Source organism: Panthera onca, chromosome C1 (genome assembly GCF_046562875.1).
Source record: "Panthera onca isolate mPanOnc1 chromosome C1, mPanOnc1 haplotype 2, whole genome shotgun sequence".
Taxonomy (NCBI): domain Eukaryota; kingdom Metazoa; phylum Chordata; class Mammalia; order Carnivora; family Felidae; genus Panthera; species Panthera onca.
The window spans coordinates 204,059,358-204,200,031 of NC_138346.1; the positions used below are offsets into that span (position 1 = coordinate 204,059,358).

The 140,674-nt window shown below is 49.9% G+C and overlaps 4 protein-coding genes, 1 long non-coding RNA gene and 2 other non-coding genes across 9 annotated transcripts in view; 5 read left to right on the forward strand and 2 right to left on the reverse strand.

Moving 5' to 3' along the window:
• The window catches only part of E2F2 (E2F transcription factor 2), a 22,787-nt gene extending 16,738 nt beyond the window's left edge, over positions 1-6,049 (forward strand). Inside the window, exon 7 of the mRNA XM_078452220.2 lies at positions 2,576-6,049. Coding sequence (XP_078308346.1) covers positions 2,576-2,859 — 284 coding nt within the window. The 3' untranslated portion in view covers positions 2,860-6,049. The remainder of the gene's footprint in view (positions 1-2,575) is intronic.
• A 7,495-nt stretch (positions 6,050-13,544) lies between these two features.
• Positions 13,545-13,617, forward strand: TRNAK-CUU (transfer RNA lysine (anticodon CUU)). The gene has a single exon. It is a non-coding gene; the product is annotated as a tRNA-Lys (tRNA).
• A 10,902-nt stretch (positions 13,618-24,519) lies between these two features.
• ASAP3 (ArfGAP with SH3 domain, ankyrin repeat and PH domain 3) lies at positions 24,520-73,399 on the forward strand. The gene is given in 27 exon segments (XM_078452221.2): positions 24,520-24,970; positions 50,358-50,430; positions 50,528-50,673; positions 53,079-53,153; positions 54,544-54,593; positions 61,545-61,656; positions 61,858-61,943; positions 62,411-62,486; positions 62,668-62,754; positions 62,931-63,040; positions 63,986-64,055; positions 64,370-64,457; positions 65,631-65,679; positions 65,801-65,991; positions 66,097-66,230; positions 66,458-66,552; positions 66,752-66,929; positions 67,872-67,957; positions 68,113-68,228; positions 68,840-68,907; positions 69,002-69,109; positions 69,245-69,440; positions 70,321-70,549; positions 71,075-71,105; positions 71,107-71,166; positions 72,346-72,387; positions 72,389-73,399. Coding segments are annotated over 27 exon segments (2,718 nt in total). The 5' UTR covers positions 24,520-24,841; the 3' UTR covers positions 72,422-73,399.
• A 3,598-nt stretch (positions 73,400-76,997) lies between these two features.
• On the forward strand, positions 76,998-114,664 carry TCEA3 (transcription elongation factor A3). 2 transcript variants are annotated; one of them, XM_078452222.2, is made up of 11 exons: positions 76,998-77,201; positions 82,523-82,585; positions 83,325-83,430; positions 83,908-84,046; positions 92,682-92,744; positions 102,059-102,222; positions 102,396-102,451; positions 105,800-105,955; positions 110,445-110,591; positions 112,304-112,375; positions 114,549-114,664. In XM_078452222.2, exons 1-11 carry the CDS (start codon positions 77,133-77,135, stop codon positions 114,555-114,557), a joined length of 1,044 nt encoding a protein of 347 aa, XP_078308348.1. In that variant the 5' UTR covers positions 76,998-77,132; the 3' UTR covers positions 114,558-114,664. The 2 variants fall into 2 exon arrangements, with proteins under 2 accessions (XP_078308348.1, XP_078308349.1); XM_078452223.2 differs by lacking the exon at positions 82,523-82,585.
• LOC132672149 (uncharacterized) lies at positions 104,605-110,438 on the reverse strand. The gene is made up of 3 exons (XR_009607387.3): positions 109,710-110,438; positions 108,538-108,590; positions 104,605-105,450 (listed from the first exon to the last, which is right to left on the reverse strand). It is a non-coding gene; the product is annotated as an uncharacterized LOC132672149 (long non-coding RNA).
• A 5,344-nt stretch (positions 114,665-120,008) lies between the features above and the next one.
• Positions 120,009-120,111, reverse strand: LOC132674040 (U6 spliceosomal RNA). The gene has a single exon (XR_009608364.1). It is a non-coding gene; the product is annotated as a U6 spliceosomal RNA (small nuclear RNA).
• Positions 120,112-123,299: 3,188 nt separating this feature from the next.
• Positions 123,300-133,492, forward strand: ZNF436 (zinc finger protein 436). Of its 2 annotated transcripts, XM_060623884.3 has the most exons (4): positions 123,300-123,746; positions 125,045-125,137; positions 125,943-126,069; positions 128,574-133,492. In XM_060623884.3, exons 2-4 carry the CDS (start codon positions 125,105-125,107, stop codon positions 129,824-129,826), a joined length of 1,413 nt encoding a protein of 470 aa, XP_060479867.1. In that variant the 5' UTR covers positions 123,300-123,746; positions 125,045-125,104; the 3' UTR covers positions 129,827-133,492. The 2 variants fall into 2 exon arrangements, with proteins under 2 accessions (XP_060479867.1, XP_060479868.1); XM_060623885.3 differs by lacking the exon at positions 125,045-125,137.
• Positions 133,493-140,674: the final 7,182 nt, after the last annotated feature.

Consider the following 140,674-nt stretch of genomic DNA (forward strand, 5'->3'; position numbering starts at 1 on the left):
GTCCGAGCCCAGGTCCTCCCCCTCCTCCCGAACCAGGCCTTTTACTAGAACACCTCCCTGCAGGCCTCTGCAACGCGCTAAAAACTACTCCATTTTTTTTCCATTCAGATATGTTTAATTGACTTCTTTGAGCCTCAGTTTCCTCATCTGTAAATAGGGGTCACAATATTGCCTCCTTTGGGGCCACCTGAGTGTCCGAGGAGGTCAAACACACCTCTTCCTGGGAGCCCAGCCAGCCAGGGTAAGCCCTTGGTAAAGCACAGTTCTTCTTACCATTGACCAGGGCAGCACTCAGACAAGCTGCCCTCTACTTGCACTTATCATTGAATCCTCTCAACAACCCTGGGAGGTGGGTATAATCATCCCCATTTTAGAGGTGAAGAAACAGAGGCTCATGCACATTAAGTCGCTTGCCCATAGACACAGGATCAGGCAGGATGACAAACCAGCACAGCTGTATTTTCCAAGGAATGCGTGGTTGGGGGTTAAGTCATGGCTCAAACGGAGATTCTGGGTATCAGAATATCTTTGGGGGGTGGGGTGGGTTCTGGTGCCCTATTCCTCATCCCTGTGTAAGAAGTCACCTTTTTGCCTCTAGGTGGAAATGCACCTGGTGTGCTGGAAAATAGCTGGGGCCAGTGTGGCTGGAGAGGCTGAGTGTGAGTGGAGCGAGGCTGGGACAGAGGGAGTAGAAAGGCAGGCAGGGGCCAGATCACGCAGAGCCTTCTTGGCACTGGTTGAACTTGGATTTTATTCCCAGCCATTAAAAAAAAAATTTTTTTTTTAATGCTTACTTATTTATTTTGAGAGAGAGAAAGGAGAGGGGGAGGGGCAGAGAGAGAGAGAAAGAGAGAGGGAGAGAGAGAGAGAAAGAATCCCAAGCAGGCTCTGTGCTACCAGTGTGGAGTCTGATGTGGGACTTGAACTCAGAAACCATGAGACCATGACCTGAGCTGAAATCAAGAGTTGGACGCTTAAGCAACTGAGCCATCCAGGCGCCCCAATTCCCATTAAAAAAAATTTTTTTTTAAATTTTTATTCATTTTTGAGAGAGAGAGAGAGAGAGAGAGCACGAGCTGGCGAGGGGCAAAGAGAGAAGAGGGAGACACAGAATCCCAAGCAGGCTCCGGGCTCCAAGCTGTCAGCACAGAGACCGCCGTGGGGCTCGAACCCACAAACTGTGAGATCATGACCTGAGCCAAAGTTGGACACTTAACCGACTGAGCCCGCCAGGTGCCCCCCCCCCCCCACCTCCGCCAGCCCTTTTTAAGCTAGAACACAGACTTCAAGAGTCGAGGCAAGCTGACTGGTAAGGAGGCCCCGGCCGTGGAACTGGCAGAATTCATTCAGTTGTGGAAATGACCCATCTCGCTGCCGGGCTGGGTGCTAGGGAAATGGCGGGACTGCGTGCAACTCTTGGGCCTTTTGGCTTAGGCAGCTGAGTGGGTGGTGGTCCATTCACTGAGGGGGGAAGACCAGGAGTGTTTGGTTTTGACGTGCTAAATTCTGGGGTACCTCGGTTCTCTAAGCAGAGGCGTTGCAGGAACCGAGAGCTCGGGGGCGAAGTCTGTGCCAGACGTGTCCACTGGGAGCGGGATTGAAAGCCAAGGGGCAGCTGTGGTCACCCGAGGAGATGTGCAGCCAGAGAGGGGAGTCTGAGGCTGGAGCCCTGGGGCACTGAGGGCTTAGAAGTTAGGAAGAGGAGGATACAGAGCAAAGGGGACAGGAGAAGTAGCCAAGGAGGTAAGAAGAAAACCAGGAGACTCTAGTCTATTAGAGCCAAGTGAAGAGGTGTTTCCAGAAGGGTGTGAATAACGGCACCAGATTCTGCTGGAAGGTCAAATAAGACGAGGCCAAGAACTGACCATTGGTTCGGCAACGTGAGGCCACTGGTTCAGTGGCGTGGTGGGGACAGACCTCAGTGGAAGAGTGAAGAGTGGCGGGCAGGTAGAGGATACATTTGGAGGGGGTAGAGGGTAAACACAGGCAATTGCTGAGAAGTTTTGCTATGAAAAGGAGCGATAAGCTGGGCTGGGAATTGGAGAGAGTCATGAGGCCGGGGAGGCTGCTTTTTAAAGATAGGAGTCATTAGCGTGTCTGTGTGATGATGGGAATGATCTGGGAGAGAGAGAGAGAGAGAGAGAGAGATTGGTGATGCAAGAAACAGAGAATGTGGTTTCAGGGGCCAGGAACTTGATGGTGAGAGGGGGTAGGGGTTTTTGGGTTTTGTTTTTGGTTTTGCAAGATTTTTATTTTTAAGTAATCTCTACACCCAACGCGGGGCTTGAACTTTTAACACCAAGATCGAGAGTCAAGGGTCGCGTACTCTACCGACTGAGCCAGCCGGGAGCCCTGAGAGGGTGGGGTTTCGAGAGCTGGAGATCCCATCTCCTCCGAGAGGAGGGGAGGGAGGGTAGGAAAATGAGGGCAGTGGCTAGAGCGGTACCAGGAAGGTACACAGGGAGAAGGGCGCACGGTCGTCCAGAGGACGGGAGGGCTATTCTTGTGCTCCGAGGTCTGACCAGACTCTTTGGGGCAACAGGCCCGGGTATGACCTTTGTCTCTTTGTCTCCAGGACCAGCGCTGACTCCCCAGCAGGCCCTGCAGCTGCCAGCGCCTCCGCCACCACCACTGCCACTTGTGCCCCTGGAGGCCACCGACAGCATGTTGGAGCTGCCACACCCACTTCTGCAGCAGACCGAGGACCAGTTCCTGTCCCCCACCCTGCCGTGCAGCTCCCCCCTGATCAGCTTCTCCCCGCCTTTGGACCAGGACGACTACCTGTGGGGCCTGGACGGGGGCGAGGGCATCAGCGACCTCTTCGACTCCTATGACCTCGGGGACCTGCTGATTAACTGAGTGGCCCTGCCTGCCCCCGGCAGCCCGCCCCTGTCTCTACCTCCTCACAGACTGGCGGGCCCTCTGCCCGCACAGGGACGTGGGACACAAGGTGCCGTCCTCAGGGTACGGGGGTCTCCTTTTCTCCTTTCTTACCCCCAGCCGGCCGAAGCTGTCTCGGGGGGCCATGTAGGGGATTCGGGTGAGGAGCGTATCAGAGGTTGGGTCCCCTCCTTCCTAATGGAAGCTGAGCCCGGAAGGCCCATCCGGCTTCTGACCTCTGACCTCTCATGTGAAGAGCCACAGGTGAGGCAACCAGGTCCAGGGAAAGGGCCCCGGCCCCCCCCCCCTTTTGAGGGGGAATTAGGACCCTGAATTTATCAAGAAGCACTTAATGCCTTTGTATTTATTTCAGGTTGAGTTTTGTTTGTTTGTCTTCCCTGAGTTTTTAGCAGGGAGATCATTCCAGTTTCTAGTAAGACTTCTCAAGACAGGCCCGGAGCTGTCCACCGTCCAAGGGCAAGCCAGGGCTTCCAGAGCCCCAGGCCAACTCCCCAGTTTCCCCACATCAGTGGGCTGGGTCTCTGGGGGGCCGTCCCGTCTGCTAGAACGCTACTTGCACTTAGGGCTCGTGATTCTAGTACGTGGTGGCGTGGCATCTCCAGCTGAGGCGCCAGCCTTGGATTCCTGGTCTCCTCTGTCCCAGAGATGGTGGCAGGGAGCCACCCCAGGGTAGGCGGCATCGAGGCTCCAGTTCTGGAAACCTACTTCCTATGGAATCCCCTACCTCTCCCTTCGGGACGTGAAAATCAACCTTGCAGGGAGTCGGCACAGAAGAGCTCCTGGGGAAACACGGACAGGGACGTGGAAGGCGCCGAGGGCACCCTTCCTCTATTTCTGCCTCTCGCTTGGGACAGGTGCTGTCTTGCAGTGAGGACCTGGGAGGGAGTGGCAGCCCCCCCAAAGAGACAGGTGGGATGAAAACAAGAAAATGCCAGAAAGCACCCCCTCTGGTAGCTGCTGGTATAGTCTCCCCCTTCCCTGGAAGGATTTTTTTGTTTCTTGGAGGCAGTCATTCTCTAAGGACCTCCTCTCCCCACCAGCTCTCACACAGAAAGACCTCCCTCTCTCCACCACGCCCCCCCCCCCCCCCCCAGCCAAGGACAGAGGTGACCAGGACTTGGTGGCGTTTTGCCTCCTTTTGTCACAGGAATGCCGAAGGGCTGACAGGAAGCAGTCTTAAGTGCACACCAGACCTTGGCAGCTAGTGGGGCGATGGGTGTACGTTAACTCTTCAGGCGTAGGGTCCTGAGAAGGTCTCTTGCCCTCCTCTCTCCCCCCCCGCCCCGGAATGGCTTGACCATCCCAAGGTGTCTCTGGAGCCCGCTTGGGTGTGGGGGGATCAGCTCTCCTCCCCACCCAACCTGGGGTGGGGCTGCTCTGGGCTGAACCAAGGCTGTGCCCTCTGGAGAGAGGCAGCCAGGGACGGTGGTCTGAAAGGGCCACCACCCACCCTCAGGGAGCTAGGTTTCCTCAGGGGCTCAGCTGGGCAGCACTTTTGTTTTTCTTTTTTTGAGTTTGTAGCATTAAGTTGGTTTTAAATATGAAGTTGGCCTCACGGGATTGCTCTCGAGCTGACCAGAAGCTGGCATCTGAAGTTTGGGAGGTAGACTTGTTCGGACATGGGGGTCTGATGGGAGCTAAGGCCCACGTGGGGACAGTCTTGCCTTGTCGTTTTCTCAACTTCCCGGGCCCCTAACTGCCCTCTCAGGAGTGGTCAACAGGTCACAGATGCCTCGTGCTGTGAACAGGGCTAATTTTGTATGCTTCGCAGAAGCTCCCCAGATACTCACAGGGGGCTCGTCAGAAGCCTGTCTCGAAGCCCAGTATGTCCAGGGTCAAGGGACTACCTTGGCCCTTGGGCAGGGGGAGGGAGTTTTGCATGGAATCTGGTGGGGGCATGTGGGGCCAGAGATTGAGACCTCTGGGCTGCCATTTAGCCGTGCCCCCATCTCTGAAGACAGAGACGTTTGACTTCCATGCCTTTGGCTCTGTCTAGAGTGTTCTCCTGGAATTAAAGCAGACAAAGGGGAGAAGAGGCTCGCAGGACCCACCGGGAATGAGTTTAATGGCAAAGTCTGGCCAGAATTCAAGCTCATTCCCCAAATTCCCAGCCATAGTGCTGGACAGACGGGCTGCCCCTTGGGCCCATGGCCTGTACCCTGAGCAGCTGCCCCTGTCCTGTGCTATCCCCTCCATACCCTGCCTGGCCCCCGGGGCTGGACCGCCTAGGCCAAGCCTCCGGCTAGGGGCAGGGGGGTTGGGAGGGACACAAGCCCATGCCTGTTTCTTGCCAGTGACACTTGAAACCTCTCGAGTTCCGTCAGGTGCTTTAAGAATGCATTTTGGCTGGAATTTCCTTTAGGGGCCACATGTAAACTTGAGACCTAGCCTCTTTCTGAGATATGTTATTGCTGTCAGGATGTTTCCCCAGCTCCATCGGCAGCCCACAAGTCACCTGTGTCCCCAGGGGCACCAAAGGTTCGGGGGCTCCAGGGAACTCGGTAGCATTAAGTTGTGCAGTAGAGTTGGAGATTCAAAGAGATTTCTTAAAACCAGGGACATGCTCCCATGTCCCTTCCCATGAGAAGTGTTCATTAGATCAGTGTGGTGTCCCTTCTCCACAGCAGTGCTGTGGTTGGACTGGTGTAACTGTGGGGGGTGGTGAAGCTCAGAAAGCTGGTTCTGGGATGGTTTTGACTTTCCTTTCCCTCCCCAAGTTTTCTCAGCCTCAGTTCTGCACAGCCTGTAGTTTTCAGTGAAATCGTTTGGGTGTTCGCACATCTGAGCATCGTGTGGCTTTAGTGCATTTGAAGTGAAAGCCTTTTGGGGTTGTTTGCAAACAGCTTTCTGGTTCTCATCGTGTCCCAGGGTCCCCACCTCATCCTGGGACACCATTCTCCCACGAGGACCCTTGGTGACCAGAAGCCCAGCCAGCCTGCTGGCTCCTGGGTGAGTGAAGAAGCCTTGAATATGGCACGTGTGTCTCGAGGGTAATTAGGCCCAAGAGAACTCGGTCCCCGTGCTGGGACTCTGTACAGGTCACTTCCCTCTGGTCTGGTTTTTCCCTGGGTCCTGCCTTGATGAGCACCATGTAAACCTCCTTGTGTTGTGATAATTGGGCATTAAATGGCAACTCTGGACACCTTGATTCTTGTGTTTTCTGAAGGTCATTACCGAGTGTGAGTCTGGGGACTATTCTGACCACCTGGCTGATTTCTCCCCAGAAGCAGCCTCCCTTTCCCACATTGGCTTATTACCATGCCTGAAATGTCACCACTAAGACACTGAAAAGTTAGCACCCAGATCTAAAATGTGAACATCTCCCCTGCTCTGGGTCCATCACCTCTCATTGGACTATTTGGACAGCTCCCTTCATCTTCTCACTGCCACCCATTCTTCTCCGTCCCATCCTATCAGTGGTTCTCAAAGTGTGGTCCTCTGACCGGCATTACCTGAGAACTTGTGTGAAATGCATATTCTCAGGTTCTGCCCCAGACCTTCTGAAACTCAGGGCGGGACCCAGAATCTGTAACATAGTGAACCCTTCAGGTGATTCTAATGCAGCTGAAGTTTGAGTACTCATGCCCTCTACCAACCCCAGAGACTTCCTTCTAAAATGCAGGGTTTTGGGGCGCCTGGGTGGCTCAGTCGATTGGGCGTCCGACTTGGGCCCAAGTCATGATCTCACGGTTTGTGGTTTCGAGCCTCGCGTCGGGCTCTGTGCTGACAGATCAGGGCCTGGAGCCTGCTTTGAATTCTGTGTCTCCCTCTCTCTCTGCCCCTTCCCTACTCACGCTCAGTCTCTGTCTCTCAAAAATAAATAAACATTGAAAAAAAAATTTTAAATGCAGGTTTTTTTTTTAATGTTTATTTATTTTTGGGAAAGAGAGAAGAGAGCAGGGGAAGGGCAGAGAGAGAGGGAGACACAGGATCTAAAGCAGGCTCTGTGCTGACAGCAGTGAGCCCGATGCCAGACTTGAACTCACGAACCGTGAGATCATGCCCTGAGCCGAAGTCAGATGTTTAACCAACTGAGCCACCCAGGCGCCCCTAACATGCAGTTCTGATCGTGTCACTCCTACTTAGTGGATGGCTCCTCCTTGCCCTCAGGGCCCCTTCACTTGGCATGAACGTCCATTTACAACATTACTAGTGGCTTACCCTCCCTTTTCACCTCACTGGCCACTCCATCCCACTACCCATAGCCACACTGGACTTCTTGGATCCCGAAAACATGTTTTTCCTCTGCTGGGTCTTTATACATACTGTTCACTTCACCCAGCATGCCCTTCCCTCCATTTCAACTGAGCAGGTGCCTGCTTCTTCCTTAAGGCCCAGTTCAAGAGCCTTTTTTATAGAGTTTTCTTAGACACTAACATGTAAGCATTAATGTTTTGTACATAGATATGGTTATCTATGGGTTATTGAATACCTGCTATGTGCTAGGCACGGAGGAGACAGAAGTAAATAAGAATGGTCCCCATCCCTAGGATGTTCATGAGACACAAATGCATAAAAATATAGTCACAAATAATGTGATGGTTGCAGTAATATGCGTTTTGGGAGTTAGGAGGGTGGTCATTAGGGAGGGCTTCCTGGAGGAGGTGAAAGCCCGGGACATTAGCAAAGACAACATAAAAAAAGATGTCACGTATTGAGCTTTGTGTGTGTCTGGGCTCAGCGCCATGCTAAGTCCTTCACACAACATAATCTCTGACTTCATAAAGTCAGTGTTCTTGTCGCCACCACTTTACAGATGAAGAAACAGCTTAAATGAATGCTCAGGTAACCCTCATACTTTGCTCATGGGAATGTCAAACGGTACAGCCACTTTTGAAAGCATTTTTGGCACAAAGATAAGCTTAAAACTATCGTAGGACTTGGTGATGGCGACCCTTAGGTGTCTACTCAAGAGAAATGAAAACATATGTCCGTGCAAAGACAAGACTTGCACATGAGTGTTCATTGCAGCATTATTCATAATAACCCCAAGCTGGAAACATCTAAATATACATCAATTGGCTCCTCTGAATAGAGTTGCAAAAATTCTCAACAAAATACTAGCAAGCCAAATCTAGCAACGTGTAAGTAAAAAGGACTGTACGCCATGGGACTTATCCCAGAAACGCAAGGCTGGTTTAAAATCTGAAAATCAACTAATGTAATGTATCATATCAGCAGAATGAAGGATGAAAACCACATGATCATCTCAGTAGATGCAGAAAAAACATTGAACAAAATTCCATACCCCTTCATGATTGAAAACACACACACACACACACACACACACACACACACACACACTCCTACACTGAAACTAATATAATAACTGTACTAGAATTAAAATAAAAAACTTAAAAAGAAACCTCAACAAACTAAGGATAGAAGGGAACTTTCTCAACCTGATAAACGGCATCTATGAAAAATCCACAGCTAGCATCATACTCAATTGTGAAATACTGAACGCTTTCTCTCCTAGATCAGAAACAAGATAAGGAGATCTACTCCCCCTGTTTCTATCCAGCATTATACTGGAGGTTCTAACCAGGGCAATTAGGCAAGAAAATTAAATAAAAGTCATGCAGATGGGAAGTAAGAAAAACTAGCTCTATTTGCAGATAACATGATCTTGTATATAGAAAATCCTAAGGAATCCATTAAAAAATATAAAACTAATAAATGAGTTCGGTAAGGTTGTAGGATATAAAATCAACATACAATAACCAGTTGTAATTTTATGTACTAGCAATGAAAAACCCCAAAAATGAAATTAAGTAAACAATTTAAATTATAATAGCATCAAAAATAATAAAATAGTTAAGAATAAGGTTAACAAGGGGCGCCTGGGTGGCTCGGTTGGTTAAGCTTTTGACTCTTGGTTTCGGCTCAGGCCATGATCTTGTGGCTTTGTGAGTTCGAGCTCCGCATCAGGCCATGTGCTGGCAGCATGCAGCCAGCTTAGAATTCTTTCTCCATCTCTCTCTGCCTCTTCCCCACTCACATAAAATGAAATAAAGAATAAGGTTAATACTAAAGAAGTGCAAAACTTATATTCTGGAACCTACAACGCATTGTTGGAAGAAATTAAAGAATATCCAAATAAATGAAAAGACAGCTCAATAGTAAAAATATAAATAACCCAATTAAAAAAAGGTCAAAGTCTATGAATAAGCATTTCTCCAAAGAAGATATACAAATGGCCAAAAAGCACATGAAAAGATCTCAGCAACATTAGCCACCCATCAGGGAAATGCAAATCAAAACCGTGGGATATTGATATCGGGGCACCTGGCTGGTTCAGTCAGCAGAGTGTAAGACTCTTGATCTCAGGGTTGTAAGTTCAAGCCCCACATTGGGTGTAGAAATCACTTAAAATAAATATCTTAAAATGACAAGATAATCGCCTTTTATCTATTAGGATGGCGATAATCAGCAAGACAATAAAAAGTGCTGTGGAGGGGCGCCTGGGTGGCTCAGTCGGTTAAGCTGCTGAGTTTGGCTCAGGTCATGATCTCATGGCTCTTGAGTTCAAGTGCCACGTTGGGCTTTGTGCTAACAACTCCGGGCCTGGAGCCCGCTTTGGACTCTGTGTCTCCCTCTTTCTCTGCCCCTCCCTTGTCGTGCTCTGTCTCCCTCTCCTTCAAAAATAAACACTGGGGCACCTGGGTGGCTCAGTCGGCTGGGCTTCCGACTTGGGCTCAGATCATGATCTCATGGTTGGTGAGTTCGAGCCCCGTGTCTGGTTCTGGGCTGACAGCTCGGAGCGTGGAGCCTGCTTCGGATTCTGTCTCCCTCTCTCTCTGCCCCTCCCTCACTCATTCTTTGTCTCTCTCTCAAAAATAAATAAACATCAAATAAATAAATAGATAAATGAATAAACATTAAAAATTGTTTTTTAAAAGTGCTGTGGAGAACTTGGAGCCCTTGTATACTGCTAGTGGGAATGTAAAATACAACAGCCACTTTGAAAACAGTTTGGCAATTTCTCAGAAAACTAAACATAGAACTACCATGGAGCCCAAGTAATTTCACTTCTAGGTATATACCCAAGAGAAATGAACACATATGTATGGCCACACAAAAACCACACAGATGTTTGTAGCAGCATTATTTACAATAGCCCAAGAGTGAAACAACCCAAATGTCTCTCCACTGATGAATGGACAAATAAACGATAGTATATCCATATAATGGAATGTTTTTAAGCAATAAAAAGACATGACGTACTGACATGTGCTACAACATGGATGAACCTTGAAAACGTGATAAGTGAACGAAACCACACACAAATGGCCACATATTATATGATTTCATTTATATGAAATGCCCAGAATAGGTAAATCTATAGAGACTGAGGGTAACTTAGTGGTTGCTTAAGACTTTAGAAGAAGGGGAAGGGAGAAGGGGAGTGACTCCTAATGGGTACAGGGTTTTATTGGGAGGGAGTAATGAAAACACTCTGAAATTGACATGGTGATTGACATACAACTATGAATATCCTAAAAACCACGGAATTGTATACTTTCAGTAGGTGAATTGTATGGTATATGAGTTATAACTCAATAAAGCTATTATTTTACAAAAGGACATAGGGATCTTATTGGGGGCATGAAAATGTTCTAAAGCTGATTTATGGTAATGGTTGTAGTTACTTGATAAAATTTCTAGAAATCATTTCATTGTACACCTGAAATACAGGTTAAAAAAAATTTTTTTTGAGAGAGAGACAGAGAGAGCGAGCGAGCCCGAGCAGGGAAGAGACAGAGGTTGACAGAATCTTAAACGGTCTTCATGCCCAGCATGGAGCCTGATACAGGGCTCAGTCTCTTAACCACAACATCATGAACTGAGCCAAAATCAAGAATTGGACATTTAACCAACTGAGTGACCCAAACACCTCAGGTGAATTTTATATTATGTAAACTATACCTCAATAAAGTTGTTTTAAAAAAATAAAGAGTTTCCAGGTAATGCAACCAATGAGAGGCAAGGCTGAAAATGTATGTGAAAGGGAGAAGTTTCTAGAAAATAATAAATTTACCCAAATTGACTCAAAAAGAAATAGAAATCATTAACTAACTTGTATTGATGTTCAAGAGGTTCTGACTCCAAACTGATGCCAGAGCCAGATGGATTTATAGGCAGGTTTTTTTTTTCATTTTTAAAGTTTTTAAATTAATTCATTCATTAATTATTCTGAGAGAGATAGAGTGAGTGGGGGAGGGGCAGAGAGAGAGGGAGAGAGAGAATCCCAAGCAGGTTCCGCACTGTCAGCATGGAACCTGATGTGGGACTCAAACTCACGAACCATGACCTGAGCCAAAACCAAGAGTCACATGCTTAACCGACTGAGCCACCTAGGCACCCATACAGGCAAGTTTTATTGAACCCTGATCTTGAACCTGTACATATTTCAGAGAACGAGACAAAGGGAAGTCATCCAATTTTTTTTTTATAGGTAGGATAACCTAGATCTCCAAACCAGAAAAGGACGATACAAGAAAAGAAAATTGCAGGGGGAATTCTTTTAAACATAGAGACACAAATCCTAAACAAAAATTAGCCAATTAAATAGAGCCTTTAAAAAAAAAATAATAGCCAAGTTAGACTGATCCCAGGAGTGCAAACACATTATCTGCACATTTGCTGCAAAACTCCAAGCTGTTCTCATGTGCAGAATGCAAGATAGAAATGCTATTGGGTGCCTGGGTGGCTCAGTTGGTTAGGTGTCCAACTTTGACTCAGGGGTTCCTGAGTTCTCGAGCCCCTGTCAGGCTCTGTGCCAACAGCTCAGAGCTTGGAGCCTGCTTCAGATTCTGTGGCTCCCTCTCTCTCTGCCCCTTCCCCCTGACCCTCTCTCAAAAATAAACGCACATTAAAAAAAAAAAAAAGAAATGCTACTTTTGGGGGTACCTGGGTGGCTCAGTTGGTTGAGTGTCTGATTCTTGATTTCGGCTTAGGGCATGATCCCAGGATCATGCTATCAAGCCCCACATCAGTCTCTATGTTAAATGTGGAGCCTGCTTGGGATTCTCTCTCTCCCTCAAATAATAAAAAATTAAGAAATGCTACATGAGGGAAGTTTCCCCAAGAATCTGTTGTTCCTCGTTTATTCATTCAGCAAATATTTGGGTGCCTGTTAAGTACTGGTTACTGTTTTGATACGAGTGCATAACATAAATGCCTGCCCGCAAAAAAGGAAAGAGAGCAATGTATATGCTCTTCTACATTACTACATTAACCAATTAAAGGAAAAAAAAACATGTAACCATCTCCACAGATATGAGAAAAGCACTTGAAAAATTCAACACTCATTTATGATTATTAAAAACCTGATACATGACAAGACCCAGGAGTTACTATTTTATAGCAAATATCGTATTTAATGGTAAAACCTTAGAAACAAGATACCTACTATCACTGTTACAAATCAACATCATCCTGGTGAACCGGGACAAAGCAATAAGACAAGAGGGAGAAAAAAGCCAGGATCTGACTGCCCCCAACCCAATGCAGTCGACTCCTGTGCTGTCCTTAGACGAGGGTCATTTATTTATCAGACATTTACTGAACATCTACCCTGTGCCAGGGTGGGATCCTAACTACCGTTTCTTGTCAAGAGTATTGACCTATTTTAAGAATTGGCTTCTTCTTTCCATGGATGCACATGGCCTGGCAGGTGTGTCTGCAGCACAGCTCTTGAGGCACCTGAAGTGTTCTAGATTACAGCAAAGAGAGAAGACCAGACCTCCCTGGGGATTCTAAAGGAGAATTTCTAACAAGGCTCAGCAGTGTGACAATACTATTTTGTTATGTATATTCATACATTTTGTTTGCCCCTTGATCCTTCCATTAATCCTAGGGGAGTAGGATGCAGTGTCCTAGTAAATCTTAATTCACTGGTGTCAGTCTTAAGTCAATCTTCAAGTGACCACAGCCATGGGTGACCAGCAGGATGCCCAGTGTATCTGCTGGCCAGTGGGGCTGTGTTGACCCAATCAAAGCACACATCTCTCCTGGTGCATGCACTCACACGCATGCGTGCGAACACGTGTGCGTGTTCGTGTGTGTGTGTGTGTGTGTGTGTGTGTGTGTTCCTTCAAAGGGATCACTAATCACCAGGCAGGTTATTTTATTTCCAACATGGGGACCACTGCCCTCTGGTGGCCACTCTGCCAAATGCCAAATTTAGGAAAAGTATTACCCTTTATTGAGACCATTAGGAACCAAGTTTTATTTAATCTCCATAAAACCTTATAGAATAGGTATTATCCCCAGTGCGGCTCAGAGAGGTGAAGTTACTTGCCTGAGGTCACACAACCAGAAGTGGTGGACAGGCTGTGATGGGTGAGGCAGTTTAGGGGGAGGAAGAGGGGCCCCTCATCTGCTTCACCCTAATCCCAGCCCTGGTGATGGCATGGGACTGGAATCGGGTCAGCCAAGCTCCTAGGCTCATGATCTTAACCACCTGGTGACCCAGCCTCCTAACAGTCATTATGGGGGTTCCATTCTAACCTTGGATGTTTCCTTTCTGTGTACAATCCTAGATGCTTGTAAAGCAAAGACACAGCCTTTTGCCCATGAAGAACGTGACTTGTGTCCTGCAAATGTAAGTTGTGAAAAGACACCTTGCTCCATGGAGTGCCTGGCTGGCTCAGTTGGTAGAGCATGAGACTCTTGATCTCAGGGTCCTGAGTTCAAACCCCATGTTGGGCATGGAGCCTACTTAAAAAAAACAAAACAAAAACCCACCTTGCTCCAGGAGCAGCAAAGGAAGCATGGTGTGTGTGTGTGTGTGTGTGTGTGTGTGTGTGTGTGTGTTTGGTGTTCTAAGGGAACAGGTCCTGAGGGGAAGCTGGAAGGCAGTGTCCTGGCCACAAGGAGTCTTCTTCCCCGGGCAGTGCATCCCCTGAGACAAGCCAGTCACCACCAGGCAGGCTCCTTAGAGGTGCTGGGGAAACACTTGCTGGATAAATGACCATAAACTTGCAACAGCTGACCTGCTGTCCCTTGCAACGATACACATGATCGTTATTGCACCGTGTGGTCCTGAGGCACAGAGGGAAAATGCTCGCAGTGTGAAGGTAATTAGCATTCCGCTGACCAGACATACCCAGCTTGGCTGTTTTAGCTCTTCTCAGTTTGCCAGCATTTTGCATCAGAATTCAAGTCAGCAGTTTTCCCTGAAACTAATACCCAAGTTTCTATTGAGCAGCCACTAAGAAGTCAAAACACAGGGAGAGGGCAATTGGCAGAGGGAGAGCTCTAGGCCATTTAGTCAGCACCAGCAGGGCGCCTGGTGCTGCCCTAAGCCTGGTCCTCTTTACTTCAACCCAGTGGGGCAGGAGGTGGGAAGAATGAATCCTTTCAGAGATGAGAAAGCAGCTCAGAGAGGGCAGGGGGTGTATGTAAAGTCACACAGTGAGAGGCAGAGCTGAGATCTGAGTCCAAGTCTAGCACCTCGACTTCTGTGCCAGTGGTCCTCAAAGAGTGTTCCCCAGACCAGCTGCAGCAGGATCACCTGGGCACTTGTTAGAAATGCAGATTACCAGGCTCCACGCAGAACTACTGAATCCGAAACCGTGGGTGTTGGACCCAGCAGCCTGTGTCTTAGCAAGCCCTCCAGGTGATTCTGTGTGAATCTCAAGTGTGAGACTCACAGACCATTGCTATTGTGGTCCCTGAGCCTCACCTGACCGCAGTCAGATGGGGACCAACCGGAGTGGGACAAGCCAAATAACTCCGGTCAAGACATTTTAGGATAGTGCCAGGGGGAGGGAGAGAGTTCTGGGGCTTCTGAAAAGGTTTCGTGAAAGAGATGACATGTGAGCCTGGCCACGACGAATGGAAGGACTTTAAGGATTATAAATGGAAGAAACGGGGCACCTGGGCGGCTCAATCAGTTAAGCGTCCGACTTCGGCTCAGGTCATGATCTCACGGTTCGTGGGTCTAAGCCCCGCCTGTGTCGGGCTTTGTGGTGACAGCTCAGAGCCCGGAGCCTGCTTCGGATTCTGTGTCTCCTTCTCTCTCTCTCTGCCCCTCCCCCACTCGTGCTTTTTCTCTCAAAAATGAAGAAACATTAAAAAATTTTTTAAATAAATAAATGGAAGAAAAAGCCTTTCAGGCAGAGCAGAGGCACGGAGGCCAGAGAGTGCCTGTTCGTAAGTGGGATGGAGGTCAGTTCATGAAAAGCTTTGCAGGCAAGGCTGAAGGGCCTGGCCCTTATCCTGGAGGCAGTGGGGGGCCGTGGTAGGTTTTTGAACAGAGGTACGCTCAGTGCAAAGTTCCGGTGTTTCGCGGCATTTTCCTGCTCGCCCACTGTAGCAGGCAAAATAATGGTCCCCGACGATGTCCATGTTCTAGTCCCCAGAGCCTGTGATTGTGTTATGTTAGTTACATGGCAAGGGGAAATGAAGATTGCAGACGGAGTGGAGGCTGATAATCAGCTGACCTTGAGATGGGGAGCTTGTTCTGGATTATCCAGGTGGGCCCAGTATAATCACAGGGTCCTAATAAGTGACAGAGGGAGGAAAGTCGGAGCCAGAGTCAGTGAGAGACTTCAAGATGTTGCACTGCTGCCTCTGGGGACGGAGGAAGGGGCCACGAGCCAGGAATGCAGGCGGCCTCTAGAAGCTGGAAAGGCAGGGCATCCAATGACCAGAGCCTCCGGAAGGAACCCAGTCTTGCCAACACCTTGATTTTAGCCCGGTGAGACCCATTTGAGGCTTCTGACCTCCAGAGCTATGGGATAAAGCTTCAGAAGACTGCAGAAAACTGTCTTCTTTTTTTCAACCAAAGACAATAACATCCGTCACCATTTTCTGAGTGCTTACAGGGCATACCTCACGAACATGCTCCCTTTAACCCTCACAACAGCCCCATGACATAGGCATTATTATCTCCATTTTCCATGTGGGGAAACTGAGGCTCGCCGGAATGAATAAGGAGTACAGCCAGCACTGAAGCCCAGGCCTGTCTCCAAAGCTTGTACCCACCAGGCTTGAGAGGACTTTAGACCACGGTGACAGCTTTCACTTGGGGGTGCCTGGAAGGGCTTCGGCGAAAGGAGGGCCTTTCCTGGCCGGAGCAGGGGCACACTGTTGGAGGGCCCTGGACCCCTGGACGTCCTCCCCTTCTAATGAGGAACTCGGCAAAGTCAAACTTGAACTTCTCGGCACAAACCCCCTCCTCCCTGCCTTGGATCTGCTTTCAACTAGGCCGTGGAAGACTGACGCCCAGGTTCACAGCCAGATTGCTTGTGTTTGTCTCCTCGTCCCAGGTAAGTCCCTCACTACTCTCGGTTTTATTTCCTACTCTGTAAAATGGGGATAATAATAGTACCTACCTTTGAGAGTGTTCTATGGGTTATGGCACGTATGTAACAGACTTAACTCATTACCTATACGAAGCAAGTCTAAACGCCGTTATCACTATTTTCATTATCAGTTCATGTCGTGGGAGACCCGCCCCATCCCAAGCCTCCTTCTCAGGCACAGTGGCGGTGATCGACTGTGCAGATGAATTCCCACACATACGCTTTTAATATGAATATTTTTACGTGCTTACAAAACATTTCTTTAGGAGCTTTCAACCTTTTGTGGGTTTGGGGACCCTTTGGGACTCTAATGACAACTACAGACTTTTGTATGTGTGGCTAGTCCATACCCTTCTCTGAAAATTGCCCCTGGGTGCACAGGGATAGGTTCCTGCAGCTATGCTTGGACTCTGTGGGCGTTGGTGGGCCCCCACACCTCGCAGGCAGCCTGGCTCACCCTAATGGGCATCCAGGGCTACTTTATCCAGCTTTCCAGCTGTGCAGGCTGTATACTGCCCCACTCTAAGGGGCGCCATGATGTAGACTACGATTCACAACCCTGGGGTTGTACAACATGGGGTCTTGTGAGCTTCTGATCCAGACTGGGGCTCCCCAACTGTCTCTCTCCCAAGGGAGTTTACGTGTTGAGAGTCTAAGATTAGTCTCTACTGGCAGCTCAAACTGAGGATACGTAAATGAAGCCCATTTGGCCCTGGAGAGCAGCTGCTCTTGATTCTTGAGTGCTTTCCAGTCTCTCGTGGGACTCCTGGGTAGGAAAGATCTTGCACAACTTGAAACCACACGATCATGGAGCTCACAGTCTGGCAAAGGGTGGGAGTGGGTCCACACACACACACACACACACACACACACACACACACACACACGTGCATATGCAGGAAGTGAGGGGAAAACAAGGAAACATGAAACGTAATGAGAAAGCTCGGGAGCCTATAGGAAGGGCACCAAACCATCTCACAGCCTCAGGGAAGGCTTCCTAAGGCAGTGATATCTGTGACATCTGGGTCACGGGGATGAAGAGGAAACGGCCAGGCAAAGAAACTGGAAGAACAGTGCAGGGAAAAGTAACAGCCAGAGCGTGAGCAGAGAGGTGGCGGTCTGCTGGCCTTAGGAATTGGGCAGAGGTCAGTTTTCTTCTCCTGAAAGAGAGGATTGAAGAAGCAGATGTGGCTAGAGGGGAAGGGGCTTGTGGTCTTGCAAAAGAGTGAAGACTTGATCTTGAGGCAGGGGGCGGTGGGGGAGTCCCTTTTGCATCCATTTTCCCTCGGCAATCCTCGTTTTCACTTCCGGTCTTTGGTCTCATCTCATCCCACGACATGAAATGTGACTTCTCTACTCCCTGGAGCTCAGCCTCGGATCTTCAGAAGGTAGATGGTAGAGCATAAGAGATGCTAGAGCATGGTAGATGCAGAAGGTAGATGGTAGAGCATAAGGGATTTTGACATTAGATAAACCTGGATTCTAATTCTGTCCCTGCCACTCACTGGTGTAATTTTGGGCATCAGTAAACAATAATAACACCTACTGGATCCAGCAAATATTTACTGCATGCCTACTATGGACCAGATGTGGGGACAATAGTTAACATTGCCAAATCCTTTCCATCCAGCACCTCATTTAATCATTTCTATAACATTATGAGGGAGATACCATTATTCCCCCATATTACAGATGAGGAAACTGAGGCCCACAGAGATTAAACAATTTACCCAAGGTAGATAGCAAAGCCAGGATTCAAACCCAGGCAGTCTGGTTCCAAAGCCTGGGTACATAACCAAGCCCTAATAAGGAAAGGAAGTCCCTCCTTTCAGAGAACTTATATTCTAATGGAGGGAACAAACAATAAAAAAAATAAGACAAATAAGAAAAGCAGCATGTTAAAAGGCGTAAATGCTAAATAGGAAAAAATAGAGCAGGGTAAGGGTGACGGAGAGTATGGCAAGAGACAGGTGGTTGCAGTTTTAAATGAGATGATCAGGATAAGCATGATCAAGGCGGTGACAGTTGAGCTAAGACTGGAAAAAAGTGAAGGAGTTGACCACGTGCATATCTGTGGAAAGAGCATTCTAGGCAGGGGGAGCAGCCAGTGCAAAGGTCCTGTGGCAAGAGTGTGCCTAGTATATTCAAAGAACAAGGAAGTCAGTGTGCCTGGAACAGAGGTGGAGAACAAGGGGAAGAGTAAGCGTAGATGGAGTCAGAGTGAGACAGGTTTATACAGGGACTTGCAGGCCATGTGGAAACTTTTAGTCTGAGTGAAATGGGGAGCCATTCGAGGGTTTTAAGCAGTGAAATTACATGACCTTTTGTATTCTGACATGATATTTTATTTTATTTATTTTTAAAAATTTTTTTTTTAACATTTTATTTATTTTTGAGACCGGGAGAGACCGAGCATAAACGGGGGAGGGTCAGAGAGAGAGGGAGACACAGAATCTGAAACAGGCTCCAGGCTCTGAGCTGTCAGCACAGAGCCCGACGCGGGGCTCGAACTCACGGACCACGAGATCATGACCTGAGCTGAAGTCGGCCGTTTAACCGACTGAGCCACCCAGGCGCCCCCTGACATGATATTTTAAAGGATCACTTGCTTCTCTGTTGAGAGTAGACTATAGAGGAGCAAGGGTGGAAGGTGAGAGACCAATCAGAAGGTTCCTGAAGTAATCCAGGCACGAGATGATATGGCTTAAATCAGGCTGGTAGCAGTGAAGCGGTGAGGAGTGGTGGATTTGGAATCGATTTTGGGTATAGATCCAACAGATGTCTCGATGTGGGGAAGGAGGTTTGGGGAGGGAAATCTGAAGTTCCGCTTTAGATACGTTAAGTTCAAGAGGCCCCATCTGACTTCCAGGATCTTCAAGGAGGCAGATGGATAGAAGAGGCTGAAGTTCAGGAGAGAGGCCCAGGCTGGCGTTACAAGTTTGGGAATCATCAGGATCTAAATGGTATTTAAAGTCACGGGACGAGGTGGGATCATCAAGGGCCTAAGCACACATAGGCGAGGAGGTGACCAAGGACCAGGGTCCTCAGTGTTAAGAAACCAGAAAGAACAGGAAGAACTGACATACATAGGAGATCAAGAAGAAGTCACCAGTGAGGGAGGAAGAAAATCAAGACAGTGTGGTGTCCTGAAGGCCAAAGGAAGAAAGCAGCATAAGAAGGCACAAGGAAGCTGCTGGAGGCCACGCAGGGTGAGAACTGAGCACTGACCATTGGGCTCAGCAATATAAGGGGTGTAGCAGTGACCTTAATGAGAGCAGCTGCAGTGGCTCGTGGGGGCAAGATTCTGATCAGAGGGAATGTAAGAGAATATTGAAGTTCAGGCCTCTTTCCAGAACTCCTACCTCTGTCCCCTGTGGCTCCGTGGCGCATGCTTCTGGGCCTCCCTGAGCTCGTCTCTCACCCTCCCCACCACTCAATCCCAGCAATATCCTGGGTTCTCCCTTTGATGGATGCAATTTGCCTGCGACCCGAAATCGATCGAAGTTACTTTACCGGAAAGAAAAATATTGGAGGAGAGGAATTGGATACGGTGAATACAGCAGTGACTTTCAATGACTTCAGCTGCAAAGGGGAGCAGAGAAATGGGGCAGTAGCTGGAGGGAGAAGTCAAGAGGAGACGTTTTATCATGTGAGCTGTTGAGGCAAGTGTCTGTGCTGATGGGAGTGGATTTTCTGTATTGTCTTTCTTCCCTGTCTTTGCTCATTCTGTCCCCAGCTCCCTCAGATCCTTCGGGGCTCAGCTCAGGTGCCCTTTCTTCTCTGAAGCCTCCCCAGCTTCCCTGAGCCACACGTGGAAAGTCTCTCTTTTCCCCTCCCCCACCCCTAATTCTCAGAGCACCTCTTTTTTTTTTTTTAATGTTTATTCATTTTTGAGAGACAGACAGAGCATGAGCAGGGAAGGGGCAGAGAGAGAGAGGGAGACGCAGAATCCGAAGCAGGGTCCGGGCTCTGAGCTGTCAGCACAGAGCCCGACACGGGGCTCGAACTCACAAACTGTGAGATCATGACCTGAGCCGAAGTCGGGCGCTCAACCGACTGAGCCACCCAGGCACCCCTCAGAGCACCTCTTCAAGGGCCTTTACAAGTTGCATCTTCTGATTATTTGAGTACAAGTTCCTTGAGAACTGCTCCATATCTTGCCCATCATTGTAGCCACAGCTTTCCCATTCCTCGTTTTCCGCTCAGGAAAACACCTAGAATTGCTTGATGAATGTTGAGTGAACGAGTAAATTCTGGAGAGTCAGATTTGCACAGGCTGGTCCAGGAACCTTGAGACAGCTATTTCATAAGGAGTGTGCCTCAAACGCTTCCCTTGAATAGTCCTAGTAAAGTGAGTGTTTATGTAGGGTGGTCTGGTAAACAACTTGAAGCAACCGGAAATTTCCTTGAAGGCACATGTTTTCTCTGGAAATTCCCCCAAATTGTGTAATTTATGCTGACACAGCCCTGGGTTTGTCTTATTTTCCCCCAAATACTGTAATTTACTTAATGTTTGTCATTTCGTTTCCTCCCCAAAGTCTTGAAATAAAACTTATGCTTCAGAAAGGGGGCCACCATAGTAGCACGTGTCTCTCAGTTTGAGTATCTGATAGAGGATTTGACATTGAAGTAGTTGCTTCACAAAACAGGAAGGAATTTGTTAGCCTGAAAGATATTACGACAGTATTCTGTCGTATATTTTTAAGTTTTATTTATTTATTTTGGGATAGAGCAAGAGAGCGCATAAGCATGGGAGGGACAGAGAGAGAGGGAGAGAGACCAACCCCAGCAGGCTCCATGCTGTCGGCATGGAGCCCCATGTAGGGCTCCATCTCACCAACCATGAGATCATGACCTGAGTCAAAACCAAGAGTCGGGTGCTTAATCGACTGAGCCACCCAAGCACCCCCAAGAGGCAATGTTTTTAAGTTAGGTAACATAGTTTGGTGATTAATAATAAAATAAAACCAAAAACAAACTCATGCAGACCTGGGTTGGGTTGGAATCTTGGTTATATTACTTGTTCATTCTGATTTTATACCAATTAACCTCTCTAAGCTTTAGCTTTCCCACCTGTGACACAGAGATAGCAAGAATAATGTTACCTGCCTCACTGGGTTGTTGGGAGTATTGAGTTAACTATTACTTGTATAGTCCTTGGCATTGTGACCGGTACATAGTAAGTTCTGGATAAATAAATAGGTAGGCCAGAGGCCCAGATCAGCAAACAGGTGGTTACAGTCCACAGTGAGAACTGCTGTAGCAGGGGATACCAGGGTCTGTAGGAGTGCCTAGAAGGACATTGGGGAAGGCTTCCTGAAGGAAGTGACATTGAATTTGGGCAGTTGAAAGGAGGTCAGGGGGTGTTATGGGTCAGCAGGAAGAATATCAAGAGGGCTCAGATCGTATCAGGGATGGGGTGGTGAGAGATAAGCCAGGAGCAGCTAGCCATGCAAAAAAAAAAGCTGGACTTCATCCAGACAGCAATGGGACCATTGAAGAGCTCTAAGCAGGGCAGTATCAGATCAGACCTGTAAGACTGGGGGCAGGCAGACCCGTGAGGAGACGAGAGGTGGTATGGACTGGACTGGGGTTAGCCCAGAGAAGGTGGCCACATGTGTGAGACATTAGGAGGCAGTGATAAGATTTGATTGAGTGGAAATTGGTGGAAGGAGACGGGGAGGATGACCCCGAGGGGGTGCATGGTGGTACCTTCCACTAAGACAGGGACAGAGAAGAAGCCAGATCTGAGGGCAGGTTACAAGATGGCAAGTTCAGTTTTAGACATGTAGAGTTTGAGAGGTCTGCCTGTGATATAAGCATGTGAAACCATCCCATAGGCAGTTGGATACATAGATCTTAAGCCAGAAAAGGGTCCAACGTGGAGAGAGAGCCTTGGAAGACGTGGTGGGCTCAATAATAGCCCCCAAAGATATCCAGGTCCTAATTCCTGGAACCTGTAAATGTTATCTCCTATGCCAGAAGGAATTTTGCAGACGTGATTAATTTAACGATCCTGAGCTGGAGAAATTATCCTGGATTATCTGGACGGGCCCTAAATATAATCGCAAATGTGCTTATAAAATGGAGACTGAGGGAGATCTGACCATAGAAAAGAAAGCAATAGGATATGACACAGAGACAAGATCCCCTTGAAGATGGAGGAAGTCCGTTAGAGGCCAAAGGATGTGAGAAACGCAGTTCTAGAAACTGGGAAACGCAAAGAAATGGATGCCCACCTAGAGCCTCCGGAGGGAGTGCGGCCTTGCTGTGCTTTGGTTTCAGCGCAACGAAACTCATTTCAGAGTTTTGACCTCCTGAACTGTAAGAGAATAAATGTGTGTTGTTTGCAGCGATTTGTTACAGCAGCAGCAATAGGAAACTAACACAGAAGGCGTCAACATTAATGGTATGAAGGAAGCTGGTAGGGATGGACAAAAGTGTCCAGGAAGCCTGGGTAGAGTGAGAAGAACAAAGGGTCTAGCAGAAAGCTCCCAAGGATCCCAGCAGTTAAGATACATGCAGAGGAAGACCATCTTGGAAAGGGCCCTGAGATGGAACAGCCAGAGAGGGAGAAAGACCACCATGGAAAATAATCGTCTCAGAATTCAAAAGAAAAAAGTGTTTCAAGAAGGACAGCGTGGCTAACAGTACAAAATGCTCCTAGAAGTTAAGAAAAGGGCCTGTTGCATTTTAAGAGAGAGATCCTAGTTGACCTTGAAATAACTGTAGGAGTTCTGGCTGAAAACTGACTGGAGTGAGTTGAAAGGTGACTGGGGGTGAATAAGAGTTGTATTTCACCGCATATTTGTCCTATCTCCTCCACCAGACTGTACACATTGTTTCAACTTTAAATTCTATTACGCAAGTAGCATATGCTCCTTACAGAAAAGTTAGGATATACAGATTAGCCAAAGAAGAAAAATTACTCATAACGTCCTCAGCAGGTAATATCTTAGTGTATATCTTTGTAGTCCCCTTCCCCCCAGGTAAAGCATGTAATACTTTCACTCGCCTTGTGGAGTAAAATATTATTAGGCCATTTGAAGAGTAGAAGATTCAGGTTTAGAGAAGCAAGCCATTTGCTCAGCTGCACACAGCTGGTCAACAGCAGCACCAGGATTGGAACTTAGATCTATCAAATTCCAAAGCCAATATTGCTTCCCCGATTTTTTACCTGAAGAAATCTTTTCCGTAGGACTTCAGGCTCCAGAACGAAACCTAAGTAGATTTCTGAACCTCATCTCTCATCCACCCAAGGACATAGATGGTTTCTAAGAGGCAAGGGTTAATAGTGGGGGAGGAGTGGCAGTCTTCAGCCTGGTAAGGACAGTGAGCTGGGTTCCGGAGGGGAAGGCACCATACTGAGCCCAGAAGAATGAGGGTGCAGCGAGAGGATCGGGAAAGGGGGAGCGGGTTGCAGAGCGCTTACTGGGTACACGCAAGGGTTAGGCTGTTTCCTCGCAACATCACCGTTAAGTGGGCAGCAGGCTTCTCACCTTGCAGACAAGGAAACTGAGGTTCCAAGAAGGAATGTACTTTCCCCCAAATCACACAGCTACCCAAAGGCACCGAGCCACACAGACTGCGCAGGGGCCAAAAGCCAAGGCGGGGGGGGGGGGGAGGGAGGTGCGGCTCAGAGCCGAGGCTGAGAGCTGAGTGTACGAAGCAAGGGAGGGATGGTGCAATTGGGAGCGGAAGGGGGGCGCCGAGACCGGGTGGGCCTGGGGGGAGAGATGGGGGCCTGAGTCGGGGTAAGGCTGAAGGGGCGAGGTCAAGGGGGCTGGGAACGAACCCATAGGAGAGGAGAGGTAGATGAAAGGCTCACGAAGCGGGGGGCGCGGAGGGGGTGGGAGGGAGGCAACTTGGGAGGCCCAAGAGAGGGATGAAAGGGGGAGTAGCTGCAGAGGGGCCGGGAGACAGATGCGGCTGAGCTTCCAGGGAGGCTGGGGCGGGGTTAGTGAGTTAGGGGCGGAGCTATCGGCCTGGGTGGCCTGGGGGCGGGGCCGAGGAGCCGGGCGAGGGGCGGAGCTCCTGGGCTAGGCGGCCTGGAGGCGGGGCTGGGGAGCCCGGCGGGGGGCCGGGGGCGGGGCAGTGAGTCAGGAACCGAGCTCTCAGGGGCTGTGAGGCCTGGGGGAGGGGCTAGGGAGCCCGGCTAGAGGCGGAGCTCTAGGGCTAATAGGCCTGGAGGCGGGGCTGTGGAGCCCGGCCAGGGGCCGGGGGCGGGGCAGTGAGCCAGGGGCGGAGCTCTGGATCTAGGAGGCCTGGGGGAGGGATTGGGGAGGTTAGTGAGGGGCCGGGGTAGGGGCTGGGGAGCCCAGCGAGGGGCTAGGGCCGCGCTGTCCTGGTTAAGGTCGGTGGGGAGAGGCTGGAAGGCCGGGGGCGGAGCCGAAAGGCGGGCGGGGTGGGGAAGCTCTGGGCTCCCAGGACGCGAGGCGAACCGGCGGTGCCGGTCGGAGGCAGTCGGGGGCGGGGCAGGGCGGGGCGGGGCGGCGCGGAGGGGGCGGGGCGTGCGGAGGCCCCGACGGTGCTCGCGGCTGGCTGTGAGGTCGGCCCAGCGCGGTGCAGCGAGCGCCCCCCGCGCCCCGCTCCGGCAGTCCCGGCGCCCCCACCCCGCGCCCGCCATGCCCGAGCAGCTCAGCGTCGCGGAGTTCTTGGCCGTCACCGCGGAGGACCTCACCTCCCCGGCCGGGGCCGCCGCCTTTACCGCCAAGATGCTCCGGTGCCGGGGGGCTGCACTGGCGCGGGAGGAGGTGAGGGGGGCCCTGGGCGGGCGGGGTCGGGGGTCCCGGCAGGGCCTCTCCTTGACCTTCACCGGCGTGACCGGCGCTTCGATGGCCCTTACCCCTCCCCGGAAACCTGACCCCTCTCTAGATCAGTGAGAATCGAGTGCATCTCAAACATCTGCGCCCTCCCCGTTGAGTCCGCGGGAGGGCCCGAGGGACCGTTTGTGGTGGGGGGGGGGGGGCTTGAGTTCAACTCGATGAAGGACTTCACAGGTCAGGGTCATAACCCCAGTGCTCTTGTTGGTCGGTCCCGTCTCGTGTTTGCTCAGCGCCTCACTGCATCTGTTTGCGTTTTCATCTTTGGAGCCCCACAGATTTGTTCCCCCAGTCACTCCCCTTCTGGGAAAGAGGCCTTCCCGCCTCAGTCCTGAACTTCTCCCCGGCTGCAGGGAGGCCACCTCCTCCTGGCTGCTGGTTCTGAGATTTGGCCGGCGCTTGTGGAATGAATGCGAATGAGAAGGCGCCAGGAGCCGGGGTTCACCTTGGCCAGGCTGTTGGCAAGTTTGTAGTCTCCCCTCCCCTTTCCTCTTTGTCTTTCCCAGCAACGCGTCCCAGGCCTTTTCTTTCGCCCTTGCAGGCTGCCCCACCCCATTCCCGTCCTTCTGGAGTTCCTTCCTCTTTCTGGACCTGCTTGCTGCACTTTCCTGGGCCTCCTCTGCAGGGACTATTCTAGGGCAGACACCCTGTGGCTTTGGGCCAAGGGAGAATAATGTAGTTTTGCAGTTCCCTTTCAGAGGATGCCCCAAACTGGATGGCATTTTGGACCTCAGCAGGGGCTCTCATCTCCCATCCTTCACCTTAAGAGTATTGAGCACCTACTGTGTGGCAGATACAAAGCTCAATAGTTCATAATACCCTGGGCCACTGTCTTGAGGAATATCTCCTTCTCCTCCTCTCCCTGGCAGGCTGAACTCCTATCCCAGAATCTGCGTGCATCTCTTTGCAGGGGTGATAGAGGATTGTGGAAAGAGCATTGACTTTGCAGGAGGCAGACCTGCAAATTCTGGCCCTGCAGTTTGCCAGTTGTGCGAGCTTGGGTATGTGACCTGATCTCTTTGAGCCTCACTTTTGGCATCTATAAAATGGGATAATAATGTTTACCTCACAGGGCTCTGGTATTACATGAGTCAGTGTGTATAAAGCATGCGTCTTGATGAATGGAATGACTATCAGGTTAGTTGACGGACCTTTTTAGACAGTGACTGGGTCCGTTTTGTCCTCATTTCTCTCGCAGGGCCTCACCTAGTGCTCTGTACCTAGTAGGGTTACAGGCTTTAATTAAAATAAGAAGAAGCCAGTGAGTTTTTGGCTTTTTTCCTTGGGCAGAACCAGTAACTTAGAGTCCACTGCCTATGAATGTGGATTCTGTTTTTCTGGGAGGTTCACAGGGAAACTGTCCTCTCGAGGGTAGATTGTCTTCACAGCCTCCCATGTCAAGGCTTGGAAGACTTAAGTGCCATTGGTACCCTTAGGGCTTTCACAGCTCTCCCTCCTCTCTGGGTTCTTCATTAAAATATTAAATCTGAGCTGGAGCAGGAGAAGGGGCTGTACTATCAACCTTTCTCCAGGGACAGAAATGCCCATTTATCCCTGCGCATCTGGCCTTGCCTGGCTCGGTGTGTGTCAGCACTTGTGTGTGCTGGGCCGGAGGTCGTGGGGGGGTGGGGGGGAAACTCTTGGAAGGGGTCTGGAGGCTGTAATAGGCTCTGGTCAGAGCTCAGCTTTGCCCCGGTTCAGGCCGGACAAAAATCTGGCCTCCTTTGCCTTCAGGACTTTGGTTTGATGCATGCAAGCATTTTTGTTTGCTTGTTTCTATTATTTATTTATTTATTTATTTATTTATTTATTTATTTAAACTATATAATTTATTGTCAAATTGGTTTCCTGCAAGCATTTGTTTTTGCAGCAGGAAGGCTGGGGCACCCAAACACAGCTTTTCTCTTCAGCATTTCGGTGTCCAAAAAAGGTTAGAATCTGACCTTTGGATTGGACTCTGCTGAGGTTTCCTGTTTGATTTTGCATTCATGTTTATAGTTACATGCAGTTTGATGCGGGCATCTGCCCACCTCCACCCTCCACTCCATCTCCCCCCATTCCACCCCTACCCCCATCCTGGGCATGACCAACCCACACCCAGGCTTGAGGTTCCCTTTGGCTGAATTAAAATGCAACAGATTCTTAAAGCAAGGCTTCCAGTCCCCGCTGGTTTCCTGGGAGTAACTGGAGACTCTTTCCTGAGACTTGCAGCCCCTTTTTTTGCAGTCCAACTAGGAAGGACCCTGGGCAGGCCACTGAAAACTGGAATGTCAGCATTGAGCAACCCTTTAAGATAGAAATCGCCTAGGAACTCTCATTGAAGTTGGGGAAACTGATGTCCAGAGAGTACAAGAGACTCGTCTAGGCTCCCATCTCTGGGTAATAAAAGGATTGTCATTGGCACCCAAATATTCTAACCCCTGTTCCAATTCTATTTCCTTCTAAAGCCCAACTGCCTGTTCTCCCTATGTAACTTCTCTGAGCCTCAGTTATCCCACCCTTAAAATGGGTTAATAATCCCTCCTTGTTTACCTCTCTAGGTTGTTAAAGTTTTGTTTTGTTTTTTAACGTTCATTTCTTTTTGAGAGAGAGAGCTCGAGCAGGAGCGGGACAGAGAGAGAGGGGGACAGAGGATCCAAAGTGAGCTCTGCGCTGACCGTAGTGAGCCCGATACAGGGCTTGAACTCATGAACCGTTAGATCATGACCTGAGCTGAAGTCAGATGTTCAACTGACTGAGCCACCCAGGCACCGCAAAAGTTTTTTGTTTTTAATTGTGAAACACTATACAAATGTGAGGGAGTGTTAAGACAGATGATCATTCTGTCAACCACTTCTTTCCTGTTCGGGGCCCCTTTACAGCCATCATCTTATTGGTGGTCACAATACCACAGGTGAAAGTGGGCCCGAGAAGGTTAAGGCAGTTGTCTCGTGTCACATAGTGGGTCCGTCTGACTCTGAGTCTGTTCTCTGTCCAGTTCCCCGTGCCATCTCTGGGCTAGGCACCAGGGACATAAAGATGCTACCCTGGTTCGCTGGCTGATCGGGGAGATGTAGCCTATCTTAGGGAGATCAGTAGGAATCCCAGGAGTCTATCCTGAATGCCCAGAGAAAGGTACAGAGAGGCCAGTGGGGTGGGGAGCGAGAGAACAGTGAGGACTGGTGTCATCAGGGAGAGCTTCCTGGAGGAGGTGACTTCCAGATGGGTCTTGAAGGATGGAAGAACTCCATCATTCAGTGGAGAGCATAAGTGAGTGAATTTGGAGACTGGTGGAAAGAAAGCATATTCAGGAACCAAGTAAACTGTTTTGACCAGTGCTGGGAATTCATGCTATATCGTGCATCTCAAACTACTAGTGAACTTATTTTTCCTGTTAGATCTTGGATAAAGCAGTCTTCCGCAAATAGATCTGCCAAGACTTGTGTTTCATATGTTTATTTGAAGGTTAAGGGAGTTTTAATTGCACAAAGGACATAATTTTTATGAAGTTAAAATTTTTAATTCCAGTATAGTTAACATATAGTGTTATAAGAACATAATCATTTTTAATTAAGAAATTTAAAAAGATAACAGAAAAGGCAAAAGCCACCTCTGACCACGCCTCACAATCCTTATACCCTCCCCGGAGGTAATTGCTGTGGAAATGTGTGTGCTTCCCAACGTTACGTCCTCAGAGAAAACACATTATTATAAGGGGATGGTGGTTACGAGGAATGTTTACCTCAATTAGTATCATGTCTTTTGTTTTGTTTTGTTTTTTTGAGAGAGAGAGAGAGAGAGAGAGAGAGAGAGAGAGAGGCAGAGCGTGAGTGGGGGAGAGAGAGGGAGACACAGAATCCGAAGCAGGTTCCAAGTATCATGTCTTATATTACATAGTTTTCAGTTTCATTGGAGTCAGATCTGTCTTTTCCTTTGTGACTTTTGCTTTTTTGGAATCTTGTTCTAGAAAGAACATTGCTGATTCTTTTTTTTTTTTTCTTTTAATTTTTTTTTTCATTTTATTTATTTGAGAGAGAGAGTGAGAGGATGGGGCAGGGGAGAGAGAGAGAGAGAGAGAGAGAGAGAGAGAGAGAGAGAGAGAGAGTCTTAAGCAGGCTCCATGATCAGTGCAGAGCCCGATGCGGGGCTCGATCCCACGACCCTGGGATCATGACCTGAGCGGAAACCAAGTTGTACACTCAACCGACTGAGCCACCCAGGGGCCCCCTCGTTGCTGATTCTTAATACTCTTGTGACTTTTACATGGTGCTCCATCACGTGTCTTTATTTGTTTGACAAAAAAATAATTAAAATTATGCAATCTTAGCGATTGTTTGTTTGCAGGAAACATAAGGCCTCTCAAGCTGTTTCTGTTGAAGGGAAATTTGTTTTAAGGACTCAGAGGTGCCTCATGGGACTGAAGAGGTATAAGTAAACGTGGACCTCGCCAGGGCCTCACTGGAGGCCGGGAAGCTGTCAGAACATCATTCTGGTTCTCTTGCCTCTCTTTCTTTCTGCACATCTGAGCACTGCTTTTGCTCACTTGTCATCACACAGGCCCCGAAGGGTATCGCACAGTCTTCTGGGGAAGACAGGTGGCTTCAGCCCCCACACCCATGTGACCTCAGTGGTCTAGCCTCTGAAGGTAACCAAGCCAGTCTTGTGTCCCACTTCCCCGTTCCTGGTGGAGAGCTTGACGGCCCAGCTCAGCTTCTGGATTGGTTCTAGAAGTGGGTTTCCACCCCTGGTTTCATCAGCAGAGGTCATGGAAAGATAGACTCAGGCAGTGTATGCGTGTCTACAGAGACTTGTACTGTGGAAGGAACACTTCTCAGAGAAGAGGGGCAGAGCCTGGAGAGTCCCCACCCCCCATGTATCCATGGCAATGGTGCTTCGTTTGGCACAATCGAGGATCCAGGGAGAGGCGCTGTGCTTATCTTGTTTTCTGCCTACTTGGTTATCCAGGGGCAGATGAACCCCAGTTTGGAAAGCTCAGGTTTAGTGGACTTAAAAAGACGGAGGGCTAAAGGGTGTAGCATGACTCAGAAGGCCGTGAATGCCAGTTCGTCACTTGGGCTTTTTGTTGGACAGTGGCGACCAATGGACCCAATCATGTTGTCCAGGGAATGGATGAGGCCAGCCCTGCTGAGGGACACAGCGGCCAGTGAAGTACCTGGGGACTGCTCCATCGCGGGCCCTGTATTAGGCACTGGGTAGACACGTTGCTTATAAAAAGAGATGTAGGTCTTTGCCCTGTTGAGCTTACGGTCTTCTGGGGAAGACAGGTAGTCAACGGATTAACAAACAAATAAATAATTGCACATTGTGATAAGTGGCATGACGGCTCATCCTCCTGGTCAAGGCCTTCCTCGAGGTTTGGTCCAAGGTCCTAGCCCCTCCCTAGCCCATCTCATCCACATCCATGGCTTCAGCCCTCTCTCATCTTTAGGAGGCTCACACATCTGTATATCCAGCCCAGACCCTCATGTTCAGGTGCCCACTTGGCTGTTTCACTTAGACATCTCAGTATGTCCAAAACCACACTCGTGACTTTCCCCGCAGGCTGGCCCTTCCGGTATCCCCTCCTCTGTGAGTGGTACCTCCCTCTATTCTGTTACGCCGGCCAGAAACCTTGTACCTCCACATACATCCTTCATCACCAAGGATCACAAGTTCCATAAGCATCTCTGGAGCCCACACACTTCCCTACATCCCCACCCTAGTCCAGACCACCACCTCCTCTCCCCTGGCGTGCTGCAGTGGCCTCCTAATTTGTTTCTCTGCTTTTATTCAAGCTCAATTCTCCTGATAGCACTGGATCTCTCTCCTTTGCAGCACACCTCATAGGTATATTTTGTATTTATTTGTATAATCATTTATTAAAATTTGGTTTCTTGGGGCACCTGGGTGCCTCAGTTGGTTAAGTGTCCAACTCTGATCTTGGCTCAGGTCATGATCTCACGGTTTCATGAGTTCAAGCCCCACATCAGGCTCTGTGCTGACAGCGTGGAGCCTGCTTGGGATTCTCTCTCTCTCTCTCTCTCTCTCTCTCTCTCTCTCTCTCTCTCAAAATAAACAAATAAACATTAAATTTTTTAATAAAAAATAAAATCTGGTTTCTCACTAGATTTTGACTTCCATGAGAATAGAATTTAATCTCACCACTATACCCCTAGTATTTACCATAACACCAGAGTAGGTGCTCGGAAAATATTGGTTGGCTAACAAATAAGTCAAAGAAGAAAACTAAAAAGGAGCATTAATAGAGAATAGTGGTGTGAGGGTGCTCCAGATGGAGGGAAGAGCTTAAGCAAAGGCCCTGAGGCAGGAAGGAACCTAAAGTATCTGTGACACTGAAGAAGGTCAGAGGGTAGAAGCATAGCGATGGGCAGATGGGAAGGGCAAGACCAGATGGGTTTGGGAAGGCAGGCAGGGGCTAGATCATACTCAAGCTTGTAGGCCCTGATAGCAAGTGTGGATTTTATCTCTTTTGCAGGCCAGCAGCATGATCCAATTTCTGTTCTAGAAAGATCCTATCAGCTGCTGTGTAGAGACTAGACTGGAGGGAGCAGGGGAAGACCCAAGGAGGCTGTTGCGGCTGTTTGGGGAAGAGATGACGGCGGTGTGGATAGTGTCACGATTGGTGGAGGAAAAAAGTGGGCAGATTTTAGAAGTATTTTATAAGTAGTGACACCAAGATTTGCTGATAGAGTGCGTGTAGGGGGTGGTCAAGAAAGGTTCCCGGGGCGCCTGGGTGGCTCAGTCAGTTGAGCATCTGGCTTCGGCTCAGGTCATGATCTCACAGTTCATGAGTTCGAGCCCCACACTGGGCTCTGTGCTGACAGCTCAGAGCCTGGAACCTGCTTCAGATTCTGTGTCTCTCTCTCTCTCTCTCTCTGACCCTCGCCTGCTCGCATGCTCTCTCTCTCTCTCTCTCAAAAATGAATAAACATTAAGAAAAATAGAAAAAAAATAATAAAAAAAGAAAGGTTCCCAGATTCCCAATGGAAGAGTGCCATTTACTTTTTCCTAGGAAGGGGAGCTCTGGGAGACAAACTGTTTTGGGGGGAAAGTCAGGAATTCTGTTTGTCAAGAAGGCGTTTTAGATATACGAGTTTGGAGATGAAAGGAGTAGGCTGGAAACACACACTGGAGATTGTCAGGGTTGAGAGAGTGAGTTTCAAGCTTGCATCTATGTGAGAATCACCCGATACCATTCCCAGAGGGTCCAATTCAGTAGCTGTGTCTTTCTTAGGCTTCTTATTGCAAGTTACAGAAACCAACCTGAGCTGATTCACATAAAAAAAGAGTTCCCTGAAAGGGAATGCTCAGTAGTTTGCCGAATTTCTGGGAAGCTGGAGAACTGGGGTGAGGCGGCAGGCAGGATCTCAGCCAAAATCATTCCAATGAGCCAGTTTGGCGAGGACACTGTTGCCATGCGCTAAGTGCCACAGCTTGTTACTGCCACTGTCCCTGGAGACGGGGCTCCTTTGTTGCTGTTGCCATCAGCATAAGCGCGGATCTTCCACTCTCTCCTCCTGATTGGGATCCCAGTGCCTGCTTAGCCAAGACTAACTCATACACCTGTACCCTAGCTGCAAGGGAGTCTGGAAAAGCAAGAATTTCATCTGGTCAGCTTTTGTAGGACACAAGCTCTACCAAGATTTGCACAGCAAGTCGTTTTTCAGGTGGAGGAAGGAAATTCAGATGTCTCACTGGCAAAAACCTGGCAAATGCCCTCGGCAGGTTTGCCAAGCACGCAGGAGGGTGCCTGGGAATCTGAATTTTAACCAACACCCCAGGAGATGCTCGCACAGGCAGTCCACGGACCACATATGCGTACGTTACATTTGCTGGTGTTTAAAGCTGAGCAGTGGATAAAGTCACCCACGGAGAGGGATGAAGAGGGCCCAGGTCCAAGCTCTGGGGAGCTCCAAGGCCTAGAGATTGGGAGGGAGAGAGTAGTTAACGAAGGGGGCTGAAAAGGAACTGCCAGTGGGGGAAGGAGGGAACTCAGTGCCCCAGAAGCCAGGAAAGGAAGATTTCAAGGAGGGACCAATGCTCAGCTCAGTCAGATGCTGCCTAGATGTCCAGAGGCAAAATAAGAAAATGGCAGATGCAACCCAAGGTTAGCAACACCGAGGTTGTTGATGAACAGGTTCCAAACAGGATTAGTGCTGTTTTCACCTCGATGCTGGCATGGACTGATTTGAGGAGGGGGCAGATGAGAAGTTCTCCTGAGCTGGGGAACAGAGACATGGGATGATGGCTAGGGACCTGCATCAAGAGGGTCTTTCAGGATGGGCTTGGAACCCAACCTCTTGGTTGAACCCCACCTGAACCCAACCTCTTTCTGTTTCTGCCTCTGCACAAGAGCAGAAGGTCTTCCCCGGGGTGTCAGCCTCACGCCCAGCTTTGTGGAGTCTCCTCCCCTCTCTAAATTTCGGTCTTCAGTGGTCACTTCCTTGCCTGGTGTTCAAGCTGTTTTTGGCCACTGAGGTGACACAAGTAGGTTTGAGGACAGAAACTGGAACTGCAGGTCATGGCAGAAGGAAAATGCTTTTCCCGAAGGCAACTTGGTAGTCTAGAACTCAGACAGGCATTGTTGCTAGAAGATCCTTTTTTTTTCCTTAACTTTTTAAACACTTATTTATTTATTTATTTATTTATTTTTTTAATTTTTTTTTTCAACGTTTTTTTTTAATTTATTTTTGGGACAGAGAGAGACAGAGCATGAACGGGGGAGGGGCAGAGAGAGAGGGAGACACAGAATCGGAAACAGGCTCCAGGCTCCGAGCCATCAGCCCAGAGCCTGACGCGGGGCTCGAACTCACGGACCGCGAGATCGTGACCTGGCTGAAGTCGGACGCTTAACTGACTGCGCCACCCAGGCGCCCCAACGCTTATTTATTTTTGAGAGAGAGAGAGCATGTGTATGCAAGCGGGGGAAGGGCAGAGAAGGAGACAGGATTCAAAATGGGCTCCACGCCCGCAGCAGAGAGGCCGATGTAGGGCTCGAACACATGGAACCACAAGATCATGACCTGAGCTGGAGTCGGACGCATAACCAACTAAGCCACTCAGGTGCCTGGCTAGAAAATCCTTTTGATGGGCCTAGTGCCTGGGCTCAGAGCACCTGAGGCAGTGAGGCCCGTGGAGGCACAGTGAGTGCCCCAGACTCAGAGGCAGGGCCCTGGGCTCCCTCTACCATGGGAACACTGTGCCTGTGCCTCGCCGGGGTCAGGGACGGGGCCTCACAGTGGAGGGTATAGGAGGCTGAGCTGGGAACAGCCGCTAAAGGTTCTCTAACTCAGCTGGCTTTTGACTTTAACTGAGCTTTTAAGAACTTTGGATGCTGTAGCCTCTACCCAGATGTACTTTTTAAAAAAAATTTTTTTAACGTTTATTTTTTTTTGAGACAGAGAGAGACAGAGCATGAACGGGGGAGGGTCAGAGAGAGGGAGACACAGAATCTGAAACAGGCTCCAGGCTCTGAGCTGTCAGCACAGAGCCCGACGCAGGGCTCGAACTCACGGACCACGAAATCATGACCTGAGCCGAAGTTGGCCGCTTAACCGACTGAGCCACCCAGGCGCCCCTCTACCCAGATGTACTTTATGAAAATCTCCTCCCGGGGGGGGGGGGGTGCCTGGGCAAGTGAGCAGTTCAGAAATTCCCCGGGAGACTGATGAGCAGTGGGCAAAAACTGTTGTGGTAAGCTGTGACCTGCCCACTTAAGGTTATTGAACTTATCCAACACCTGCTGTGAGCACAGGCGGGATGGCAGGTTCTGGGGGCATGGAGATGACAAGACAAGAGCCCCGTCTGGAAAGGAGAAGGACTTACACCCATGAAAGAATGACTGACAACCCACAGCATACAGAGATGTGGCTGAGGTCTATGGAGAGAGTCCAGTGACTGAGGTCAGACAGTCCTGGGTTTGAATTCCTGTTGGTTGTGTGACCTCAGGCAAATGACTTAACCTTTCTGAATCTCAGTTTCCCCCTCTGTAAATCATGCGTGATAATAACTATCTTGTGGGGTTCTTTGAGGAGATTACATATAAAGCATCTAGCATATCCCGGGCACATAACAGATACCTAACCTTTGAAGATTCTCTTTTACTAAAAACACAATATCACCTGCACATGGGATAGCTAAGGAGATCAGGAACCACACGGAGAAAATGGGATCATAGCAACAGGGGTGAAGCCATTACTATGAGTGAGTGTTAAAATTGTCTGTGCTGTCCTGGCACCAGGATAAAAAGAGGAATCTCACGTCCCCTGCAGGTGTCCAGGAGGAAAGAGCTGAGCCCAGTTCTGGACAAGGCAGGTTCTCCCCTTAGCTCTGCCCTTTGCTGTCTCCCATCCGTTCGTTTCATCATGAAATGTTTATCGAGAGCCTACCTGCGTCTCAGTCCTAACTGTACATTACAACCTGGGTTGCTTTTAGGTAGATTTCTTTTTTTTTTAATCTTTTGTTTTTAATTTTTTTTTGAGAGAGAGAGGCAGAGCATGAGCAGCGGAGGGGGAGAGAGAGACACACACACACAGAATCCGAAGCAGGCTCCAGGCTCTGAGCTGTTTGTCAGCACAGAGCCTGACGCGGGGCTCGAACCCACGAACCGCGAGACCATGACCTGAGCCGAAGTCGGACGCTCAACCGACTGAGCCACCCAGGCGCCCCTAGGTAGATCTCTTGAAGTCGAGATGAAATTCACCATATGAGCCATTTTAAAGCACTCAGGTGGGGACACCTGGGTGGCTCGGTTGGTTAAGTATCTGACTTCGGCTCAGGTCATGACCTCGAGGTTTGTTGAGTTCAGGCTCTCTGCTGTCAGCACGGAGCCCGCTTCGGATCCTCTCTCGCTCTCTGCTCCTCCCCTACTCGTGCTCTCTCTCTCTATATCAGTGGAATCCTACAACATATGGCCCCGTGTCTGGCTTCTTTCAGCGTAATGTTTGCAAAGTTCTTCTGTGTCATCTGGGTTGCTTTAAAAGTTATGGAAATAGAAACAGACACCAGGCAGTGCTATAAGCATTTCCTATGTATAATTTGTGTAATCCCCATAAGGAAACAAAGGCACAGAGAGGAAATAGCTTAGTAAACAGAATTGCCAAATAACATACAGGATCCCCATGCAATATCTGGGACACACTTATGCTAAAAAGTTATTCACTGATTATCTGAAATTCAAATATAACTGCATGTCCTGTATGTTTGCTGAGTCTGGTAACTCTACTAGCAGTAAGTGGCAAAGCCAGGATTTGGACTTGGCACTTGGGAGTGCTTGACCTCTTACACCACGGGTCATGCCTGACTCTGATTTAACAGTTCTGAAGTGAGGCTCTGGTACCCTTCTTTTGTTTTAGGTTTATTTATTTTGAGAGAGAGAGAGAGAGAGAGACAGAGAGAGAGAGCAGGGGAGGGGCAGAGAGAGAGAGAGAGGGAGAAGAGAATCCCAAGCAGGCTTCTGCTGTCAGCACGGAGCCTGATGCGGGGCTCGAACCTACCAACCGTGAGATCGAGACCTGAGCTGAAATCAGAAGCCGGACGCTTAACGGACTGAGCTGCCCAGATGCCCCTGGTACCCTTATTTTTTAAGTGCTGCAGGAGACTCCCCTGGCCAGCCTGGGGATTTGGGTCACAGGGCCCAGGAGCACAGAGAAGGTGTTCGCTGGGTCAGGATAGCTACCCTGCAGCCCTCCCTATATGCAGGGTGCTGGGCTAGGTGCTGGGATGCCTGACTGCATTCAATCCTGTGAAATAGATGCTGTTCTTATCCCATTTGACAGATGGAGAAATAGAGGCTCTGAGAAACTAAGTCACTTGCTCTGGGTCACACAGCTAAGACTATTGGAAACAGAATTTGGACCTCAGAAGAGTGTGATGTAAAAGCTGGAGTCCTTAACCCCTGCTGCTTTTTCTGCATTCCCATAGGGCCTTGCTAATAGTCACTCATTCACTCATTCATTCTTTCCACAAACGTTTGTTGCTACTCATGTGCCGGGTCCTGTGCTGGGTGCTGTGGATGCAAAGGCAGATGAGCCAGTCCCTGCCCTTTTATAGAGTTTTGAGCCCCCTAGGGAAGTCAGATGTGCGTGGTACATAAGGGCCATGAATGTCCTGATAAACACGTGTAGTGGGCGTAGCTTGGCATAAAGGCAGGAGGGATGCGTTCTGGAAGGGCCGGTTCTGTTGAGGTAGGGAGGTGGTGACCTGTAAGTGGAGTCAGGAAGGACTAAGTGTTTTACTCGATAGAATGGATTGGGGGTGGGGGACTCTCCAGGCGGCTGGAACAGCATGAGCAGAGGCCTGGCGGCTGGGAACAGCCTGGCGTGTTGAGGACAGCGCAGAGCTGGGTAGGACTGGGGTTTACGGGATTAGTGACGGACATCCAGTCGGGCACAGGGAGGGATTCATCCAGGCCAGTAAGGGAACCCAGAAAATGGGAGGCGGGGGACCCTCGCCTCCTCTATCCAGGAGGGCAGGCCAGGCTGTCCGCAGAGTTGGGTGGAATTCAGGGCTTGGAGCCAGGAGCCAGACGGGAATCGAAGGCGGTCGGTCCGGCAGAGTTCTTGATCTCTTAGCTCATCACTGCCGAGCAGTCTCCCGAGGAAAATCCCAGCCAGGAAACTTGGGGTTTTCAGGGGCCTCAGCTTACGTCGAGGGTGCGGCTCCCTTCCTGCAACCCCCCCCTCCCCACTTCCCAACACCCTGCAAGGGGCAGCCAGTGAGGCCTAGCAGCTTCCCTGGCTGGGGAGACATCTGCAGGGGCCCAACTGAGGGGGCCCACGGCTGGTCATGGGCTCCAGCAGCGCAGGAAGGAAGACAGCAAGAGGCCGAGGGACCCTGAAATAATAAATGTCAGAGCTGGCAGGAGCCTTCCGCATCCCGCCCAACCCCTTCATTCCAGACTCCAGACGAGAGTTGAGGAGTCAGCCTGGGAGGAAAGGAGACTGAACAAGGTCACACCAGGGGCAAGGGTAGACCGGGGGCTGGCCCCAGACTTTGCAGCTTAGCCAGTGCAGGAGCGCAGGCAGGCAGGGCTGGGGCCCCTCCACATGGGTGATGCAGGGGGAAGCTGGGAAGAGCCCTGCCCTGCTCTCTGGCACCTCCTTCTGACTCCCCCCCCCCCCCCCCCCCCCCACCGCACCGCCACTGACTCTTGGGCCCTGGGGGGCGGCGGCCTTGCCTATCCAGATGAAAACCATTTGGAGATGTGCTCTTGCTGGTGGCTGAGGTTGGAGTGGCCTCACGAGGTACGATTAACAGGACTCTGAGTCCCAGAGCACTGACCTGGAAGGGGATTTAGCAGCCGTGTCCGCCGGCTGTAAGGTGTACAGATGGGGAGACTGAGGCACAAGAGGAAGAAACTTGCTCAGAGGGGCTAGTGGCAGAGGCAGACCTAAAATTCAGTCCCTCTGCCTTCCCTCAGCACGTTTCTGTATCGCCTCTCAAGATGCCTGGCATCCACCATTAGACAAAATATGGCCACAGTACTCCTTACAGAGAGAACAGGTTCCGCCAGCTGGGACTTCCCTCGTGGTTGGCTGTAGTGTGGGAGAGTGGGAGAAGGTTCTGGAAGCGAAAGGCTCTATGCTTCCTAGAGCTACCTACGTGACCTTGAGCCAGCTGACCAACCTACCCCAGCCTCTGTTGCCTCATCTGTAAAATGGGAAGGATAATAGCTACCTCACAGTGTTGCTGGGAGGGATGCATGAGGTAAAAATAAAGTGCCTGCCCCACAGTGCTCACTCAGTAAGCAGGGGGGTGGTTGGATTCATGTTAATAAGTAGACTCATTCTGGGACCTTGGAATCCAAGGCCTTCCCGTTGTGTGATCTGTTTTGCGCTGGGTCAGGCCGTGTTCCCCATCACCCTGTCGTGCCTGGGGGACGTGCCTGTACCCCTTTCTTGCACTTGGGCACTGGTCTGCAGCCAAGTCCTAGAGCTGATCTTTCTACCGTGAGAATTTACCAAGTCCCTCCTCTCTTGTCCAGAGCCCTGCAGGCGCTCCCCATTACTTGTGGGATAAAACCGAGGGCTTTGGTTAAAAGTTCGGACTCTGGAGGCGCCTGGGTGGCTCATTCGGTTGAGCGTCCGACGCCAGCTCAGGTCATGATCTCGCGGTTTGTGAGTTCGAGCCCCAGGTCGGGCTCTGTGCCGACAGCTCAGAGCCTGGAGCCTGCTTCGGATTCCGTGTCTCCCTCTCTCTCTGCCCCTCCCCGGCTCGCACTGTGTCTCTCTCTCAAAAATGAATAAACGTTAAGAAAAAAAGTTTGGACTCTGGAGCCTGACGCCCTTGGTGTACGTCCAGGTTCCTCTACTCACTAGTTGTGCGAGCCTGGGCAAAAGCCAGAACTTCCCGGGGCCTCACTTTTTCCTCATCCGTAAAACCTCCTGGGTTGTTGAGAGGATTCCGTGAACTGGTACAAGGTATGTCATGTAGTAGATTGTGCAACTCGTGAGCTCGGGGTCGTGAGTTTGAACCCCACGCTGGGGGTAGAGATTACTTAGTAAATAAAGTTAAAAAAACCCAAAGTCTGTCACAACAAGCCTGGCGTCCAGTAGTGATGGGAGCGTCTGCTCAACTCTCACTGCAAGCGTGGCCTCCCAGTGGGTCACTCTGGGCCCTGCTCGGCCCTGGGCCTCACTGCTCACCACACCCCGGCCCTGGTAAGTGCTGCTTCGGAAAGCTCCTGGCCGGTCCCCGAATGTGGGAAGCGTGCCTTCCAGGGACTTTGCCAGGTACCTCCCGTCTGTTAGAATCGTCTTCCCCCCGCCTCTCTTTGTTCCACTGACGTCTCCTTGTTTCCGAGGCCCTGGTGAAGCATCACTCCATCTCAGTGTAGGGTGGCTGTGGCTGCTCCGTTCTTTGTCCCCACACGGACTCCTCTTCTGCTCTGCGTTCGCCAAGCGCCTCTTCAGCTGTTAGCGATCGTGGCGTATCTCCCACACCGGGGACCTCGAGGGCAGGGCCTGAGCTGATGTCCCTTTCTCCCCAGCACCCACACAGGGCTTTGGGTACAGGAAAGCCTTGCAGACCACCCAGGAAGGGCCCAGTGGGGCTCCCCTCCTTTCTCTGGATCTGGTGGTTGGGCAGGTGGATGAGAAAAAGCAAACCATGAGAGCCTGACATGAAGAGGACCGCTCACGTTTGCATGGGCTGTAAACTTCCCCAGTCTTTATGACTCCATTCTCAGTGGGAGGGGACTGGAGCAGCAGTGACTGTCATTCCTGCTTTGCAGGTGGAGAGCCTACTCCCGAAGACGCTGGGGACTTGCTCAGGGTCTCGGAGCGGGTGAGAAATTGGGTCTGGAATAGAACCCAGGCCTCCTCCCTTCACATCATGCGCTTTTTCCACTGTGTGCCCTTTTGTAATCAGGCCATGGAGTGTGGAGGCTGCCTCGAGCCAGAAGGTCAGCCTTTACCCCTTCCTGCCTGCCTCTCAAAGACCCTTCTGCCTGATCCTTGCCCTCCATTGGCCCTGGGCCCCAGGCCCGTGGCCTCCCTCAGGCCAACGTCTCCAAACCCACTCTCGCATCCCATCCCCCTTGTCGAAAGCTATGCCCAGACAGCTGTCCATTGAAAGGGGTCAGTTCTGCGCACCTAGGGTGTCAAAGGCTAGTTTCAGTAACTTAGTGCAGTGGTCCCCTACCTTTCTGAATATAAGAACCGCTTGTCTTTTTTTTTTTTTAATGGTTATGTTTATTTTGAGAGAGAGAGGGAGAGAGAGATAGCGCGTGTGCACGCTCAGGAGAGCACGGGAGGGGCAGAGAAAGATGGAGAGAGAGAATCCCAAGCAGGCTCAGCGCTGTCTGTGCAGAGTCTGATGTGGGGCTTGAACTCACGAACCCTAAGATCATAGACTGAGCCATTCAGGCACCTCGAACCCCTTGTCTTCTTGTATTAACTCAGTACTGTAGAAATCTTCAAACATACCCCAAAGTAGACTCACCCAGTTTCAACAACTATGAATATTTTGCCGATCTTGTTTTTTCATCTACTAGCTCTCACTTTTTCCTGATTATGGAGAATTTAGAATTGTCACGGAGACAGAACACGATGGTGAACGGCCTCCATTTACCTGTGACCCGGTCCTGCCCCGACCTCATCCCCACCTGCTTCCCTGACTCTCAGTTTTGAAGCAAGTGCCAAGCATTTGCTGAAATTCTAAAAAAGTTTAAAAAGCAAAGTAAGGTCCAAGTATTGCCTTTGGTCAGTGTGTGTTTCGAGTCTCTTATGATTTCTCCTCTATCATTTGTGGTTTCGTTTTCTACGATCCCCTTGTTGGAGAAATCGGCGGCTTGTTCTGTAGTTTCACGCACTCTGTGCTCACTGCTGCATTCCCTAGGTGTGGGGTCATGAATGTCTCCATCTGTGTTTCCTGTACATTGGTAGTTGGATGTAGAAATGAGAAGCCCTAAGGCCTTTTCTGGGTTTTTTGGTGGCTTTTGTTTTTTTGCATTTTATCATTTCATAAATACTATAAGTGTAACTTGGCTTGCTCATTAAAACATAGTATTTTCATTTTCACATTTAATATGTAGCACATATAATTTAATCTTCTTTGTGGACATCAAGGCTTAAAGGAGCCAAGATTCTGCCCCCTCACAGGGGGACCCCTTTTTTTAAGACATTTTTTTTATTAAGTTTATTTATTTACTTAGAACAAGCAGAGTAGGGGCAGAGAGAGGGGGAGAGAGAGAATCCCAAGCGGGCTCCACACTGTCAGCGCAGAGCCTGACATGGGGCTCAATCCCACCAGCCGTGAGATCATGACCTGAGCTGAAACCAAGAGTCGGATGCTTAACTGTTGATTTGAGTGATCCCTTTTTAATGTCAAAGTTTCACTGACCTTCCCACAAAGTCATACTTTTAGTATTGCTTGAGAAATTTGGAAAAGGACCGAAAGTTACCATGAATTCAAGAATGCTTTTCTGTTCTGTTATTTTATTTTATTTTATTTTATTTTATTTTATGTTAATGTTTTATTTATTTAGAGAGAGAGAGCAGGGATGGGGCAGAGAGAGAGGGAGAGAGAGAATCCCAAGCAGGCTCTGTGCTGCCAGTGCGGCCCGATGCAGGGCTCCAACTCACCAACTGTGAGATCACGACCTGAGCTGAAATCAAGAGTTGGACCCTTAACCAACTGAGCTGTCCAGCCGACCCTCAAGAATGCTTTTAAAGCTTTTTTGTGTCTTATTGATCATAACAGCTGCATGCAGGTGTGGAATGTGGTCGCGCTAATCTGTGAGACTGTTTTTATTGGTCTAGGGTGCTTCTTGGACGTGTGGCTTCGTAGGGCCCCGGTCGTGACTCTGTGGATGTCACGGGTCTGGGGTCCAGAGACTAGACATGAACAAGGGGGTTAGAGTCTAATGATTTGGGTGCCGGCTTCATTTCTTCTACTTTGTGGCTGTGTGAGCCCAGGCCACTTCCTTCACCTCCCTGAGCTTCACTGACTCTTCAGCCAGATGGGAACAATGCGACAGCTGCCCCTCCCTGAGCTTCACTGACTCTTCAGCCAGATGGGAACAATGCAACAGCTGCCCCGCTGGGAAGCTGGGAATCTTAGAGGATGGATGTCAAACTGCTTTATAAACTGTAAAGCCCCGCGAAAGCGTTGGTTTGTGTGCTTTCCTTAGTTCGTTTGCATTTCTGGTGAGACCCGGGGCAAGAAACTCATCCGAGTCTTTGCTGTGCAGTCTGTAAGATGAGAAGGTAATGTTAGATTATCTCTAATATTCCATGACTTAGTCCTCTGGGGGACAAGGTCATGGCCCAAAGCAAAGATGGAAAATGGTTTTCATCTCCTGTGCTAACTCTAGTCTCATTGTTACCTAAAGAGCAGTCTTAAAACAAAGCAAAACAAACAAACAAAAAGAGCAGTCTTAACAGAATGATAAACTGAATCCAGGTTTTTCAGTGGGAAAAACACTGTGATTGATTAATGGTGCCACAAAAGTGGTGCCTATGTCCCATATTATAATAGTCCAAAGGAGTGAATGTCTAATGGTGAAATTTAACCGGCAGCTCCCAAGGCCTTAGCTTTTGCTGCTCTGCTCCCTTGGCTGAGTCGTCATGGTTACCACAGCTGGCTCTGGGAAATCACAGGAATGAAGAATGGGTCCTATTGATGAATCCTGACCCAGGAGGGGGGCAAGCAGAAGGCCCTTCCAAGCAGGGCAGCTGGGCATGGCCCTAGTGCTGCCATCTGTGGTCTTTTGCCTGCAGAGAACACGGATCAGCGAGCCAGAGCACTGTGTGTGTGTGTGTGTGTGTGTGTGTGTGTGTGTGTGTGTGCGTGCGCGCACGCGCACGGTGGGGGCAGTGGCACTGGGGGAAGTAGGGGCACAAAGGGCAGGGCCACCAGCTGGAATTCAGGCTTTGTCTCGGGCCAGCCAGGCAAGGCTGACCAAAGGACTCTAGTCGGTTTTCCAAGTTTAGTCACGTCCCTGATGGTCTTGGGTCTCGTCTCCCCTGCCTCTGCCCGATGCTTGCCCAGGCTTTGGAGCCATTTCAGAGAAATCTAAATAGCCATCACTACTGATCCCAAATCCAGTGCCCGAGTCATGCTCTGCCACCTGAAGTCCTTGAATACTTCAAGTGGTGGGGAGCTCACCACTTAGTCTTCCTCAGGAACGCCTTCCTCTGTTTGAGCTGAAATTTGTTTCTGTCTCCTTAAATTCCACCTCTCAGTCCTGGGAACCCTCAGGTCCAATTTGAACAAATCTATATTCTCTTCAGTAGGATAGCCCTTGGGATATTTGTAGTTGGAGCACCACCGTCAACCTTATTTTCTTGGCACAGGTCTCTCCCTGCCCCATCCCTGTTTGGGGGATGGTGAGAGGATATGGCAGAGGTTCTTGAGGTGGGGTTCAGATTCAGAGGCAGATCCGGTCTTGATATCAAAGGAACCATGTCCCTTAACCTCTGCGGGGCGGCTTGGTGGTGTGGAAGGAACATGAGCCCTGGATTTGGCCAGGCCTGGTTTTAAATTACAGCTCTACCACCGTTCAGAATTATGGGACCAGAACATACCTGGACTTGTTCCTTCCTCCAGCAGCTTCATCTATAAAATGCCAGTGGTGATGCCGACCTCAAAGGGTGGCTGGGAAGGTGACAAGAAATGTGTATTCAGAACATGTGGCATCTTGTTGTATATGACTGCCCCGTGGCAGAGGCTCCACTGTGGCCCCTCTGCACCTGTCATTCCCACATCTTGTTGAGCAGGATCATGGCAGGGTGGGGAGAAGACCTTTAATTAGCTCAAGGAAGATTGAGAAATTCCAAACCAATTCAGGTTCATTTTGGAATAAGTAACATTATTAGCTATGAAATAATAGGTTCTGAGCACTTTACTTTGTGGATTCATTTCATCTCTCCAACAACCTTATGGAGGAGAAACTATTATCAACCTTATTTCATGAATGGGGACACTGAGGCATGGAGAAGTCACACAGCAGGTGCCTAGTGGAGCTGGAATTCAAAGCTAGATAGTTTGGGGCCAGCCTCATACTTTTAGCAGTGATGATTTATGTGTCTCTGATAGAATCTGATTCCCAAACTTTAGCATGCATCAGATTCACCTGGAGGGCTTGTTAAACCATAAATCGCTGAGCCCCTCCCCTAGATTTCCAGATTCAGCCGAAGAATTTGCATCTCTACCAAGGTCCCAGGTGGTGCTGATGCTGCTGGTTCAGAGACCCCACTTTGAGGATTAAATGGACCCACCTGAATCCAGAGGCTGAGTTTTGTTTTTTCTAGCCTAGCCCAGTCTTCGACACGGAGAAGGAGGGCTGATCTCATACACAGGCAGAAAGCAAACCACAGTAAGGATCGTACTCATATTTTCCAGATGCCTCAGGGCTTGGCACGTGCTGCCATGTCTGCGATCTCATACAAGCCTCACCAGTGACTCTGTGAGTTAAGGAGAGGATGGATTTTCTCCCCGTATGATATCATTTTCCTACTTTAAAGAAGAGGACGTTTGGAGCACTGCTGTTCTAGCATTGCCCAGGGAGATCGTTTTAAGGAGAATGGGGTTAGAATCTCAGCTTGCGACTCATTGTGCTATGGTAGGGTCATTACAGGAGATCTGGAAACCTCTGTGCCTTTCCCCAGATATCTTCCCATCCCCAGGCTGTGATCAGAATTTCCTCCTTAAAACTGTAGTTCTAGGGGTGCCTGAGTGGCCCAGTCGGTTAAGTGTCCAACTCTTGATTTAGGCTTAGGTCATGATCTCAGGAGCAAGAGACTGAGCCCCGTGTCGGGCTCTGTGCTGAGTGTGGAGCACGCTTGGGATACTCTCTCTCTCTCTCTCTCTCTCTCTCTCTCTCTCTCTGCCCCTCCACCCGTTCTCCCTCTCAAAAAAACAAACACAACTGTATTTCTTTAGCTTAAGCCTTTGCCCCATTATATCATAGAGGGTAGTTGTTAATCAGCCGTCGATACCCTAGTATGAGTGGCGTGCAAATATTTTCTTGGGAAAAGGGTGATCAGAACTCTCCCCTCTTTGTGCCCGCTTCAGGCACTTGCGTGGTTATGCGTCTGGGAGCCTCTTGAAGGAAAGGGCCATGCCTGGCTAAAATAGGCACCAGTAGGTGCTTGTCGGAATGAACGAATGAATGAATGAACAGTGTTCCTCTCCTTTCCCATTCTTCCCAGGGCAAGCCTTCCTCCTCCAGCAATCCTACCATTTATATCACGCACTCCCCACAGCATCTCACCGTGCAGTCTTAGTCTCTTTCCTGCCTGTCCCGGGCCCATAGTCAAGCATCACCGAATAAGACTTTCTCTGTTCTTCCTAAGCAGACACGGCTGTCCTTCTCCTGGGCTCCCGAGTGCCTTGTCCACCTTACATTATAGCCATAGTCACACTGCAGGTGTCTGTTTACTTGGCTCTTTGCCCCTTAGATGGTGATGTCCCTGAGAGCTGAGTCTGTCTTTTTTTTTTTTTTTTTTTAATGTTGATTTATTTTTGAGAGAGAGACAGAGCGTGAGAGGTGGAGGGGCAGAGAGAGAAGGAGTCACAGAATCCGGAGCAGGCTCCAGGCTCTGAGCCGTCAGCACGGAGCCCGACACAGGGCTTGAACTCACGGACTGTGAGATCATGACCTGAGCTGAAGTCGGACACCAACTTAACCAACTGACCCACCCAGGCACCCCAAAGTCTGTGTCTTTTACACAGAGTGTGAGCGCAGGCACGCAGTAACTAGTGAGTGAGTGAGTGAATGAATGAATGAATGAATGAATAGCTATGTGAACCTTGGTTGCTAAGAGCAGTAGGGGCAGAAATGGTATCTTGCCAGGAAGCCATTTCCTGAGATATGTCTGACAAGGGCATCAAGTGATAGTTTATTGGTCATTAGGGTGGCTTGCCTACCCGTAGGCAAGTGGGAGCTAGCTTCGGTCACGAATGACAACATACCCTGCATAACGTGGCTAAAATAAGATAGACATTTATTTCTTTTATAAATGTTTACAAATAAGTGGCCCAGGGCTGCTAGGGTGGTTCCTCAATCACCAGGACAAGGCTACTACTTTTTTGCTCACCGTCCATAACAGGTGGCTTCTACGTCGTGGTCCAAGATGGCTGCCTGAGCTCTAGACAACACAAATGCATTCCAGCCAAGAGAAAGTTATGACAGAGGGTACCCCTCCCTCTCTTCCTTTTATCCTTTTCTGTTTTTCCCCCTCTTTGTTTAAAAAAACACTTTATTTTTTAGAGCACTGTTAGCTTCCCAGCAAAATTGAGTGGAAAGTACAGAGTTCCTATATACCTTCTACTCCACAAATAACCTCCCACACTATCACTATCCCACACCAGAGTGGCATATTTGTTATAATCAGTGAGCCTACACTGACACGTCGTTATCACCCCAAATCCATAGTTTATGTTAAGGTTCACTCGCGGTATTGTACATTTTATGAGTTTTGACAAATGCATAGTGACCGTATCCACGAGCAGGCCCATGCAGAATCGTTTCACTGCTCTAAAAGTCCCTTGTGCTCCACCTGTTTATCCCTTCTTCCCCTGGCAACCGCTGATCTTTTGATCGTTTCCACACTTTGGCCTATTCCAGAACGTCCCATAGTTGGAATCACTATGCAATTTTTTCAGATTGGCTTTTTTCACTCAGTAATATATATACATCTTTTAAAACAATTTAGTTTTAAGTCTTCTCTACACCCATCATGGGACTCGAACTCACAACCCTGAGATCCATAGTCACGTGCTCCACCAACTGAGCCAGCCAGAAATATATATTTAAGGTTCTTTTGCGTCCTTTGTGACTTGGGAGCTCCTTTTTCGTGCTAAACAATATGCCATTGTCTGCAAGTTTTAGCAGTTATGGATAAAGCTGCTGTAAACATCCATGTGCAAGTTTTTATGTGGCAATAGACTTTCAGTTCATTTGGGTAAATACCAAGGAGTGCAGTTGCTGGGTTGTATGGTAAGAGTATGTTTAGTTTGGTAACAAACTGCCAAGCTGTCTACCAAAGTGGCTGTAACGTTTTGCCTTCCCACCAGCAGTGAAAGACAGTTCTGTTTCTCCACATCCTCATCAGCATTTGGTGTTGTCATTGTTTTGGGTTTGGGCCATTTTAATAGGTGTGTAGTCCTTCCCTTCCTTTTTTTAATCTATTCGTTTTGAGGGGGCGAGGCGCAGACAGAGGGGGAGAGAGAGAATCATAAGTAGGCTCTGTGCTGTCAGCAGAGAGTCCGATGTGGGACTCGATCCCACAACCCTGGGATCATGACCTGAGCCGAAATCAAGAGTCAGACACTCAACCAACTGAGCCACCCAGGGGCTCCCCCTTCCTTTTAAGAGTACTTTCTGAAAGCTAACAAATGAAATGTCCGTTGTATTACATAGGTCAGCACTTCGTCACATGACCATATTCACCTGCAAGGTAGGCTGGGAAGTGTCGTCTCTCTCGCGAGTGGCCGTCGGAAAAGTCAGGGTTCTTTTTGCTAAAGAAGAAGAGAGAATGGACGCTGGGAGCCAACCAGCAGTCTCTGTAGGGAAGAGAGATCCTCTCAAACCAGCTTAAGCACTTAGGGGAATTTGTTGGATGGATTCGGGGATATTTCATGAAGACCCAAGGACAGGAAGTGTAGAGGAGCCTCTCAGGGTGGGTGTGGGATCGGGAGAGGTGCCAGAAACCAGAGCAGCATTTTTCTAGTGCTTTTCTGTGGCCGCATGGGTCTCGTTTGCTTCTTTTGTACGTCTGCTTTGTTCTTTTCTCTTTGCACACGGTGGGAAAGATGTCCCAGCTTCAGTACTTCAGATCAGTTAGCTAACTTCCCAGAGCCTGATTCCGAATTCCTTGGAGAGAGAAGCTGATTGGGCCAGCTTGGGTCAAGTGTCCACCCTAGTCCAGTCAACTGTGGCTAAAACAAACAAGGTGACAAGGGCCCACCGCTAGAGGGGAGGAGGGCAGCTTTCAGAGAATCTGTGTCGTGGGATGGGGAGACTCTCCGAAAAGTATCACGGACACAGACTTCTCAGGTGCATGTCCCAGGACTTTGCAAAACGTCATTCATTTAGGTAAACAATTATTGGGTATTTTCTGTATGCTAAGCGCGCGGATCTGCCTTCTAGGGAGTTTTCTAAATCTCTTTGGAATTTGTTCATATCTTTAACCTACGCTGTCGTTTGGCGTAAAGTCACAGCTCCTTAAATTAATCGTCTCTTAGCTTTCCCTTTCAAGTCTCGAGGTGGGGATCGAGGGCTTTGGCGAACGCATATTCCCTCACCTAGGTCTTTGGGAACTGTCCTCCCCCTCGTCTTTGTTTCTCCAGGAGAATGTCTTAGTTCTTTAGCTGATTCAAATATGGCCTCCTCTCCCCCCATCTCCCTAAGTCCTTGACTCTTTTCTTCATCCCTGGGATGAAGGGCCTCCATTGGTCCCACACATGATGTTCATACTCAGGATTTCCTCCATTTTCCAGATAGCTAATCAGGAAGCTCAGAGCAAATAGGCAACTTGCTCGAGGTCACACAGCACCTGGGCAGGGGAGCTGAGCTTCAAACCCAGACCCCCCTCCCTCTAGAGGCTCCCTACATGCCAGAGGCTTCGGAGAACACCCCACATTGCCCCTGAGGTCGGCCCTGTGCATGTCCTCCTGTGAATATCACTTAGAATCTTTGGAGATACTATGCCAAATGTGTTTGCTAACCCTGGTCACGTTGAAGGTAACTCTTTGAAAATAAACTCTGATCCCTTTTTTGGTCACGGGACAAAAGAGGTGGGGCTGGTGTCAGGGCGGGGCTGCGGTGTGTGGTTGGGTGTGTGGGTGAACCATGGTACTGGAGCAGCCCCTGGAAACCCAGCTCTGCTCCTGCCCCGCTGTTTGACTTCGGGCAAGGCGCTCCCCTCTCTTGGCCTCAGTTTCCTCATCTGTGGTTCTATCAGCCCTTCTCAGCCCTAACATTCTATAATTTCCAGCTTAACGAAGCATTTCATAAGGGCTCCATGGGGCTGGGGCTTCTGCACCCCAACTGAAAGAGGAGTGTGTCTGGGAGGTTTTGATCTGAGCTGAGCCGAGCACCCCCCTGCCCAAGGCACGCGAGTCCTGCTTCTCACCATCACATCTCCTGGCCTTCCCCACAGTCTGCTGTCTGTTCTGCAACGCACAGAGATGGTTGTCCCACCAGTTCTTTCCAGTCGGGGTGGAGTGCGGCCCCTTCTGCTTCCTGAGCCTGGGATTTGTCTTCGAGAATACAGAGATGTCCACATTCTCTCCTCTGGTCTTTTGCTAAGCGTTTTGCGTGTACAACACAGAGCCCGATGTGGGACTCCATCCCACGAACCACGAGATCCTGACCTGAGCCGAAATCAAGAGTCGGATGCTAAGCCAACTGAGCCACCCAGGCGCCCCAAGCGTTTTGTATATATCTGTAAAACCAATCCATTTGCTCAGCACCTCCAGGAGTCTATAGTGTCATCTCCATTTTGCAGACAAGGTACCCAAGGCTCAGAGAAGTTAACAGGTTTGTCTAGATTGACGCAGTAGGTAGTGCCAGAGTCAGGGTTCCAATCCAGGTCTGGCTGTCCCCACTGTGCCACATGCCTTGCAATCGCTGTGTTTAGCTGGCCTGCACTGGAGTTGGGGAGAAAAGTCTGTGGTCTTCTGGAGTGGTGTGACCGATCTATGTTTCCCATGTGGTCTGGGTGGAAGAGGGTGGTCTATTTATGTTTGGTGGGGGGTGCAGGGGGACCCCGGGGAAGAAACGTTATACGTGTGTTTCGAGGGTGGGATCATGGAGTCCGGCACTCCTCCCAGCTGGGCATCCCTGAACTCTATCCACATTTGCTTCCAGATCCTAGAAGGAGACCAGGCCATCCTGCAGAGAATAAAGAAAGCTGTGCGGGCGATCCACAGCTCCGGCCTTGGTGAGTGAGCCTGCTTGACGCCCAGCCTGGCCAAGGAGCCCCTTCCCCAGCCCCAGCCCTAGCATGGAACGAACTCTGCCTTTCTCTACCTCCACAGGCCACGTGGAGAATGAGGAGCAGTACCGAGAGGCTGTAGAGTCCTTGGGCAACAGCCACTTGTCCCAAAACAGTCATGAGCTGTCCACCGGCTTCCTGAACTTGGCCGTGTTCACCCGCGAGGTGGCTGCACTTTTCAAGAACCTGGTGAGGCCCTGTTCCTTTCTCACCCAGCCCTTAGCCTAGGCTCAGGGTACATCAAGTGGGCTTAAGAACCTGACTGAGAAAGGTTCCACCCTTCTCGGGGGTTGCCCTTGACCTCCAGTCTCCCCTGACCTTGACCAGAGACCCAGTTCCCTTTCCAGTTCTGACCTACCATTTGCGTTCCTCTTCTCCTCTGACTTTCCCCCCATGTCTTCTCTTCCCCGCCTTCCCTCTGACCCTGCCCTCCTCTTTCTCTTCTGTGCGAGTACCCAGCAGCAGATGGGCCTCACAGAGGGGAAGAGCCCCACGAAGAGAGGGCTTCCTGGAGGAGGTTCGGGAGAAGGGAGGGCAGAGCCTGGGGTTCCTGCCTTTGTGCCACTGCCTCCCCTTAACCCTCTTTGCCCTCTGCTTTCCCAACTGCATCTGCTGTGTCCACAAAGCCTGGGAACGACCTCCCCTCACCAAGCCTCTCGGCTCCTGCACGTGGTCCAAGATAGAAGCTGTTCCCCTGAACAGGCACGGTTCTCGGTGCCTCACGTGGGTTAACTCATCCAATCCTGGAGCACAGCTCTGTGGGTTTGGTTTTACCGTCTTCCCCGCTTTACGGGCTTGGAAACTAGGGCACGAGGTTAAGCACCTGGCCCGAGTTCACACTGCCGGAGTGGAACCCAGGTTGTCCGGCTCCAGTGTCTGAACCCAAGCCTGGCTGTAGCACCTCAGGAAAGCCCGTCGCTCCCCAGGCTCCATGGCTTTGGGACTGGCTGTCGTGGCTCCAGTCCCTCCCTTGCCCAGGCCCTGGCTGCATCATCTCTGAGACGCAGTTTGCTTGGTGGTTGAGCCCCCAGACCTCAGGCTTAGACTCGGGCCCTGCTCTGCGGCTCTCTGGGTGGGTGTCCCTGGCCAAGTCGCTCACTCTGCCTGGGCCCCGTCTGTAAAATTGTGCTCATAATGGTACCCACCTCACAGAGTTATAATGAGGTTACGCAAGTTAAGTGCCTACCCCAGAGTAAGCGCGCAGTTAGTGATAGATAATATTGCCACCTGTCATGATTGTACCTCTCTGCATAGCACTGCCTCACACACTGTCCCGTATGTAGGGCTTTAGTGTGTGAGTTCAACTGAATTAGTGACCTCTTTTGTCTTGACCTCTCCTCCTGCTGTTTTCAGTCAAACTAAGCTTTGCTGAGGGTCTACTCTGTGCTGGGCATCGTACGAGGGGCTGGTGACACAGGGAAGAGGCTAATGCCTTAGAGAGCCATAGTCTAGTGGGAGAGACAGGAGCTGAGATGTGGGACGACACCAAGCATTACCAGTAGCTTGGCACAAACTCGAGGGCCCAGCGAGTTGGGTCAGAGGCTGCCATGGTTCAGAAAGGGGAAGGTCAGCGTAGACCATGGGGAGGAGCAATCAGGAAGGCTTCCTGGAGGAGGGGAGACCCAAGCTATACTTTAAAAGGTGAACTAAAATAGCAGACAGGCAATTTGGGTTGCCAAATGATAGAAACTCAATTCAAACCAGGATTTTTTAGGGGCGCCTGGGTGGCTCAGTCGGCTAAGTGTCTGACTTCGGCTCAGGTCATGATCTCGTAGTTCGTGAGTTCGAGTCCCATGTCGGGCTCTGTGCTGACAGTTCAGAGCCTGGAGCTTGCTTCAGAGTCTGTGTCTCCCTCTCTTTCTGCCCCTTCCCTGCTCATACTTTGTCTTTCTCTCTCTCTCTCAAAAATAAAAAATAAAAAAATAAACATTAAAAAAGTTTTTTCAAACTAGGATTTGTTATAAAGAGAATTCATTGGCCCCCGTAATGGGAAATCCAGGTATGCAACTGGCTCTAGGCTTCTTCTCTTTCTCTTAGTTTCTCTCTGTGTCTGCTCAGTGGGCAGGATGGCCCAGCAGACCCAGATTCACAGTCTCACCAGAAGAAAGACCCAGTGTTTCTCCCAGGACTCTGGCAGAAAGTTCCAGGAAGGATCCTGATTGGCCAGCTCGAATTGTGCACCTGAGCCAATCCCTATTGCCCGAGGATGGGGTGCTCTGGTCAGCTCTGACTCCTGTGTTTACCTCACGTGACCACAGGGGAAAGGTTTCCCCACATGATGGGGGAGAGGAGCTGGCCAGACACAAACAGCAGATGGCCACTTCAGAGTCAGAGGGGCGAGGGGAGGGTGCTCGTGACAAAGGAATGGAGATGGGCTGACCGTGGATATTCCTGGAGCTGTGAGGCGATGAGGCCGGGTTAGTCAGGAGAAGGGGAAACAGCGCTTTCAGGGGCCGGCTCTGCCACCCCTTCTGCCCCCTACCCTCACCCCAGGGCCCTCCTTTGCCCTCTGACCCTTCCTTGTGCCCTGTAGCCCCTTGGGGCTCGACAGATGGTCACCCAAGATAGGGGATGGCGGTCTCTGCTTTTTCCAGGTTCAGAATCTGAACAACATTGTCTCATTCCCCCTGGACAGTCTATTGAAGGGGCAACTGAGGGACGGGCGACAGGTGAGTTTCCATTCGGGGAGTGGAGGTGCCCAGAGGTGATGGGATGGAGTAAGAAAGAGGTGGGCAGGGGACCGAAGGGCAGACAGGGCTGGGCTGAAGCCGGAGGTCAGGTGAGGCTGTCACAGTGGGAGTGCTGACCCTCGGAGGGGCGGGAAGACCTGGCTTTGGGGTCAGTCTGGGATGGCTGAACTGTTGTCTGCCGGGGCCCTTACGGGAAACGGGTCAGGCAATTCTTACAACAACCCTACGAGGTGGGTTCTGTAGGTACTGCCGTCCCTGTTCTGCAGTTGAGGAGATCGAGGCCCAGGGAGTTTGGTAACCTGTTTACAGGTTACCTGGCTAGTCCAAGGAGCCAGGGTGGGATCTGGGGCTGCCAACTCCAGTGTTGGCCGCTCTCCGCACCTGGCAGCTCTAGCCTCCAGGCAGAGCAGAACTCAAAGAAAGCGACAGAATAATCTCCCTGAGAAGTCTGCCCCAGAAGGCCCAGGGGAGAAGCTGTCCTCCTTCCAGAGACTTCCCTCTTGCCTTAGGCCGGCCACCAGCCTGGGAACCGCCCAAACCAGCCGGGCAGCTTTTTTACTTGGCTGACGGGGACAGTTCTGGAGGGTGTGAGCACTCCAGCTGGATGAGGCCCAGGCAAACCAGGCCAGAGATCAGCCAGGTCTCACCGGCCTGCTGTGTGGCCCTGAGTAGACTCCTCAGCCTCTCTGTGCGTGTGTCCCTCTACGTGTACCCTTCCTGTGGAGAGGATGATCTGGTTCCAGGCACAAGAAAGGGTGGGATAAAGTTAGGGGAGGAGTCTGACTTCCATCTTCCTCATTCTCTTGGCGATCTCTGCCTTCTGAGAAAGAGAACTCAGAATTCTTCCCGTACCTCGGGCCAAGGCCCACCAAACCCAGCTGATTCTTAGCAGCTATAGGAAGAGGTCAGGTGGGAGAAGGGGTTCAGTCCTGAGAAATGGTGCTGGTCGGGTCTCGTTTGGGGGGTGAGGTTTACAGTAAGGGCTATGGGGCAGGGGTTGGTTGGAGTATGGCTCTGAGCAGCATAGGGGAGCATGAAAGCACAGGGTCCTCCTAAAGGTAACAAAGCATACTGTTGATTCCAGCCCCCAAGTGCCCCTTTGGGCAAATTGTTCTTTTTTTTTTAGTTTAGTTTTTTATTTTGAGTGTGTGTGTGTGTGTGTGTGTGTGTGTGTGCATGCACACTCCCATGTGTAAGTGGGGGAGGGGCAGTGAGAGAGCATTCCAAGCAGGCTCCCCCACACAGGGCTCCAAACTCACAAACCATGAGATCGTGACCTGAGCTGAAATCGAGAAGAGTCAAGAGTCAGTCGCTTAACTGACTGCGCCACCCAGGCGCCCCTGGGCAAATTGTTCTTTTTAAACCACAGGATTCCAAAAAGCAGCTGGAGAAGGCGTGGAAGGACTACGAAGCCAAAATGTAAGTGGCTGCGGTCAGGGTGGTTTGCCCAGGGGAGCGAATCTTGTGTTGCAGAAGGAGGCTGGACAGGGGGAGAACCTCAGTGCTGCCAGGACGTGTCACCCAAAAGCGCATGGCACCTCACTCTCTAACATTTTTTTTTTTAATGTCTATTTATTTTTGAGATAGAGTGTGAGCCAGGGAGGGTCAGAGAGAGAGGGAGACACAGAATCTGCAGCAGGCCCCAGGCTCTGAGCCTGGACAAAAAGGCCCAACGCGGGGTTCGAACTCACGAACTGTGAGATCGTGACCTGAACCGAAGTTGGTTCAGCTTAACTGATTGAGCCACCCAGGCACCCGCCATCTCACTCTCTAGAGGCATTTACAGGAGGTGATCTATGCCCAGGCCTGACAGGAGTCTGGGGGCTGGACTGCAGGACCACCAAAGGGGGGCAGTTGTGAAGGGTCCTCGAGATCCTGCTCTCAGAGACCCATCTGCTCAGTGGGGCCAGAAGTGGGCAGAGAGAGGGAAAGGCTGCATGCCAGTAAGTCTCCACAACCACCCAGCCTGTGCGGGAGGTGTTAGCCTCCCAAGCGTCAGGAGGAATTGGAGGCTCAGACGGGTTAAGTCGCCTGCCTAAGGCCACACCGGGAGGCGGAGGCGGAGCTGGGGTTCCCGCCCCTTCATCCTCTTTCTGCAACACCAGGTGGTTATTTGTAAGCGTTTAGTCGGACCTAGAGGAGGAAAGGGAGTCAGTGTCAGACCCACGCCTCTTGTGCGCACCTCACGATACTCCAGACCTCTCACTGGCTACTGGCACGTCATGGGGACAGAAGGAGCCAGTCCCCCCAGAGCAGAGACTCCTCGGGCCCTGTCTATGGGACTCTGCCAGGGCCCGGCCAGGACCACCGTACCTCAGAGCTCTGTTTACTATTTGTAAACTGTTGTCTTCTCTTGCATTTTGCAAAAGCAGTATGTGTCCATTGTGAATAACTCAGGAAATGAGGAGGAAAGAAGAAAAAACTTTAATTATCCTTAGGAGAGGATGAGGGCCCTGTGGGGAACAGCTAGTACTTCTGTTATATGAGTGGTTTTTTGTTTTTTTTTTTTTACGTTTATTTATTTTTGAGACAGAGAGACAGAGCATGAACGGGGGAGGGTCAGAGAGAGAGGGAGACACAGAATCGGAAGCAGGCTCCAGGCTCTGAGCCGTCAGCCCAGAGCCCGACGCGGGGCTCGAACTCACGGACAGCGAGATCATGACCTGAGCCGAAGTCGGCCACCCAACCGACTGAGCCACCCAGGCGCCCCTGTTATTTGAGTGTTTTTACATAGTATGGGCGGATGCTCTAGTTTTATCACTTAAAAAAGTGGGAGGAGGGGAAACTACCAAAGACCAAGAGGAAAATTCTTTAATAAAAAAAAAAAAAAGCTTATTTATTTTGAGAGAGAAAGAGGGAGAGAGAATCCCAAGCAGGTTCTGTGCTGTCAGCACAGAACCAGACAAGGGGGTCAGACTCACAAACCATGAGATCATGACCTGACGGAAATCAGGAGTTGGATGCTTAACGGACTGAGCCACCAGGAGCCCTGGAAAAACTTAATTTCCAAGACCAAAGCATTAACAACTTTCTAGTCATTTTCCTATATATAAAGAAATATTTTTTACAAGACTGAGAACATAATAATCATATTGAGTTTTCTTTTACTTAAAAATACATTGTGACCCGGGCGCCTGGGTAGCTCAGTCATTAAGCCTCTGACTTCCGCTCAGGTCATGATCTCACGGCCTATGAGTTCGGTCCCGCATCAGGCTCTGTCTGCACCGACGGTGCGGAGCCTGCTTGGGATTCTCTCTCACTTCCTCTCTCTCTTTGCCCCACCCCTACTCATGCTTTCTCTCTCTCTCTCTCTCTCTCTCAAAATAAATAAGAAAATAAAAATAAAACTTAAAATACATCATGACCGTCTTTCCACATCATTGCATATTCATATACATCGTCACTTAAATGGGCACACTGTGTTTCAACATACGCATGATCCGTAATGTATTTCTTCCGCCCCTGACTTTGGGGAAGCATCCTTGGAACTAAATGTTTGCTCTCTCCCAGAATCATTACTTCTGTAGGTTCAATTCTAAGAAGGAGATCCTGGAGCTTTATTGTTCCTCCAGCCCCAGGGAGGCTGAAGGAAGGCCAGGACTCCCCACTCCAGCAGCGCTCAGGTCTCTACTGCTGTTGTGCCTGTAGACCCTCCGCCCCGCCCCGGGGGAGGGTGTGGGAACGGTGGTGGGCGTGGCCATCTGCTCTCTTTAGAGGCCCAGAGAGGGGCGTGGCCACGCAGGCAGTCTTCCTAGCAATTTGATGTGGGGCCATCACATGGTCTGCGTCTTCCTGAGTTCCCTTGACTAAGCCGTCAGCCTTGCAGGGCATCACCTACCAAGTGGAAAGAATAAGCCCCACCCTGCTGACCATCTCCAACCAGCTCTGCTTTTACCAGATTTACATACACATACATATACATATGTTTTTGTATATGATTTTGTTTGTAAGTAATCTCTACACCTCACATGGGGCTCAAACTTACAACCCTGAGATCAAGAGTCGCATGCTCCACTGACTGAGCCACAGTCAGGCGCCCAGATTTACGTATTGATCTTGCCTGCAAGGTTTCGTTTAAGAAAAGACTGTGTAACTGATAGGGAGAGGGGCTTGGTGAGGGTTGTTCAGTGAGTAATCCACAGGGCCTGGACTAGAACCCAGTGCTCTTTCTGCCCTGCTCCGCGGTCTCCTGGCTCCTGCCTGGCACGTTACATAGGCTGAGCTACCTGTCCTGGCACAGGCGTCTGTTACGCTCCTTTTTATGAGGGCTTCAGGTATAGCTAGATATTGGTGCGCTGTGAGTTACTGTAATTTCCACCTCATGCTTACCAAACCAGTCTGGGCAGCAGCTGGAAGGGCCCAGAATAGCGTCTGTTGGATACCACCAGGAGCCTCACTTCCTGGTTGTTCATATAGGAGGAGGGCTCCCCTGTCCACCTGGAGCTGTGAAGAAAGGCATCCCTTGGGCAGGGACCTAGTTTTTCTAGGGTGTTCCCTGTGCAAGTCTCTTTCCTCATCTGAGAAATGGGGCCAGTGACACCCTTGCAGGGTTGGTGTGGAGATGACATAAACATAGTGCATATGAAGCACCTGGTGCTGTGGTTCCACAAGTATTTATCTGAGCCAGATAAATCTTTCTGAGCCAGAACTGCGATCAGAGTAACACAGCAAGGGGCTGACAGGCAGGATCCCAGGCCTCTGCTCCTAGCATTTCCCCTGGCCAGCTTGGGCTCTTGGACAGTCCCTTCCCTCCTCTGGGTCTCAGCTTCATCTTCTGTGAAACAGTCTCTGACTGTGGCCTATCAGAAAAGACACCGTGGGCGTGGGTGAACTGGGTGATGGGGCTTAATGAGTGCACTTACCGTGATGAGCAGAGAGTAATGTCTAGAACCGTCGAACACTGTATTATACACCTGAAACTAATAGAACACCATTAGAACACGCGTTAACCATACTGGAATTAAAATTTTAAAGTTAATAAAATAAATACAATTTTTTTAAAAAAAGAAAAAAAAAAGAGACACTGTGCCTGTCACCAGCAGAGGGAACCAGACAGGGAAGGAGGGATGGGGCAAATCTGGGACACAGCGTTGGTTACCAGCGCCGTCCCCAAGCCTGGAGCATCCGACAGACTGGATGGTGGCTTGAATCCAGATGCTGGGTTCAAATCCTAGCTCCAGCAGTTACTAGCTGAGAGATTTGGACATGTGACTTGTCTCGGCCTCAGGCTCCTCACCTATAAAATGGGGTGATGATTCCTGCCTCCTGGGGTTATCACTTTAGCATGTGAAGAGTCTAGCAGAGTGCCCAACACAATATCAGTGTTTAAAAATAATAATTAGTAATAATAGCAGCTGGTACTTATACTTACTTATAAGCTTCTTTTACCTTAGGTACCATGATAAGCTCTTTACATCTGTTATCTGATGTATTTATTCCCCTTGGCAGGGAAGGGGGCTGTTATTATCCCCAATTTATAGGTAAGAAATAAGGAAGAGAGTGCCACCCCAATCCCTGCCCTAGTGGATCCCACTGGTTCGTAAGCGAGAAGAGAGGTGGGTGGATAAATAATGAAGATACAAAGCGACGGTGCCGTGAGAATAGTGTCGGCGTTGAGGCGGCAGACAAGACAGGTGGTTTCGATCGGGTGGAGGGAAGGGTGGCCGGGGGAGGCATCACAGGAAAGGCGATTCCAAGGCATCAGGTCAGCGGGTGCATGGTTCGTTTTGATTCCTTTCCTCTCCTCCATCCTCCTCACTGACCCCCTCACTCCACCGGGAGTGCCTGCTCCCCGTCTGAATACTACACTGCTCCCCGAAGTCCCCTTCTCCAGTAACCTTGGTCTTCTCAGTAACTAGCATTTCACTGCTTTTCACTCAATATTCATTTCACTCCTTCTGCTGCAACTCCATTCAAAGGAAATAAAATATTCCCAGCATGGGAAATGTTTCTACAACATTGGTGATCCTTTGAGGACAGGGAGGGAATAGGACTTGCTCTTTTCTGGGAAGGGTGTGGTGGAATAAAAAGCAAGTCCCCAGCTAGTAGTCTGAGGTCATCTCAGACCTGGTAGGGTATGGCTCTGTAGATTACCTTAGCTGAGGCAGGGACAGAGCTGTGGTAATTCATGAAGCCATTTATACTTTACAGCTTGTCTCTATCCTGAGCTAACTAGCCTCTGTCCTTTAATCTCCACTAGAGCCTGTACGAAAAATATTAAATAAATCAGGAAGTGCCCCATGCTAAAAACAAACAAACAAAACATTATCTAAAGGAATCACCAGTAGTTACTATCATACTCATCAATATCATTAGCATCATCATAATCCTGACGGCTTACCGTATGCCAGGGACTACTGTACCGTACATTATGCCATCTGAGAACAGGCAGCATTTGTTTCATTTTGGAAATGGGAGACATTGAAGCTTAGATTTATAAAGGTTAAGTGAGAGAGCTGCTATTCAAATCTAGAACACACATTTCTAGCCACTGTCCCATGTTGTGCTTCCTTTTCGCCCATTTACTCTTGAGCAGATGTCTTTCCATGCCAGTACGTATAGATCTTCCTTATCCTTTTTAACGGCTGCATAGTATTCCCACAGATGGCCAGAGCATAATGTATCTATTTCCCACTGATAGCCATCTAGCTTATTTTTCACTTTTACTAGTGAAAGATGAGGTTAGCAGTGTGCATGGGAGATGCCTCCACCCCTCCCAGCCGCTCTGCCTGCTTTGTCTCCTGCCCTCTTAGCAAGCTGCCAGGCTCACTGCGGGCACACCACAGCCTTAGCCATTGCCCCTCCCTGCTGCTCATCTTATCCCCTGAAATAGCATCTGCCATGACCCCCCCCCGCCCCGGCCCAGTTCACAGGGTCAGTCCCCACCCTAACTCCACCAGCCTGCCACAGACTCCCTCTTGGGGTATCATAAAGCTTTAGGGAAAGGAAAAATAACCACTCCCGAGAAAAAAAATTTTTAAACCTAGAGACCCCCTCTCTAGAGTAGTGGGGCTCACTCAGGGGCACCCCCCCCAGTAGACATTTCTGGCTGTCACAACTGGGAGATGCTACTGACGTCTAGTGGGTAGAGGTCAGGGGTGCCACTAAACATCCTACATCTACTGAACAGCTCCATATCAAGGAATTATCTGGTCAGAACATCCGTAGTTCCACGGTTGAGGAATGGCTCAACAGGTCTCCAGAGACAGATCCTGCATGTAAACACTGACCTCAGTAGGGCCTGGAACTTTAAGGCCAGAATGGACCTGAGGACTCTGCCTAGGCCTTTGCTTCCCTAGTTTACAGACAGGAAAACCGAGGCCTGGAGGGACCTATGATAATACTAGCTGTAGGGTCGTCCGTGTGCTAAGTCTTCTGCATACTTTGTCTCATCTGGGTACAGATAAGGATCCCCATTTCCCGGCTGAGGAGACTGGGGCTTGGGGAGGGGTAGTGATCCTTGTAATGTATCCCACAGTTGTCATCTTTGCTCAGGGCTGGTACCTACTTGGAAGCAAAACTGATAAGCAAGACATCTGCTTTACAGAGGATTTGTGGTTACATGTGCCCAGCCCCAGATGTGGAAACACTCTCCCGGCTGAGAGTGGGTGGTCTGATGGGCGTGGGATTTCCAGGAAATCGTTTACAAACAGATCCAGCCACCCCCAAAGAGGGAAAACAGCCAACCCTTGAGATCTGTAGGGGGAAGGCCCAGGTTACTCTTAGCTACAAGCTGTCTTTGCTCACAAAGAAAAAGACAAAGGTTTTCTAAGCTTTAGATGGGAAGCTCCATGGTTCAGAAGTATGAAGGTACCTACTGATCCTCTGAGCCACTGATCCTTCCGGCAAAATCAGCCTGGTCACCCCAAACCCCACCTGGCCCTCATCTAAGCCTGTCGCCTTCCTGCATAAAAGCCTTCAGCTCCTTCCCATCGCTCTTGGGAGCAATGATCTGAATTAGGCCCCGCGTGATCTGGCCCCTCTGTGCCTCACCTGGAGCCCCTTCCTCTCCATCTCCGTCCCTGAGCCCTGATGCCCCCTGCCTCCGGCTACCACGTAGTCTGATGCTCCTAGCTTCCTCCAAGGCTACCGCTCAGCCTTTCAGATCTCACCTCAAACAGCACTCCCTGAGCAGCCGGGCGAGGTCGGATCCCCTATTTTAGTCTTCGCGGCTGCGATTTGATTCCTGTCTTTCTCCCCCACCTGGATCCTCCTTGTTCACCATTGTCCCCCAGCCCTACCACACAGCTGGCACCCAGGAGGGCCCCCTCACTCTCGTGTGCCCGTGGCAGAGAGGGGCATGTGGAGGTGGTGGGTCGTGAAAGGGGCTATGGCGAGAGTTGTTCGGGCCTCTCTTTCCTTGGGGCCTAGGGCCAGGCTGGAGAAGGAAAGGGACCGGGCCAGAGTGACAGGAGGGAGCCCTGGGGAGGTGGCCCAGGACACACAGAGAGAACGGCGCGTCTTCCAGCTGCACATGTGTGAGGTAAGGGGCGCCGCAGGGGTGAGGGGAGGTTGGGATGTGTCTCTTCGCCTCCTGAACCCCCGGGGTCCTATCCAGATGGCACTTGAGACATCACCGAGGTTCAGTCACGGCCAAGGTTAGCCCGGGGTGGGGACAGCAGCCCCTTGCCCCCAGGATTCAGCTTCTGCACACGCTGCACGCTTAGCCCTGCTCTTTCCCCAGTATCTGCTGAGAGCCGGGGAGAGCCAGATGAAGCAGGGTCCTGATTTCCTGCAAAGCCTCATCAAGTTCTTCCACGCCCAGCACAAGTAGGTTTCTTCTCCCTTGTCCCCACCCCCACCCCCACCCCGTGGCCCTCACCATTAACCCTTCAGACAACACAAAACAAGGCCCATCCCCAGGATCTGGCAGGCCCTCGAGGACTCCGCCTGTGCCTTGTTGGGAATGCTTTCTAGGGCTCCTCTTTACTGGGGGCTCCCCATGTATCAGGCACTAGGTACTTCTACACGTTTGCGCTCACTCAGTCCCCCAACAGCCCCGTGAGCCAGGAGAAACCCCCATTCGTCCTCAGAAAACTGCAGCTCAGATTTACTAACATCACGCAGCTGGGACGCGGGATCTGGACCCAGACAACTTTGACTCCAGAGAGCTTGCTCCTGACAGGCAGGCTGTACTGCCCCCAGGGGCCCTGTGATCCTTGGAGCGCCTTCTCTCACCCTTCCTGCCTCCCTCATTCTCCTCTTTCTTGTCCCCCGTTTGGCCTCACGCCTCTTAGCTTTTTCCAAGATGGCTGGAAGGCCGCTCAGAGCCTGTCCCCCTTCATCGAGAAGCTGGCAGCCTCTGTACATGCAGTAAGTCGGGCCTCACCCTTGGGCACGTGGTCAAGTCCTCTGTCTTTCCGGGAGAATCTGGGGGTGTGGAAGAGCTGGCCCCTGCCCAGAGAGCAAGGCTGCTGCCCTGCAAGTCTTGGTCCGGGCTGTGCACCCGGCACATCTGTGGGCTGACAGCGGGGTCCTGCCTTCTGTCCCATAGCTGCGTCAAGCCCAGGAGGAGGAGCTACAGAAGCTGACCCAGCTCCGGGACTCCCTCCGAGGGACACTGCAGCTTGAGAGCAGAGAGGTCAGCCCCTCAGTCATGCCCACATGAATGCCTTCTCCCAAGGCCGGCCATGGAGGGAGGGAGAGAAGGAAGATCCCACTTCAAGGGGCCCTTGAGAAGTCTCCCTGAGTGAGACCCCCGCGCAGTGAGGCTCTTCCCAGATGCCCTAAGGTGTCCTTTGCGTGTCCGAGGAACAGGAGAATCTGAGCCGGAAGAACTCGGGAGGTGGCTACAGCATCCATCAGCACCAAGGCAACAAGCAGTTTGGGACGGAGAAGGTGGGCTTTCTGTACAAGAAAAGTGACGGGTAAGTCACTCAGAGAGCTCAAGTAACTTGCCCAAAGCCACACGGCCAGTAAACAATGGTTGGGGGAGCCGCCCAGGGGGACTGTTCTCATCATTTGCATAGACTCTGAGGGTTCCAGCACCCCTCCGCTCTAGCAGTGCAAGATCTTCAGAATCCTAGGCACATGAACTCCTGCTGGAACTTACTGGTTGTTCTTAACTTGAAAAAGAATAATAGTAGCAGCTAGCCCTTACTGAACACTTATTAGGCCCTACGCTGTCCCCGTGCCTTCACCCTTAACCTCTCTAATATACGGAATATGCCTGGAAATGAAAGCGTTGACTGTGCCTTGCTCCCTGGTGTAAAAAAAAAAAAAAAAAAAAAAATCAGTCTGTGAAATGCAAAGGCTCCGGGGGATGTATTCATGTTTCTGTTTACTAATCAGCTTTTATCAGAGAAGAATAGCTTTGTTATACCAATTAATATTCACCTCTTAAAGAAGTACCAAGTAGCTTTGGATTGTGGGTTTGCTAATTTCTGTTTTGGGGGTCTCAGTATCTATCTTGCTTTATCCTTAATCATAATGCATCGGTGTGGTCAAGGGCCTGATGCTCCTGTCAGACTAGGAGCTCCCTAAGGGTTGGGAGCAGTGTCTCCTTCATCAGACTAGAAGCTCTCAGAGGGCCAGGGTCACATGTTCCCCTTTAGAATAAGGATTCCCAGAGAGTGGGGGCTGTGTTTCCCCCATCAGACTGGGAGCTTCCTCAGGGCAGGACTAGGTCTCCTCCATCAGAAGGGAGCCCCAGAAAGTGAGGGGTGTAGGAGTCAGGGGATGGAAGAGGTGAAGAGGTGTGGCTGGAGGTCATACAGGTGGGGCTGGAGACCTGGCCCAGGGCTGTGTTTTCTGATACGGGGGAGTTGGGCGTGAGCCTTGGGTCAGTGTCTCTCTGTCCCTCTGGGCTCTAGAATTCGAAGAGTCTGGCAGAAAAGGAAGTGTGGAGTCAAGTACGGCTGCCTGACCATCTCACACAGCACGGTGAGGCCTGGAGGAGAGGGGGTCTCAGGGCTCAATAGGTCCTCTCTTCACTGGTCAGAACAAGCCCTCCCTCTAGCACTGGCCCCCAAACCTGGATCCAGGTGGCTGGAGACCCCCTGTGGGAGGAAGGATGGGATTGAAAGCTCCCAACGTAGTCTTGGCCCACACTCCACAATCCATGAGGTGCTGGGAGAGAGGAGATGTGAACTGGAACAGGACTATTATAGCCATTTAACAGATTGGGAAATAGAGGCCTAAGGATTTGGGAGGCCCAGAGGGTAACATGTAAATCCTCTGTCCCCCAATTCCCACAGATAAACAGGCCCCCCGTGAAGCTGACCCTGCTGACGTGCCAAGTGAGGCCAAATGCCGAGGAGAAAAAGTGCTTTGACCTGGTGACCCGTGAGTAGTCCCTGTCTCCTCTCCAACAACTGCCTAGGGCTTCTCGAAGAGACCTGTCAGCTCCCAGGAGGCTTCAGTTAGGGGTCTCTGTCCAATCCCACGTGTGTTTATCAAATAGCTGCTGCTGCGGCCATCAGACTCCTTAGGCCCTGGGTGCTCTTTTTAGAGGGTACACCCCACATCCCATTAAACATTAAAATGTACCCACATCCCACATTAAATACGATTATTTCTGTAAAGTATATTTGAATGGATTGGGGTAATTGGGCTTTCAAAATTATCATTTCTTTAGAAGTTTCAGTCTCCATCCTTTGGAGGCTTTGATGCCAGGCTTTACATGGAGACCAGTGCAGGCTGAGAAAGACCCAGATCTCATCCTAGGGAGCTCTCTCTGGCAGGGATGTATCCAGAAGAGAGGTGCAGATACAGCACTGTCAAAGATTAGGGAGCGGAAGCCCTGCCCTGCTGTGAGGAATCAGGAAAGGCTGTTTGGGCCAGAGAGCATTTGAGTGCAGCCTTGAAGAACACACAACACAGAGTTTGGGGGCAGACATTTCAGGGGACAGGACTGGCATGGTGAAAGACATGGGGGCAGGACAATGGGTCTGACCAGTCTGGCCAGAGTGTAGGGTTCACAGAGGAGAGCGATGGGAGATGAGACCCGGGAAATGCCTCTTAAAGGTTTCGACCCGATTTCCCGGTAATAGGGAACCACGGGGTGTCCTGGAGCAGAGGGTGGCATGATTAGATTGGAACCTGGGGCACAACAATCTGGCAGCCGGTACAGGTTGGGGGAAGGGGGAGTTGGGGAGCAAGGAGACCAGACAGGAGGAGGCTGAGGGCCCAAGTGGGGTGATGGCAGTAGGTTGGGAGGATACTCTGCCTCTGAGCTGGGTGGGGTCCTGTTCCCTGGACCCTGTAACTGGGGTTTCACACAGAGGCTTCTTGTTGGGCTCCTCCTTTGGAGGTGACTTCTGAGAAACTGCCTGTGCTACTGGCCACTGTCATTACCCTCCCCACCCCAGCTCTGCAGAGCCTGGCTCCTCAGGGACAAAAGCCCCCCCCCCCCCCCCCCCCCCCCCCCCGGGCCCAGCTGTTTGGTTGAGGGCTCCCTGGGCCCAGGGAAGGTCCACAGGATTTCTGTGGACCACACACACGTCGGTCTCCCCACAGACAACAGGACATACCACTTCCAGGCAGAGGATGAACATGAGTGTGAGGCGTGAGTGACACTCCACGGCCAGCCTGGGGGTGGGGTCAGGGGAGCCCTAGCTACCTCCCAGCCTCTGGGGACCCCACCCCTGCGGGTGTCACTCCCGGGCCCCCCGGCATGCTCTCCGCAGGTGGGTGTCAGTGCTACAGAACAGCAAGGACGAGGCCTTGAGCAGTGCCTTCCTAGGGGAGCCCAGCGGCGGCCCGGGGCCCTGGGGGGGCGCTGGGCTGGATGGGGAGCCCCAGGACCTCACGAAGCTGCTCATCGCGGAGGTGAAGAGCAGGCCCGGAAATGGCCAGTGCTGCGACTGCGGAGCTGCAGGTCAGCCAGTGGACGGGGCGGGGAGGGAGGTGGCAGGGGAGGGGAGGGTGGGAGGGGGGGGCCCCCACCCCCCCATCCCCAGGCTCAAGCTTCTCCACCTTGCAGACCCCACGTGGCTCAGCACCAACCTGGGCGTGCTCACCTGCATCCAGTGCTCGGGCGTCCACCGCGAGCTGGGTGTGCGTTTCTCGCGCATGCAGTCCCTCACCTTGGACCTGCTGGGCCCCTCCGAGCTGCTGGTGAGGGTGGGGCGGGGCCAGCGGTGACACTGGGGGCGGGGCCTGGTCGGAGGCTGGACTGGGTCCACTGGCTCAACCTGAGACTGTGGGCCCTGGAGAGGTGGGGCAGGATCCTGACGCGCCGGGAAGGGGGTGATGTGGGGCGGGGGGGCTTCCGGAGGCTCAGTCCCCCAGGGGGCGCTGTCCTAACCACCGGTCTTACCCCCACCACTTTCCTGCGACCCCAGCTGGCCTTGAACATCGGAAACACTCGCTTCAATGAGGTTATGGAGGCCCAGCTGCCCTCACATGGAGGCCCTAAGCCCTCCGCTGAGAGTGACATGTAAGGGGATTATCCGGTGGAGGGGGGACATCCTGGCTGGGGATTCTGCTTTTCCAGCCCCCCGTGGTCTCAGGAGGGTCTTGGACCAGAAGTCTGGGGAGAAGGGAGCCTCAGATCTGGAAGGTCTAGGACGTGGTTCTGGGGAAAAGGAGATCCGTATCTCCTGTGGGAGGGTTCCAATTGTGGTTGACTTCGGCAGGAGCTCGCGCAGGGACTATATTGTGGCCAAGTACGTGGAACACAGGTTTGCCCGCCGGTCCGCACCCGAGCCTCAGAGACTGCGGACGGCCATTTGCAACCGGGACCTCCTGTCAGTACTGGAGGCCTTCGCTAACGGGCAGGACTTTGGACAGCTGCTGCCTGGGCCTGAGGGCCAGGTGAGAACCACCCCCAAGGGCCACTTATACCCCACCCGCTCTCTCATACTCCCCAGCCTTTCTCCAGGATCAGCTATTCCCCTCACCCCCTGCCCTGCCTCTGACATCTGCTCAAATCCCACCCGGCAGAGGGGTAAATGGGACCGAGCACTTCAGTCGAGCAGACCTGGGCCAGACTCCTGGCTGTCTGGCTTTTCCAAGCTGTGTGATCTTGAGCAGGTTACTTAACTTCTCTGAGTCTCGTTTTCTCATTTGTAAAATGAGTTGATGATAGCACCCACAGGGTAGAAGTGAGAATTAAGTTATGTATATAAAGGGCCAGGCATATAATATGTGTGCAATGAATATTAGTATCTTTCTGTTTCCTCGACTAGCCTTGGAAATGGGTAAAGGTGCGTCCGAGTAGATCAGGGAAGGCTATTGCATTGGCGACTCCAGTGAGCCGGGAGGGGGTGAGTCAGAGGGGAAGGGTATCAGAGACATGTGAATGGATAAATTGACAGGAGTTGCTGACTGTACATGAAAAAAATCGAATGTCATGTCTTTGTGGGTGGGGCTTCCCAGTGGGCAGCGAGGGTGCAGCACTTAGGTGAGGTAAGAATTTGGAACAGCCTACACATGAGTGATATAGCTGAAAGTATGAGGTTAGCTGAGGTCTCAAGGGGCCAGTGAGAGAGAGGAGCAGAGAGAGCCCAGGGCTAAGAACCAAGGCTGGGAAGCACCTGTTATTGGGGGTAAGAGGAGGCAGAGCCAATGAAGGAAGCAGTGAGCGAATGGTCTCTCACCTCCCTCCCAAGCACGTTCCATCCCTGTGGTCTCCTCTCTCAGGGTTCTGGCAGCTTTATGTCGGGAGGTGTCCAGGGCAGCGAGAGTTCAGGAGGGTAATACTGGATTGGGGGCAGGTGGACTGGGGGAAACTCAGAGGTGTGGCTGTGTACCCAGGCACCTGGAGAGCTTGCCCTGCACTTGGCTATCAGAGTCGCCACCCAGGCCTCCCTGCCCCTGGTGGATTTCATCATCCAAAATGGGTGAGAACCTCCCTGCCCATCTGCCCACCTCCTCATACTCCCCCTTGTTCCTTTCTCTTCTCCGTTCCCCTTCCCCCTTCCCTCTTTTCCCCCCCTGACTTTGACCCCTTTGCCTGTCTGTTCCCCTTCCTTCCTCCCCGGCCCCCCACCCCCAGAGGTCACCTGGACGCCAAGGCTGCTGACGGGAACAGTCCCGTGCACTGCGCTGCTCTCTACAATCAGCCCGACTGCCTCAAGCTGCTGCTGAAAGGGAGAGCTTCGGTTGGCACAGGTGGGGCCCCGACGCCTCCTGTGCCAGACTTCCGGTTCCTTACTACCCCTCGTGTGGCACTTCCTGCCTTCTTCCCAGATGGAGAGCCCTGGTAACAAGCATGGGCTTTGCAGACAGACTTGGGTCCTAATCCCAGCTTGCCTCTGACCACCTCTGTGACCTTGGGATCTGTCCATTCATCTGTTGAACCTCAGGTTCCTCATGTGTAAAATGGGTATAATACCACAGACCAAGTAGAGCTGCTAAGAAGATAAAAAAAAAAAAAAGAGAGAGAATGTGTCTGAAAGTATTTAAGCAAATGAATATTAGCTGAGTTCAAGTAATAGTGATTATAGTAGCCACTATTTATTTACTGTTTCACATGTGCCTGGTAAGGGGCCAAGTGCTCTTGGCACAAGAGCCTCACAACAACCTCAACAGAAAGGTATGAGTATTATACTCACTTTGTAGATGAGCAAATCAAGGCCCAGAGAGGCTAAGTGACTTGCCCAAGATCACGCAGCCAGGAAGTAGCAGAGCCGAGGTTCAAGCGCAGTCTGATTCCAGAGGCCCATCTTAACCTCTAACCTATAATGTCTTTTGACCCTGACCCCTGACTTTACCCCTCACAGTGAACGAGGCAGGAGAGACAGCTGTGGACATAGCCAGGAAGAAGCAGCACAAGGAGTGTGAGGAGCTGGTGAGGTCTAGGAAAGGAGGGGAAGCCCCCGACCCTTCCTCTTTCTCTGCGGAGCCCCTGACCCTCTGAACTGCCAAGACTTTGTTTTCGGCAGCTGGAGAAGGCCCGGGCGGGGACCCTCGCCTTCCCTCTGCATGTGGACTACTCCTGGGGACTCTCCACAGAGCCTGGCTCCGACAGTGACGAGGAGGAAGAAGAGAAGGTGGGTCCTCACCCCATCTCTCGGGCCTTCGCGAGAGAGCAGATGGAAAGAGCCAGATCGGACCTGCTGTGGGGAGGGGCAGGGCTGAACTGGAGGAACCACACCATCCTTTCTCCCATACCTTTGCCCCTGCAGCGCTGCCCTCTGAAGCCCCCAGCCCAGACCCGCTGGGCCAGCGGGAGGGTCGACCTCAGCAACAAGACGTACGAGGCCATCGCCACCCTGGGACCAGCTGCCCCTCAGAGCGAGAGTGAGGCCTGCCCCCCGCCCTTGCCGGTCAAAAACCCTTCTCGGACCATGGTCCAAGGGCGTGTGGGACATACCAGTGGAGGTATGACTGGCTGCCCAGAAAAATGCTCATCATACCATTCACTGTCACCAGCGCATTGAGTTAAGGGTGCGTGCGTGAGCTCATATCACCCTCATGGTCTCTTGTCAGGCAGAGGTCATCGTGTCCCCCTTACAGGTAAAGGGGCAGAGGTGTGGAGTAACATCCCCCAAACCCCACAGCTAATACGTCCCCGATGTGGGATTCAAACCCAGGTCTGTCTTATTCCAAATTCTTCAATGCTTTCCTTAAATAAAAAGAGAGAGAAGCATTTATTGACCATCCACTGTGTCTCCAGTATTTGGGGAGCTACACTGAGACACAGTCTAGTGGGGGAGATAGAAGCTGGAATGCAGTTCATTACAGTAATAGACACAATGGTATAGAACGTAAATCCCCGCCCCCCCCCCCCCCCCCCACACACACAAAGAATGTAAATCTCAAGAGGACAGGAGTGTTCCGTTGACTAGTATTTCTCCTGCACCTAGCACAGCACCTGGCTCTTCTCAAGAACTGTTCGTTGAAAGAACCAACAGCCTTGTTCTGGGAGCTCAGGGGAGGGAGGGAGCGTGTCCTGTTGGGACTGGGGAGTGGTTGAGGAAGGCATCCTGTCTGGGTAGCATCTGTGTTGAGCCTGGGGAATGAGCAGAAGAGTCCAGACTGAGACTGAGGGGCAGGAGGGGTAGAAGCCAAAAGTGCATCAGTGTGGCCTGGCCATCATAGCAAATGAGACTGGGCATGGTGGGGAGGAGCTGAAGGGGACCACCGGGGAGGTGGGTGGCATGCGGGAGTGGGGACAGCCATAGACCCTTGAGGCCAAGGACTGCTTTGAATTGAGAACAGAGTAAGTGGTAAAGACAGGCTTTATCATTTCTGATTCTAGATCGTTCCGAAGTCCCCAGCCTGAGCTTAGAGCCTTCTGGGGCCCCTGAGAGCCTGGGCAGTCCAGCCTCCACCCCCTCCGGCCTCACAAGCCCTGGGGAAGCTGGAGGTCCCAGCCAAACCCCCCCACCGAGCTCTGAGGAGGGCCTCTGGGAGCCCCCGGGCCCCTCCCGCCCCAGCCTGACATCTGGAACCACCCCCACGGAGATGTATCCCCCGGTCAAGTTCAGGTGAGGGCCCAGCTGGGCAAGTCTCCCCCCTCCCTCTGCACATCATGTATTTCCCCACCTGTCTGTGGTGCCTACCTAAGGCCTGGGATACCTCCCTGCTCTGAGGCCCATGACTAACACAGAATGCTAGCCCTTGAGTGGAGGGTGAGTGGGCCCCTTGCCCCTCACACACCTGCTCCTGAGTCTGGGAAGGAGCCTGAGACCCAGACTGCTGGAGGCCAAGTGAAGGCTTAGTCCCTCCTGTCTAGAGGCGGGAGTCGGGAGGCTCTCAGTGGGATCTCTGCTGTGTTCCCACCTCCAGCGCAGGATCCAGTCCTCCCTTCCCTGGAAACAAGCCCTTTCAGTTTGCAGTTTGGGGGGTAGATACGGGGAAGTCTCCAGAGCCCTCGGGAGTCAGTTCTAAGCCCGGGGGCCTCGAGGGGTTCTCTACCCACCTGCTTAGGCCCCAGCCTATACCTGAGCTCTTTTCCCCCACACTAAGGGGCTCTCAGTGTGAGGTCACATTGGCCTTTCCCTGCCTTCCAGCTCCGAGAGCACCCGCTCCTACCGGCGGGGTGGGCCGGAGCCTGGAAGACTGTCCCTCAGCCAGGCAGCCTCTGTGCAGAAGGAACACGCCGGTATGAGCTCTGGGACCATGGTTTGAGGGGCGGTGGCAGGACACGTGGGAGGCAGAGGGGGTCAACGGGAGGCGGTTGGGGTGGGGGACCTCTCCCCATGACTGGGGTACATATGAGAGCAGGTGGCCGCAGCTTGGTCAGTGCCTGCCCTTCCCACCACAGCCCAGGACACATGCAGCTGGGGAGAGCCCAGGCAGAGGTGGTGATGCCCAAGCCCTGGCTTCTCTCCGGGAAGGCTGAGCGAGCCCCTGTCAACCAGGCTGGAGGCTCAGAGAAGGTCTCACCTCCCTGCAGATGAGGCAGGATTAGGGTGGCTGTGTACCAGTCTTTAGTGTGCCCAACTGTCCCCTTGTAGGAATCTGCTGAGACTGCCAACTCCCAGGCACAGAGGCATGTGACAGGGACCAGGCAAGGGCTCTCATCCTTAATCCGACTTCTCTCTGCTGGATCACGAAGCCTCTCACAGCTACCCATAGTTAGTTGAGGAACTGGGAGTGGGCACAGGACAGAGCCAGTTGGGCTGAGAATAAAACTGCTTGTTCCTTGTTCCCCCGGGGATTCTTCAGGGGTGGCCATGGGTGTCAGTGCTGGGAGCGGGAGGCAGCAGGGGCAGGAACCGGGTCTCTCTGAGGAATTGCCACCCTCACTGTATCAAAGTCAGGCACCAGACACAAATCTGTGTCCACAACCAGGTATCTGTCACCCAGCATTTAGCCGATACTTGTCGTTGAGACGTGCATGCTAAGAAGAGGCCGGGCTTCAGAGTGTGGAGGCCTTGGAAAAGTGGCTTCACTTCTTTAAGCCTCAGTTTCATTGTCTGTTAAATGGGGATAATTTCATCCATCCATGACAGGACGGTGGTGAAACCGAGTGAGATAAACAGCTGGTATATAATAAAAGTACTTAGACGGGGCGCCTGGGCGACTCAGTTGGTTAAGTGTCCGACTCCAGCAAAGGTCATGATCTTGCGGTTCATGAGTTCGAGCCCTGCGTCAGGCTCTGTGCTGACACTCAGAGCCTGGAGCCTGCCTAGGATTCTGTGTCTCCCTCTGCCCCTGCCGCTGCCCCACTTGCACGCTCTCTTGCTCTCTGTCTCTCAAAAATAAATAAACATTAATTTTTTTTAAATATATAATATAGGTACTTAGAAACTATCAATTTTCATTCTTCTATCCCCAGGTTGGCTTCACTGAAGGAGAGGGCTCAAGAAGGGGGGGGTTCTCCTGGAAACTCTGCACAGCTTTTGCAAGACTAGCTCCTTGCTGGCCTTTGCATGCCCGAACTACCCTCATGTTTGGGCCCCAATGTTCAGAGCTAGGACTTGAACCCGCAAGACTGGGGAACTGAGGCGTCCGTTCCCTTGGGTCTTGCTGTCTCTGTCCCTTGTGCCTCCGTGGCTGGCCTTCCTCCCTGCCGTGGACCCATACCCCTTGCCCAGGACACTGGGCCCATGTTAGGGCTAATGGTGGCTCCTTCCTCTCTATCCCATCGCTGCCCAGAGGCCAGGGAGCCAGAGGGCTGGGTCTGAGATTCTTGAGCTACTCTCCATCTTGAGAATGCTCAGTCTCTCATCAGACCAGAACTCTGCTTCTTCTCTCAGTCTGGGGGCTCCGTAAGAGTAAGGCCGGCCTACCCTCATGCTTCAAGTCCAGACCAGGGATTCTACCAGACAAAGGGCTGCCTTCTTGGACATTCATTAGTCTAGGACTCCTTTCCTGAGTTTCTCTCTATGTCCAGATGTCACACAAGTAAGACAAGGGTCTTGCAGATGTGGTCCCTTGCTAGGAAGCTGGTCCCCAAGGCTGGGCTTGGGAATGGGCAGGGCTAGATCCCAGGGGATGGTCCTCGGCCCAGGGGCAGACAGTCGGCTGGCTTACACCGATGAGACCCTGCAGTTGTCTATAGCTTGCGTGCCTTCTGCTTGGCCAGTGCTCATGCTGAACTGGCTGTTAAGTAAAAACTCTGAAGAGTACTCCTTTCAAGGGACAGCGCAGCCCTCCCGGGCACCTCTGTTATATTCCCCAGCCGGGAGGTAGACTAGGAGTAACCCCCATTTGCCTACTCTCCTTGATTTAGCAGGAAGAAAAGGAATGGTCGGAGATGACCGATCTTCACTTCTCTCCTTTTTCTTCGGTCAACTCAGGAGCCTTCCAGTCTTGGGGGAGGAAAGAGCTAAGAAAGGAGGAAGGAAAATAATAGGAAGGGAGAGCAGGAAATAAAGTTCCTCCTTCCCCTTCCATGTTAGAAAACAGGTACACTTAAGCCATCATCAATCTCTAACAGCTTTATGGGCACTGGGCATGAGGCCCTGGCAAGGATGGGCCAGGCCAAACAGAAGAGGCTGGAGGGTGCCAATGGCCAACGAAGCAGTCTGGCCCAGGAGGCTGAACTGTTTACCCTGGATGGAGACCTGACTGGTCTGGGATCCCACAGGAACAGGGTTGTCTTCTGAGCCTCCAGTGTCTGGTTTTGTTCATCTCAGACTTGTTATTTCACTCATCTCTAATAAAAGATTTTTGTTTTATTAAATTCCAGTGGTTTCATTTATGTGATCTGAGGAGCATTAGGGAAGGGGGTGGGAATTCTAGGGCCTGGAACTCTTTCTCTGGACCTGCTAAGGGAGCTGGGCCTGGTGTAGAACAGGGATGATTTTGCCCCAAGGGACGTTTGGCAATGCAGAGACTTTTTTTTTTTTTTTTTTTGACTGTTCCCAACTGGAAGGCGCTGCTGGCATCTAGTGGCTAGAGGTCAGAGATACTGGTCACCATCCTGCAATACACAGGTCAGCCCCACAACAATGCATTATCCCATCCAGAATGCTAGTGGTTTCCAGGTTAAGAAACACTGGTGCAGAGAAAGCCTGTTGGACGGGGAGTCAGGAGACTCGTAGTTGAGGTCTGCCACAGCCCTTGTCTCAATTTGACTTTCCATGAGACAAAGCTTTGGGGACCAATAGTTTATTGTGAGGTGACCCCAGGAAACATAATAAGGAAGTAGGGAGTGGAACCTATGTAGGTCAAACGCAATAGAAGTTATATTAATGAGGGGCTACCACTGGGAACAACTAGGACTTATCTTGGGGACTGTATTGATTAGAACATATCTTCAGGCTCCTGGCTGGCTCGATCAGTGGAGTGTGCGACTCTCGATCTCAGGGCCGAGAGTTCGAGGCCCGTGTTGGGCATAGAGATTACTTAAAAAGTAAATAAATATATAAGAACATGTCTTCAAGTTGTCCCACTGAAAGTGAAAAAATTGGTGTGTTTACCACCAAGTCTGGTCTCCCACTGGTTGCGGGGTCCTTCCTGGGGGGTGTCCATTCCCAAGCACCTCCAGCCTGCTCTGAACCCTCATTCAGGGCACGTGGGAAGGTGTTGGATGTGCGTCCGGGAATTGCCTGCTGTGACCTCCAAGTGAGGATAGGTAGACAGAGGGAATATGGTGGGTACCAACGGTGTCTAATATGTCTGAGCAGTGCAACCCTGGGCTCCTCTAAGCCTCAGGCTTCCCACCCATACAATGAAAAGGTTGCACTCGATGTTTTCTTAGGGTCCTTTGAGTCCCGATGATGTAGGAATCTTGGCTTCTTTTGATGTCCTACAACTCAGGGTGGGAACTGATTTGAGGAAAATCAAATGTTGTTTTTAAAAAGGCAATCCTGGGGCGCCTGGGTGGCGCAGTCGGTTAAGCGTCCGACTTCAGCCAGGCCACGATCTCGCGGTCTGTGAGTTCGAGCCCCGCGTCAGGCTCTGGGCTGATGGCTCGGAGCCTGGAGCCTGTTTCCGATTCTGTGTCTCCCTCTCTCTCTGACCCTCCCCCGTTCATGCTCTGTCTCTCTCTGTCCCAAAAATAAAATAAAAAACGTTGAAAAAAAATTAAAAAAAAAAAAATAAAAAGGCAATCCTGGGGCGCCTGGGTGGCTCAGTCCGTTAAGCGTCAGACGGGCTCAGGTCATGACCTCGCGGTTCATGAGTTCAAGCCCTGCATAGGGCTCTGTGCTGGCTCTCTGCTGTCGTCACGGAACCCGCTTCCGATCCTCTGTCCCCCTCTCTTTCTGCCCTTCTCCTGCTTGTTCTCTCTCTCGATAAATAAATAAACTTAAAAAAAAAAAAAGGGGTAATCCTGAATAACTAGATGGCTGTCCCTTCAACCCAGAGGTTGGTTGGGAATTGGCCAAGAGACTGTCCCCCATACCGAACTGATAAAAGTCTAACCTCAAAGTGGTCCACATTGCTAATGTAGTCAGACCCCACCCACCTCTGGCTTCCTGCCCCGTTTGCCCCCAACCTACCTCTCTGTGCTACAGCCCCAGCAATTTTTCAGTTCCTCCAACCCTGACATGCCAAGCACACCCCCATCGCTAAGCTTTGCACATTCAGAACTCCAGGAGGACTGTTTTGTTCCTCTCTGGATGCTCAGGGCTAGAACTGCCTGGCACATAGCAGGTGCTCAATAAATACACGTTGAATGAATGAATGTCTCTCCATCTCTTACACAAACACTCCCTTCCTCCTCCCCTCAACTCCCACCCTGCACTTCTGCCCAAAGCTTAAACTTCACTGCTTCAGAGCAGATGACACACTCAACTGGTGCAGGTCCCCTCAAATGTGTTCTTCAAGTATCCTCCCCTTCTTCCTGACCCTCGCCCCAGTTGTGATCATATGGAATCGATTGTGTCCAAATGTGCTTAGGCTTTTTCTTGCCCATAGACTCAATCTCAAACTTGCTGGGACTAGTCTGTCTTGTTTGTTGCTTGGACACTCAAAAAGCATTTGTTGAATGAAAGAAAAACCTGCCCGTTCCTACCGAAGTCCCAGGCCACACAGCAGCAGTCAGAAGCCCATGAGTTGTGACCGAGGCTGGGTCAGGGTTCTCTAGAGTTTTGTCAAGAAAGTCTGGAGGTGTCACTGAACACCCCATGCCACAGTGCCCGACTCTGTACACACTATGAACCACTTTTCATGCTTCCCTCTCAGGTCCCTTAAAGCCTCTCTCCCGCACAAGGATCACTTTGTGTCAATTAAGCTCACTAGTTTAGGACTTTTCCTGGGTCTGCTGGGGATACTTGGAAGGTCCTTCCACTGGAATCCAGATGTGTGCACAGCTGTGGGGGCACAATTCTGCTTCCTTCCCTTCACCCGAGATGACCCTTCCAGACCCAATCCCAGTAGGGAGGCAGTGGCCTGACCCTGAATAAAGGGCACCCACGCACCTGGGTCAGGATTTCTCAAAGCCGGGTGCACCTAAGTATCTCCCAAACCCTCGCTACTCAGAGAGCAGTCCTGGAGGCCGCTCCGCCCGTTGCGCTCCCGGGAGCTTGTTAGAAATGCAAAAACCTCACTGCAACAAACAAAATAGAAACAGAGGGCCTGGATACACGCGTGTCCCCAGGCCATGTGCACGAATGAGTGAGCAGGGGGTACAGCAGAGTTGGATTTAACGATCGTGCACGAAATATAATCCGAGGGCACCAAGATGACTGCACCTGGGCATAGGCGCGGAGCTAGGTCCCGCTTTGAGCTGCGATCGTGCACCGACGCGGGAGCCAGGACTCCTCCTAGAGCGCCCGGGGCACCCTCAGGCGCCCTCCGCGCCGCGACTGCCTCCTGGGTCCGGGGACCACGGCCTCCCCACTTGCCAGAGAGCACTCCTTCCCAAATCTCCCTTCGGCAGAAGGGCCCAGGTGGCGGACGCTCTCTCGAAGCCTCGTCCCTCTCCGCAGGCCAGGCCCGCCGGCGCGGGCAAACTTTGCCCGGGCGAGTCCTTGAAGTCTATATTTAGTGCACGTCACCCCTCCCCCTGCGGTCGAGAGGCGGGCGGGCCGAGAGGGGTGTGGGGGGAGAGCCCCGCCCCCGCAGGCGTGTGTGTCGTGTGGGTTTGGGGCCCCGCGCGGTTGCGCGCGCCCTCGGCCTTTGCGCCTTCCGCAGCCCCGGCGCCCCTCGCCCCGCCGGGCGTCGTGCGCCAGCATGGGCCAGGAAGAGGAGCTGCTGAGGATCGCCAGAAAGCTGGAGAAGATGGTGGCCAGGAAGAACACGGTGAGGCTGCAGAGTTTGGGCCACAGCCCCCGCCCCCAGGAGGCGCGGCGCGTGCGAGCCTGGTGTCCCGGGGGCGCGTGTTGGCGGCGCTCCCGGGAGGCGCGTGCGGGACTCGAGGGAGGCGCGGCTGACGCAGGGCTCAGCGCCCCTTGGGGACTGCTGGGGACCCCAGGGTGGGTGTGTGCACGGCCCAGGGCGCTGGGCAGGATCTTGCGGGACCGCAAAGACGAGGCTTGTGCATGCCCCTCTGGACAAGTGGGGTTCGGGGGCGCTGGGTAGCTTCTGCAGGGCCCGGGAAAGCGAGCGAAGAGACCAGGACCTGGAAAAGGACTTTCAGAGTCCGGGGACTCACGGCGGCGTGTGCAAAGCCAGGGGAGCGGCGGCGACAGCGGGGCGGGGGAGAAAGGGGAACGGGGGAGGGGTGATGGTTTACAAAATCCTGGATGGCCCGAGAAGGGGCAAAGAAACTTGAGCTGATGTGGGGTGCTGAGCCGCCTCTATCCCTCACCCCTGTAGCGGATCTGGAGGAGAGCAGCAAGGGACCTCCGATCCCACAACCTCACAGCTTGGGGCGCCAGGGGCGGTTCTATTTGCAACTTTCCCTTAACTTGGCCGCAGGGTGGGGCCCCGGGCAGGCGGGGGCCGAACAGGTGCTGGGCAGCCGCTGCGCCCTAGGGGGGGGAAGGGGGGACGGGCTGGAGGCCTGGGCTGTCGGGGCCGGGGGAGGGGGAGCCGGACCCAGAGGGGAATCAGGACTGAGGGCCCTACCTGCGGATACCTGGACTCTCAGGCCGACTTGAAGTTAATGTTTGATCCTCTCCCTGATCTTTGCCTCAAGCTGGAGGCCACCGGGTTGCCTGGCCAGAGCAAACTTGGCCTTGGGTCTGCGAGGGTCTGGGCACACCCAGAGAAGGAAGAGAGGAGAGGGTAGCCCATGGGACTGTCCCCCCACCTCACCCTGTACCAGGGCCCTCCCAGTCCCATCTTCCATAGCCAGGTGCTGGAACAGGACCTGCCTTTCCAGCCCATTCTAGATGTGACTCTAGGAGCTTGGGGGAAGGGATGGACCTAAGAGAAGTTTTAGAGCAGGGAAGATGGAAGAGTCCCATGGAGTGTCAGGCTACCCTGGTGTAGACAATGAGTTGGTGTCCATACAAAGGCCAGAGTTACCAGTTTCCTCATCTGTAAGGAAGATACGAGATTATCTGTCTCCTGGGCAGGAGTGCCTCTGCTGGCAGTGGTGAGGGTAGAGAGATGTAAATCCTCCTGGAGGACTTGAACTAGTGCTGGGTAAGAGTTAGAGAATGACGCCTGCTTTTGCACAGCCAGGAGGGGCACAGAAACCTGCCGAGTGCTGGGAACCCCCTCACCCACACATTCGCAGCCTCCACCCACCCCCCCCGTGCCGGGATCCTCCAAAACCAGTGCAACTGAGCCTCAAGTCAGAGGGCACTTTCCCAACTGGGGGTGACGGAGCTCAGCCCGGGTCTTCTGAGCTCAATTCCACATCACAGTCCTGTCCCTTGCTGACTCCAGACTTGAGCCATGAGATTCTGGGCTCCGGGGCGGGGTGGGGGAGGCCGGGACACCTGAGGAAAGGCAGTTTTGGGGAGTAGAGCTCTGGCTGAGGAGGAAGCCACCTGCCCTGGGTTCCCTCTCGCTCCTTTTATGGCCCTATGCTCACCACTCTGCTTCCCTCTCTGGGCCTCGATTCCCTCTTCTGTGAAATGGGAAGAGGAAACTGTGTCCCTGGGGGATGGATTCCTGAGGAAGTACCCAGAGCTGTCTCCCGGAAAGAGGCAAGCCTGGCCACAGGGTCTCTGTAGCACAGAGCTCGTCTGCAGCCACGTCTGCGCCTGGGCTCTTGGCAGCATCTGGGTGGGCACAGAGCTCTGGGCCTGTGGCCGACGGAGGTGGAGACTGCTCTGGGAGCAAAAGTGGGCCCGCCCAGCAGTGGTTAGGGAGAGGAGGACACACTTCCTGTAAGAAGACGGATCCTCCACGTTGCAGCTCAGGCCTGGGGTTCACTGCCAATTACTGAAGTCCCAGCAACTTTCTCAGGGCTTTTGTCAGACGCTGTGCGTGTGCACCAACTGGAGCAGCTTCAGACATACACCAAACAGTCACAGCTACGCATACACATAATTACACGCAACAAACATAGCCACACACACGCACAGCCACACACAGCAATAGCTAGACAAGCATCTATACACATAACTGCATGTGAGTTGCGGCACTGGTACTGACATGATAGATACTGACATGATAGATACACGGACCCGAACGTTTACAGAAAGACACGCATGCGTGCACAGCACAGCTACCCCCATACTTGCAAAGTTACGGACTTAGCAAGCAGCCACAGTTTCACATCACAGGCATCTCCCACAGAGACAAACAGACACACTGTGCTTCGAGCTGCATTTACACAGCTCCACACACAGACTAAAGATACTGCTCGCTGCATATCCCATCCCTGTACACAGACAGACACCCAAGTCAGCTCTTGCACACGGCTTCGCAAGTCCGGCTGCACTGAGGCTCCTGGCTATTCTCCAACATGACCCAGTTGTACAGCGTGACATTCAGAGGTGCACACCCCGTGGTGAGCTGGAATCCGCTTAATGTCCATTGTTGATTTTTTCAGGAATTTTGCAAGCTGGTTGTTAAATACAGCCATTATTTTATTTTATTTTTTTAGTTGATTAGCGCTGACGCGCATTGCCACTTTGGTTTCAGGTGTACAACATAGTGATTCATCAACTCTATGCTATGCTGTGCTTACCACAGGTGTGGCTGCCTACCATCTGTCACCATACAAATGCCGTTAAAATACCATTGACTAGGGGCACCTGGTGGCTTAGGCGTCAGGCACCTTAGGCAAAGGTGATCCAACTTTGGCTCACGTCATGATCTCACTGCTCGTGAGTTTGAGCCCCACGTCGGGCTCTGTGCTGATAGCTTGGAGCCTGCTTCAGATTCTGTCTCTGTCTCTGTCTCTCTCTCTCTGCCCCTCCCCTGCTCTGTCTCTCTCTCTCTCAAATATAAAATAAAACATAAAAAAATTAAAAATACCATTGACTATGTTCCCTGTGTAGAGCCATTATTTTAAAAATTAAATGATATGCTTCCAATTAAATAAATCGTATTAAAAACAAAGGACATTTAAAAATTAAAAAAAATAAAAACAAAGGTAATACACACTCCAAAGTCATCACTTCTAATTATTTTACTACATTTCACTATTTTACTACATTTCACTCTCCATGGTCTAGAGGTTCTGTTATATCAATATGGTGGAAATCCTAGTATAACGGCATGATAGGGTACATTTCTTCCCAGTGCCTCCTTTTAGTTCAGTGACAGCATACTGGTAGCTTGAAATTGACCTACAAATCAGGCGGGTTTTTTTTTTTTTCCTTTGAGAGCTGGGTGTTGAATGTTGACCAACATGGCACCACACCTACTCACGTTGATATTCCATAACTACACACATCTAGACAGCTTTTCGTCCATACTTACACAGGTTAGAGCTGAAAGGCCTGAGTTTGAATCCCAGCTCGATGCCTTGTAACTTTGGGCAAATTATTTAATCTCCCTGTTTCTTGGGTTGCTCATCTGTGAAAATGGGGTAATAATTCAGTAAGAATGAGAGTAGTAACAGTACCTACCTCGCAGGGCCCGTGTGAGAGTTAAAGGAACTAATGCAGGTGAGATACTTAGAGCAGTGCCCAGCACAGAGCAAGCCTTTCATTGGTGGTCCATGCGTGCAGGGTTACACGCAGGCGTGCACATCCACAGGTCACGCCTCCAGAAACATACTGCTAACCCACGTTCCAAGGGAGGCTGAGGGCTGACAGAGGGCACCCCTTGGGATGTGGTCCTGGCAAGGAAGCCTGGCAGGGCGGGCGTTGGCTGCTGGAACCACACAGTGAGACCAGGGCAAGGGGCATACAGGACACTGTCAGCTGGTGCTCCCCAGGGAACCCATCTCAGGCCAGGGGGTGGGGCTGGCCTCTAGGAAGTGGGTGCAGGAAAGAGAAGGCTGAAATGGGGCATGGGTGGCCCAGGGCCTGACAGCCAGCAGATTTTCAGATCTGAGGCTCCTTTCCTCCCGTCACCCCCTCCCTCCCCACCTTCCGCTCTCTGCTTTATTCATTCACTCAGGAAACACTGGGCTGTGTGCTAAACCCTGACGTTTCAGAGATTAAAACAGTCCTCCTTACCCAAGAGAAATGAAATGAGAGCGTATGTCCACACAAGGACTTGTACATGAATGTTCCTGGCAGCTTTATTTGTGGTAGGCACAATTGGAGGCTAGCCCAAGTCCCATCAACAGGTGGATGGATGGCGGAGCCTGGCTGACTCAGTCGAAGGAGTGTGCGATTCTTGACCTCAGGGCTGTGAGTTCGAGCCCCATGTTGGGTGTAGAGATCACTTAGATAAATAAACTTTAAAAAATCATTTTAAGTTAAAACAAACAGGTGAATGGATAAGCAAATTGTGGTGCGTCTCTACAATGGGAAACAACTCAGTAATAAAAAGAACTATCGATCTACACAGCAACGTGGATAAATCTCAGTTACCCCGAGTGGAGGAAGCCAGATGAGAAGGCCCATTGCAGTACTCTTTATATGAAATTCTTTAAAATGCAAATGCTTCTAGGTGACAGAAAACAGAATCATCGTGGCCTGGGCCTGGGTTGGGGTACAGGGAGGGTAGGTTACAAGGGGGCACAAGGAAACTGGGGGGTGATGGTCATGTTCTTATCTTGATGGTGGTGGTGGTTCCCTGGGCGTACACAAACGTCAAACGTGCGGTTCGTTGCATGTCACTTACACCTCAATAAAGCTGTAAAAAAAAAAAAAAAAAAAAAAAGCCATGGCCCTCACTGTGCAGAAGCTCCCAGTTAGGAAGCGGGAGGATGAGGAGGTAGACACAGAAGCAGTAACAAGAAGCCACAGTGATTAATCTTAGAGGCGAGATGGGCATGCATGGCCAGTAGAAGGAACAGCAGAACGAGTGGCAGGGGTCAGGGTGAGCGGTTAGGGCTGGGCCCCGTTCAGAAGGGCGAGAGGCCAGCTGGGTGGTGGGAGGTGAAGTTAGAGAGCTGGTCTGGGGCAGAATCTTTTGCCTCTGTCTCTCTGTCTCTTTCTGTCCCTTGCCTGGCCTTCAGCCACTTGTCTCCCTATATCCTGTTGCTGGGGCAATCTCCCCCTACCTCCTGCACCCCTCTTTCCCACCGACACCACACAATGTCAGAAACGGGCCCGGCGCAGAACCTATGTCCTCCGTCCTCACCTTGTGGCCTCCCACAGGAAGGGGCCCTCGACCTTCTGAAGAAGCTGAACAGCTGTCAGATGTCCATCCAGCTACTCCAGGTGGGGCGGGGGTGGGAAGCCTCGGGGGCAGTGCCTGGGGATGGGGAAGGAAAAGACGGGGCGGGGGGAGACCTCCAAGGTGGAATCTGGGAGGAATTTCTAAGGGGAGGACCAGGGGCAGCGGAGGTCTTGGGCTCTGAGGGTGGAGACTGAGGCATTTAGATGGGGGCAGGGCACCTTTCACGCAGAGGGGGTCCTCTGGGTCTGTGAGAAAGATCGGTTTGCTTTCCTTGAATACCCCAATTCCTCAGGCCCTGGGGCTGTGGGATCCAAGGGGACAGTGATGCAGGGAGAAGGAAAAGTCACCCAGTTTTAGATCCTCCCCGTGTCACCCCCACAGCCCCCAAGCATTACCAGAAGCTCTTGGCCCTGAAAAAAATCAACACAGATCCAAGCTGCAGTAGCCAGAGCTGTGTCTTAAGCTGAAGCTTGAACTCAAAGACACGAGGAGGTGGAAATGGTGAGGGGTCATCAGCAGCAGCCCAAACCACCACTGCCGCAGCTTTTCACCGAAGCTGCAGTCATCCGTCAGTGCACAGGGCTGGGCCTTGGACACCGGACCTCACGGAGAGCCACAACCAGGGCTGTGACCCCAGCCACGGGTTAGGGCTGAGGCCCCGGAGAGGCTGGGGCTGGGGCTGGGGAAAGAGGGTGCGGAGCCAGGGCAGGACTTGCCAGCTAGGGCAGCCCATCCTGTGTGTCCGTGCCAAGACCAGCCCCTGACCCTCTCGCTTTGCAGACAACCAGGATTGGAGTCGCCGTTAACGGGGTCCGCAAGCACTGCTCAGACAAGGAGGTGGTGTCTTTGGCCAAAGTCCTCATCAAAAACTGGAAGCGGCTGCTGGGTGAGAGGGGACAAGTTTGACTCTGGCTGTGTTTTGCTCCCAGTCCCTGGGAGGGGACCATGCCGGGCGTATAGCAGGCACTCTGTATGTTTGTTGAATGACTTGACAAATGACAGGTGACCTTGTAAGTGGGGAATGCCCGTGTTTGTCTACACAAATGCAACATCTGTAGACGTGTGAGTTTTTGTGTACGTGTGCCTATCTGTGTATGTGTTTCTGTGTGCTTGCGCGTGGATGTATACAGCACATGTCTACATACACACATTTGTGTGCAGACGTCTTTCTGTCTCGCTGTGTGAGCGTGGATTTGCACACAGATGGCACGTGGTATAAATGTATTCTTGCGTGTGTGCATGTGTGTCGGAGGCACGGGCGACTGTTCCTGCCCCTGCCCTTTGCTCCTCCCTCCCCCAAGTCCCGCGGGGATCTGCTGAGACAGAGGTGACTTTGAGAACAATGTCGTGCTTTCATTTCCAGACTCCCCTGGACCCCCCAAAGGAGAAAAAAGAGAGGAGAGAGACAAAGCGAAGAAAGAAAAAGGGCTTAACTGTTCTGATTGGAAGCCAGAGGCAGGCCTTTCTCCACCAAGGAAAAAACGGGAAGATCCCAAAGACAGGTATTTTTTCCTGGGATGGAGAGAAGGGGGCCGGCATGTGTCACGTCCTCTGTCAGCATCTCTGTGTATATAACTCGTTTGATCCTCACGCCCCCGGGAGGTGGCTGTTGTTCTCATCTCCTGCAGTGCCCCTCCGTGGGTCTTGTTTGGCTCAATCAGACAGACTCAGAAGACCCAAATGGGCCATCCCTGGCACTGGCCTCGCCTAGAGGGCTCCAGGGGCAGGAGACGCAGTGCGCCAGCAGGGTCGGCCCAGGCGTTTCTCGTCTACTAGGGAACCGACCACACAGTGTCCAGACCTAGACTCGCCTCCCCAGGTACAGGGTGATGACGCACACCACAATGTTGGGGGGTCTTTGTTAGAAGACAAAGCTGCCAGGATCCCAGCAAGGGCAATGACCAGCTCCAAGATTCACCGTACTTGGGCAGCCCAAAAGCTATGCTTTTCTACCTATTATTTATATTTCATTCAGAGCCCTTCCTGTCTAGATGTCATTTACCAATCAGGGCTCACTTGCTAGAAACAGTGTTGCCTAGAAACACAGCTGCCGTCCCACCCTTGTCAGAGTTCCAGGGAAATGGGGCTAGGAGCTTACTTAACCATAGAGAAAGAAAGGTGTTTTGTTGGCTCTTTGTTCAACATTTCCATTTCGTGACAAGGAAGCTGAAGGTTGGGGAGCAGAGACTTCCCCAAGATCACACAGCTGTTATGTGGCTCAGTGGGAGTCCGGTCTTTGTCAGACCTCCCCAGACCTCTGCTGAGAGGAATAGTTGTTTTTCTCCACTCTGTGCCCCTTCCCCCTTGCCCACCTAGCCAGGGTCCCCCAAACTGCATGACTTTCAGATAGACCCAGATGCCTTACCCGTGACAGTAGATAAAAGCCTTCATCAATGTAGAAATAAATCCTACCTGTTCCCTATCTGACCAGACCACTTAATTCCTTGGGTGGGGTGGGGGGGGGGTCTACCTGTGTTCACCTAAGAGATGAGAAGGCAATATTAGATAATACTGAACAGTCTCTGGTAGTACTAGATAATTAATGGTAGGTAATATGGATAATACCATCTGTGATTTATCATCATCTTTAATGAACACACCTTTGACCCAGGCTAGCCGCTATAAGGAATCATTTTCAGGAATTAACCAGATCAGGGGCTCCTAGCTGGCTCAGTCGAAGAGCATGCAATTCTTGATCTTGGGTTGTGAGTTCAAGCCCCACACTGGGTGTAGACATTACTAAAAAAAAAAAGAAAAGAAAAAAAAAAAAGAACCAGATTAAAGCATAAACACTATGTATGTGTAATATTTTTTACTGTCATTTCTGAAACATCTTTAATCTCTGAACCCCTTTTAAATGAATGTTTGTTGTAATCCTATAAAACAAGTGTTTTACAGAAAACACTTTAGGGAATGATGCTATGGAAGGAAGATCTCACCCAGAGGGAGACATACCTCCTCCAGGTTACTCCCAGTTTGGGTTGTGAAAATAGCTGTGGGGCAAGATGTCCTTCCGTGCACAGAAGAATCCCACATACTGAAAAACCACCTACTATGTTCAAAAAGCCCATGGAGAGGCAGTGCTGGATAGAAAAATATTTAATGACGTGGGAAAATGTTCACTAAGTATTACGAGAATCTCTATGTATGATATAGTATATATAGTATGATCCCATTTTTATAAAAATTAAGAAAGTGAGAGGCACCTGGCTGGCTCAGTCAGAAGAGCATGTGACTCTTGATCTCAGGGTCGTGACTTTGAGCCCTACGTTGGGTGTAGAGTTTACTTAAAAAAAAAAGTTAAAAAAATTAAGTGAATTTTGTGTGTATGTATAGGAACAAAGACGGGAAGGATATATACTAGGATGGTAATAGTGATTATATCTGGGTGGTAGGATTGAGAGGTTTTTTTTCCTTCTTGTTAATTTCTTTCTCATTTTTTCCAATAAATACGTACTAATTTTTACAGGAGAAAAAAAAATGAAACTTAAAAAAAATTTTTTTTAAGATTTTTTTATTTGCTTTTGAAAGAGAGACAGAACAAGCGAGAGAGAAGCTGAGAGACAGAGACAGAGAATCCCAAGCACACTCCATGGCGCCAGTGCAGAGCCCGATGTGGACCTCGACCTCACGAGTTGTGAGGTTATGACCTGAGCCGAAACCAAGAGTCAGACGCTTAACCGACTGAGCCACTCAGGTACCCGAAACTATTTTTTAAAAAACAAAAATATATCAGGGTGCCTGGGTGGCTCAGTCGGCTAAGCGTCTGACTCTTGGTTTCGGCTCAGGTCACGATCTCACAGTCCGTGAGTTTGAGCCCCGCGTCGGGCTCTGTGTTGACAGCTCAGAGCCTGGCGCCTGCTTTGGAATTTGTGACTCCCTCTCTCTCTGCCTCTCCCCCGTTCATGCTCTGTCTCTCTCTGTCTCAAAAATAAATAAAAACTTAAAATTTTTTTAAACACAAAAATATATCTGTGATTATAATTAAGAAGAGCCTCATAGTCTACTTTGTACAATAAAATTGTAAAATCTGTATTGTTGGGTTTCTTTTCACAATGATCCCATATCGCTTTTGAGATCAAAACAAATAATAGCATTTAAAAAAGTAAACAAGTAAGAGTGATAAAAATCTGTCGTGGAAGTAATGGAAAATATAGAGAAGTAAGGGAAAAATCACCCACATTCCCCCCACCTAAAGATAATCGCTTGATATTTTGGTGTATGGGTTTTTTTAAAATTTTTTTTTGTGTTTTTATTTTTGAGAGAGACAGAGAGACAGAGCAAGTGGGGGAGGGGCAGAGACACACACACACACACACACACACACACACACACACACAGAATCCGAAGCAGGCTCCAGGCTCTGAGCCGTCAACGCAGAGCCTGACAGGGGGCTTGAACTCCTGAGCTGTGAGATCATGACCTGAGCCGAAGTCGGACGCTTAACCAACTAGGCCACCCAAGCACCCCTCTGGTCTTTCTAAAGTGCAATACTTGTCAGATGTTTCTGTAAACTTTTTTATGTTTGTTACTTTCATTTTCACTTTTCATATGGCGTGTTCTGTTTTTGCAAAGGGGCTAGAAGTTTGGCTGGCAGGGACCCCCGGAGCCCCACGGTGCCCAGTGCGGAGTTAACGCTGACTGCATATTGCTAGGCCAACTGTATCAGCACTTCCTGTGTTCGTGCTCAGGCTGGTCTGGTCACATGCGGTTCTTAGCACCCTAGCTAATGAAGGACCAGGACGGAGAGGGGTCTCATGGGATGAAACTGAACGACTAGGGGCTGGACCATTGGGAAAGGATACCAAATGGGATATGGGACTAACCTGTAGAATAGGCCATGAAAACATCTGGGTAAAGATAGCAGCCTGAGCACATGTGTTTCCTTTTGCTCCATCCCTGAATCCCACTAAAGATCATTACAGCGATTTTTTTTTTAAAGAACTACAAGGATGACAAGTATGGGAGAGGAGACATGTGGAGAGCAGAAAGCCAAGTCCTGGGCTGGACTTGGTCACTTACACCCCTCCCCCCCACCCAGTCTCTGAGACTGAGTAGTGTGACCTGAAAAATAGGCATTATTTTCTCAGGTTTTTTTCTTCTTAACAATAAAATGTTTTATTTGTAATACATTCTAATTATATTCAATGTTTTAATTTAACTATTTTGTGTTATATTTATTTTATTATACAGGTTTTTACTTGCTCACTGTAGAAAGTTTTAAAAATACAAATAAGAGGGGCGCCTGGGTGGCTCAGTCGGTTGAGCGTCCGACTTTGGCTCAGATCATGATCTCACGGTCTGTGGTTTCGAGCCCCGCATTGGGCCCTGTGCTGATAGCTCAGAGCCTGGAGCCTGCTTTGGATTCTGTGTCTCCCTCTCTCTCTGACCCTCCCCCATTCATGCTCTGTCTCTCTCTGTCTCAAAAATAAATAAACGTTAAAAAAAGAAATTAGAAAAAATACAAATAAGAAAGTAAAAAATCCATCGTCTAGAGACAAGCACGTATAATTATGTATAATCATCGTGTGTTTAAATACAAATATCATTTATGTAATCATTTGTATCCTTCAAGACTTAAAAAAATTTTTTTAATGTTTATTTTTTTTTGACAGAGAGAGAGAGAGAGAGAGAGAGAGAGAGCATGAGCGGGGGAGGGGCAGAGAGAGAGGGAGACACAGAATCCAAAGCAGGCTCCAGGCTCTGAGCTGTCAGCACAAGAGCCTGACGTGGGGCTCAAACTCACGGACCGTGAGATCATGATCTGAGCCGAAGTCGGACGCTCAACCGACTGAGCCACCAGACTTTTTTGTATGGGTCATCACTACCCATAAAAGACTTATATCAATAACATGGAAGTATGCTCTGTATATTATTTTGTAACCTTTCTGCCTACATATATTTATTTCAACGGGAAGGCATGTGTACTGTAAAAAATTTAGAAACTAGGGTGCCTCAGTTGGTTGAACATCTGACTTCGGCTCAGGTCATGATCTCATGGCTTGTGAGTTCAAGCTCCGCATCAGGCTCTGTGCTGACAGCTCAGAGCCTGAACCTGCTTTGGATTCTGTGTCTCCCTCTCTCTCTGCTCCTTCCCCACTTGCTCTCTCTTTTTCTCTCAAAAATAAACATTAAAAAAAAAAAGTTTAGAAACTCAAACACAAAAGAACAGAAATAACCACCATTAACATTTTGATGTGTATCTTTCTCATCTCTTGAACCTATAAATGTACATTGGAAGGGCACTATATAGATGGTTTTGTAACCAGCATTTTCCATTTGACAACATCTTGACCACTTTCCTGGGACGTTACGCTGTTAATGCTGGTTCACTTTTCGCTGTGAATGAAGCCGTTGCTGAGGCTGAGCGGGAAATGGGGAGGTGGTCTCCCCACCTTGTGGGGAAAATTAAGTCGGCAGGGGTCCAATTTCAACTCTATTGGTGAACTTTTTTGTTTTAGTTTCCTTAATGAGGATTCATTCTGATTATTTATTATGTAAACACTAACCACACTGGTGACGTTTAAAAGAAAAATGGAAAATATTTGTCCACAGTGTGCCTCTTCCATCAACCGAAACGGTTGTCGGACATCTTCTCTCCCGGTCCCGAGCTACTTGCACGCATTGTTTTTCCGTTCCTGTAGGGAAAGTGTACAAACCATGACCTATGACCTCCCTGTTTATTTCCCTTCCTGTTGTATCCTAAGCATTTTTCTTGTTCCTGAATACTTTTCATAACGCTCATTTGCCATAACTGCAGAATGTTTCTCTAAAAAAGAAGCAATTTCGAGCATTTGCTCTCAAAATGAAGCGATGAAGAAGGGCCAGAATGGGAGGAGCCTTGGAGGTTGAGGCTCATGGCTTCCCTTCTTTCGAATTCCAGCTTCCCGGTCTGGCCTGCACCTGTCCATCCCCGTGGGCATTCGGGGAGGAACGCCAGAGAGAAACTTCCGGGGTTCAGTGAGGGACCGGAGGGGCGTGTGAAGAAGGGTCTCTCCTCTCCCTCTCTACCTCTTCCCCCCGTGTTTGAGCAGGGGTGAAGGTCTGGAGCTGGATGGGTCTTGTCCACGGGATAATCAGACCCAGCCCCTGGAGCTGCCTCATCCACTGCCTCCCACACCACCTGGAGGACGAGGAGGAAGCTGTAAATTCATGAACATTGCACACTCTGGAAAATGAGAAATCAGACCGCCTGGGACTATGGAGCATGGCGGGCTTCTTTGTTCTTCTTCTTCTTTATGTTTACTTATTTCTTTTGAGAGAGAGAGAGACGGTGCAAGCAAGGGGAGGGGCAGAGAGAGAGAGGGAGGGAGAGAGAGAATCCCGAGCAGGCTCCATGCTGTCAGCACGGAGCCCAGTGCAGGGCTCGAACTCATAAACCATGAGACCATGACCTGAACCGAAACCAAGAGTCGGGCACTTAACCGACTGAGCCACTCAGGCGCCCCAGGACTTTTTTGCTCTGGAAGCTGCTGTAGGGACATAAATGTCCTCTTCCCAGCCAGCCCCTGGACGCAGATGCTTTCCTCCCCGTTTGACAGGGGAGGGAACCTATACTCAGAGAAGACTGGGATTGCAACTCCTATCATTGCCTCCCTTTTCAGGACGATCACTGTTGTATAGGCTTTACGCACATGGAAAATGAACTGCAAGGAATGACGCTGAACTTAATACTTGTTACCTCGGGGGAGCTTTCTTTTCCCACTTTTAGTTTTGATATTTCTGTATTGTTTGACTTCACGTTATCTGGCAACAAATATCGATAGAGCACCCACTCTGTGCTAGGCACTCTCTTATCCGCTTGGGATAAGCCAATGAATAGATGAGATTGGATTCCCCAGGAGCAGAGCCTGAGACAGATTCAAGTGCAAGGGGCTTACTTGGGAAGTGATTTCAGGAAATGCAGACCAAGGAGTGAGGGAGTGAGACAAGGAAGGGAAGGACACCAGGGTCTGTTAGTGGGCAGGCTACTGCTGTGGGCAGCCAGGGCTTAAATCCTGCTGGGAGCTCTGGGTGACGGTGGGCAACACACCCACTGGAGGGCTGAGGATGCTAGGGCTTTTATCCACCAGTTCCTACGGGTCTTGTTGAAGGTTGCTCCTGGCAGTGGCTGGCACAGGGAACTCCCTCGGGCAGACACCCAGCAGGAAGCTCTGGGGTCCCGGTGCACTGGTAAAGTGAGTGCCTGAGGGGACGTGGGCTGGGCACCAACAGTGTCCCCCACAGTGAACAAACTCCCCTGCCAAGCTTTGTGCTTGCAGAACTTACATGGGAGCTGGTGAGATACTCCACATGATCAGCAAGCCAATTATATAGTATGTTAGAAGGGGATGTGTGCATTGGACCTAAAAGGAAAAGGCCGGAGAGGGGTCACCTGGCTGGCTCAGTCAGAAGAGCATGTGACTCTTGATCTGTGGGTGGAGAGTTGCAGCCCCACGTTGGGTGTAGATATTATTTTATTTTTTTTAAAAAAAGGAAGTGTGGCTAAGTGAGATGGGCAGTGGGAGTTCCAATTTCAGACAGATTAATTTTATAAGACCAATAAAAGCAGGGCACCTGGGTGGCTCAGTTGGTTAAGCAGCCAACTTCGTCTCAGGTCATGATCTCGCAGTTCGTGAGTTCAAGCCCCACATCGGGCCCTGTGCTGACAGCTCGGAGGCCTGGAACCTGCTTTGGATTCTGTGTCTCCCTCTCTCTCTGCCCCTCCCCCACTCGCTCTCTGTCTCTCTCTCTCTCTCAAAAATAAATAAATGTTAAAATTTTTTATATAAAACCAATAAAAGGGGGACATATATCAGACATCATAAAAAGAATGTAGCTACATGCATTTTGGAAAATAGAAACAAATTTTCACCTCTGATCCCATCAGCCTAACATAACCCTGGTTGTATTTTCTTTTTTTTTTTTAAAGACGTGTTTTTATCTTTATTTATTTTTGAGAGAAAAAGAGAAAGAGGATGCGAGCGGGGGGGAGGAACAGAGAGAGGAGACACAGAATCCGAAGCAGGCTCCAGGCTCTGAGCTGTCAGCACAGAGCCTGATGCAGGGCTCAAACCCACGAACCAACCGTGAGATCGTGACCTGAGCGGAAGTTAACCCCTTAACCGATTGAGCCACCCAGGCACCCTGATATTTATTTATTTTTTAAGTAATCTCTACACCCAACGAGGGGCTTAAGGTCGAGTCACATGCTGTACCCACTGAGCCAGCCAAGGTTATATTTTCTTTCAATTTTTTTTTTTTCTCCTAGGCATTGGTTTTCCTGTGTGACTTTAGAAACAGTATACACCTAATTTTGTGCCCTTTTTCACTTGCCATTTTAACACAGCTCTTCCATCTCCAAGGCGCATGTGCCCCTCCTCTCCTTCTCCTAAGTAAGGTGCCCACAGGGGAGTCTGAAGCTGATCCAGCTCCTCGTGAGAATAGGCAATCCCGGGAATTCCAGTGTCCGTGGACTGCAGCCAGCCAAGGCCCGCCTGCCTAATAGCAAGAAGGAAGGGAGCCTGCTGAGAATTACTTATTAATAATTAGTAATACCAAAAAAAGGGGGTGGGGCACCTGGGCGGCTCAGTCTGTAGAACATGGGACTGTTGACCTCGGGGTTGTGAGTTCAGACTCCACTTTGGATATAGAGATTGCTTAAAACTAAAAAGTGTTTACTAAAAAAAAAAAACAACAAACTAAAAAGCGTTTACTTATTTATTTTTTTAGAGAGAGAGAGCGCGCGAATGGGGGAGAGGGGAAGAGGGAGAGAGAATCTCAAGCGGGGCTTGATCCCGTGGCCCTGGGATCACAACTTGAGCCAAAACCAAGAGTCAGACGCTCAACCGACTGAGCCACCCAGACACCCCTAAAATCTTTTTAATTATTAGTAATACATGGCATAACACAGTAACATATCTGGTACATACTAGGCTTCCTTCCCTTGATTGCTTCGTTTGATGGAGGGTAGGTGCAGGTGACCAACCCACGCCCCCTGGAGCTTCCTCTCCAGGCAGCTGGGGTCCAGGTGTGTTTCATCATCCTCATCCCGGCAGGCCTGGCTTCCGGAAGCTTTCTCCCCAGCCTCTGAGCTCTCTAGCTCAGTAGTGGGGCTAGCCTTCAAGAGAATCTCATCTCCAATTTCTGTTCTTTCAGGAGAGACTCTGTGGACTCCAAGTCATCAGCCACCTCCTCTCCAAAAAGGCCATCGATGGAAAGGTAAAGGAAGCCGTGGGTTTCTCCATCCCAGAGGTTCTGTTCAGCACGTGTCCCTCTCTCTGCTTCCATGGAGGAAGCCCAGGGCAGGAGAAAGGAGGAAACTTCATACATTATGTTGCTTCCAAATTCTAGGACCCACGCAGCAAGTGGGCCCCTGAATCAGAGATAGGGCTCCTTCACTGGGGTGGCTGACCAGTCACTGTTGCCCCATCACTGCCTGGGGAACATTCTCAAGGTCAGATTGAACCCAGTGAGGACAGAGGTCTTGAAAGTCTATAACTGGAGTGTGATCTCTGGGTTTGGTTACCCAAAATAGCATAAATCATCGAGTTATTTATTCATCAAATATTTGTTGAGGGGTGGCTATGTGCCAGGAACTGTTCTAGGTTCCTGTCCATGGATATAGCTGTGAGCAAAAGGAAAATCGCTGTGGTCATGAGGCCTATGTTCTAATAAGGAGTGACAGGTAATACATCAGTAAATATGTGACCGGCGCTATGGAAAACAGCAGAGTGAGGGAGGTTGAGAAAGATGGTCATCAAGGTGGTCAGGAGAGTCCTCATGAGCAAACCCTTCAAAGAGATGAAGGAATTAGCCATGCAGATATCAGGGTCATTCCAAGCTGAGGACCCTGAGTGGCAGGGGCAAGAAGCAGTGAGGGGGCCAGGGCTGGAGCAAGGAAGCGAGGTAGGAGAATTGGGGGACAGAGTGGCAAGGAGCCACAGGAGGAAACTTACCGGCATGCCTTTGGCTGCTGTACTGAGTGTGGATTGTCAGGGCCAAGGGCAGGAGCAGAGACCAGCCAGGGGGCGATTCAGTAAATCAGGCAAGATATGGTGGCTTGGACCAGCGCGGCAGCAGTGAGGAGAGAAGTAAAGGACTCCGGATATATTTTGAAGAGAGAGCTGGCAGGATTCTCTGACAGACTGGGGAGGGGTACAAGAGTATATGAAGAGTCAAGATGACTCCAAGTCTTTTTGCTTGAGCACCACCGAGGACGGAGTTGCCCTTAGTTGGAACGGGGAAGACGGTGTGTAAATCAGGCTATGGCGGGAGATGCAGAGCTCAGGTTTGGATGCGCTGGGTTTGAGGGGTGTCTTAGTCATTCAGGTGGAGAAGTTGAATGGGCAGTTAGGTTATACTAAGCTAGAATTCAGGAAGAATGTCTTGGGCTGGAAATCTAAGTTTCAGAGTAATTAGCATGTATCTAGTATCTGAAACCACAAACCTGAATGAGATTGCTAAGGAGAGACTGGCTAAAAGAGGGAGTGTGAGCTGTGTTCCGGGGGGAGGTCCGAGGTCAGAGCAGGGAGAGGTGGCTTGGAGGTGGATCAAAGCAAATGATTAGTGTCCAGGGGCCATACTGGATGCTGGGGCAACCGGGTTAGGATATGGTAAGGGTGTTGGCTCCTAGGAGGCTATGGGGAGCCGCTCCGTTATTAGACCTAATGTGCCAGTGAGACTGACACTGGAAAGAAAAGAGGCACAAAAATTAGGTCATTTAAGGCTTTCTGGAGATTAAACAGACCCGAGATGTTGATGGGGGCTGCTGTTCGCTCTGTTCCAAAATGGCTGCCGGGGGCCAGCTGATGAGTGGAGGCTCTGGTGAGTGCTGCTCGGGAGTGTGTCTGAGGCCCCATCCCGCCTCTGAAGAGAAGAGTCGTGTGGTCCCCTGGCATTGTCTTCCATGAGTGAGGTCTAAGAACGGAGGCTCCGGCGCCATCCTGGTTCTACACCAGTGGTTCTCGATGGAGAGTCATTTAGAAACTTGTGGAACACTTTTGTCACTCTGACTTGGAGGGGATCTCAGTTCAGGGTGCTGTAACAGGATGTCATGGACTAGGTGGCTTAAGCAACAGACATGTATCCCTCACAATTCTGGAGGAAGGGAAGACCAAGATCAAGGTGTGGGCCAACTCAGTTACTGATGAGGGCCCTATTCCTGGCTGGCAGACGGCCACCTTCTCACTGCCTCTGCACCACACACACACACACACACACACACACACACACAGGGAGCTCTGGTTTCTCTCCTTCTTGTAAGGACAGTGATCCTATCGTGGGGCCCCCACCCTCATCTAAACCTAATTACCTCTCAAAGGCCTCACCTCCACATTCTATCACATTGGGGGTTAGGGCATCAACATGCGAATTTATGGAGGACACAAACATTCAGTCTGCAATGGGAGAGAGGGAGGAGTGCCGCGGCATTTTGTAGGCAGGAGCCAAAGATGTTAAATGTCCTAGAACACGAAGGACAGCCTTGCATAATGAAGGATTGATTGTTCTACCCCCAAAGGAAACACTGATCATTAGTCTAGCTCTGGGTGTGATGTTATAATACAAACAGTTCATGTTTGTGTAAGGATTTATACCTCCATACTCGTCCCCTGACTTTGTCTGGTGACCTTGAAGTCTCCTGACTCCCTCCCATAATGCACTCTTTTTCTGAAGGTCAGTCAAGCAGACCATGTTTGTCTTTAGAGCAGTTGCACTATTTCCTGCTGGTTCCGTATTGGGGGTGGGGAATCCAGAGGGACAGAAGCGAGTCTTGTAAATCCACCTTGTCCACTACCCGGACTGTTTTCTGCACTCTCTTCCTCTCTATTTCGTCTTTCTCTTTAATCCATCCATCGATCCATCCATCCAGCACCTTTGTTGAGCACTTCCTTGCAAAGTTAGCATCCTCCGGGAGTCAAGGTCGTGTTCACCCAGTGGGTGACTAGTGGAGACCATGGCAGACTGGAAAGCACCTGCCTGTCTGAAGGGGGCGCTCACTGCCCAGCCCAGCTATTTTGTTGCTTTATGGAAACGCAGGCTCTGTGCTCCATGTCTTCTGACTTTTTAAGGAAAGCGGGACATCTCCATTTTCATATGAAACTCCCAATTTTAAATATCGACAACATATTCCTATTTTTCTAAGACACAGTAGGGCAAAGAAAACACATCTGGAGCCCACCAGTTGTGGCCTCTGAGCCCAGGCAAAGATTTAAACTCATGACCTCTGCCTTTATAGAGCTAATCACTAGCATGGAGGCAGACACTAAAATACTTTCTGTTTTTATTTTCCAAATGCTTTTTTTTTTTTTTCAAAAAATGTTTTTCAAAGCTATAACATTCGATGGGGACATAGGAAGAGTGTCTCAATATGACTTGAGAAGTCAAAGAAGACCTCGTGGAAGAAAGTGTATTTGTGCTCAGAACTGAAAAATAAAAAGGAGTTTGCCTGGTAGACAAGCCAAGTCTCCCGGGCAGTGGGAATGGAACATGCGAAGGTGTGGTAACGTCAGTGAGCATGGTGCTCTGGGAACTGTAGCTGGGGCATCAGGGGGCAGAGCACAAAGGGCACCACTGTGACAGTGAGGAAGTTTGCACTTTATCAGCTGCCCTTAGAACACGGGTGTCTGGATTGACTTTTTGCGGAACAGTCAGGCTTGCCTGGCGGTGTAGTAACGGCAGTGCCCTCGAGGTGGCGCGCAGGAGCAACGAGCAGGCCTCCCGGTGCCTCCGCTCCTACCTGGGGCGGGAGAATTTTTCTAAGGGCTTGGTGATGTCAGATCACAGACTGGGTCTGGCGCTGGCACATCCGGGGAGCAGAAGGAAGCTGTTGATAAATCCGACGCCCCACCCCCACCTCCGCCAGTGATGCCTTCTCTGCAATTTGTCGCAGTTCCCACTCGTGTGCGCTGAAAGCAAAATGAGCCTGGCTGCCTGAAATGCCACCGACGCGTGAATTCCAGCCAGCCAGCCGGCTCCTAGCCGAGGGGAGGGAGGGACGCGGGCTGGGAGCGCCCTGCCAGGAAGGGGCAGTGGGTATGCAACAAGCAGCCTAACCTAACCTGAGTAAGGGGACTCTGGGAAACTCTCTGCCTTTTAGGGACACAGTGAGATGTGTTGAAAAGAATTTGGAAGGCAGGCAGATCTAGGTTTGTGGTGTAATTCTACCATTTGCTAGTTGGATGACCTTGTGCAAGTCAGTTCAGCTCTCTGAACCTCAATCTATTGATCTGTAAGATGGGGATAATTATGACTCCCTTTCAAGGTCCTTATAAGAATTAAATGGGGTAATAAGGGGCGCCTGGATGGCTGAGTCAGTTAAGTGTCCAACTCTTAATTTCGGCTCAGGTCATGATCCCATGGTTCGTGAGTTCAAGCCAGGCTGCAGGCTCAGTACTGACAGCACGGAGCCTGCTTGAGATTCTCTCTCTCCCTCTGTCTCTGCCCCTCCCCTGTTCTCTCTCCAAAGAAACCTTTAAACACATAGATGTGGTAACAAAATGCTTAACGCTGTTCCTAACCCATTTAAATGCACAATAAATGCATAATGCTTGGTGATAATTCTGACACTTACTGTGCAAGCTATGTAAATTACCTAACCCTGCATTACTAGAATTCTCTTAGGTGCTTTAATCCTCTCAGAAACTTTCTGAGATGGGTACTGTCGCCATCCCCATTACTCGCCCAAGGTCACATAGCTACAGAGTGGTGGGGTCAGGCCTTGACCCCGGAGTGTGGCTCTGGAGCAGCTTGTTCTTAATAAGTATACCACTCAGTGTGGGCATCCCCAGGTGAAAACTGTTGTTATCATGACTCCTTCCACGCAGCATGCGCCAGGCTCCCCTGTGTCGGTTCCCTACTAGTGAGTCCTATAGACACCGAGGATGTGGTGGTGGGGTTTGCAGGTTACTGAGGGGCACCAGGAAGAATCTGGGGCTCCATCATGACTGGAGATGAGTTGGCCTGGGTTGTGGGAGTTGACAGGCACTGACTCAGCTCCCTCTCTCGATCTCAGGGGGCAGGGTCACCAGCCTTCCAAAGAGGACCTGTCGCCCACCCAATTCAGCTCTATCTAGGCCCTGTGGGTGTGCCTTTCATCTCTTTGTGGGCAACTCCCTCAACTCACATTCATTCATTCAACAAAGGTTCATCGAGTGTTGGCCCAGAGCACTGTTCCAGGTGCTGGAAAACAGTGGTGAACCGGCCAAAGGGGTCCCTATACTCTGGAATCTATCGTCTGGAGATGGAGGCAGACAGTGTTTATAAACACACAAACAAGTTAATTATAGACTTGGATAAGTGCTATGAATGAAAGAAATCAGGTCATGCGCCAGAGAGTTACAGGGCAGGGACAAGCTGCTGGGCTGGGCTGGTCAGGGGAGGCCTTCCTGAGGATGTGATGTGTGAGCCGGGCCTGACTGGTGGGGAAAAGGACCAGTTGTAAGACAATCTGGAGGAGGAAGAGCCTTCCAGGAGGAGGGAGCGGCCAGTGCAAAGGCACTGTGGTGGGAGTGACAGGTGTATTTAAGGAAGAGAAAGAAGCTGTGCAGTGGGGGGCTTCAGTGAACTGGAGTGTGGCATGATATTAGGTCAGAAGGAAGGCAGGGGCCGATGTGGCAGGGTGGGGGGCTGGGGGGCCAGAGTGAGGAGTTTGGCTTTATACTGAAAGTAATTGGAAGCCATTAGAGGGTCAGAAGCGGGGAGCTATGATATCAGCTGTGAGTTTTTGAAAGGGTTCCCCTGGGCTTCTGTGTGGCAAATGGGTTGTAAGGGGGGCAAGAGGATGTCGAGAGACCAGCTTCAGGGCTACTGTGGCTGCGCAGGTGAGAGCCCCGTGGCCAGGACTAGGGTTGGGCGTGGGGAGATTCGTTCCGGTTGCAGGCAGCCCCTTAAGCTCTAGAGTTTACACCCTTCCCAGCCTTCCCTCCCCCACACCTTTCCCTCCCACTGAAATCTGACCCCAACAGACAGCAGGTTGGGGCTCACGTTCCCCATCCCCTGTGCCCACTGCCAGGCCACTCAGTTGTCAGGCAGGGTTGGGTCGAATCCGGGGTAAGTTGATCTGGAACAGAAAGGTTCAAACTGCATTTAAAAAATAAAGGCCAGGAAATCCCTTTGGACCAAATTTTTGGGAATTCCAAATATAAACCTTAGAAGAGCAGAGGCTTCCCTTCCCAGCCCACCTCACTCCTGAGGCAGCACTGAGGCACCTTTGAGGAACCTCAAGGCTCCAGAGAACACAAGAATCCCAGTGGTCCAACGGTGTCTGTGGTGACAGAGGGCATCCAAGGTCAAGGCAAACAGCAAGGGTTGAGGAACGAAGAGGTCTCCGGCAGAATCTACGTTGAAGAGGGCTCAGCAGGATGTCGGATGTAGGATCTCGTAACCCCATATTTTTAACACTGCAAAGCCTAGGCTACTTGGTCAGCCTCACTCTCGGGCACAATTCCTTGGGCCTGGCTTTTCAGAAGCCCAGCATCGTCTTCCTGAAGGTAAGAAGTGCATCCATACCTCCAGAGCTGCCTGGTGCAGCTGCCCAGGTTGTGCTCTGTACAACCCCAGGAGGCACCCAGCTGACAATATGAATGGAACTCCCTGGAATTAAGAAATGCAGCAGCCCTTTAGGACCTGCCACAAGAGTTCAGTGTGGTAAGACCCTGGAGCGGAGGAAGGGGCTCAAATTTCTTCAACTCTCATGAGTCCGGTTTTCCTCGGAGGCCTGAGGGCTGGCCTGAAAAGAGCCAAGACGTGAGGTGAGGTCGGAGGTGTCTCGACTGCCTGGCCCCACCCCAAGGGTGGTGCGGAAGCAGCTCTGAAAGGGAGGCATTCGTGCAACTATCGCTCCAGCCTCTCACCTGTACCTGTGTCAGCACTTTGTTCTTTTTGTCTAACTTTCTTTTATTGTGAGAAGATAGTGTGTAACAGCATGTGCCATTTTAGCCTTTTTTTTTCAGCATAAGAAAAAAGATATTTCATCAGGCTGAGTGGAGTAAAACTTACCAGATATGTAAGACAGATGAGTGAGCGTTGTGTATTTCACATTTGATGGTTATTCTTATTCAGTGAAGTTCCTATATAGGTTTATTTTATTATTTAAAAAAAAATTCTTAACGTTTATTCATTTTCGAAAGACAGAAAGAGACAGAATGGGAGCAGGGGAGGGGCAGAGAGAGAGAGGGAGACACAGAATCCGAAGCAGGCTCCAGGCTCTGAGCTGTCAGCACAGAGCCCGATGTGGGGCTTGAACCCACAAATCGTGAGATCATGACCTGAGCCAAAGTCAGAGACTTAACTGAGTCACCCAGGCGCCCCAGATTTTTTATTGTGTCAAAATAAACATACCATAAAATGTAGCCATTTTAACCAATAAATAGATTTTTTAATGTTTTATTTATTTTTGAGAGAGAGAGTGAGCAGGAGGGGGCAGAGAGAGAGGGAGACACAGAATCTGAAGCAGACCCCAGGCTCCGAGCTGTCAGCACGGAGCCCAATGAGGGGCTCAAACCCACGAACTGTGAGCTCATCACCTGATCCGAAGTTGGACATTTAACCAACGGAGCCACCCAGGCACCCCTCGTTTTAACCATTTTTTAAGTGTATAGTGGTATTAAGTACATTCACATTGTTGTGCAGCCATCACCAGAACATTCTCATCTTCCCAAACTGAAACTGTGTTCCCATTAAACATTATCGCCCCATTTCCCCCTCCTCCAGCCCCCGCATCCACCATTCCCCTTTCTGTCTCTATGCATTTCACTATTCCGGGTACTCCACGTAAGTGGAATCATACAAAATTTGTCCTTTTTTTTTTAAAGATTTTATTTTTATTTGAGAGAGAGAGAGAGAGAGAGCATGCAAGCAAGGGAGGGGCAGAGGGCGGGGGGGGGGTGTTGGTGGGGGACAGAAGATCCAAAGCAGGCTCCGTGCTGACAGCAGTGAGCTCAGTGCGGGGCTTGAACTCACAAGCCCTGAGATCATGACTGAGCCGAAGTCAGATGCTCAACCGACTGAGCCACCCAGGCGCCCCCAATATTTTTGTCCTTTTGTATCTGGCTTATTTCACTTATAATGTCTTCCATTCATGGACACTCATCCACGTTGTACCAGGTGTTGGAATTTCATTCGTCTATATGGATTCCACTCCTTTCTGTGGCTGAGTAATATTCCATTGTGTTATATACTACATTCTGCTTATCCATCCATCCGTCACTGGGCACATGGGTTGCTTCCTCCTTTGTTGGCAGCTCCTTGAGAACAGGAAGACAGGAAGCCTGTCTGAGCCATCCAGTTAGAGTGACCACTCATGATTATCAAATGTTTTCCTTTTTTTTTTTTTTAATTTTTTTAACGTTTATTTATTTTTGAGACAGAGAGAGACAGAGCATGAACGGGGGAGGGGCAGAGAGAGAGGGAGACACAGAACCGGAAGCAGGCTCCGGGCTCTGAGCCGTCAGCCCAGAGCCCGACGCGGGGCTCGAACTCACGGACCGCGAGATCGTGACCTGAACTGAGGTCGGATGCTTAACCGACTGAGCCACCCAGGCGCCCCAAATGTTTTCCTTTTCATGCTTATTTACTTGAGAGAAAAGAGCAAACAGGAGAGGTGCAGAGCGAGAATCTGCACTGTCAGCACAGAGCCCAACACGGGGCTCGAACTCATGACCCATGAGATCATGACCTGAGCTGAAGTTGGGCGCTAAACCGACTGAGCCACCCAGGCGCCCCCTGTATATATACTTGTGGGTTTTTAAGCCCAAACCAAAATGAGATCGTTCTTAGGCAGTGAGTGAATCTTAGGAGTTAAGAGTGGAGACTTTGCAATCAGACAGACTTGGGTTCAGGTCACAATGACGTAACCGGTTCCTCATCTGCAAATGAGGAAGAGAAGAGTATCTGATTCCTAGAGCTGCTGTGAAGATTAAATTAGAAAATATTCCGAAAGTTGCCTGGCACATGGTAAGGCCAGCCCTCTTCAATGGTGGTAAATTCACCATTCAAGAGGCTGCCGGCTCCTTGAGGAAGGGAGCTCTCCTAACTTGTCTGCTTTATCCAGACCTGTGGAATAAGTGTCTAGTAAGTATTTACTGGATGAGTGAGTAAATGGTTCAGTAAGAAGATAGAGCACCTCGCATGGTATCTAATGGACTGTAGTATGATTTCAAACCCTGTTATGCTTCCCTGTAACCAGCAGAGCAGAGTGGTTGGTTAGGAGCCTAGGCACCGGATTTCAACTCCGGTGGGTTTTAGTTCCGGTTCCCCCAGGTGTGTGACCAGAGTCAAATTATTTCAAATGCAACCATCTGTGCAATTCACTTTAAAGTGCATCTCGAAAATGGAGATAAGAATAGCACCAGCCTCATGGGGGTGTCGTGAGGATTAAATGAGATGATCCATGTCAAGCGCCTAAAAATAGCACCTACCTCAGAGGGCTGTCATGAGGAGTAAGGGAGATCGCCCACAGAAACATCCAGAGTGGTGCTCAGTGGATGCTTTATTCGCTTAATGTCAAGATGTCTATTACTGTTTGTCATCCTCAGATCAAACAGCAGCAAATCGAAAGCAGAGACCCCCAAAACACCCACCAGCCCCTCGACCCCCACCTTTGCCCCCTCCATCTGCCTCCTGGCACCCTGCTATCTCACAGGGGACTCGGTGCGGGACAAGTGTGTGGAGATGCTCTCAGCAGCCTTGAAGGCCGAAGGTGAGAGGGCCTGGGCCAGGGGCAGGGGAGGGAAGGGCTTCCCAAGGGCAAATGAGATGCGGTCTTTCTCAGTGCCATGGGAGTGGAACAGGATGCTACAGTCCCCTGCATGGGCAGGCTCCACTGCCAAGGTCATGTCTGGCTAATGCCTGTGCTTCCTGAATCTCTTTTAGATGATTACAAGGATTATGGAGTCAATTGTGACAAAATGGCATCAGAAATCGAAGATCATATCCTTGAGCTGTGCCAGGGCTGTGGGTGCCCGGACGCCAGGAGCAGGTCTCCCAAGTGCAAGGGACCCATGACAGTGAGGGGGAGGGGAAGGGCTCGGGGCCAGCCCCCTGCTCTGCCTCTGAACTGGAGTTCTTCATTCTAGCTACCATTTATTAAGTCTTGCACCTGCCAGCCTCTTGCTAAGCTGTGTATGAGCAGTACCTCGTTCAAGGTTGAGAACAATCCCGCAAGGTAGGTTCACCGATTAATCCCATTTTACAAGTGCGAGGTCCCAGGCTCGGAGAGGTTAAGTCGCTTGCCAAAGCTCCTACAGCTAATAGTAGTGGCAGACTTGGGATTTGAACCCAGAAAGTGTGACTCTAGAAGCGGAGGGTTCAACTGCTGTGCTAAACAGGTCGGCTCATCATATGGCTGGGTTGCAGTGTCAAGTGTCAGAGCAGGTGGGGAGGACAGCGTTTCTCATGCTCAGCCTTCTCCCCTCTTCCGTCCTCTGAAGAGAACAGCTCCCATTTTTGATTCCCTACTATATACCAGGCACTGTGATGGGCAGTTGATACTTCCTACTTCTGCCAATTGTCACAATCTCTGTGAGGCAGGGGCTGTTGTTCCCATTTTACGGATGAGGAAACCGAGGCTCGAGAACTACTGGGTGTCACAGCTTGACTAAAAACCTTGGCCTTTGGATTCCATGTCCTGAGTTCTTTACACATGGCCCGTTCTCCCCCTTTTTGAGGGGGGGGCTGTATAGACAGAGGAGGTGACCACTGGAGGGATGTGGGCTCATTGCACCGAAAGATTGTTGTCTTGGGAAAGAAAATCCCACAATGTGCCCCAATGAATGCATGGGCTATCTTTTACTGGAGAGACAAAGCTTTGCCTATCAAAGAGGGAAGGGGACAGAATCCCCAGGGGAGAGGGGTTCTGACTGTGACTGGGCTACCTAGGGAGCTCAGTCTGTTGGGGAGGGTCCCTGGTCAGTCTGGGCTGACCATGGTCAACAAGCTTGCCTGTTGCCACTTCCTGCCTGAGTCCTACCTTTATATCCTCTGACATATTTTCTGGGAGTTCCCCTCCACCATCATTTAATTATGAACGGGCATGTCCCGAGCTGTCCAGCACCTCACCAGATACATTGTCATAAATCCCAGTTGATCCAGGAGCATAGAGCACCAGGTATCAGAACTCTGAGCTTTGTCTTTGTTTCCTCCAAACGGTTGTCCCTTCAGACAGGTCCCTTCCACCTTCAGGCTCAGTTTGAAACAAAGGTGGGTTGGGGCACCTGGGTGACTCAGCCGGTTAAGTGGCTGACTTCAGCTCAGGTCGTGATTTCGAGGTCTGTGAGTTCGAGCCCCGCTTCGGGCTCTGTGCTGACAGCTCAGAGCCTGGAGCCTGCTTTCAATTCTGTAGACGCCCTCTCTCTGCCCCTCTACTGCTTGCTGTCTGTCTGTCTTTCTCTCTCTCTCAAAAATAATAAACGTTAAAAAAAATTGAAACAAAGGTGGGTGATCCGGTTCATAGTCCCACAACTGGCCTTTCCTCCTCCTCTTCCTTCACCGAATGTCCCTCTCCTGAAGGATAGGAAATCAGAGCTGCATCGAGCCCTTTGTTCTTAGAAGATGGGAGGTAAGGGGGCGCCTGGGTGGCTCAGTTGGTTAAGCAACCGACATCGCCTCAGGTCATGATCTCGCGGTCCGTGAGTTCAAGCCCCGCGTCGGGCTCTGTGCTGACGGCTCGGAGCCTGGAGCCTGCTTCGGATTCTGTGTCTCCCCCTCTCTCTGCCCCTCCCCCACTCATGCTCTGTCTCTCTCTTTCTCAATAATAAATAAACGTTAAAAAATTAAAAAAAAAAAAAAGAAGATGGGAGGTAAGGAGGAGGATAAGTTCGGGGGCTTGAATGCTCTGTGTCCTAAAAAGGTCTGTTCTCTTTGGAGTGACCTTGCACTGACACGGCAGTGTAGGGCCGTGCTCCTCTGAAGGGGTCAGTGACCCCCGGGCCCGTGCTCCACCTCATCCTGCTGCCCTGTGATCTCAGGAAACGGAGACAGAGTCAGGGAGAGGCTGATGACAGTGCTGCCGGCCCTCCTGTCCCCCCCATATCAAGCAGATACACACCTCCAGGAATCCCAAACGCACATTTTTAAACAAATCTTTCGACTTTCAAATGCATTATGGCACGTTCTTTCTTTTCAGGCTGTTACTGTACAAACAGCATGAACACAGCAGGAACAGGAAAAAATAGATAACAGCACCTTTCCTTCCACTGCTTGTAGCAAGGCAGCCGTTTGCATGTGTCCGTAGTCCCCACAGTCTCTTTCTCGTATGTGGCTCTTCCCAGCAGAGGGCTTGCCTTCCTGACTCTGCTTGGCGTGGGAGACGGAGAACACGCGGCTGTGCTCCCTGCGCTCCTCCAGAGGATGGAGAAGGGAGGAGGGGGTGGGCGGCCTGTCTGGGAGGCAGCGTCTGGACAGAGAACTCACCGTGGTCGGTGGTCAGGGGCGACTTCCTGCTGAGTGAGTGGAGAGAGCATTACCGTCAGGAGGGGGTCTGGCTTCCAGCCCTGTCTCTGCCGGGAATTTGCCACGTGACCTTGAGCAAGGGCCCACATCCTTTCTAAGCCTTTAGCTTCCTTATCTGTTCATGAGAGAAGTAACTCTGACCAGCAATTCCCAAAGTGGGTCCCATGGCATGGGGGTCGGTATTCCTAGAAAGAAAGGGGGAAGCGGGGAGGTGTCTCTATCCTGTAATATGTTGGAAACACCAAGTTAAACACAATGATATGTTTATTGCAATACCTCTTAGAGCCTTCAACCTGGGCCTCCCAATCTTACGTTTTCCTCCAGTAGCCGGACTCATAACGTCCAGAGGCCCTTCGAAACTGGGGGATATCTTTATCAGTGTCCTCATCTTCACAGCCCCTTCATGTTGAGCACTTGATGTCCCAGACACCAGGCTGGTGCATCACGCGGTACGGCTTGCTGAATGCTCGGCGCAGCCCTGTATTTTATAAATTAGGAAACAGAAACACAAAGAAGTCACATGACTCACCTGAGTCACACAAAAGACTCGACAAACGCAGGATGCCCATCCCTGGGGTCCTGACACCACAGTGCTTGCTGTGGCCTGATCTCACCAGAGAGACCGTCTCTCGTTCGGGATGCGTAGCTGACCCCAAATGCCCTGAGCGAGATCTCCACTGTGGGAGTCAGAGGCCACACGGGTGCCCAACCCCTGTACTAGTCCAAGGAGAGGAACCGATGGTCCTGGGGCTCCTCGGGCTTTGGGGAGTGGCTCCCCAACCTTCTGTGCCCCTCCACGAGTGGCTCGCTGGCCCTTGACTGTGTCACATATCTACCAGGAGCTCAAGAGCACGGACATGAAGTACCGGAACCGGGTACGCAGCCGGATCAGCAACCTCAAGGACCCCAGGAACCCCAGCCTGAGGAGGAATGTGCTCAGCGGGGCCATCTCTGCTGGGCTCATTGCCAAGATGACGGCAGAGGTGAGAGTGGGGCTGGGGCCTCCGCATGGTGGGGCAGGAGGCCAGGCCCCGCCGGCTTGGCCCACGCCTGAGAGGCAGCAGCTTGTGACTCAGTGGAGATGAGCCGGGGGGCTTTTTCAGCCAGCCCACTGCAGACTCCCCTTCCCTCCAGGCTTCTGGGCCGTCAGGAGAGTGAACACAGCTCATATGAATTAAGCACTGCACTCAGTGCTTTGGGCTCATCGGCTGATTGTATCTTCACACTAGGTAGAAGTTGTTTATTGTCCTCACTTTACAGAGGAGGACACGGAGGCTCCGAGGAGTTCGCTGAGTTGGCCATGCACACGGCTAGAACATGTCAAAGCCAGGGGCACCTGACTGTCTCTGTCGGTAGAGCAAGCGACTCTTGATCTCAGGGTTGTGAGTTCGAGCCCCGCGTTGGGCGTAGGGTTTTCTTTGAAAAAAATTTAAATCTTTAAGAAAAAGAAAATGTCCAAGCTCCCTGGCCCCAGAGCACCCACTCTTTACTGCTTTGTTATCTACCTCCTTCTTCTGCCTCGTTCAGTTCTATATCCCGTTATGCAGCTCTGGGCGCAAGCCAGAATAGCGGTCCCTATCTCCATGGAGCACAGCCCTAGGTGGGGAGACAGACGTATTTTCAAATTTATACATACAGAGGTGGTAAGAGCCGCGATAGAGCCACCAGGGGAACTTACAGGAGGGAAGGATTGACCCAGCTTAAAGGGGTCATTAAGGGAAGGAAAAGGAAACAAGCCTGTTCGAGGAAGTCTGTGCAGTGTTTAGCAGCTTCAGAACTGTGCCAAAGTGCATGAGTTTGAGTTCTGCTTCTCTCACTGAGCTGGGTGGTCTTAGACAAGCTACTTAACCCCTCTGTGCCTCAGTTTTCTCATCTGCAAAACAGGAATAATAAGAAGAACCGCTATCTCAGGAAGGATTGAGGAATTAATATATGTGAAGTGTTCAAGTTAATATGTGTAGAGTGCTCCCCAGAATTTGTATACGATAAGCTCATTCACCGACCATTTCGTGTAACCCCCAGCACCATGCTGTGGAAGAGGAAATATTATGCCCACTTTATGGCTGAGAAAACTGAGACCACACACAACTAGTAAGTGACAGATGAGAGTTTGAGCCCAGATCTGTTTATTTCAGAGCCCACGCCTTGGAAACACCTTTTGTACACCCTTAGGTATGAGCAGCTCCCTGTTGCCGGAGTTGATAGAGGGGGTTTCCCGCAAGCACTCGGATTGCATTGCTGAAGCACCTCTCAATCCAAGTGGCCTAGACAAGGGGAGGGGAAATGCGCTGGGATCCTGGCGTTCCGGGTGCACCTCAGGATGTCTGGGAACCCTCTGAAACTGGTGGCAAGGGTGTGCCTCTGTGTGTGTGTGAAATGTAGTGGGCGCGTGTACATTTTTCTGTTCGTTGGTTTCCTCAAATATCTCAAATAAGAGAGGGCCCTGGTTTTACGATAAAATGGGGAGCTTGGCACAGGTAGACCAGGATTATCTTTCTGCTTCAAAATATCTGATCTTTATAGGCAAACAGCAACACATGCCCAGAGTTACAAATCGCAACTTGGCTTTACGGTGTATTCTCTTTCCTTGCGAGGAGGAGCTGGGACTTTTCGTGAAAGCCGAGCCTTGTGTTTCCTCCTCCCTGGCCCTCACTCTATGCCTCTGGGGTCCCTCTACTTCTTTGTGTACGCATTGTAGGAATGCTATCAAGAGACTCTTCTGGGCAATCCAAGGCATTGGGAAATCAGGAGAACCAAGAGCAAGGTGTAGACACAGGTTTGAGCCAAACCCAGCAAGATCGCAGAAGCTAGAGGTCAGAATGGAGCTGTGTCTGGGTTAAGGCCAAGGCAGGCTCCAGAAGTCCCAGCACAGCAACTGACCGAGCCAGACATGTGGATGGTCTAGCCCCACCCAAGGACTGTTCACTAGAACAGAGCGAGAGAATCAGGTGGTCAACCCAGGCCCAAGAAGAGGCTGACCAGACCAAGAGGAGCAAGCCAAGAACTTAGCAGGCCCTCCACAGGGCCAGCCACCAAGGACCCTGCCCCCTGCCAGTAACCCAAGTGCTGAATCAGAGGAGACCTTTATCTTGGGGTCATCTTTTGCCCCAGGCAGGAAGTTTCTATAAGAAATAGAAGACCATTTTTGCTCCAATAAGAAAAATAACGGTTCCGGGTTGGGCTATCCGTTGTGCTGTGGCTCAGGGGACAGGGAGTTGCCATCAGGAAGAGCCTGGGACAGCGGATGCCTGCTGCACGGGTGTCCCTCACTGCATCCTGTGTCTCCCTGACTCTTCCTCATTCTTCCTTTTCTCTTCTCCCCTTTACCCAGACACATTACAGAATGGGGTCAATTCTGAGATGTTCTTTAGAGCTGGTGAGTGGATCTACTGTCAGCACCATGAGGAGACGGGTTTTGTCTGTTCTCTGCTCAGCCGGCACTGAGACCCATGCCTGACCCGTCCTAGCTGCGCCACACGTTGGGTTCATATTCGGGGTCCTCCTCTAACGATGTATACACGCGAGGACCAGTGTCCTCTCCCACCATACTTTCCTCATTTCCTACCTTATTTTCCATAGCACTGTACTTCCTCCCTGTGGCCTTGACGTTGCCTCCTCCTAGGCGAGGCAGGGCAGAGATAGGCCAATGGACTGGTGAGTGGGTGTTTCTCTGTTCTCTCTCACACAAGACCCTCTTTCCACAATCCGCCCCCCAGCCACATCTGCCACACTCCTCACCTTGAACACACCCCAGACACCCTTCCCCAGATGTGTTATTCTGGCCTGATCTTTTGCGTCTGCTGTTCTCTTTCTCTATAGCTGCCATCTCCCTTGGGTACTCCTGCTTATCTTTCAAGACCGGTTAAGGTGTCTTCTTTAGTGAGCCTCCCCTGCCCCCAAGCAGTCAGCCACCGTACCCTGGGCTTCCCCCCCCCGCCCCCCCTTCCCCCCCCCCCCCCGTACTTTGTATACCTTGGCTTTAAGTACTTCATATGCTGTCCTACAATCCTGTCTAAACACTTGGCTACACTACCAGATTAGCATTGCCTGGGGACAGGAACCAGACCTTGGTATCTGAATCCTTAGGGCTCAGGGGCAGTGGTCTGCTGGGGCCAGCGTTTATCAGCTCAAGAGAGGTGATTATGCGTAGCTATTCCCAGCTCTGTGCTCAGTCACATCGCATTAGCAGCTACAAATCGGCCATGGTAGGAGTATTTACACGATGGAAATTGGTCACCCCTCTGGCTAAGGCCCGTTCATGAGCACACAAAATGCAGCTAAAGGCATTCAATAAATTGACATCCAATACATTTTGAATGAATGCATGCACTGAGCTCTGGATGTCCCTCCAAATTAAAGTCAGATGCTTTTTGCTTGTATCGCCCCAGGTTGACTTGTTTTCCTGTATACCCCTGCCAATGGTTAGGACCTGGTCCTTGAACTTAATACAGTAGGACTTAAACATCTGCACCCACCGGAATAACTTGAGGGCACTAGTCAAATTCCCAGGCCCGCCCTTAGAATTTTGGATTCATAGGAATGTGCATTTCATCAGGAGGCCCAAGTGGTGATAACTCCGTGGTCGGCACACCAAAATCACTTGACCTTTGTGCCAGCTCTGTTTTCCGTGGTTTAAGGAGTCAGGATAGACAGCAACAATGACAATGTTTAGCCAGTGCCAAGGCCTCATTTTAACGTTAGCTCCGGCTGCCCTCCCTCCCCCCAAACCAAACTTACCTAGAGCTCTCTCCAGTTTGAGTGGAGGAGTCGGAATGGCCAGGCAGGTGGATCAAGGCAGGATAATGCAAACACTGAGTGTCTGCAGTAAGCTGATGGGAGACAGGAGACTCTGTTCTATGGGAGCTTAAAGACAAAGATGTTCTGTGATGCAGGTGAGCAGTTAAGCTCGTGCACCCAGGAGCTTCAGGTCCCACTTGGGTCAGGGTAGCAGCAGCAAGTCATGGATAGTTGAGGTCAAGGTCCCCAGCAGGCAGAATGGACTAGGCAGTGATCACAGTTTGGATCAAGGGCCCTGGGTCAAGTCCAAACTGGAAGGATAAGGGGAACATGACAGATCAGGTGGTCACGGTCCAGCCAGTTCAAGCAGGAAGGTTTAGGCAGGTACCCGAGGTCCTGGCCGGCAGGGCGAGCACCAGATCTGAGGAAATGTATACAAGATGTTGACCCCGGGCTGGAAGCTATTTGCCTTCTGCTCTCCGGCACGCGCCCTACCGCTCGTGGCCTGCTCAGAGTCTGCCTGCAGGTTTGCCCGTCCACCCGAAGCAGAATGGGGGCTCTTTGGGAATGGCCTTTCCTCAGCTGGGCCAAGGCCAGGACTCCAGGCCTCCCTCCGGCTCCTTGTCCTCAAGCCAGCATGTTCCCCTCTCCTCTGTTCGGGCTCCCTAGAAACTGGATGGGGGGCAGGGCTCCTGGGACTCTTTATCCCTGAAGGGCAGACTCATTTCTTTCCAGGAAATGGCCAGTGATGAGCTGAGGGAACTGAGGAATGCCATGACCCAGGAGGCTATCCGTGAGCACCAGATGGCCAAGACTGGCGGCACCACCACTGACCTCTTCCAGTGCAGCAAGTGCAAGAAGAAGAATTGTACCTACAACCAGGTGCGGGAGAGGAGAGGCTGTGGGGGCACAGGGAGGGGGGTTGGGGGGCGGAGCCGGAGGGAGCCTCGGGGAGAGCCCGGGGGAGAAAGGGCTAACAGCCCAGGCTGCAGAGAGAAGGGCACCTCTCAGTACATCAACATGATGCGCCGTGGCTTCTAGAAAATGTTCTGCTGCACGTAGACTCACCTGGATGCGTGTTTACGAGGCTCTGGCCTGCCCTGAAGCCAGAAGAGGAGGAAGCAGACTCACCAGGCGTAGACTCATGTAAAGTCCCAGATGGGATGGTTGGAAAGAAACTGAGCAATAGAAAACTTAGCTCCCTCTTTATACATGGGGAAACTGAGGCCTGACAGGGGTCAAGCTCCGCAGCTCTGTCCAAGATGGCCAACATGGTCCTAAGTGGCAGAGCTGCTGTTAAACCCAGATCCAGACTTTTCTGCCTTCGATACGGCCAACTTGGCCAGTAAAGCTTAAGGGATTCGGCCCCAAGCCCTGAGGGTGAAGACCCCTATCCTGGCACAGGGAATTTAGAAGGCTGGGGAACCCCCTTCTCTGAGAGACTTAATGCCCGAAAACTGCCTTCCGTTTCTGGGTTGTACGTGTTATGTTCTTGGGACACCAATATTCCTGGATTCTAACTTGTACCTAGTCACGTTAGAACTCCACTCATCCCTCCGTCTGCCGGACATGCCAAGATTTAGCAAGAACGCCTTGCCCGCGGGAATCTTTGGCTGCAGCAGAAATACAGCCGGCCTTGCCATTCAGGAGAAGTCTCTCAAAGAATTCCCGTTCAGGAATTCAGAGGTGTTTTTGTAAGCCTCCTGCTTCCTTCCAAGCACATTTCCACGCGGAGTGATGTGCTTCCTGTGGAGTGATTACCTCCCTACCAGAAAGAACTAAACGGCCCGTCAGCAGAGCTCTCCCTGCACAGAGAAACCCCACTGTTACCCTCCTTCAGGTGCTACCGCTCTCTAGCAACGAGGCTGGGCGAAGCCGGGTCCTCCTGGCCCGCTGCTGGGCTCCCTCGTGAGCCGGGCAACCACCTCCCACCGCACAGACTCCCAGCTCACATCACATTCACAGGCGAGTGTTGGCAGAGGGACATGTCGTGGTCATCCAGGGTCAGCTGTAGAAAATCAGAACAGCAATTGTTAAATCTGGAAATTCAACAGGTTTGCTGAGAAGCCCGGTGCCTTTTGCATGGTTTGGGTAAGGGGACGAGAAACTAGAAAACATGGTATTAACTAGTCCCCGTGATCCAATGATCTTCAAATTCCTGTTCCTCTCCGGGCCTCAGTTCTTGCAACTCTAAAATGAGGAACGAACTCGATGGTCTTTAAGGGTGCTCCCAGCTCACTCAAGTTCTGATCAGTGGAGCACAGCCACGAGGGTGTGTCCAGAGGTGAGTCAGGGAATCATTCCTGTAGGAGCTGGGCCTTGAGGCAAGAGAAGAGAGATCAGTTCAGAAGGATCGAGGCCAAAAGTGAAAGTGCAGAGGGCTGGGTGAGCCAGAGAGGCACTAGAGGTGAACTGATGGACCTGAGAGAGGAGAGACAAGGATATGCTGCTCTCAGTGATGAGGGAATTGCCAAAGTGGGGCGGGAATAACAGTGCCGAGCTCTGGGATTTGGGCCTTCTGCTACAGACGGTGGGAGCTACGGCAGGTCCTAGAGCACAGGAGAGAATTCCTGAGCGGCCCTGTTCTCTCTCAGGTGCAGACACGCAGTGCTGATGAGCCCATGACTACCTTTGTCTTATGCAATGAATGTGGCAATCGCTGGAAGGTCTGTATGTCTGTAACTTTCTCCCTCCCCTGTCGTCCACAGCTGCTGCCCCACATAAGGAGTAGTATACCCACAGCCAAGGAGGGGGGCTTCCCAGCCTGCAGAGCTGGAGATAGTGGCGGGTGGTTGCTGGGGAGGCGGGGAGAGAGTGCATGTGCATGTTTTTGTTGGGGAAGCCACCCGGCTGGGGTGGGAGCAGCCGCCCACATTTTATCACAGGATGGGCAAGTCTGTCATTTGAGCACAGATGCAATCAGCCTCCTGAGATCCACAGAGGGGAGGAAAAACGATAGCACTCTGCATTTGGGCCACACCTCTTTGCAGAGTTCTTTCGCAGATGCAGTTTCCTTTGAACCCTGCCCAGCACAGCCAGGGGTGAGCGCAAGGCTGAGCCCTGTCAGGGGGCATTGCCACCAAGCGCTCCCAGGTCATCTTCTCTTCATAAGGCAGCCCTGGAAAAGCCCTAAATTACCCAAGACTGTAATCTGGGCTGCTCCGGCCCCTGCAAAGGCAGAGGTTTTGTTTTAGGGCATGGGAACCAAGCACACACTCCTACCAGAGTGCTCCTTCCTGCCACGTCTTCTGAAAAGACTCAGTGTGGTCTTGTGATTCATGTCAGTTTCCAGTACCGTCTGACTTGCACGTGCACTGTGTTCTCAGGTACTTGGCAAGGAGCCCAAGACTGACTGGGAGTCGGGAGCCCTGGTTTTAGGTCCCCCTCTGCCCTACCCACTGTGTGGCCCTGAGCATGCCATGCACCTCCCTGAGCAAAAGGGTGATGGTGATGCGTTTCTCCCATGGTCGATGCGAAGATCATCACGTATGCATACACGCTTTGCGAACAACTATGAGAAATATTCCTCTCACTCTCAGGCGAGGAAATTGAGCCACTGAAAAATACTTAGCGAGCATAAAGCCGGCACAGTTTGGAGCACTGAAAGACAGTACTCCAAATTCCTGATCGATTCAGTTTTCTGCAACCTTACTAAAGGCCTTGATAGCCCTGGAGCCTCATTAGAACCGCTGTTATTTTTTAAGGTGAAAGTCAGATGATTATGTATTTTTCCTTTATTCACTTATTGAGCACTTAGGGATGGGGCCGGTGTAGTGGCCTTGGGGTTTAGAGCATGGGCTTTGATATCAGTTTTGGATTCTGGGTTTATCACTTACAAAGCGACTTTGCTGAGTGACCTGAACTTGCCAGGCCTGAATTTCGTCATTTATAAAATGCGGGTGTTAATATCTAGTCCACAGAGCTGTTTTGAGGATTAGAGAAGGTAATACAAATACAACATTAACAGGGCTTCTGATAGCACGTATGGTATCTTTGTCAAATCGGAAAAGGGTCTCCCTGCCTCCAAGTGAACCCAGCCTTGCACCAGGATACAGCACTAGGCAGACGGGGCAGGAGCTAAGTTTCAGCCCCAATTTGCCCTGTGGCCAGGCTCTCTTGTGCAGTGAACAACCTGTACAACTATACCAGAAAAAAAAAAAAAAAAAAAAGCCCTGAGCACATATGTGCTGACACATAGAAACCACCACTCTTATTACGGTCCGTTTGTTACCTACTGGTATTATGGGAGTTTGAGTAAGTCACTTAACCTGTCTGAATTGCTCCTTTACCTACAAAAATGGGAGTGATATATAGTGTCTACCTCATACAGTGATGGTCAGGATGTAATGTTGCCTATCCCAGAGGAAGTGCTCAACAAATGGTAGCTCTTGTAATTTTTACAGTTGGGAAAAGGACATTCTGCATGCTGTGAATCCAGCTCCCCGCCCTCATCTCTTAGTTGGAGAGGCAGGGCTCACTAGAGGTAGTAGCTACGTGACTTCTGATTTTCAGGTAGTGTCCATTGCCATGTGGGAGGCTTAATGGTAATCACAGCGATGTTTTTGACCATGAATTAAAAGCCCACCACACACCTGGCATCAGATTTTCACTCATTTATCACCTGCTATCTTCTTGCATTGGCCAGCGCTCTGATCCCATTTTACAGATGAGTGATTTGTTCAAGGCCACACAGCTAATAACGGCAGAGCTGGGATTTGGATTCTGGTCTGTGTGGCCCCAGATACTACCTTCTTTTTCATGTCCCCTCCGTCTGCCCCCTGGCCTCCTTGGGTGACACAAGGAAAGCTCTAAAATGTTACTGCCTTTTTGATTTTGTAGTTCTGCTGATGGAACCGCCAGCCAGGATTTCAGTGAACAAGGTGAGGAAGAACAAAGAGAAAGCACTAAGCCAATCTAGCTGGAGAAAAAAAATAAAAATTAAGATGAAGAAAAATGCTGAACTCTGAATGGGGTCTTAGGGATCAGAGGGAGAAGTCTTTTGCATGTTAATAATCAGTTATTAATATACGCTAATGGGGTAGCATAATTGGGATGCGACGCTAAGAGTCTGTGTTGACAAACCTCTTGCAGGAGCTTAGAGGCTTCATGCCCGAGGTGTCCTGCCTTAGAATGTGGGCTGGCAGTCCTTTGCTTTGAGGCGCCTCCCTCACATCCCAACCTCTCAGCTTTTTCCAAATTGAAAAATACCAACCGGACACAAATCTTACCACCCCCTCAACCCCCCAGAGTCACACGTGCAGAACAGCACGCACACAGTTTGGCGTAGGCAGATGGGACTCCCGTGCCGTGTAGAAAGATTTTTACTTCTCATCTCTTCCCAGACTCTCTGAGATGCCCTGTTTATGCTGGCTTTGGGCACCTTTAAGGACTCCAGACCCAGTCCCTCTAGGCAGGGAGCAGATCATCTTGAGCTCAGGCTTTCTGAGCGAAAGGTACAGCAATGCCTTTGAGTTCTGCGGTCCCTGGGAGATCCGGAGGCTTGGGGCCTGCCCGGGCCCTGGCAATGCACTCTTCACAACTTACAGGGCACAAGGCACCTTGGAGTGCTCCTCCTGCAATGATACTGGCTTGCATTTTATGCTGATAGGAAATTTAGGCAAAGCTGGAACCTTCTGGAAGAGTCTTGTGAGCAGGTCTGGTGAGCACGTCCAGGGTCTCAGGCTCTGGCTATCTCTGGCCTTCTGACAGCCCCAGGTTGAGCCTCCTAGACCCTGTGTTTCCTCAAATAGCCAAAGTACAGGGGTCTGTGAATTCGTGAGAGCTTGGGAAGGTCACTTAGCCTCTCTGGGCCTCTTTCTTACCTGTAAAAGTAGGAGTGGCATGAGTGCCTACTTCACAGGGTCATTGTGCAGAGGCCACTGGTTTCCATCCGCCTGGGTTCACTGTTAGAGCAGCTGTTGGGAGTAACTTCAGCCCAAGCTCCTTATATGCCCTGGCATCATCCGGGGATTAGTCATTGCCTTCCTCCTTCCATCCATCAAGCGCCTCCTTGTATAGACGAACCCTGTAAATAAACCGTGCGTGGAAATCTGCCCCCATCTTCAGCTTTGCAACAGTCAGATTTGGGGTAGGTCCTTTGGAGGGACTGAAAGTCTTCCCACGGAAGATAAAAGACAGAGCTTGTAAGTGGCAGAACCAGGACCGAAACCCTGGTCTTCTGCTTCCTGTCACTGTGCTCAATGCTATGAAAGCCCCAGAGTCCTACACAGTGCTCAGCCCCTACCTCCCAGGAATTCCAGGCCTGGCAGGGAAAGAAACCATAAGCAGTTTTCCATGCCCGACAGGATGTGATAAGAGCTGTACCTGAGGGAGGCATATTACCCATGGAAGTATGGGCCGGTGTTGCCTCCAGAGCCAGGTGCTTCTGAAAGTTCAGTGTGGATGGGAACCCCCTGGGGATCAGGTTAAAAATGCAGATTCTGATTCAGTAGGTCTGGGGGGGAGGGTGAGATTTTTTATTTATTTATTTATTTTTTTAGTTAAAATTTTTTAAAAACGTTTATTGTTGAGGGAGAGAGGGAGAGAGACAGAGCGCGAGCGGGGGAGGGGCAGAGAGAGAGGGAGACGCAGAAACCGAAAAGGGCTCCAGGCTCCGAGCTGTCAGCACAGAGCCCGACGCGGGGCAGGAACTCACGAACCACAAGATCATGGCCTGAGCCGAAGTCGGATGCTCAACTGACTGAGCCCCCCTGGCGCCCCCAGATTTTTCATTTCTAACAACATCCCGGGTGATGTTGCTGCTGGTCTGTAGAACACACTTTGAGTAGTAAAGGTTTAGATATCCAGATTTTTCTTTGCATGATCTAATCCTCCATCCAAATGCCTAGAAACCAGAAGCAACAATTATCAATACATTCAGGTTAATAAATGTTACTTTGGGCTGTTTAAAGCGGCACTGGGGGGGGGGGGGTGGTTTTCAGTAGTCACGGTGTCCGTATCCATTGTGCTCCCAGTGTCCCAGGGAGTTACAGCACAGGAAAAATACAAAAAACCGAATCTCCACCCTCAATGACCTTACTGTTTACAAAGGAGATGAATCAGATTAAACAGCAAAAAAACAAGTCAGCTCCAGTCTGCACATCTATACAGTACACATCTACATTCACAAAAGGGCCCAGAAAAGCATGAATAGGCCTCAGACTGTGTTCATCAGCAGACATCAATACCCTCCCAACTGGTCTTCCTGTGTCTGCTCTGGACCCGCTCCAATTCAGGCTCTCCACTGCGCTGACCAGAATAGGCTTTTCAGAATCGCAACTCTGGTCATGTTAGGGTCCCCCCACTCCCCCACCCCCATTCCAGGCCTTCCATTTTCCCCCACTGCGTTTGGCAGGGTCCACAAGGCCCCGCGGGGCTGGCCTCTGCCCTGCCCCCACACTTTGTGCTCCAGCCACACTGGCCGTGCTGTGTTCCTCCTTGTCATGCTGTCTTCGCACAGACTGTTGGCTGGGACTCGTGATTTAACCCCATCTCCTCCTTCATGTCAGAGACAAAGAGGGGGCGAGTGGCAAGGGAGTTAGCATGAACTTCTGCTACCAGGAAGTCTTCCTGGGGGTGTGTGTTGGGGGGTGGTGGAGATTGCTACCTTACAGGAGGAAGAAGACCAGGTCAGGTAAGGTGGAACACTGAGGCAACATGCTTGGGATGGGGGAGAGAGCGTCTCACCAGCGATGTTATGGCCCAGAGACCTTGAAAACAAAGTACTTTCAAGATCTTATGACCAAGTTAGAAGATATTTTCAGAAGGTTACAGGATCCTCAAAGACTATATCCGGTGAGAAGTCTTTCGTAGACTATATCCAGGCTACCAAATCTCCGTCTTTAGCCCTGGATTCCTGGAGCTTAAAACTTAATGTCACTAAGTATTTATCTAGATTTCTCCTCTCAATACACTGGCCCTCTCAATACAATTAATCTGAAACTGAACTCACATATTCACGTTCTTAAACGCCTTCTTCTGTCTTGTGTATTTGTCAGCTGGTTCACTACCTAGAAGCATCTCTGACGCTTTCCCCTTGCTCTCTTTACTTGTCAGTTACGGATCCTATAGTCCCTCCCTTGTCCAACACTTGTCTCCATTGCTATCGCTTGCAACCCTGTCTTTCAGGTTTTCTCTTTCTTGCACCGATGCAAAGACCTTTTACTGATCTCCCGACTCAAAGCATCCTTCCCTTACCTGCATGTGCCTCGCATGGCTCTGATCATTGTTTCCCCAGTCACCTCCACTGGACTTCCACCAGCCATCAAACTCAAACTCCTTGGTTTCACTTTCAGAGCTCCTCTCCTGTCTTGGGTGGCTTATCTTCCACCTCCGCTGCCCCTTTGCTCCAGCCTAAGGGACGTATTTGCCCTTGAAAACCTGATGGACCTTCCAAACTATGCCTGTTCTGATTACTGCTCCCCCCCTTACCTTCACCCTAATCTTACCAATCTTCAGTGGCTCACTTGAGATGCGTGTTTTTTTTAAGTTTATTTATGTATTTTGACAGAGACAGAGACAGCATAAGTGGGGGAGGGTCAGAGAGAGAGAATCCCAAGCAGGCTCCATCCACACTGCCAGAGCAGACCCCGATGAGGGGCTCGAACCCATGAAGCTGTGAGATCATGACCTGAGTTGAAACTGAGTCGGACACTTAGCCGACTGAGCCACCCAAGGCACCCGTCTCTCCACACTGGGTGTGGACCCTGACACGAGGCTTGAACTCACAACCCTGAGATCAAGACCTGAGCTGAGATTGAGAGCCGGATGCTTGACCGACTGAGCCACCAGGTGCCCCCATCTTTTTTTTTTTTTTTTTTTTTTTTAAGTACAGTTGACACGCAGCGTTATGTTAGTTTCAGGTGTATAGCATAGTGATTTGACAATTCCATACATTACTCAGTGCTCATCACAGTGAAGTGTGTACTCACCGTCTGTGACCGTACAGCATTATGTTATTGACTATAATCTTGACGCTGTACTTTTCATCACAGTGACATTTTATAACTGGAAGTTTGTACCTCTTAATCCTGTTCACCCACTTCACCCCTCCCCAGATGCACATCTTCTGTGAAGTCTTCTCTAACCCCTGGCCACAAGGGATATTCCTCAGAACTTGCACAGTGCTGTGAGACTGTCATAATTACACTGCATTCTACCATGAAGATGATGGTGATGATTTCTTTGTATCACAGTATCAATAATATCTAATAATTATTGAGCATTTGCTAACTGGGTATCTTGGACACATTATGTATGCCTCCATTTTCCATCTGTAAAATGGTGATGATCATGGCACCTGGTTCAGAGGGTTTTGAGGACTCATTACGATCATACCTGACACAAAGTACTTGGTTAGGAAACATTAGCTAGTGTAATAGGGGCGTAATTTACATTGTCTCAACTCACCCTCAGACCCATGAACTGCTTACTGTTATTATACTCTCTTTTTTAAAATTGGGATAACATATATATAACATCAAATTTACAATTTTAACCTTTCGGGGGGATTTTTTTTTTTTTGCATTTTTTCAAGTTTTTATTTAAATTCTAGTTAACATACATGGTAAAACTGGTTTCAGGTGTAGAATTTAGTGATTTATCACTTATACATAACACCCAGTGCCCATCACCCATTTAGCCCATCCCTCTCCCACCTCCCTCCGTCAACCCTCTGTTTGTTCTCTATAGTTAAAAGTCTCTTGTGGTTTGTTTCCCTCTCTCTTTTTTCCCCCTTTCCCCTATGGTCATCTATTTTGTTTCATAAATTCCACATATGAGTGAATTCATATGGTATTTGTCTTTCCCTGACTTATTTCGCTTAGCATAATACACTATAGTTCTACCCACGTCATTGCAAATGGCAAGATTTCTTTCTTTTTGATGGCTGAGTAATATTCCATATATATATATATATATATATATATATATATATATATATACCACATCTTCTTTGTCCATTCCTCGGTCGATGGACATTCGGGCTCTTTCCATAATTTGGCTATTGTGGATAATGCTGCTGTAAATATTGGGGTGCATGTGCCCCTTCGGATCAGTATTTTTGTATCCTTTGGGTAACTACCTAGCAATGCAGTCACTGGTCGCTGGTCGTAGGGTAGTTCCATTTTTAACTCTTTGCGGAGCCTCCATACTGTTTTCCAGAATGGCTGCACCAGTGTGCCTTCCCAACCCACAGTGTAAAAGGCTTCCCCTTTCTCCACATCCTTGCCAACATCTGTTGTTTCCTGTGTTGCCGATTTTAGCCATTCTGACAAGTGTGAGGTGGGGTTTTTTTTTTTTTTTCTAATGGACTGCTTCACGGAGTTGTGTGTCATCCTTGCACAGGGCCATGCTAATCTCCGTATTGTTCCAATTTTCGTAGATGTGCTGCCAAAGTGAGCCCCCGTCTGAACCATTTTTAAGTACGTACAGTGCAGTAGTGTTAAGTACATCCACATCGTTGTGCAGCCAATCTCCAGAACGTTTTTCATCTTGCAAAACTGAACCTCTATACCTGTTGAACGGTTCCCCATTCCCACCTTCTTGAGGCCCTGGCAAGCACTGTTCCACTTTCTGTCTCTCTGAACTGTTATTACTACACTCTTTTTACAAAACTGAGGATACCAAAGTCCAGAGAGCAATTTGCTTCTAGGAGACAGAATCTGGACTTGAACCTGGGTCCTTGTTCATGCGCTAAGCTGCTTTGAAATACGGCTTCATCTCACAGAGCATCTGTGATGTGTTTTACTTCCCTCGTAACAGTCATGGCCGCCGTGTGGCCAGGCCCTCTCTGTGCCCATGTTTTGTAGCCATTCTCAAATGTAATCCTCACGACAGCCCTGCAGTCACCGTGAGGGCGGTGTCCTATCTCCCCGCAGTGTCTGGTACAGAACAGAGACATGTTCAGTGACTGTGGGCCTCGCAATGCCTTTAAGTAGGCTAAATAATGCTAAGTAAGCTTGTTGTACATTTTTTAATGCAATTGTTTACATTTTTGGAAAATGTTGATCCTCTCGGGAGAAAACTAGCTGAAATGCATGAGTTCCTAAAGAACTTCCCTATCCTTTCCACTCCCCACTCCTTCTGCAGTCAATGTGCTCTTCTCACCCCAGGCCAGCCCCCAGGCCGCCCCCGCCCCCCCATCTGTACCTCATCACCGGCTCTGCTGATCCACAGCCAAAGGCAGAGACAGGCAGGCAAGGGGACACAAGAGACTGTCCCTGCTCGGCTTCCTCCTCCTGCCACTCTACCTCCACACCCTTCCTTCTAGCCCTGCACAGTCCTGGCTATCCTGGAACAAGCTTTGTCCTTCCACGCCTCCGTGACTTCGCACATGCTGTTCTGCAAGACTGGAATGCTTTCCCTCCCCTCTCTTCTCCACCTCCGAGACTCCTACAATCTTTGCAAGCCAGCTCAGATGTCACCTCCTCTCTGAAGCCTCCTCCCCTGCCCTCTGCTCTCAGTCTGCCCCCTCCTCGGCACAGACTTGCTCATCATGTACTACAGCAGTTGGACTGCAGGGACTCCTAGTCACTGCAAGTGTCCCCGTGTCCCCAGCTCCTTGTGCTGTGATGAGGCTTCCTCTCTGCTCCTGGTGGGGGTGGGGGGCGGGTCAAGAGGAGCCCGGGCACTTTGATTTTTTGATGTGCCTGGTATTTTTGAAAATGAGGAGATGGCAAAACAAGTTTGCAAATAAATACTGAGGCAAGTTTTTCCATGTTTAATAAATGAATGCTTCTAAGAATACAAAAAAATACAACATAATTGTGCTTCTCACAAGATAATGATAGGATTTATTGAAATATAATAATTTATAATGCACCACAGGCCTAGCGGTCTGTTAATGAGAAACAAGTTTAGGGACACAGACGGAGGGTCTTTGATCAAACCGGTCAGTGGATCTGCCATAATGTGAAACCCCATTTGGAGATTGTGTCAAAAGCCCAATTTGGAGACCCTGGCCAGAAGGTTCTTCTGGCCCCTTTCTGTGCTGATAGGCTGTGCTGCCACCTCTGTGCGCAGTAGGTGCTCACTGTTTGCTGAATGACTGGCACACGTACAGCTTTGCAAGTTAATTATTGAAAATTCACATACAACAAGTATTCCTGAGAAACAATGAAGTCCTGAACAATGGGGCAGGAAGCCACCTCCTTCTCCAGTAACCCCAACCTGAGTCCAGCTGAAGGCTGCAGCAGGAAACACCTCACCCACTGTCTTTCCTACCCTTCCTCCTCAAGGGCACCAAATGCAGCTTCTGTTCTCGCCTCTCTTCTCCTCCACCCTCTTGAGGGTCCCAGGTGAAGAGAGAGAAAAGCACTCAGAAGGAGGCAAGCAGCCAAGCTGGGCTGGGAGAGGAAAGTTGTCCTGCCCCCAGGCAGGCCTGAGGAATAAAAGAAACAGAGGACAAAGAAGGACTTAAAGCACCGGAGCAAGGGGGAGAGAGGCCTAAGGAAGTTTACAAAGCAATCTGTCAGAGAAGGGATGAAAAGGGAGCCCTGCTGGGCTGAGTGGCGCAGGCGCTCTACTCACCTTAGGCCCAGTTAGAGATGTGCGTTTACTCAGCCAAAGTCGTCCCAGGAGCTTCCCAGAACGAGGCCTCCACTGGCCGGGTTCTGGCAACCTCAAACACCTCTGCTCTAATAGGCTCAATACACCAGTTTGCTTGAACCCACCAAACTGGCCCAACTTCCAATTCCCTCTGGATTTCCGACAGAAACACTATGTGGGTGAAGGTCACCAGCACTCTGACTTCCCAGATTTCCTGAGCTGGTGAAAATATCCACAAGGCCTTTCTGGAAGTCTCCCCTGCCACCAAAGGCAGGATTAATAATAATAACGGCTACCATCTGAGTGTTCATTCTGTGTGGAGGGCTTTACCCCATCTTACTTAGTGCCCACCACCGCCTTAGGTATGATTGCCCTGTTTTACATAAAGGGAAATGGGCCTGGAGAGATTGAATGACTATCTAGAGGATAGACAGCCCGGATTCCAACTCAGGTCTGTTTGACCTCGATGCCCACCCTCTTTGCTCTATGGATATTGTCTCTTGGGAATCCTCTACAATTCTTCTTTCTTTTTTCTTTCTTTCTTTCTTTCTTTCTTTCTTTCTTTTCTTTTTCTTTTTTTTTTTTTTTTTTTTTTTTTTTTGTGGTACCCAAATAAATTTCAGATGGGGTAGGATGGTACAATTCTGAGCTATCTAAAGAATTCCTAACCTCACAGCTGGGGATGGGAAGAGCAGTGGGAGTGGGAGTCTGCCTCATGGCTGGGTAGGGTCCTAGTTCTTTTTAGACACTTGAGTAATTTAACCATAAATAACTGGGCACTGGGAACAGGACACTCACTAATAAAAGCATAGCCTGGAGTCATGTTGGGGGGGGGGTAGAATTCAAGTCACTCAGTGGGTGGATGTATCTGCAAAACAAAAGAAAAGCCCCTTTCCCAGCCCAGGCAGAGAAATCTCCTGTAAAGTTAGAGACAACAGGCTTCTGGGCACGTAGCCAAGGTTCTGGGGATATTTATAACTTGAAGAGGGTGGGAGTCCCTAATAAGCTGCTATATTCTTTTTCCATCACTTCCCTCTCCAAGGCTACAGCGAGCTCAGAGCTCTTCCCCACGCAGAATGCCTGCTTTCCCCAATGTTCGGCTTCCATTGTCTAATTTTCTCATCCTGGCTGGGGAAAGGAAAGGCTGCAAGTCCTTCCGTTCGGAAGAACTCCAGTTGAATGCAGCTTAGCCGCTGCTGGTGTTTCTTGGCCAGCTGCTGTGGTCTCGGGGATCTGCCTATGAGTGTGTGGTTTCCCTAAGCTGCTTGAGAGTCTGTGAGTCTTTAGGATCCGCCTACGATCTCTGGGCTTTGCCTGCAAGTCTACGGGTTTGAGATCTACCTGCGGGTCTGAGATATCCGAGATCTGCCAGTGATTTCTAGAATCCTTCCAAACACTCGAAGTCTCAGAGAACTCTGCGGATTTGGAATCTGTTTGACGCCTCTCAGATCTTGGAGCCGGCGATCTAGTGGATCTTCTGCGCGGCAGGCGGTAAGTGTGTTCTTTCCCAGCTTGGTTTTTCGGTTTCCCACCTTCAGCGGGTCTGGGACTACTAGCATCCTGAGGGCCCGCCCAGCTCAGGCCCTCAGAGGCCCAAGAGCCCATCCGTGCAGGAAACCGTCAGAAATCCTCTTAGTAGACAAGCCCCCAGGGATGATCAGGACGGGTTTTTTCAGCCCTGGGGCTTGACTTGCTCCTTCTTATGCGCCCTATCCTCCACCCTCGCTTTTGATTTCCCTCGGGTTTTCTCTTCTCTGCTGGACGCAGCTCAGCCCGCCCATCAAGCGGCGCCCTCTTTAGAAGGACAAGGTTGGATGCCCGTACAGGGTTAATAGCAACAGGGCCGGGACACCGCCTGGCCGAGCCGCGGTCTCCACTAGCCAGCGCACTGGAGGCGCGGGGCCTCCTGGGAGTTGTAGTCTGAGCAGCCGGGTGAGAGTGCCGCAGGCGCTGCTGGGAGACGTAGTGCGTGGGCGGAGCTCAAAGTTCCAGCGCGGCCGCCGAGTCTCCCCTGGGGAGTGGGCGGCTGCCGCTTTTCTCTCAGGCCCCGGCTGTCAAATTAGGGCTGATCCCAGCAGAACTCAACACAAGCCAGCGCCTATATTAGGCCCGACGTCGAAGTTAAGGCCCGACTCAAGACAAGCATAAGGTCGTGAGGAGATGCAGGGCGATCCCTCTGGCTTAATCGGGCCGTGGTCTCCGAGAGACGAAAGCGGAAGATACTCCTCCCTGGCTAGGAGGACGCCCTTCCTTCTTCACCCTTTTGTTCTTTTCCCTCCTTGGTTTTTGGCCTCTGACTGGCCTTTGTACGCGGGAATGGAACTCCAACTCCCGGCAGGCCACGGGAGCAGGCGCAGGCGTGATCGAGGTGCTCAGCCACGCTACAAGAGGCGGGCCTAGTGTTCAGCATCTGATTGGCAAAGCGTTTTGCAACCTTCGCTCGCTGATTGGCTGAGATAGCTGCCGGAAAGGGCCAGCCTCGAGATGGGAGAGCGGAGGCGTTCTGTGGGCTGGGCTGAGAGCCTCCTCCCCGAGACAGCATCGACTTGACCCCCGGCCCCGGAGGGCCCGAGCTAGGGGGCTGTCTTAGTAAATTCCGGCAGTGCCTCCACCCTCCGGTGGCGGAGACACAGAGGGCGGGTCGCACTCGAGGGTCAGGAAGGAGAGTGACCCGGCCCGGGTCCCGGGCCCCGGGCCCTCCCCACCCGCCTGGCGGCCAGAACTCCAGCCCTGGGGAGTGGGCAGGGCCTATCTCCTGTGCCTCACGCCCTGCTTTTCGCCTCCTTTAGCGCTGTCTGCTAGCTGCTTTTCCTGCTCTCTCTTCTGGGAGGCGAATCCTTGAGCCCGAGATGGCAGCCACCCTGCTCATGGCTGGGTCCCAGGTAAGCCGGGGGTGGCTTCTCGGACCCTGCCTCTGCTTACCCACCTTGTCCCGGCGTTTCTTCGCTGTGCAAATCCCTGTTGGAAATTCCCTGGGATTAGTAATTCGCTCGCTTCGGTATTCTGCCTTGAGAAACCTCAGTACCAGGCCAGTATAGCCACGAACAAGCATTTATTGAACACCTGCTGTATGCCTTTAAATCCTAGGAAGACAAAAGATGGACGGAACGGTCCCTCCCCGCCTGCTCACAATCTGTAGGGAGACAGACGCATTCGTTGAACTGTGATACAACGTGATAACAGCTTTATTTGTCGTAGAAACAAAGTGCTGTGGTGTGGGAACCAAGAAGTTGGGGTGATTAATTCTAAGGAGCCTAAGGGAGGAGTGGAGAGGAGCAGGGGGCCAGGGGACACTGAGGAACTGTCTGTACTGGAACAGGGCCTTAAAGAATTGTAAATTTTCACTAGTCTGAGACATACAGGAATAGAGGAACAGCGAGTAAAAGGGATGTAGGGATGTAGGCGCTACGTGTGTTCTGAGAAAAGTACTAGAAGATAAAGTTCTGGAGTGGACAGGAGTATCTGGCCATGGGACCAGAGCAGTCAGCTGGTAAATGGATCCCTTCTCTCCCACATCTTTTTTTTTTTTTTTTTTTTTTGCCTGTTTATTTCTTCTTTGGACTCTTCAGATCAGACTTGATACCTTTTGCCTTCGCAACAGTTCTAGCCATGTCTCTAATTTCAAAAGGAGGAATTAGTGTTAACCTTCTGGATACCCAGTAATGAGGAAGCATTGTGTGATTTCAGGCACCTGTGACATTTGAAGATATGGCCATGTACCTCACTCGGGAAGAATGGAGACCTCTGGATCCTACACAGAGGGACCTTTACAGGGATGTCATGCAGGAGAATTACGGAAACGTTGTCTCACTAGGTAAGTAAGGATTCTCTGCCTTTCTTCACTCCCACGTTTTTGAGACTCAAAAATGGCTCAGCTCTTTCAACACAACCAAGTTGTGTGATTTTTAAAGCATTGAATCAGATACTGGTTTGAGTTGAGTCCTCAGGCAGATCTTGGAGTGTGGGAACATCAAGGTCATATTGTCTAAAAGGAAAGACCGTTTCTGCCCATTTTAGAAACATTCAGATTTCTTGTGCCCTGAGTCATCTACCACTCTCCAGCCTGTTTGTACAGATCACTGACCAAACAGGTCTGACATAATGGTGCTTGCCAGGATATAAATGCCCATGTAAATGGTCGTTTTACTAGAAGACGAGGAGGGTTCTGACTCAGGTTCATGGGAGGGCAAAAGCCACATTTTTGTGTTTGTTTTGTCTTCAGAGCCTTAGCTTTGCCAGAGGTCCTTTATTTATCTGGAGCAGGTACCTGTCTAGAGATGTTTCAGAGTTGATCGTAAATTTTGAGTGTGTCAAATGTTGTTCCAGAAAAATCCTGAACTCAACGAGATCACAAATTCTATTAGGAAGAGAAGTAATTGTTTTGATGGTTTGTAAACCTGTCTTCTCTTAGCTATCCTTTGGTCTGGGCGTAACTACAATAAACAGTATATTCTTGAGCTGAACAGTCTTTTGACTCACTTTGCCTCCTAGTAAGACTTGATAGAACTTAGCAACCATATATGGTTCACTAGGTCATCTGCCCTTCATTAGGACTAATTCTTATTTTGAAATCTTTATTTCTATAGCCTTTTCCAGAACAAAAGGCAAATAGAAGGGGTTTCCTTTTTACCTTGGGCTCTCCCTGATATTCCAAGATTCTTGGATCTTTCCTTTAGAAAAGCAACTAAAATTTATTTATCTAGATATAGTGCAGTCTCTCATCCAAATGTTCACCCCAATCCAACAAAAGCAAGCAGTGAGAGTCTTAAAGAAATGTGAATCTGTATGGCTCTGCCAGCCCAAGGAGTACTTGTTAGAAGGACGGAAGCATGGAAGGACACACACACACACACACACACACACACACACACACACATACACACAGAAAAATAAGTTCTTTTCTCAAATAAGTTTGATACTGGTAAATACCAGTATTATTGGTAAATAATATCTACAGGGCATCTGGGTGGCTCAGTCGGTTGAGTGTCCAACTTCGGCTCAGGTCATAATCTCATGGTTCACTAGTTTGAGCCCCACATCAGGCTGTCTGCTGACAGCACAGAGTCTGCTTCAGATCCTCTGTCTCCCTCTCTCTCTGCTCCTTGCCCACTCATGCATGTGCCCTCTTTTTCTCTCTCTCTGAAAAATAATAAAAAAAAAAATTAGTAAATAATTAAAATTTACAAGGCTTCTTAACCTCAGTACTCTTCAGAACCTTTAATGTGTTAAATGGCGTGCCCATTTCTAAGAAGAGATGTTGAATGCACCATTTACCAAAGTAGTTTATCCATGGACCCTTTTCTCCCAGCATACATAGTAACCTCTAGGTTGATGAGTGTGCTAAGTAACACAACTTGGAAAAACAGTGTCTGGTAGAAAGTTGCTTATAGATAGTGGTTGTGTATTTTCTTTTTCATTTTCATTTGAAGGCTGTGTTTAGTTAATGTCAGGGATGTTCTGAGCCAGGCATCATTTGTGCATTCTCCAACCTTCCCTCCTCTATTCACATTTAAAAGCCGCTTGGGGTGCCTGGGTGGCTCAGTCGGTTGAGCGTCAAACTTTGGCTCAGGTCATGATCTCTTGGTCTGTGAGTTCAAGCCCTGCGTTGGGCTCTGTGCTGACAGCTCAGAGCCTGGAGCCTGCTTCGGATTCTGTCTCTCTCTCTCTCTGCCCCTCCCCCTCTCATGCTCTGTCTCTCTCTCTCTCTCTCTCTCTCTCTCTCTCTCTGTCAAAAATAAATAAAAATTTTAAAAAAATTGTTAAAGGCCACTGGAAGGAAGCAAGTAACATTTGGCAGTCACTTTTCCTGTCAACTAAGACTTGATATAGCTAGACAAAAATGTTTTTTCCATCCTAACCCAGTAGATTCATAGTAAATATCATATAATGATAATGATGAAGGCTTGGAAAGTTTAAGAACGTACACACAATGCGATCACATGTAAAACATCTAGGTCCTTGGCTTCTAGGCATTCTAATATACAGTCTTTTATGTTTTCTGTTCTGGTTCTTTGAAAACACCGGGAGCATATACAATTTTCATAAAGAACCATTAACGGTAATGGTTCAGAGCATGAACTGTTATCAGACAAACCTGGATTTGAATCTTAGTCCCACCACTTACTACTCTGTGAACTTTTTGCAGGTCACTTCTCGGGGTCTAGAATTTACTATCCATAGGGTAGAAATCATAATGCCTGACTCTCAGGGTGATTGAAGTAATTTGGGGAAAGAACTTAGCACAGTGCCTGGTACACAGGAGACAAATTTTGTGTATTTGCCGGGATTATTATTATTATTATTTACCCTTCATTACAGATTTTGAGATCAGGAGTGAGAACGAAGTGAATCCAAAGCAAGAGATTGGTGAAGATGTGGAATTTGGCACTGCATCTGAAAGACCTGTGGGGAACACCGAGGAAAATCCTGAAAATGAAGAAGCCTTTGAAAGCAGGGAGAGGCCCGAAAGACAGTGGGGAGATCTAGCAGCCGAAGAGTGGGTGAGCTATCCTCTTCAACAAGTCACTGACCTGCTCGTTCACAAAGAAGTCCACACGGGCATCCGGTATCATATATGTTCTCATTGCGGAAAGGCCTTCAGTCAGATCTCAGACCTTAATCGACACCAGAAAACCCACACCGGAGACAGACCCTATAAGTGCTACGAGTGCGGAAAGGGCTTCAGTCGGAGCTCACACCTCATTCAGCATCAAAGAACACACACCGGGGAAAGGCCTTATGACTGTAACGAGTGTGGGAAAAGTTTCGGAAGAAGCTCTCACCTCATTCAGCACCAGACGATCCACACTGGAGAAAAACCCCACAAATGTAACGAGTGTGGGAAAAGTTTCTGCCGGCTGTCTCACCTCATCCAGCACCAAAGGACCCATAGTGGGGAAAAGCCCTACGAGTGTGAGGAGTGTGGGAAAAGCTTCAGCCGGAGCTCTCACCTAGCTCAGCACCAGAGGACCCACACGGGGGAGAAGCCTTACGAGTGTAATGAATGTGGGCGAGGCTTCAGCGAGAGATCTGATCTCATCAAACACTATCGGGTGCACACGGGGGAGAGGCCCTACAAGTGTGATGAGTGTGGGAAGAATTTCAGTCAGAACTCCGACCTGGTGCGCCATCGCAGGGCCCACACGGGAGAAAAGCCGTACCACTGTAACGAATGTGGGGAGAATTTCAGCCGCATCTCGCACTTGGTCCAGCACCAGAGAACGCACACAGGGGAGAAGCCGTACGAATGTAACGCCTGTGGGAAAAGCTTCAGCCGGAGCTCTCATCTCATCACACACCAGAAAATTCACACCGGAGAGAAGCCCTACGAGTGCAATGAGTGTTGGCGAAGCTTCGGAGAAAGGTCAGATCTCATTAAACACCAGAGAACCCACACCGGAGAGAAGCCCTATGAGTGCGTACAGTGTGGAAAAGGTTTCACTCAGAGCTCCAACCTCATCACCCATCAAAGAGTTCACACGGGAGAGAAGCCTTACGAATGTACTGAGTGCGAGAAGAGCTTCAGCCGGAGCTCGGCACTTATTAAACATAAGAGGGTACATACTGACTAAGTCCTGTAATTATAAGAAATGATTCACTTGAAGGTACAATTTTATTTGATAGCAAAGAGCTCCCTCAAGACGGAGCTGCTTTTACCGTAGTGAGGTTCCTTGCCGGCCATCGTTTGAAACATCAAAGAAGATAAGCCATTTGAAATTCTGACCCACAACTTTGGGAATGTTCCCCCCTTCTCCCAAGGAGTGATTTTTTTTATTCACTGAATAGTGATGAAGTACTTCATCAGAATCAGCTCCACAAGTAACTGGAATCTGAAGACCAGGGGATGCATGCTGGTAAATCCTCAGGATTGGAAATGGAGTAAATCTTTAAAAGTTATCTCTCTCATCCGTGGCCCAAAGAACTATGCTAGGGGGAACATTGGACTGTAATAGGGTGGTCACAGCTGCTTCGGAAAAAGACAACCAGAGACTGCCTGAATTGCCACACCTGTTCACTCTCCATAACTGTTGGGCACGCACATCTTCCCCCTTGAAAGGCGTTTTCCTTGAGTTGCGTATGCATTTGTATCTTTCCATCTTCCTGAGAGCAGGATTCTGCACGATGAAGGCAATGATCATAACCGTTTCCCTCATTGTTCCTAATTACCTTTATTCAAGCTTGCATCTTTGCAAGAGCTAACTACAGATGCAGATTAAAAGGAAACATGAGACACGGGTTTGGGGACCAAGGACTCATCAATGGTGGTGACTTTAGCAAGAGCTGGTTACTGTTGTTATTGCCACTGATCAAAATGTATTCCTTTTCTTTGGGGGATCACTGTAGGGAACAATGTAGGGAGGGTATCTTCAAGGGAAGATAGGACCATACTGGTGGTGGAGTGTAAGGACCGAGTGGAATTGGCCGCTCCCGGGAAGGAAACACAGAGTTCCTCCCCAAGGACCACCACCATTCCTTTCTGTGTTCTTCCCCTTCTGCCTCGAGAGGTCAATTCTACTGCTAACTCTAGGATTTGATAAGGGCCACATCCCAGTGTTTCTCTTGGCTTGCATAAGGGCATGTGTATGTACAGTAAAACGTGTATTCCTGTAATTTTTCCAGTAGCGGAAACTGAATTCACACAGAATTAGCATGTTCCTGGGTGATGTTGATCATGTGACAGAACTACAGACAACTCCAGTGTGAGAAATGTCCTTTCATTTTCTTTTTTTTTTTTTTATAAAGGAAAAATGTTAAACACGAGTGCTCTAGTGTGCACGCTCCTTTAAGATCTGTCTTTGTACAGAACTAAGCACTTGTTTATGTGTATCAGTCAATTGTGGGAGGTAATAACTGGACAGATAGGTTGAGTGTCCTGTTCTCAGACTGAATACTCTTCTCTTTGGCCTACTCACAAGGAATTAATAAACCCAGATAGGAATGTGTTTCTATCCTGTCAGTCTACAGATACATGTGGTTAAGATGAAAGTTGACCCAAATTAAACCTGTTAGCGTCAGTTCTCCTTATCTCAGCCCACATAGGAGTTAAGAAATACCCCAGGCATTGGTGCTTATCCAGGCACTTGGGGGTGGAGGTGTGAGGGGGAGTGGACTAAGGAATATATCTTTTTCGAGAGTGCCCCAAGCTATTTCTACTGTGCTTTATTGTGAATGCTGTAACATTTGAAAAATATTTCGCCATAGCTCTTTGGGACTTGGTGTGTTAAAGGAGCCAGTGGTCTCCCTCGGGTAGTATACTACGTCGAGTCATTAGGAGCCACAACTGTGTGGGACTGCATCCTTTGCAGGGACACAACCTTGAAAGGAACAAAATGAAACACCGCTCCATCAAGGAGGTTTCTTCATGTCGCCACTCCCGTTTAAATACAAACTCAACTCGGGCAGGGAGCATGTTTTGTGTCCTGTACAAAATCTAGCCGATCGTGGGTATCCATATTTTAATTGTTGAATGACTCACATGTTCTTGATGACTGAACTCGAATATGTCCTTTCCTGTATCAGTGTTGCTAATGGTTTTAACAAATATCAGAGTTCGCCTGTTGTTTCTGTGAGGCACTCTGGGCATCAGCTTTGGAGTGGCCACAGAAGACAGCATCCTCATGGCCCAAGGGTATTTCACTCCCTCTTTCTTCCCTACTCTCCTGCCCCATCCCAACCTGTTCCTGCTGCTGCTTTTGGCTTCTTAGAGGTGAGTGGCTCAAGAAGAGGCTTCTTGGTGCCCCAGCCATCTCTCCATACATATACACTCCAGCTGGGAAGTTCAAAGGGCAAGGGCCAGACCAGCTGTCTCCTGTCTTTCTGCCAACTGCTGCCCATTTGCTGTGTTGAACTTTTGTGTAGAACTTCTGCATCAGACTCTCTTTGCTAATGCTTTCTGCATGTTTCCTGCTCCCAAGTCTCTGGCCGCTTCTGCACATACCCTGAACACTTTGTGCCTGTTTTCTATGGTTGTGGAGAGTGAGTGAACAAGTAAGTATGTAGAGCAGTTTTTCGTAGGGTATCGGTCGCAGTTATGCTAGTGTCTATCTACATCTGTATTCTAACAATATTCTATAATTAAAAGTATAATTTTTAAAAATCAAAAAGCTGAGAATTATTTTAGTAACCCAGCACCGATTCATAAACTGGTTTCTCGTCAGATTCACTAAGAGTGGACACAATTGTCTTTACGCTGATGCATTTGTACAGATGTTCTGGTAGAAATTTGGGCGCACATTATTTTCACACACTGGTGGGCCCTCTGGATATTGCCATTATTTTAGGAAGATGCAAAAATCTGGAGAGTTTCCTGTGAAGATTGGGTTGGAGGCAAAGCAGCGTGGAAGTATTTGGTATGAGTGTCTCGTTAACTTTGGAGAAGGTGAAACACAAACACATCCAAAAGCAAAAATGAAAGGAGGCCTTGTTGCTTTAAGGAGATATTTTTGGATATCTGTTAAGAACGCTAAAACAATTTCTTCTGAACTAGTATTGGAATCCCAGAACAGATCCCTCTTAGAAATAGTCAAAGGCTCTCTATTCATGACACAGTTTGCCTAAGGCAGTGATTATGTATTACTAAGGTGTGGCCACAATTTTCAAATTACTTACAAGTAATTTTCTCTTATGAAACCTTTCTTTAAATGGCGGGCCAGTCTAGGCGGAGGTAGGGAGTCGAAGTGCTTTAAATTGGGGAAAACTACAAAGATGAAAGAAAAACTTCAATTAAACCTATACCCAAGACTTGGAAAGAAAAGAGATTTTATTAAAACATCGTTTAAAGCTCTCTTTTTCCTTGCTACATGTTCAACAATTTTTATTTCTGGGAGGAAACGTTAAAGGAAAATGCTGGCTCACCTGGAGCCCCCCTCTAAGGGTATTTGATATGTTAATATTTTGCCATTATTATAATGGAAGCAGATTTCCTTCTGTGTGAGCTGTTCTCTAAAAGGCCAGGTTAGGGCTTTGCTTCCAGGCCGTTAGGACACCCATGAATGCACTGAAATGATAATTTGTTAAGTGGTTCCCTACTGTTTCAAAAGTTAGTATTGTTTGAAAAGGAGTTCCTATGCCCTGGGAGGAATGGGCTTTTTGAAGCATTGGTTAGATACCCGTCTCTAGTGGCGTAGCCTGGGCCCTGTGTATCTGTAGGAGACTTCAAGATAAAAGGGCATTAGTGAAACACAACTGAGGAGGAAAACTAATAGAAGAAAATTACCTTGTCGTGGCCTAAAATTGTTTCATAGTTAATCCCATTTTTTAAATATTTTATTTATTTTTTAATGAGTTTTCCATTTTTTTTAAATTTTTAATGTTTACTTTTGAGAGGCGGGGAGAGACAGAGAGACAGAGACGAACAGGGGAGGGGCAGAGTGAGAGGGAGACACAGAGTCTGAAGCAGGCTCCAGGCCCTGAGCTGTCAGCAGAGCCCGACGCAGGGCTCGAACTCATGGGCTGTGAGATCGTGAGTTGAGCTGAAGTCGGATGCTCAACCAACTGAACCACCCAGGCACCCCAAGATTTTATTTTTAAGTAATCTCTACACCTAACATGGGGCTCAAACTTCAATCCCAAGATCAAGAGTCGCATACTCTTCCCACTGAGCCACTCAGGTGCCTCGAGCTAATCTCCTTTTTTTTTTTTTTTTTTTTAACGTTTATTTATTTTTGAGACGGAGAGACAGCATGAACGGGGGAGGGTCAGAGAGAGAGGGAGACACAGAATCAGAAACAGGCTCCAGGCTCTGAGCTGTCAGCACAGAGCCTGATGCGGGGCTCGAACTCACGGACCGCGAGATCATGACCTAAGCCGAAGTCGGATGCTTAACCGACTGAGCCACCCAGGCGCCCCGCTAATCTCCTTTTTTAATGTTTTCCTAAATGCTTTGTGTGCAAAGTTTTTATCATTTTCAGCTTCTCCAAAGGTGGTTTTGTTTTTCCTTCAGGGAGAGACCGAGGCTGATGACCTCAAAATCCACTCTGAATTTCACAACAGCCCCTGCGCCTAGCTGATTTATGGACATCCCGTTTGGAAATTACCAGGCACCTTAAAATCAACCCCAAACTGACCTTACCGCTTTCTTCCACCCCCCAGCTGCTTTCTCCTGTATTTAACTCAGCCATTGCCTAGTTACCCAAGCTGGAAACTTGGATATCACACTCAACAGCTCCTGTCCCTTTTGGCCTTTCCCCAAGACAATAAATATTAGTTGAATAGTCATCCAGTCATGACCAACCTTGCTCTTTCTACTTGCTTTCTCACCACTTACCATGCAACCTTAGGCAAGTTCATTAATTTTCTGTTCCTTGGATTTCCCATCCATAAAATGGGGGTAATTATATCTACCTCCTAGAGTTGCAAAGATTTAAGTGAGATAATGGGCTTGAAATATTAGCTGCAGTTATTCAGACCATCACCAGACCACATCCTGCTGACTTTTTTAAAAAAATTTTAATTTTATTTTTAAGTAATCCTACACCCAATATGGGTTCAAACTCACAACCCTAAGATTAAGAGCCACACGCTCCTCTGACTGACCAGCCAGGTGTCCCCACCCACATCTTGTTTACTGAAACCACCCCCTAATGAGTCTCTCTCTCTCTCTCTCTTTACAGTTCACCCATTTGTTTTTGAGAGAGAGACAGAGCATGCGTGAGTAGGGGAGGGGTGGAGACAGAGGGAGAGAAAGAGAATCCCAAGTAGGCTCTGCACTGTCAGCATGGAGCCTGATGCAGGGCTCAAACCCATGAACCATGAGATCATGACCCGAGCTGAAATCGAGAGCCAGCCGCTCAACCAACTGAGCCACCCAGGCATCCCATGCATCTCTTTTCCATTTGCAATCCCCTCTGGTCTATTCTGCCTAGCTGGAGCTAGATCTTTCTAAAGGGCAAATCCTTTCTTTGCCACTGTTCTGTGTAAAACTGTTCTGTGTAACTTCTCATGCTTCCCATCGCCCGTTGCATATGGTGAAACTCTTTTGGTGTAATTTTTGAGGAGGTCATCCGTGCTCTGGCCTCTGCCGCCCTCCACTGCCCTCAGCTTCAGTTCTCTGTGCTATCAACGCTACAAGCTGAATCTCTTTCTCTCCACTCCTGGCCAACTCCTTGTCCTTCAAGTCTCATTCCTAACTTGTTCTAAGAACCCTTTCCTGATCCCACAAGATGGACAGGTGTCCCGTTTCTGTGTTCCATGAGTCTGTGCCAATCAAAGCACTTTATCCCTGCTTCATAATTGCCTGCATACTTTTTCATCTCCTCCATTAGACTTTGGTACCCTTGAAGAAGTCATTGTGTCTCGCTCACTATTGTATCTTCAGCTATTAGCAAATGTTTGACTTAAGATATAGAGTAGGCAGGCAACAGATATTTGTTGGATTAAGTGAGAGGACATTATGTGTAAACTTCATTCCCCTCAGCAGAGCTGGTGACTTCGGTTCCAATTTGTCACCACACAAGCTACTCACCAAAGAACGTTAGTTCTGTCATTGGATATCTGGTGGGGCCTTATGCAAGATGAAGAAGGCTCCCAGAGCCAATAGGACCTATCAAAGACACCTCCCAGCCTGTCCCCCAGATAAAGCTGGGATAATAAAGGCAGCCACCCCTGGTGGTTCCTGTATTTGATGGGTCATTGTCATCTTCTCTCTAGGAATAGATTCTTTATGGCAACTTTGGAGCTGTGTTGCAAGGTAGGCTGTCAACACAGGAAACTTGGGCAGGGTTTTAAGCTCCCTGTTCTAAGTTTGGTATTTGATCAGCCTCTGAATTCTTCAAGCAGAGCACATAAACAAATAAATTGGTGGGTAATCTTTTGCAGGAAGAATCCAGATTCCTATGACAATCTAATGAAAAGTTTCAGATCATTTGCTTTTATTGAGTTTTCAGAATTCTTTATATGTTTTGGACACAAGTCCTTTATCATACATATGACTTACAAGTATTTCTCCCAGTCTTTGGCCTTGCCTTTCATGCTCTTAATAGTGTCTTTCAAAGAACAAAAGTTTCAAATTTTGATCACCTGCAGTTTTCTGATAGGATTTTTACCCCAGGTTTCCTTTTCTAGATCTTCACATTGGTATCTTGAATCATAGCACTTAAATCTTTGTTTTTTTTTTTTAGCAAAGGAAGGGAGAAAGCACGCTTTCTGGACTTCATTCTTGTTTAGTTACATCCACTGTACTGGAGTTTGAGTTTTAGCCTAGGTAGTACTGCCATTAGATCAGGGCAGCAGGGCCACCACCCTGAGCCCTGCTCTTTAAAGGTCCCTGATCTGGCTTTGCTCGAGTTGCACCTTCGCTCATGGGGCTAAGGATGTGCCCATCTGGAGCTCATACCTCCTCCTTCCCTTTCTAGATCACAAACTCTAAGTATCCAGGACCTTGGAATTCTTTGCCCAAATAGCTCCCTTTCAAGTGTCTTCCCCAGGTTTGCGTTCTTGAAGGTAAACCAATCTGCACGTGTGTACCCCTAGGCCTGCCTTAGGTTTGGGAGGATAGACTGAGATTACACCTGCAGGTTGCGTAGCCTCACGCATGTGGATGTTAGGGCCCTCCTAGAACGGGACAGATACAGAGTAGGGAAAGAAGGGGACAGGCCTCTATTTGTACTCTTCTTCAGTCCTGGTTCCAGCTGTCCTATCAAAAATTTCCAAAAAAAAAAAAAAAAAAAAAAAAAAAATTCCGGGGCACCTGGCTGACTGAGTAGGAAGAGCATTGGACTCTTGATCTCGGGTCATGAGTTCGAGCCCCACATTGGGTATAGAGATTACTTAAAAAAATAAATAAACTTAAAAAACTTGAGTGCCTGGCTGCCTCAGTCAGTACAGCATGCAACTATTGATCTTGGGGTTGTGAGTTTAAGCCCCGCATTGGGTGTCGAGCTTACTTTATATATTTTTTTAATTTTATGTTTTATTTTTAAAAATTTACATCCAAATGAGTTAGCATATAGTACAACAATGATTTCAGGAGTAGATTCCTTAGTGCCCCTTAGCCATTTAGCCCATCCCCCCTCCCACAACCCCTCCAGTAACCCTCAGTTTGCTCTCCATATTTATAAGTCTCTTCTGTTCTGTCCCCCTCCCTTTTTTTATATTATTTTTGCTTCCCTTCCCTTATGTTCATCTGTTTTGTCTCTTAAAGTCCTCATATGAGTGAAGTCATATGATTTTTGTCTTTCTCTGACTAATTTCACTTAGCATAATACCCTCCAGTTCCATCCATGTAGCTGCAAATGGCAAGATTTCATTCTGATTGTCGAGTAATACTCCATTGTATATACATACCACATCTTCTTTATCCATTCATCCATCGATGGACGTTTGGGCTCTTTCCATACTTTGGCTATTGTTGATAGTGCTGCTATAAACATGGGGGTGCATGTGTCCCTTCGAAACAGCACACCTGTATCCCTTGGATAAATGCCTAGTAGTGCAATTCCTGGGTCGTAGGGTAGTTCTATTTTTAGTTTTTTGAGGAAACTCTGTACTGTTTTCCAGAGTGGCTACACCAGCTTGTATTCCCACAAACAACGCAAAAGAGATCCTCTTTCTCCGCATCCTCGCCAACATCTGTTGTTGCCTGAGTTGTTAATGTTAGCCATTCTGATAGGGGTAAGGTGGTATCTCATTGTGGTTTTGATTGAGCTTACTTTAAAAAAATGTATGGGCCTGGGTGGCTCTGTCAGTTAAGCACCCAGCTGACAGCGCAGAGCCTAGTTGGGATTCTCTCTCCCAATTTCTCTCTCAAAATAAATAAATAAACATTTTTTTTTTTAATTTTCCACAAGTGGCTTATCGTGGGGGAGTCAGAACCTATGAGATCCAGATTTCTGAGGTAAGTTATTTGTTGGATGGATGAATATACTATGAACCAGAACACCGAAAGAGGAGGAGTCTGGGATGGGTATGAAGGTTACAAGTTAAGTCATTTAACAAACATTTGTTGAGTACCAGTTTAGGTACCTGGCATAAGACTGAATGAGATGAAGACTCTGCCCTTGTAGAACTTATATGCTGGTGGGGGAGATGGACAATAAACAAAGACATATATATCATCAGGTGATAACAAGAAAAACAGATATAAGGGAAAGAGAGTGAAGGGGACCGCTATTTTGGAGAGAGTGCTCAAGGAAAGCCCCTCTAAAGAGATGACATTAGAGCACAGCCCTAAATGAGCCACCAGAATATCTGCGGGAAGTGTTCTGAATACTTAATTTACTGAAGAGCAAACGTTAAGTGGTGAGGCAGTGGTTGGCATACTAGAGGAACAACCACCAGGTTGGTGGGGGTGGAGTTCATTGAGCAAGGGGTCAAAAGGTGGGAGATGAAAACCATCTTTAGAGACTAGCTGTTGAGTCTGAAGAACCTACTGCATCCAAACATATATTCATATGCCCATCAGGTAGTTGCAAATATGAGTCCAGAACTCAGGGCCAAAAGTGGGGCTGTACGTAAAGAAATGGGAATAGCTGGTATGGAGATGATAGTGTAAAGCACGCATATGAATGGGTGACCCTGATAGAGCGTAAGAACAGTGTGAAGGGTGGAATCCTGGGAACACCAGTAGATAACAATGGGCAGAGGAGAGGACCTAGAAGTAATACCTAGAAGTATTACAGAGCCCAGAAAATCAGGAGACGAGAGTCACAGGGCCAAGGGATGGGGCATATTTCAAGATGTCCAAACATAGCAAAGATGTCTAGTGAGATACTGTATTTGAAACCTTTTGTAGGGGCGCCTGGGTGGCTCAGTCGGTTAAGCGGCCGACTTCGGCTCAGGTCATGATCTCACGGTCTGTGAGTTCGAGCCCCGCGTCGGGCTCTGTGCTGACTGCTCAGAGCCTGGAGCCTGTTTCAGATTCTGTGTCTCCCTCTCTCTCTCTGCCCCTCCCCTGTTCACACTCTGTCTCTCTCTGTCTCAAAAATAAATAAACGTTAAAAAAAAGAAAAAAGAAAGAAACCTTTTGTAAATGGGAAAACTCTATGTGAGTACAAGGTATTACAGTCTTGTTATTATTAATGATAATCAGAGAACACTTCCTCCTTCTAAAGGATATTTCAATTTAAGGGTAATGAGAATTTAGTTACATACACATAGTCTATTTATAATCAATTCTTACTGTCTTATTGAATTTTAAAATCAAGTCATAAGTAAGTTTAACTGAAGGAGCAGGATTCACCGTCCCTGTTGAATCTGATTTGGGTAACCATGTATTTAACTTGTATACTTGAATATGGGTAAGAATATCTTAAAATTCTCCTGGATTTGGGTTAAGAGCTTACAGTAACACTTCCGTGAACGATTTGCAGACTATAGCTCTTCTTCCCTTTAAGGGAAGCCTTAAAATAACTAGAATTCAATGGACCAAATGTTATGTTCAATAGTCTCCCGGAATTTGATTTCTGGAATTTAGATAGCAGGTGTCGCCACCGCCTGCGCCTCTCTCTTTAAATGGCTGCAGAGTTCAGTGTCAATGGATAGTTCTCGTGGTGGGTTGCCAGGGAATCTTATTGCCAAGTATGTCAAATTCTTCCATGAGACCACGTGTTCGTCGCTCTTAAACTGGGTCTAACAATCCTAATTAGACTTGAAAGTTGATTCTTGCCTTTCTTGAGTGTGGAGGAATGGAAGGTTAGAGAGGAGCGCTCACTTTTCTCGCTTTTTCCATATTCCCTCAACAGAACTCAAGGAGAACAGAGAACTCGTGAGAAAAAGTAATCAGGACAAAAAGAACTTCAAAATCAGAGACTTCCAACGTAAGCTTTGGGAATATGAAGGCTTTTTAAAAAATGTTTATTTATTTTTGAGAGGGGGAGCAGCAGGGGAGGGGCAGGAGGGGAGGGACAGAGAGAGAGGGAGACACAGAATCCAAAGCAGGCCCCAGGCTCTGAGCTTTAAGCACAGAGCCCAACGCGGGGCTTCAACTCACAAACCACGAGATCATGACCCGAGCTGAAGTCAGTTGCTTAACCAACTGAGCCACCCACGTGCCCGGGTAATATGAAGTCTTAAAAAGAGGGAGGTTTAACTTTATTGGTTTTGATTCATCTCTTCTGGCTGTGTAACATAGTGATTAAGAGACTAGAATCTGGAGTTACACCAGAGTTTGAGTTTCAGCTATAGCTTGGGCCTTAGCTTCCTTTCTTTTCTTTTCTTTTTTTCTTTTAATTTGTTTTTTTAAAAATTTTTTTGTTTGTTTTTATCTATTTTTGAGAGACAGAGGATAATTAGGAGAGGGGGAGAGAGAGGGAGACACAGAATCTGAAGCAAGCTCCAGGTTCTGAGCTGTCAGTACAGAGCCTGACACAGGACTTGAACTCATGAACAGAGAGATCATGACCTGAGCTGAAGTTGGATAGTTAACCGATTGAGCCACCCAGGCACCCCCCCCCTTTTTTTTTTTTAAGTTTATTTATTTTGAG

Coding starts and splice junctions, on each gene's coding strand:
- TCEA3 (XM_078452222.2), top strand. CDS start 77,133: ATGGGCCAGGAAGAGGAGCTGCTGAGGATCGCCAGAAAGCTGGAGAAG. Junction 92,745..102,058: donor AAAAGGCCATCGATGGAAAG/GTAAAGGAAGCC, acceptor TGTCATCCTCAG/ATCAAACAGCAGCAAATCGA. Junction 102,452..105,799: donor TGGCATCAGAAATCGAAGAT/CATATCCTTGAG, acceptor TTGACTGTGTCA/CATATCTACCAGGAGCTCAA.
- ZNF436 (XM_060623884.3), top strand. CDS start 125,105: ATGGCAGCCACCCTGCTCATGGCTGGGTCCCAG. Junction 125,138..125,942: donor TGCTCATGGCTGGGTCCCAG/GTAAGCCGGGGG, acceptor GTGTGATTTCAG/GCACCTGTGACATTTGAAGA. Junction 126,070..128,573: donor CGGAAACGTTGTCTCACTAG/GTAAGTAAGGAT, acceptor CCTTCATTACAG/ATTTTGAGATCAGGAGTGAG.